The sequence below is a fragment of the Eubalaena glacialis genome, chromosome X, assembly GCF_028564815.1.
Source record: "Eubalaena glacialis isolate mEubGla1 chromosome X, mEubGla1.1.hap2.+ XY, whole genome shotgun sequence".
In the NCBI taxonomy this organism is placed as follows: Eukaryota; Metazoa; Chordata; class Mammalia; order Artiodactyla; family Balaenidae; genus Eubalaena; species Eubalaena glacialis.
This window is the reverse complement of record NC_083736.1, coordinates 77,500,639-77,644,817: the sequence shown is the minus strand read 5'-3', so window position 1 is coordinate 77,644,817 and position 144,179 is coordinate 77,500,639. Positions and strand designations below refer to the sequence as shown.

At 37.0% G+C, this 144,179-nt stretch overlaps 2 protein-coding genes across 2 annotated transcripts; one reads left to right on the top strand and one right to left on the bottom strand.

The window, feature by feature from the left end:
* The first annotated feature begins 24,355 nt into the window (after positions 1 to 24,355).
* On the top strand, positions 24,356 to 43,827 carry SATL1 (spermidine/spermine N1-acetyl transferase like 1). Its single transcript, XM_061178170.1, is given in 5 exon segments — positions 24,356 to 24,659; positions 41,821 to 41,901; positions 42,297 to 42,398; positions 42,951 to 42,991; positions 43,714 to 43,827. Coding segments are annotated over 5 exon segments (642 nt in total).
* Positions 43,828 to 48,186: 4,359 nt separating this feature from the next.
* APOOL (apolipoprotein O like) lies at positions 48,187 to 117,579 on the bottom strand. Its single transcript, XM_061178823.1, has 10 exons — positions 117,550 to 117,579; positions 112,151 to 112,185; positions 104,667 to 104,771; positions 84,095 to 84,214; positions 81,141 to 81,195; positions 79,554 to 79,652; positions 73,416 to 73,507; positions 60,138 to 60,275; positions 59,838 to 59,955; positions 48,187 to 48,719 (listed from the first exon to the last, which is right to left on the bottom strand). Exons 1-10 carry the CDS (start codon positions 117,551 to 117,553, stop codon positions 48,631 to 48,633), a joined length of 855 nt encoding a protein of 284 aa, XP_061034806.1. The 5' UTR covers positions 117,554 to 117,579; the 3' UTR covers positions 48,187 to 48,630.
* Positions 117,580 to 144,179: the final 26,600 nt, after the last annotated feature.

The following is a 144,179-nucleotide window of genomic DNA, read 5'->3' as shown; positions in this document are numbered from 1 at the left end:
GATGACATCATGTTACCGAACCAAACTTGGGTTCACTTGCTTGCGTGCAGTAAAGCCAATCTACTGACATCGGGTTGTGGTGAAGGAAAGTGCAGTATTTATTGCAGGGTGCCAAGCAAGGAGTCTAGGGCAGCTAGTGCTTAAAAGACCTGAACTTTCTGAAGGCTTTCAGGGAAAGGTTTATAAAGACAGAGTGAGGGAGCGGGGTTGTGGGGTGTGTGATGGGCTCATGGACAGTCTTCTGATAGGTTGGTGGTGAGGTAATCAGGAGTCAACATCATCAACCTTCTGGTTCCAACTGGTCTGGGGCAGCATACTGTTAACTTCTTCTACCTGGTGGAGCTTTCAGTATCTGCAAAACAGCTCAAAAGACATGGCTCAGAATATTATCTATAGTAGGGGTCTCCAACCTCCCGGGCCACGGCCTGTTAGGAACCAGGCCACACAGCAGGAGGTGAGCAGTGGATGAGTGAGCAAAGTTTCATCTGCTGCTCCCCATCTCTCCCCATCGCTCGCATTACTGCTTGAACCATATCCCCCATCCCCATCCGTGGAAAAACTGTCTTCCACGGAACTGGTTCCTGGTGCCTAAAAGGTTGGGGATCACTGATCTATAGCCCTTGAGGAGGAACTAAATGTCCTTGACTTTGTTTAATGGCTAAACTATTATTATTTTGCCTTGCTTGACTGTTTTCCTTTCTTTCTGCATTTTCTCACTTCTCTGATTAAACGTACTCTTTGGAACTCGGGGAAGCTTAGGAGGCTACAGTTTTTCTATAGACAAGAAGCAGGTGGAGGACATGGAGGGGTACTGTTCTGAGAAGGCTCGATCGGGTCCTGCTCGGTTACAATTATATGACTTAAGTTTTTAAAAGCATCACATTGGCTACTGAGAAAATACTTCAAGGGTAAAGGGTAGAAGCAGGGGGACAGTAGAAAGCTATCATGGCCTTCTGGTTTCAGCTCCCATATGTGAAGAGCTTGTAAGTCATCACTCCCATCCTTACAACAAGGAAAAGGCTGAACAAACTGAAGATCAGTGATTTTCTTAGACCCATCAGAGAATTGAGGTCACAGGCCAAGTCATTGCCCCCAAAACTAGAGTGACAGGTGAATATAGAAAATAAAAGTCCAGATTGTCTTATCTGGAATAGAAGCCACTGGAACCAGTAACTGGTAGAAACACTTAAATGCTAATTGAAGAATTGCTGGAGGCTGAACATCCACCAGCTGGGAGTTAAAAAACTCCTGGGGCCCAGTCTAGGGGGTGGGCACACTTTCATTAATTTTAACTCCAGGAGCCCCACCAGATTCTCATGGTGAAGATCAGAGGAAAATTTCTCATACTTTGGGCAGGTGGAGGGGAAAAGTAATCATATTGAAATATGACCAGAGGAAAATAACCACTTTGAAATGTCCATAGAGTTCTTTTCTCTGTAACAAAGGCCTGCCCTCAAGGGAAACTACTTTACCAGAGCCTTATCTGACTTAAGGGAAGGGCATTTAGGCAACTCCAGCCCCCTATAGTTTTCCTTTTTCAGATACAAGAGGTGAAAAAAAACTAAGAAATACTTCTGAAAGTCACAGCCCAAGGACTCAGGCCCACTAACAAAATGGGATCTAATCACAAGATTGTAGAATGCTTCCCCTCCCCAATACCTTACTGCCACATCAACAGGGTTGCAGTATAATAACAGTGGACTACAACTGAGAGAGCTGCAAGTCACAGACTTTATTTAAGGAGTCTCTAGGAAAATCCAAAGACAATAGGAGGCAAAAACAAGGACACTAGAGGACATTTTAGCCACTGACACCACAACTATAGCAAACAGTAAGTACAGCCTAACTCCAGCTAAACATAATATCTCACAGTAAAGGTCTACCTACATTAGCTCCTTCTACCTCATACATTATATCCAGCTTTCCAAAAAAAAAAAAAAATTAGCGTGCTAAAAAAAATGCTAAAAAGCAGGGGAAAAAAGTCTGAAAAGCAAACCAAAACAAGTATCAGAACCAGACTCAGATATGGCAAGAGATTTCAGAATTATCAAATTGGAAATTTAAAATTATCGTGATTCATATGCTAAAGCTTCTAATGGAAAAAGTGGACAGCATGGAGGAATAGATGGGTCAGGTAAGCAGAAAAATGGATGCTCTAAGACAGTGTCAAATGAAATGCTGCAAAGCAAAACACTAACAGAAATGAAGGACACATTTAATGGGCTTATTATTAGACTGGACATGGCTGGTGAAAGAATCTGAGCTAGAAAATATGTCAATAGAGAAAGAGAGAGAGAGAGAGACCTCCATCAAGCTCATTGCCCCTTCAGTTATCACTATTTCTTTCTTCATAGCACACCTAGTTGGAAGAGTAACACTCATTCATTGCTTCTACTCCTTCACTTCTTATCCATTCCTCAGCCTATTGCAGTTTGATTCCACTTCCTTCATTTTACTGAAATCGAAACTGTACTCAATAAGTTTATATACAACTTAATTGTTGCTAAATCCAGTGGGTACTTTACAATTTTTATCTCCTGCGAACATTTACAGCATCTGACACTGGTGACCACTCCCTTCTGGAAACTCTCTGCTCTCTTGGCCTCTGTGATGTCATTATCTTTCTGACTTTCCCCATACCTTTATGGACAATTCTTTTCAATCTTCTTCAGGTGCTTCTCTTCTTCCATTTAGTCTATATACATTGGAACTCCTTAGGACTCTATCATTGGGGTTTTAATCTTCTCACCTTCTATACTCTTTATTGAGTAACCTCGCTGTGATTGTGTCCTCGAATACCATGTCTTTGAAAGTAGGTCTAAATCTATCTCCAGCCCAGATGTCGAACTGCTAACTGAATATCTTTGCTTGGAAATTTCAAAGATACCTCAAATTTGATTATGACTGAACTCATAATTTTGCTTCCTTGCCTGCTCTTTTCCCTTCCTATTTGTCATGTTTCATTAAACTGTGCTCTTATCCATCTACTCACTAAAGCCCCAAACCTAGGGATCTTCCTATGACTTACCATCTCCCCCATCCTCACATGTAGTCAGTCACCAAGTCTTCTCACTTCTACCTTCTAAAGAATTCTTGAATGTGTCCCTTTCCCCCCTTTCTCCACAGCTTTGCTTCAGAACCTCTTTTTTTTTCTTAAATCTAGATTAAAGTAACAATCTCTCAACTAGTTTTGGCTCTTTCCTCTTTTCATTAGATTTACCTCTAAAACACAAAACTTGTCACTGTTTTGCTTAAGTTCCTTCGATGGCTTTCAGTCACTTCTGGATAAAGCCAAACTCCTTAGCAAAGTCATACCAAGTTCTTTCAAGATCTGGCTCCCCCTGACCTCTTCAACTTCATGTATTGCTACTCCTCCTTCCCTCACACTCTAAGCATTGAACAAGTTGCAGATTTCTGGAATCCTCCTTGCTTTTTGTTATCTCCAGATTTTCATAAAGGCTTCTTTTACTACCTGGAATACACCCCACTCTCCTTTAATATGAATAACCCCTATTTCTCAACTGTAACTTAGCTCAGAATGTCACTTCCTCCAAAAAGCCTTACTTGACCCTTCAGTTTGAAACAGATGTTCTTTTTGTCTGCTCCTTTGGCAGCCTCTGCATATCTCTAGCACAGCACTTACACCGACTTTATCTATCTATCTATCTATCTATCTATCATCTATCTATCTCTCCAATAATACTGAAAACTTTGAGAGCAGAGATTTATCTTATTCATCTTTGTCTCCTCAGAGCCTAATGTAATATCTGTCTGACATATAGTAGATGATCAATAAAATGTTATGAATAAATGCTTAACTGAATGAATGCTTTTCCCCTTTATTCAATCTAATCTCCAAATTTCTACATTCTCCTTCACTCATTTCTTCCCTTTCTTATGAGCCAAACATTTCTCTTTTTTGATTTAATGTCTTAAAGACTTCTGTCTTTAAGTTTTCCACTGGGAGAAAACTTTGTGTGTTTGTGTGTGTGTGTATACATATACACACACATATATATTCAAAGAACTTTTATGTTGTTATTACTGAAATAGAATACTCATTCATTAGAGTTCATATACTTTTCGAGTTTTAATTCTGAGCACAGAAGAAATATTTGCTCCTGGTACAAGCTTATTTTATTTACTTCAAGAGCTCCCTAAAATATCTATTTCTTTCAGTTTATTTTTGTGTAATGCAAAGAGATTAATTTACTCTTTTCCATATAAGGTAATATACATACAGTATTTGCTTCATCATCATTTATAATTATAGAAAACAGGAGGAATTAAAATAATTTATTCATGCAAAAGAGTTATGTAACTACTAAATGGCAATGCAAGACAATGATATAAAATAACTTACATTATGGCATGGGTTGAAAAAATTCAGTAACAATTCAGTTTTTTTGTTTGTTTTTTAGTATCAGTTTTTCTGTTATTTGCCAACAGGATATGGAGGAAATTAATATCATTAGATCACAAAATGTTAAAACTGTAAGCTGCTTTGTTTTACAAATGGTGAGAATGAGGTTCAGGGAAGTTAATGCCTTCAATCAAATCACACAGTTTAGATTAGGGGCTAATGTGAACTAACATTTCTGTTTTCAGACCTGATACTATGAATAATAATAATAAAACCTACATTTGTATAGTGCTTTAAAGTTTAAAAAGTACTTTCAGATGCATTATCCTCTTTGATCCTCAAAACCACCTTTGAGGTAAGGCAAATATTATCCCCAATTTATAGATGAGAAAGCAGGTGTGGTGGAGGAAGGGCTTAAAGAGATTAAATAACCTCTCAAATTTATATAACTAGTAAAGACGTAGAGTTGGGACTAGGATTCAAGTCTTTTGGCTCTAAATCACACAATAAATCACAATAAACTAAATAGGAATCTGAATAAGCAAGTTAGTAACAAAAATTAATTCGCTCTTTAATTTAATTTTATCTTCTCCTTTTGGTAAAATACCTCACTAAAGAATTATAAAATGGCAGACTTTGAGGAAGTTGAGTTGATAAATTAAAATACTCCTTGAGTCTGTTTTCCAATGTTTCAAAATAATTTTGAACTTTGATTCATGAGTCATTTTAACTATGGTGAATAATTTCCTATAATGGTATACATCAGCTTAAAATAATCAGCAGAGTGAAATTTGTAATGAGAGGAATAAAGGTCATCATTGGATATTTCAACCTCTGGAGGTTTGCTCAAGTCTTGGGCAACTTATTAGGTACCTAGCCCTGTGCTAGGCCCTGAAGAGATTTTTTAGACCAGGAACAACACAGGATTACAATGAGTGAGGCATACTTAAATCTCTTAAACTACATCATGGGTCAAGCAATTCTTTCCCTTCAGAGTTCACTAAGAACCTTGAGCAGGCATTTCACAATTTTTGAAGAAAATCACACATACAAATTTAAGGCATTGCTTAGCAATGGATCACATATTCGGTGAGGTCTTCAATGGAATAATTCAAGAAGGAATTGACTGGAATGTGGAAGGACAGTTTTAGTATTGCAAGTTTCATGGCATTGATACATTGCAAAGAAAACTTACAGTTTGCTAGCAAAAAGATTTGAAAAGTACTTGAGCATTCAAACACGGTTTTGGGGTTTTTTTCCTACTATATATATATATATATATATATACACATATGGTTTTTCATCTGAAATCTGTACATTGCATGTTATGTTACTGTAGATGTTTGGTTAAGCAAATTCCTACGGGCTCATTACAGATTGACTTTGAGATAAGTTCTCAAGTGTGCAGAGTTCAGAAATGTTATCTACCATTTACATAAGCCAATGGGCAATTCTCCATTCTTTTTTCTCTCCCTACACACACACACACAAAACTTTCCTGTTTTTCTACCTTCAAATGGAAGGAAGAAAAATCATGCTTCAGATTAAAGCAATACAGGGCTCTTTCTGCTTTTGCCTTCATTTTTGCCTGGCCAACTCCTAATCAGTTTCTTCCCAAGGAAGATACCTACTTTTCCACGTTAAAAGAAAACCCAACAAATTATTGGGTTACCCTGTGCTGCTCTCTCATAGCACCTTTTGATTCTTCTTCACAGTACGTATCACACCTTTTTCTCTAGGCAGATAGATATAATTTAATGTCTGTGTCCCCCAGGGACCACACTGGCTTTGTGCACCAGTGTATTCCCAGTGCATAAAGTGATGTCTGGCACATAGGTACTCAGTACATATTTGTTTAATGAACAAAGTGGAGAAGAAAGCTGGCATTTATTGAACACCTGGTCCTATGCTAGACACTTTCACGTAACTCACATTTATTCTTTATAACAGTTTTGTGAGGAAGGTACTATTAGCACATTTATAAGAGGATGAAAGTCAGAGAGACTAAACAATTTTTCTAACATCACAACATTATTAACTGGCAGTGTCAGGATTCAAACTGAGGATCCTCTGACTTCAAAGCTAGTGCTCTCACTCTACCATGTTGCTTCTTCTTTTATTTTATTTTATTTTTTTTTATTTTTATTTTTTTTTAAACATCTTTATTGAAGTATAATTGCTTTACAATGGTGTGCTAGCTTCTGCTTTACAACAAAGTGAATCAGTTACACATATACATATGTTGCCATATCTCTTCCCTCTTGCATCTCCCTCCCTCCCACCCTCCCTATCCCACCCCTCTAGGTAGTCACAAAGCACCGAGCTGATCTCCCTGTGCTATGCGGCTGCTTCCCACTAGTTATCTATTTTACATTTGGTAGTGTATATATGTCCATGACACTCTCTCACCCTGTCACATCTCACCCCTCCCCCTCCCCATATCCTCAAGTCCATTCTCTAGTAGGTCTGTGTCTTTATTCCCATCTTGCCACTAGGTTCTTCATGACCTCTTTTTTTTTTTTTTTTCCCTTAGATTCCATATATATGTGTTAGCATACTGTATTTGTTTTTCTCTTTCTGACTTACTTCACTCTGTATGACAGACTCTAACTCCATCCACCTCATTACAAACACCTCCATTTCATTTCTTTTTATGGCTGAGTAATATTCCATTGTATATATGTGCCACATCTTCTTTATCCATTCATCCGATGATGGACACCTAGGTTGCTTCCATGTCCTGGCTATTGTAAACAGAGCTGCAATGAATATTTTGGTACATGACTCTTTCTGAATTATGGTTTTCTCAGGGAATATGCCCAGTAGTGGGATTGCTGGGTCATATGGTAGTTCTATTTTTAGTTTTTTAAGGAACCTCCATACTGTTCTCCATAGTGGCTGTATCAATTTACATTCCCACCAACAGTGCAAGAGTGTTCCCTTTTCTCCACACCCTCTCCAGCATTTATTGTTTCTAGATTTTTTGATGATGGCCATTCTGACCGGTGTGAGATGATACCTCATTGTAGTTTTGATTTGCATTTCTCTAATGATTAATGATGTTGAGCATTCTTTCATGTGTCTGTTGGCAATCTGTATCTCTTCTTTGGAGAAATGTCTATTTAGGTCTTCTGCCCATTTTTGGATTGGGTTGTTTGTTTTTTTGTTATTGAGCTGCATGAGCTGCTTGTAAATCTTGGAGATTAATCCTTTGTCCGTTGCTTCATTTGCAAATATTTTCTCCCATTCTGAGGGTTGTCTTTTGGTCTTGTTTATGGTTTCCTTTGCTGTGCAAAAGCTTTTAAGTTTCATTAGGTCCCATTTGTTTATTTGTGTTTTTATTTCCATTTCTCTAGGACCTGGGTCAAAAAGGATCTTGCTGTGACTTATGTCATACAGTGTTCTGCCTATGTTTTCCTCTAAGAGTTTGATAGTGTCTGGCCTTACACTTAGGTCTTTAATCCATTTTGAGTTTATTTTTGTGTATGGTGTTAGGGAGTGTTCTAATTTCATACTTTTACATGTACCTGTCCAATTTTCCCAGCACCACTTATTGAAGAGGCTGTCTTTTCTCCACTGTATATGCTTGCCTCCTTTATCAAAGATAAGGTGACCATATGTGCGTGGGCTTATCTCTGGGCTTTCTATCCTGTTCCATTGATCTATATTTCTGTTTTTGTGCCAGTACCAAACTGTCTTGATTACTGTAGCTTTGTAATATAGTCTGAAGTCAGGGAGCCTGATTCCTCCAGCTCCATTTTTCGTTCTCAAGATTGCTTTGGCTATTCGGGGTCTTTTGTGTTTCCATACAAATTGTGAAATTTTTTGTTCTAGTTCTGTGAAAAATGCCAGTGGTAGTTTGATAGGGATTGCATTGAATCTGTAGATTGCTTTGGGTAGCAGAGTCATTTTCACAATGTTTATTCTTCCAATCCAAGAACATGGTATATCTCTCCATCTATTTGTATCATCTTTAATTTCTTTCATCAGTGTCCTATAATTTTCTGCATACAGGTCTTTTGTCTCCTTAGGTAGGTTTATTCCTAGGTATTTTATTCTTTTTGTTGCAATGGTAAACGGGAGTGTTTTCTTAATTTCACTTTCAGATTTTTCATCATTAGTATACAGGAATGCAAGAGATTTCTGTGCATTAATTTTGTATCCTGCTACTTTACCAAATTCATTGATTAGCTCTAGTAGTTTTCTGGTAGCATCTATTGGATTCTCTATGTATAGTATCATGTCATCTGCAAACAGTGACAGCTTTACTTCTTCTTTTCCGATTTGGATTCCTTTTATTTCTTTTTCGTCTCTGATTGCTGTGGCTAACACTTCCAAAACTATGTTGAATAATAGTGGTGAGAGTGGGCAACCTTGTCTTGTTCCTGATCTTAGTGGAAATGGTTTCAGTTTTTCACCATTGAGGACAATGTTGGCTGTGGGTTTGTCATATACGGCCTTTATTATGTTGAGGAAAGTTCCCTCTATGCCTACTTTCTGCAGGACTTTTATCATAAATGGGTGTTGAATTTTGTCGAAAGCTTTCTCTGCATCTATTGAGATGATCATATGGTTTTTCTCCTTCAATTTGTTAATATGATGTATCACGTTGATTGATTTGCGTATATTGAAGAATCCTTGCATTCCTGGAATAAACCCCACTTGATCATGGTGTATGATCCTTTTAATGTGCTGTTGGATTCTGTTTGCTAGTATTTTGTTGAGGATTTTTGCATCTATGTTCATCAGTGATATTGGCCTGTAGTTTTCTTTCTTTGTGACATCTTTGCCTGGTTTTGGTATCAGGGTGATGGTGGCCTCGTAGAATGAGTTGGGGAGTGTTCCTCCCTCTGCAATATTTTGGAAGAGTTTGAGAAGGATAGGTGTTAACTCTTCTCTAAATGTTTGATAGAATTCGCCTGTGAAGCCATCTGGTCCTGGGCTTTTGTGTGTTGGAAGATTTTTAATCACAGTTTCAATTTCAGTGCTTGTGATTGGTCTGTTCATATTTTCTATTTCTTCCTGGTTCAGTCTCGGCAGGTTGTGCATTTCTAAGAATCTGTCCATTTCTTCCAGGTTATCCATTTTATTGGCATAGAGTTGCTTGTAGTAATCTCTTATGATCGTTTGTATTTCTGCAGTGTCAGTGGTTACTTCTCCTTTTTCATTTCTAATTCTATTAATTTGAGTCTTCTCCTTTTTTCTCTTGATGAGTCTGGCTAATGGTTTATCAATTTTGTTTATCTTCTCAAAGAACCAGCTTTTAGTTTCATTGATTTTTGCTATTGTTTCCTTCATTTCTTTTTCATTTATTTCTGATCTGATCTTTATGATTTCTTTCCTTCTGCTAGCTTTGGGGTTTTTTTGTTCTTCTTTCTCTAATTGCTTTAGGTGCAAGGTTAGGTTGTTTATTCGAGATGTTTCCTGTTTCTTGATGTAGGCTTGTATTGCTATAAACTTCCCTCTTAGAACTGCTTTTGCTGCATCCCATAAGTTGTGGATCGTCGTGTCTCCATTGTCATTTGTTTCTAGGTATTTTTTGATTTCCCCTTTGATTTCTTCAGTGATCACTTCGTTATTAAGTAGTGTATTGTGTAGCCTCCATGTGTTTGTATTTTTTACAGATCTTTTCCTGTAATTGATATCTAGTCTCATAGCATTGTGGTCGGAAAAGATACTTGATACGATTTCAATTTTCTTAAATTTACCAAGGCTTGATTTGTGACCCAAGATATGATCTATCCTGGAGAATGTTCCATGAGCACTTGAGAAAAATGTGTATTCTGTTGTTTTTGGGTGGAATGTCCTATAAATATCAATTAAGTCCATCTTGTTTAATGTATCATTTAAAGCTTGTGTTTCCTTATTTATTTTCATTTTGGATGATCTGTCCATTGGTGAAAGTGGGGTGTTAAAGTCCCCTACTATGATTGTGTTACTGTCGATTTCCCCTTTTATGGCTGTTAGTATTTGCCTTATGTATTGAGGTGCTCCTATGTTGGGTGCATAAATATTTACAATTGTTATACCTTCCTCTTGGATCGATCCCTTGATTATTATATAGTGTCCGTCTTTGTCTCTTGTAATTGTCTTTATTTTAAAGTCTATTTTGTCTGATATGAGAATTGCTACTCCAGCTTTCTTTTGATTTCCATTTGCATGGAATATCTTTTTCCATCCCCTCACTTTCAGTCTGTATGTGTCTCTAGGGCTGAAGTGGGTCTCTTGTAGACAGCATATATATGGGTCTTGTTTTTGTATCCATTCAGCCAGTCTGTTTCTTTTGGTGGGAGCATTTAATCCATTTACATTTAAGGTAATTATCGATATGTATGTTCCTATTCCCATTTTCTTAAATGTTTTGGGTTTGTTATTGTAGGTGTTTTCCTTCTCTTGTGTTTCTTGCCTAGAGAAGTTCCTTTAGCATTTGTTGTAAAGCTGGTTTGGTGGTGCTGAACTCTCTCAGCTTTTGCTTGTCTGTAAAGGTTTTAATTTCTCCATCAAATCTGAATGAGATCCTTGCTGGGTAGAGTAATGTTGGTTGTAGGTTTTTCTCCTTCATCACTTTAAGTATATCCTGCCACTCCCTTCTGGCTTGCAGCGTTTCTGCTGAAAGATCAGCTGTTAACCTTATGGGGATGCCCTTGTGTGTTATCTGTTGTTTTTCCCTTGCTGCTTTTAATATGTTTTCTTTATATTTAATTTTTGATAGTTTGATTAATATGTGTCTTGGTGTGTTTCTCCTTGGATTTATCCTGTATGGGACTCTCTGTGCTTCCAGGACTTGATTAACTATTTCCTTTCCCATATTAGGGAAGTTTTCAACTATAATCTCTTCAAATATTTTCTCAGTCCCTTTCTTTTTCTCTTCTTCTTCTGGGACCCCTATAATTCGAATGTTGGTGCGTTTAATGTTGTCCCAGAGGTCTCTGAGACTGTCCTCAGTTCTTTTCATTCTTTTTTCTTTATTCTGGTCTGCAGTAGTTATTTCCACCATTTTATCTTCCAGGTCACTTATCCGTTCTTCTGCCTCAGTTATTCTGCTATTGATCCCATCTAGAGTATTTTTAATTTCATTTATTGTGCTTGTCATCGTTTCTTGGTTCCTCTTTAGTTCTTCTACGTCCTTGTTAAATGTTTCTTGCATTTTGTCTATTCTATTTCCAAGACTTTGGATCATACTTACTATCATTATTCTGAATTCTTTTTCAGGTAGACTACCTATTTCCTCTTCATTTGTTAGGTCTGGTGTGTTTTGACCCTGCTCCTTCATCTGCTGTGTGTTTTTCTGTCTTCTCATTTTGCTTATCTTACTGTGTTTGGGGTCTCCTTTTCACAGGCTGCAGGTTCGTAGTTCCCATTGTTTTTGGTATCTGTCCCCAGTGGCTAAGGTTGGTTCAGTGGGTTGTGTAGGTTTCCTGGTGGAGGGAACTAGTGCCTGTGTTCTGGTGGATGAGGCTGGATGTTGTCTTTCTGGTGGGTTCGTCCACGTCTGGTGGTGTGTTTTGGGGTGTCTGTGGCCTTATTATGATTTTAGGTAGCCTCTCTGTTAATGGATGGGGCTGTGTTCCTCTCTTCCTAGTTGTTTGGCATAGGGTGTCCAGCACTGTAGCTTGCTGGTCGTTGAGTGAAGCTGGGTCTTGATGTTGAGATGGAGATCTGTGAGAGATTTTCGCCGTTTGGTATTACGTGGAGCTGGGAGGTCTCTTGTGGACCAGTGTCCTGAAGTTGGCTCTCCCACCTCAGAGGCACAGCCCTGATGCCTGGCTGGAGCACCAAGAGCCTTTCATCCACACGGCTCAGAATAAAAGGGAGAAAAAATGGAAAGAAAGAAAAAAAGAGGATAAAATAAAATAAAATAAAGCAATTATAATAAAAAATAAGAAAAAAATTATTAAGAGTAAATTTATTAAGAAAAAATTTTTTTTAATTTTTAAAAATAGATTTATTAATTTTTTATACTAAAAATAAGAAAAAAATTATTTAGAAAAAATTTATTAAGAAAAAAAATTTTTTAATTTTTTAAAATAAAAAATATGAAAAAACTTATTAAAAATTTTTTTAAAAATAGAAAATAAGGAAAAAATTATTAAGAAAATATTTATTAGGGAAAAAAAAATTTTTAAGCCAAAAAAAAAAAAAACAAACAAACAAACAAAAAAAACGGACGGACCTAACCCTAGGACTAACAGTGAGAGCAAAGCTAAACAGACAAAATCTCACCCAGAAGCATACACATCTACACTCACAAAAAAAAGGAAAAGGGGAAAAGGTAATATATCCTGCTCCCAAAGTCCATCTCCTAAATTTGGGATGATTCGTTGTCTATTCAGGTATTCAACAGATGCAGGCACATCAAGTTGTTTGTGGAGCTTTAATCTGCTGCTTCTGAGGCTGCTGGGAGAGATTTCCCTTTCTCTTCTTTGTTCGTACAGCTCCCGGGGTTCAGCTTTGGATTTGGACCCGCCTCTGCATGTAGGTCCCCTGAGGGCGTCTGTTCCCCGCCCAGACAGAACGGGGTTAAAGGAGCAGCTGCTTCGGGGGCTCTGGCTCAGTCAGGCCGGGGGGAGGGAGCGGTACGGAGGAGGCGGGGCGAGCCTGCGGCGGCAGAAGCCGGCGTGACGTTGCAGCAGCCTGAGGCGCGCCGTGCGCTCTCCTGGGGAAGTTGTCCCCGGATTACGGGAGCCTGGCCGTGGCGGGCTGCACAGGCTCCCGGGAGGGGCGGTGTGGAGAATGACCTGTGCTCGCCCACAGGCTGTTTGGTGGCGGCAGCAGCAGCCTTAGCGTCTCATGCCCGTCTCTGGGGTCCGCGCTGATAGCCGCGGCTCGCGCCCGTCTCTGGAGTTCGTTTAAGTGGCTCTCTGAATCCCCTCTCCTTGCACGCCGCGAAACAAAGAGGCAAGAAAAAGTCTCCTGCCTCTTCGGCAGCTGCAGACTTTTTCTCGTGCACCCTCCCGGCTAGTTGTGGTGCACTAGACCCTTCAGGCTGTGTTCACGCAGCCAACCCCAGTCCTCTCCCTGGGATCCGACCGAAGCCCGCGCCTCAGCTCCCAGCCCCCGCCCGCCCCGGCGGGTGAGCAGACAAGCCTCTCGGGCTGGTGAGTGCTGCTCGGCGCCGAGCCTCTGTGCGGGAATCTCTCCGTTTTTCCCTCTGCGTCCCTGTTGCTGTGGGATCCGCGCTGATAGCCGCGGCTCGCGCCCGTCTCTGGAGCTCGTTTAGGCGGCGCTCTGAATCCCCTCTCCTTGCGCGCCGCGAAACAAAGAGGCAAGAAAAATTCTCTTGCCTCTTTGGCAGCTGCAGTCTTTTTCCCGGACTCCCTCCCGGCTAGCACCGAAGCCCGAGCCCCAGCTCCCAGGCCCCGCCCGCCCCGGCGGCTGAGCAGACAAGCCTCTCGGGCTGGTGAGTGCTGGTCGGCACCGCTCCTCTGTGCGGGAATCTCCGCTTTGCCCTCCGCACCAATGTGGCTGCGCTCTCCTCCGTGGCTCCGAAGCTTCCCCCCTCTGCTACCCGCAGTCTCTGCCCACGAAGGGGCTTCCTAGTGTGTGGAAACCTTTCCTCCTTCACAGCTCCCTCCCACTGGTGCAGGTCCCGTCCCTATTCTTTTGTCTCTGTTATTTCTTTTTTCTTTTGCCCTACCCAAGTACGTGGGGATTTTCTTGCCTTTTGGGAGGTCTGACGTCTTCTGCCAGCGTTCAGTGGGTGTTCTGTAGGAGCAGTTCCACGTGTAGATGTATTTCTCATGTATCTGTGGGGAGGAAGGTGATCTCCGCGTCTTACTCTTCCGCCATCTTGCCCCTCCCCCTTCTTTTATTTTAAATTGAGATATAATTGACATACAACATTGTGTAAGTTATATATCGCAACATGATCACTACAGGAGTGTTAGCTAACACCTCTATCATGTCACATAATTATCCTTTCATTTTTTTTTTGAGAACAGTTAAGATCTAGTCTCTTAGCAACTTTAAAGTTTATAATACAGTTTTGTTGTCTATAATCACTATGCTGTGCATTAGATTTCCAGAACTTATTTACCTATTAGTTGCAAGTTTTTACCCTTAAACAACATCTCCCCAGGTCCCCCATCTCCAAGCCCTTTACTACATTGCTTCAGTATCTGTTTAGTGTGACTTCTCTATTGACTCAGTGATGTAAAGGATGTACTAGCAAGCCATATTTAAAAGAAACAGAAGGAAGGAATAAGGCAAATATTTGAAGCTAAATACTTTCACTTCATTCCCAAATATCTAAATATCACAGAGAAAGTTGGATTACAAACAACTATCCAAATACATTTTTGTAGAGTAGCATATTGATAAATCATGGCATCAGTAGCACAGCCCTGAACTTTTAAAAACATATTTTATTTTGGGTATTTTTTAAATTTAAAAGGTAATATGTCTACAAATAAGAAATGCTGGAGAATGTGTGGAGAAAAGGGAACCCTCCTACACTGTTGGTGGGAATGTAAATTGGTGCAGCCACTATGGAGAACAGTATGGAAGTTCCTTAAACAACTAAAAGTAGAGCTACCATATGATCCAGCAATCCCACTTGTGGGCATATATTCAGAGAAAAACATAATTTGAAAAATACATGCAACCCAATATTCATAGCAGTGCTATTTACAATAGCCAAGACATAGAAGCAACCTAAGTTTCCATCAACAGATGAATGGATAAAGATATGGTACATATATGCAATAGAATATTACTCAGCCATAAAAAGGAACGAAATAGTGCCATTTGCAGCAACACGGATGGACCTAGAGATTATCATACTAAGTGAAGTAAATCAGACAAAGAACGACAAATATTATATGCTATTGCTTATATGTGGAATCTAAAAAATACAAATGAACTTATTTACAAAACAGAAAGAGACTCACAGACATAGAAAACAAACTTATGGTTACCAAAGGGGATGTGGGATAAATTAAGAGTATGGGGTTAACAGATATGTACTACTATACAGATAAACAACAAGGATTTACTGTATAGCACAGGGAACTGTATTCAATATTTTGTAATAACCTATAATGGAAAAAATATGAAAAACAATATGTATATATATATATGTATAACTGAATCACTTTGCTGTACACCTGAAACTAATGCAATATTGCAAGTCAACTATACTCCAATAAAAAGGTAATATATGCTCCTAATTTTAAAAAGTCAAACAATACAGAAGTGTATAAAGTAAAACCCCAAATCCCTTACCTTCTCTCCCAATCCTACTCTTGGGCAGTAACCAGATTTGACAGTTTGATGTGTTGTGAACATGCCTTTATTGTTTCTGAAAAATCATCTACACTTTCCATTAAAAAACTGTTATGAAACTCATAATTGACAGTTATTACGACAGTGAGTCCAGATGTTGGTAAATGTTTTGCATTTAGTGTGCTTGTTCTTAGAGCACATCTTCTTTGTAATGATTGAGATGCAGGGTTCAAAGGGCCATGCAAAGTTCATATAGTTCTTCCTACTTTAGGAAATCTGTTCTTCCGCCTTCTTTTCTTTCTTTCATATAGTCATTCATTTATTTATTTACTCCAATATGTACTGAGTGCCTACTATATGTCTGGCACTGGGAATACAATCGTGAGCAAGATAGACGTGGTCCCTGCTCTCGTTACAGGTTAGAGGGAAGAGACAAATATACTATTTTAACTCAGGGTGATGAATAGTATGAGAGAATGTGCTTCTTAAACTTTAGTGCACAGCAGAATCACTTGGGATTCTGGCTAAATTGCAGGCTGGTCCTACACCAGACCCACTGAATCTGGAGGGTGGATACTAGAAATTTGCATTGTAATAAGCTCCCAGATGGTTCCAATGGGAGTGTTTTCTTTCTGTGACATATAGAGGAAGAAGGGGTGCAATAGGGAGTGAGTGGGGGGCAAGTTTGTTTAAAGGGAGTCAGGGAAGACTTCTGCAAACAGTATGTCTAAATTGAGACTTGAACAGTGAGTCAGAATTAACTAGGCAATTGGAAGTTGAGGTTTGGGAAGTGGGTAAGTGCATAAGAAGAGAGACTTGCCTGAATCTGAGAGGGAGAGGGCCTACACTCAAGAAATGAAAGAAGTTCAATATGGTTAAAGAATACAGTTTGAGGAGGGTAGGTAAATGGCAGGTGTGTAGGTGGGTAAGAACCCCCATGGAAAGGGTAGCTTGAGGTGATAACCAAGGTTGGTACCACAGGGATTGTTAACATTTAGAGGAAGTGTGGAGGAGGAAGAGGTCAAGAAGACTAACAAGGGCCATTCAATTATTTTCTGTCATATCCTTGGTCAATTAACTATCTCTTTTTTTCCATTTATACATATATCATTTTCTCTCTAAATATAAAAATAATCCCTTACATTTGTACTTTCTTATACATTTTTTCTTTTGAGTGGACCCTCACAACAAATCTGTGAGGTAGTTTGGGCAGGAATTATTATTTCCATTCTACACATGAGAAAACTATGGCTCATAGAAGTTAAATTTCTTAAGGCCTCAAAGTTGCTAAGAAACACAGAATTGATTCTTGAACTAGGATTTTTTTATGTTTGTTATGATTTGTTTTGGGGTTTGTTGATGTCAAGTTCAATGTTCTTGTACTCTCTATTTCCCTATTTGAGGGTATTATGAATTCTGACTTTATCTTCCAAAATTCTATACATTCCAGCCAACTGAAAACCATTACAAAGTTTAGCATATCATCACCAAACTAGTGATGATGGCACAGGGCCCAGGGCCAACTTAAGCAGGACCTATTCTTTTTCACCCCTCTCTGTGATGGATAACTCTAAATTTTTTGTAACAGATAGGCTTGTAGAAGAAAAAGAGTGTGTCTTAGAGTATATGTTGCAAAATCACCAGCATCTTTTGAGTACTTATTAACTAAGCACGATATTCATGGTAATAACCTTTTCTATAACAGCCCAGGATATTACAGAAGATAGTTTACTGCTATGATTTTCAGTTTCAAAGTTCAAATGAAGCAGAACTCTCTCATCAAACACCATTGACATAAACTCAGTTTCTGGAAATGTGCTTCCTTTAACTTTGCTTCCTTCTATTTTGCATATTTCCTAATAACTCCAAAGAGAACTGAATTATCAATTTCATCAACTTTCTTATCCTTTTTAGTTTGCTTTCACCCCAGAATTATGTTCTTCTTAAGAGCTTCTAATTTTACCTTTCATTTTCTCCAAGAATATTACTTCTACACTAGAGGTGGAGAAAGACTGTCATTATTCCTGTTTTAGAGTTGGGATTTCCTTTTAAACTGGGGACATTTCAGAAAGATAATAACTAAGTGGCTAAAGGTTAGTAAGACTAGTGGGTACAATTAAGGGGAAGAGAAAATAAAATTTCTTTGGGGCCATAGCTACAGTATCAGTCCCCTGCCTCCACCATACTCTGGAGGGAGAGGCTTTCCCAGAGAACTAGTTCAGGAGCAGGGATATTTGAAGAGACTAGAAAGGTAAGATTATAATAATATTTAATTGGGTTACTAGGCAGTTTAAAAGGAGGAGTCTTTGAAGGGGAAAAAGCAGGATTTAAATTACATTAAATTTCTTAATAAGAATTAAAGCAAGGATAAGTTATTTCATAAATATTTCTTGAATTATTTCATTCTAGTACTTGAATTTTTTTCTTTTTAGTCTTTTTTTCATTGAAGTATAGTGGTTCAGTTATATATATATATATATATATATATATATATATATACACTTTTTCAGATTCTTTTCCATTATAGGTTATTACAAGATATTGAATATAGTTCCCTGTACTGTATAGTATGTCCTTGTTGTTTATTTATTTTATATATGGTAGTGTGTATCTGTTAATCCCAAGCTCCTATATTATCCCTCTCCTGCTTTCCCCTTTGGTAACCATGAATTTGTTTTCTATGTCTGTGAGTCTCTTTCTGTTTTGTAAATAAGTTCATTTGTATCATTTGTAAAGATTCCACATATAAATGATATCAAATGATATTTTTCTTTGTCTGACTTACTTCACTTAGTATGATCATCTCTTGGTCCATCCATGTTGCTGCAAATGGTATTATTTCATTCTTTTTATGGCTGAGTAGTATTCCATTGTGTATATATACCATATCTTCTTTATCCATTCATTTGTTGATGGCATTTGCTTCCATGTCTTAGCTATTGTAAATAATGTGGCTATGAACATTGGGGTTCATGTATCTTTTCTAATTAGAGTTTTTGTCTTTTCCTGATATATGCCCAGGAGTAGGATTGCAGGATCATATGGTAGCTCTATTTTTAGTTTTTAAAGGAGACACCATACTATTTTCCATAGTGGCTGCACCAGTTTACTTGGATTTTTCCTTTTAGTCTTTTTAAAACTTGAAGTATAGTTGAGTTACAATATTGTATTAGATTCAAATGTACAGCATAGTGATGCAGTATTTTTGCAGATTATACTCCATTATAAGTTATTACAAGATCCTTTTAGTTTTTTATTCATTTAATTTAAACATAAATTTATCCTGATTTTACTCTTTGTTATTAAAATAAAATGGAAAAACCCAGAAATTTTAAATATCATTAATTGCTACTAATGGTATCAAAAAACTCTTTTTAAGGGTAGCTTTACTCCACCAATTTCCTCTGATTCTCCTTAAGATATTTGAGGAGTTAGAATAAAAAAAAATTTTTTTTTAACTTGAAAAGAAAGTTCTAACTTGACACTCCCTGGATATTTGCTGAAACTTGTATACTGAGGAAGATCATTTGCCTAAGAGTCCTATATATCAAATGCCAGGTATTCAAGCATCTTAAATAGAGCTTTTGTCTGGGCTTCATCTACTGCTATTTTTCCAAAAAATTTCTGGGTTTTTCCGGAATATTTAAAGTGATATTTATTTAAAAATTTATTGCACAAATATGTTCCCTGGAAAGTTGTTTGATACCACAAAACTGGAAACAATTAAAATGCACATCAAATATGAGGTTGATTAAATAAAAGAAAGCATATACATGAAGAGTGAAGTGACTGCATCTGGTTCAGAACAGTGGGCTCAGGAGGTCACACTAGTCCTGAGTTTGAATCTTGACTCAACCATTTCCAAGTTGTGCGATCTCAGGCAGGTTAACTTCTCTAAGCCTCAGTTTCCTTCTCTATGAAACTGGGATCATTGTGCCTACCTCACTGCGAGGATTAAATGGGATTATGTATATAAAACATGTGTCATAGTACCTGAAACTTGATAAATGCAGGGCTCAAACAATTTGGCACATGGTTGGTGTTTAATAAAGATTTGTTGAATGATAGCAAATTTTAAAAAGTGTTATATGTTATGCTATAGCAGCTGGGGAAGACTAATAGTACATTGTTAAGTAAAGAAAGATAGTTACTATGATGTCAATTGTATTTAAAAAATTATATATATATAGAGAGAGAGAGAGAAAGAGAGAGAGAGAGGGAGAGAGAGAGAAATATATAGAGAGAGACAAAAGATAGTTTTGAATCATTGAAATGTAAAAAATGGTTATGTACAGATAAGACTCTGAGAGATTTTTAATTTCTATTTTATGCATTTCTTAGGTAACCCAAATGTCTCCCAGTCTTCTGGAGCCATTTATTCCTGTAATAACTAAATGTCTTGAGTTCCTACCCCAGGTAACGGCAGGGTCTATGCTCTCTACCCACCCCTCTTCCTCTAGGGTAACCTTCTTCTTAGATACCTGTTCATGAATTAGTCCAAGCTTCAGTTTTCCCAGTCCCTGGGTTCAACTCCTGCAGCTGCTGTCTTCTTTCAGCACCTCTGTCATGCATGCAGCCTTCATCTCTCCATTTTCATGGCCCCAAACCACCAAGGCTAGTCTAATGACTTTCACTAAATTACTGGTAAGTGTTTTTCCACAGAACATCTAATAGGAAACAATTTAAAACTGAATACTGATATCTTAAAGAGAACATTTACTGGCTATCTTGTGCCCTAGACCTTAGCCTACCACCATTTGGCCAGGTACTGCTCCTCAAGCCAAGAATTCTTCCTTTCCATTTAATCTCTCTTTTCCTAGTTCCTGAAACACCCAGCCTCTTTCTCCAGATTGCTCCCTGGAAAAAAAAAATCCAAGTTCTTCTTTTTATATGCAAAGAAATCTAATTCTCAGTCCTCATCCCAGACTAGGCTCTGGCTGGACCCATCTTGCCTTTCACATAAGGTTACTGTTGGGGAACTTTTCTAAACAAAAAAGCCATGCACCCCTGATCTACACCCTCAGCTAAGCAAAGAGACAGCATAAGCAAAGTCATGATTTTCCCTTAATTGGAAATTTGCTGATAATATCTGGAAAGGAAGAAAATTCATATTCTTGGATGTGCTCAATTTTAACCAGTGCAAAATCTAGAGGTAATTTTTTGTCTGTCTGTTACAGATATTTTCCAAATGTTTTACAATGAGCATGTATTCTTAATAAAATAAAATACAACAAATATTATAAAAATATTAATCTGTTCATTGATGAATGTCTTAAGTTTTCATTTCAGAAAATATCCCCATATGTTAGTTCTGTTCTCCTTGCCTTAAGTGCTTCCTCACCCCGCTCCCCACCTCCTGACTTTTCTTTTTCTTTCTTTTTGTTTGTTTGCATTTTACAGGGGTAAAAATAAAAAGCTTGTGAACTTAAAAGGGACAGGAAAAAGATGGGCTCTGAGGTATAGGGAGATTCCAACAAATTTGTCTGCTTGCTATAGATGAAAATTATATAAACGTCTTTCTCAATTGTGAATATTCATTTAGATGAAACCAAGCTGGGGTCAGAATTCCGAATGCTGGATTTTACATAGCATCTTCAGAAAAGGGGGTCTAATGTATTGTAGTAGTTAAAGTTTAAGTGCATAAACATATCCATGTTTTTAGACCTATGGGAGGTGGCTTATACATCATACTAAATTAAAAACATTTTGGTAGAGCAGACCATGAACATACATTTTGAATTCTTAGAATTTGGCAGGTATTGGCTTACAAAATTTACCACCTAGAATAGATCTGTAATAAAAGATCTGTATGTTAAGACTAAAATTATATTTTAGAAAATTTCTGATAATATCTGGAAATGATAAAGACCTGAAATTTAAATAATATGTACACTTTTATTAAATATAAACAAGATTGCAATGTTTGTTCCTAAACTGGATTACATTTCCACCTTGTGGCAAAGACTTATTATTGATGCTTTTGTTTAAATATTGCAAAAAAATATTTTTTCCCTGATAATATACCAGTTATAGTGTGGAGATAATTTGCATGGCTGATGGAGACAGTCTCATTCTGTTTCTAAGATGGAACAAGTTGTGTTAATAAGTAACTGTGAGCAAGAATATGCATTTTCGTGCATCCCCTTAAAATCACCATTGTATAATGTTAAAAAAAACATTAAAAATTAAAAACAAACTAACACCCAAATCACCTTCAAGTGATGGAAAGTTCATGAGCCAAAGTACAAAAGAAACTTGTTAAAAATTCTAGATCACTACACTATAATTTTTAATTTTACCCCTTTAAGGCATCAGCCAGAAACCTAACACATGTCTCCTCCTCTTATAAAGCAAAAAAGCAACGTCATTCATCCCCACAATAAGTTATGAAAGTGATTTGATTTTGTAAAGCAAACAGCAAAATTCCTTCACCTCTTTTCTGGCATTTCAGAAAAGCCAAAATGAGAACTGGGTTTTCCTTATTTTGTCTGGAGTTTCAGTTGTGTGACTTAAATCAAGTTACCTAACCTCTCTGAATCTCAGTTCCTTTGCCTGAAAAATGAACATAATAATATAATCTATCTCACTGGATTATTGTGAGCATTAAGTGAGCTAATATAAGTAAATTGTTCCTTAGAACCATGCCTAACACCACAGGAAGCATTCATAAAATTTTAGCTCTCATTGTTATTACAGGTTGATCAAGATCAGGAATGTACCTACATTTAATTTGTGTTAGGTTTGGCATAGCTCTGTGATGTGACTTGATTTGTCTGTCATGCTAAGAAGGTGGGCTCTCTAGTTTTCATTTATAGCTAGTATAGGCAAAATGGTGAATGTACTCTTTAGTTCTATTCAAACCTTCCATCTATGGGATGGGCCTTGGACTCTCCCCATCTGGCATGTATTAGATTTGGAAAATTAATCTTTCTAAGTTCCAGTTTCTTTATTGATAAAAATGGGGAACAAGAGTATATATCTCACAGGGTTGCTTTGATGATTAAATAAGTTATGCATACCTAAAGACCTTTTCACAAAGTGTGAGACTTCACAGCTTCAACCAATGTTTTCTGGTATGTTTAGAAAATAAAAGACACTCCATCTACAACAATATTAGCACCAGTTATGTAATATACATTGTTGAGGAAGTGAGCCAACAGATAAAAAGATGGGAGAGGGCTTCCCTAGTGGCGCAGTGGTTAGGAATCCCCCTGCCAATGCAGGGGACACGGGTTCGAGCCCTGGGCCGGGAGGATCCCACGTGCCGCGGAGCAGCTGAGCCCGTGTGCCACAACTACTGAGGCCCTCGCGCCTAGAGCCTGTGCTCCGCGACGAGAGAAGCCATCGCAATGAGAAGCCCGCGCACCGCAATGAAGACCCAATACAGCCAAAAAACAAACAAATAAATAAATAAATTTATTAAAAAAAAAGATGGGAGAAGGAATTCTGAAAGGGGAGATGGGGTGAATGGACAATATACCTGATCTTACAGATGTGGGGGGTGGAGAATAAGCATAGCATGTGTAAGGGGCAGGATAGTGTGATGGTAAAAACCGTGGAATTGGAATCAGATAGACGTGGGTCTGAATTCAGGCTCTTTGCCAACTGTTCAGGTCTTGGTTAGGTTGCCAAACCTTTTGAATCAGTTTCCTTAGAATTGGGGATAATAGGGTTGCTGTGGGATTGAATGACAAAATGCAAAGTGCCTCCCACTGAACCTAGGTCATAAAATAACTCAATAAATAGTAGCCATAGTTATTCTTAATTATTTGTAAAGAAATATTTTCTTCATTAGGGACTTGAGCACCTCAATAGGAGAACACTTTTAAGCATTCTATTTTCTATGGTGTGGGGAAAAGGTAATAAGTGGAAGTCAGAACAGAAATAGGAAGTGAATTATTTCAGGGCTGGGGCATGGGGAAAACAGAAAGGGTTAGGGCAAATATCTTTACATTTGTTGGTTAAAACAGTGGACACTCTCAGGGTGAGTGTCAAGCATATGCTCTGAGATTCCTCCCAGCTTTTTGCTTCAGCCTCTTAAGCTCTTGGGAGGAGGAAATAAAGTGGTGTAGCGGCCCCTGCCTCGCCCCTTTCCCACCACGTGGGGGAGCATGTACACACGTAAACAAGGGCATTGTGACTTCATCACTGTGACGCAGTGATGGTGCAAGGTGGTGAGGCAGTAATACTCTCCCAGGGTCATTTTCTTCTTCCCCTCACTACCAGCCTGTTGGCAGGGAAAGGCCAGATGACAACCTGAAACCCAGCCAAGCCTACAGCTGTGATAGCTGGTGAGGTCAACTCCAGCAAATCGGAGGCATCAATAATCTTCTTTAGGTAGCACTCCTTTATTTTTCCCATTCTCATCTTGATAGAAGGGTATCTCGAAGAACGAATCAAGTTGAGATAAAATAGAAACATTCTACAGCCTCCCACCACAGCACTGTAGTTAAGGGCTCCTGTTACATGAAGGCACTTAGTCATTGGCCAACCAGTCGTCTGCCAACCCATCATCCACCAACTAGTTCTAAGCCAAATAGCCCTCAGACAACCAGACACGAATCAACTGGGTATGAATCAATCAAGCTTACCAGACATGAACCAGCCAGGCACGATCTTACTTGGTATGAACCAATTGGACATGAACCAACCAAGTACAAGCCAACCTGACACTAACCAACTGGGTCAACCAGGCACGAGGCAACTAGGCCTGTGCCAAATAAGCATGAGGCAACCTGGCACATGCATGCAGGCCTGAGTCAACTAGGCATGAGGCAAACAGTCGTGAGCCAATCAAGCACGACCCAATCAAGCACAAGTCAGCCAGGCCTGAGTCAATCAGGCATGAGTCAACTGCAACCAGACCCAAGCCAATCCAGCATGAGTGAACCAGGTATGAGGCAACCATGCCCAAGCCAATCCAGCACGAATCAACAAGGCATGAGGCAACCAGGCCTGAGCCAATCAATCATGAGTCAGCCAGGCATGAGGCAACCATGCCCGAGCCAATCCAGCACAAGTCAACCAGGCCCAAGCCAATCAGGCACAAGCCAAACATGCATGAGCCAAACAGGTAGGAGACAATCAAGCATGAGGCAACCAAGCATGAATTCATTCTGAGTAAGACCTGCGGAGGCTCGAGATTGCCTATGTTTTCCTCAAAGAGTTTTATAGTGTCTGGCCTTTAATCCATTTTGAGTTTATTTTTGTGTATGGTGTTAGGGAGTGTTCTAATTTCATTATTTTACATGTAGCTGTCCAATTTTCTCAGCACCACTTATTGAAGAGGCTGTCTTTTCTCCATTGTATATTTTTGCCTTCTTTGTCATAGATTAGGTGAGCATAGGTATGTGGGTTTATCTCTGGGCTTTCTGTCCTGTTCCATTGATCTATATTTCTGTTTTTGTGCCAGTACCATACTATCTTGATTCCTGTAGCTTTGTAGTATAGTCTGAAGTCAGGGAGCCTGATTCCTCCAGCTCCATTTTTCTTTCTCAAGATTGCTTTGGCTATTCGGGGTCTTTTGTGTTTCCATACAAATTGTAAAATTTTTTGTTCTAGTTCTGTGAAAAATGCCATTGGTAATTTTATAGGGATTGCATTGAATCTGTAGATTGCTTTGGGTAGTATAATCATTTTCACAGAATTGATTCTTCCAATCAAGAACATGGTATATCTCTCCATCTGTTTGTGTCATCTTTGATTTCTTTCATCAGTATCATAATTTTCTGAGTACAGGTCTTTTGCCTCCTTAGGTAGCCCTAGGTATTTTATTCTTTTTGTTGCAATGGTAAATGGGAATGTTTCCTTAATTTCTCTTTCTAATCTTTCATTGTTAGTGTATAGGAATGCAAGAGTTTTCTGTATATTAATTTTGCATCCTGTGACTTTACTGCATTCATTGATTAGCTCTAGTAGTTTTCTGGTAGCATCTTTAGAATTTTCTACGTATAGTATCATGTCATCTGCAAACAGTGACAGTTTTAGTTCTTCTTTTCCAATTTGGATGCATTTTATTTCTTTTTCTTCTCTGATTGCTGTGGCTAACACTTCCAAAACTGTGTTGAATAACAGTGGTGAGAGTGGATATCCTTGTCTTGTTCCTGATCTTAGAGGAAATGCTTTCAGTTTTTCACCATTGAGAATGATGTTTGCTGTGGGTTTGCCATATATGGGCTTTATTATGTTGAGGTAGGTTCCATCTATGCCCACTTTCTGGAGAGTTATTTTTTTTATCATAAATGGGTGTTGAATTTTGTCAAGAGCTTTTTCTGCATCTATTGAGATGATCATATGGTTTTTATTCTTCAATTTTTTAATATGGTATACCACATTGATCGATTTGCATATATTGAAGAATCCTTGCATCCCTGGGATAAACCCCACTTGTTCAAGGTGTACGATCCCATTAATGTGTTGTTGGATTCTGTTTGCTAGTATTTTGTCGAGGATTTTTGTGTCTATGTTCATCAGTGATATTGGCCTCTAATTTTTTTTGTGTGTGACATCTTTGTCTGGTTTTGGTATCAGGGTGATGGTGGCCTCGTAGAATGAGTTTGGGAGTGTTCCTCCCTCTGTTAAATTTTGGAAGAGTTTGAGAAGGATAAGTGTTAGCTCTTCTCTCAATGTTTGATAGAATTCGGCTGTGAAGCCATCTGGTCCTGGACTTTTGTTTGCTGGAAGATATTTAATCACAATTTCAATTTCAGTACTTGTGAATAGTCTGTTCATCATATTTTCTGTTCCTTCCTGGTTCAGTCTTGGAAGGTTGTACTTTTCTAAGAATTTGTCCATTTCTTCCAGGTTGTCCATTTTATTGGCATATGGTTTCTTGTAGTAGTCTCTTATGATCCTTCGTATTTCTGTGGTGTCCGTTGTAAATTCTTCTTTTTCATTTCTAATTTTATTGATTTGAGTCCTCTCCCTTTTTTTCTTGATGAGTCTGGCTAAAGGTTTATCAATTTTGTTTATCTTCTCAAAGAACCAGCTTTTAGTTTTATTGATCTTTGCTATTGTTGTCTTCATTTCTATTTCATTTATTTCTACTGTGATCTTTACAATTTCTTTCCTTCTACTAACTTTGGGGTTTTTCTTTTGTTCTTCTTTCTCTAGTTGCTTTAGGTGTAATATTGAGTTGTTTATTTGAGATTTTTCTTGTTTTTTGAGGTAGGATTGTATTGCAATAAACTTCCCGCTTAGAACTGCTTTTGTTGCATCCCATAGGTTTTGGGCCATCGTGTGTTTTTGTCATTTTTTTTCTGGGTATGTTTTCATTTCCTCTTTGATTTTTTCAGTGATCTCTTGGTTATTTAGTAGCATATTGTTTAGCCTCCATGTATTTGTATTTTTTACAGTTTTTGTTTTTCCTGTAATTGACTTCTAATCTCATAACATTGTGGTCAGAAAAGATGCTTGAAACGATTTCAATTTTCTTAAATTTACAGAGGTTTGATTGCTGACCCAAGATGTGATCTATCCTGGAGAATGTTCCATGAGCACTTGAGAAGAAAGTGTATTCTGCCACTTTTGGGTGGAATGTCTTATAAATATCAATTAAATCTATTTGGTCTATTGTGTCATTTAAAGCTAGTGTTTCCTTTTTTATTTTCTGTCCTGGTGATCTGTTAATCGGTGTAAGTGGGGTGTTAATGTCTCCCACTATTATTGTGTTACTGTCGATTTCCCGTTTTATGGCTACTAGAATTTGCTTTATGTATTGAGGTGCTCCTATGTTGGTTGCATAAATATTTACAATTATCTTCCTCTTGGGTTGATCCCTTGATCATTATGTAGTGTCCTTCCTTGTCTCTTGTAATAGTCTTTATTTTAAAGTCTACTTTGTCTGATATGAGTATTGCTACTCCAGCTTTCTTTTGATTCCCATTTGCTTGGAATGTCTTTTTCCATCCCCTCACTTTCAGTCTGTGTGTGTCCCTAGGTCTGAAGTGGGTCTCTTGGAGACAGCATATATATGAGTATTGTTTTTGGATCCATTCAGCTAGTCTGTGTCTTTTGGTTGGAGCCTTTAATCCATTTACATTTAAGGTAATTATCGATATGTATGTTCTTATTACCATTTTCTTAATTGTCGTGGGTTTTTTCTTGTAGGTCTTTTCCTTCTCTTGTGTTTCCTGCCTAGAGAAGTTCCTTTAGCATTTGTTGTAAAGCTGGGTTGGTGGTGCTCAATTGTCTTAGCTTTTGCTTGTCTGTAAAGCTTTTGATTTCTCCTTCAAATCTGAACGAGAGCGTTGCTGGGTAGAGTATTCTTGGTTTTAGGTTTTTCCCTTTTGTCAATTTGAATATATCATGTCACTCCCTTCTGGTCTGCAGAGTTTCTTCTGAGAAATCACCTGATAACCATATTAGAGTTCTTTTGTACATTATTTGTTGCTATTCCCTTGTTGCTTTCAATATTTTTTCTTTATCTTTAATTTTTGTCAATTTGATTACTATGTGTCTCTGTGTGTTCCTCCTTAGGTTTATCCTGCCTGGGACTCTCTGCCCTTACTGGATTTGGGTGACTGTTTCCTTTCCCATGTTAGGGAAGTTTTCAGCTATTATCTCTTCAAGTACTTTCTCAGGTTCTTTCTCTTCTCCCTCTGGTACCCCTATAATGCGAATGTTGGTTGTTTAATGTTGTCCCAGAGGTCTCTTAGACTGTCCTCATTACCTTTCATTCTTTTTTCTTTATTCTGCTCCTCAGCAGTTATTTCCACCATTCTATCTTCCAGCTTACTTATTGGTTCTTCTGCCTCAGTTATTCTGCTGTTGATTCCTTCTAGTGTATTTTTCATTTCAGTTATTTTGTTGTTCATCACTCATTTTTTTGTTCTTTAGTTCCTCTAGGTCCTTGTTAAACATTTCTTGTGTCTTCTCGATCCATGCCTCCATTCTCTTTCTGAGACTTGGAACATCTTTACTGTCATTACTCTGAATTCTTTTTCAGGTAGTTTGCCCATTTCCTCTTTGTTTATTTGGCCTTGTGGGATTTACCTTCCTCCTTTGTCTGCAACATATTTCTCTGTTGTTTCATTTTGTCTAACCTATTGTATTTATGGTCTCCTTCAGGCTGTAGGGTCATAGTTCCTCTTGCTTCTGTTGTCTGCCCCCTGGTGAGTGAGGTTGCTCCAGGGGCTTGTGTAGGCTTCCTGGTGTGAGGGACTGGTACCTGCACTCTGGTGGGTGGAGCTGAGTCTTTTCCCTCTGAAGGGCAGGGCCGTGTCAGGTGGTGTGTTTTGGAGTGTCTGTGAGCTTAGTACGACTTTAGGCAGCCTGTCTGCTGATGGCTGGGGCTGTGTTCCTGTCTTGCTGGTTGTTTGGCATGAGGTGTCTTGTGCTGGAGCCTGCAGGCAGTTGTGTGGGGTTGGGTCTTGATGTTGATATGGACTCCTCCAGGAGAATGCATGCTGAATAATATTCCCTGGGGCCAGAAATTCTCTGGCAGTCCAGTGTCCTGGACTTGGTGCTCCACTCTGGAGGCTCAGACCCAGCCACTGGCCAAGGAACCAAGAGCCTGCAAGCTGCACAGTGTGGCCAGAGAAAAAGGAAAGAAAAGAAAAGAAAACCAACAGACAAACAAAACCCAAGACAAATAGCAAAAACAACAGCAAACAAACAGCAGCAATAACAACACTACACACACACAGAAAAATTAAAAGAAAATTAAAAAAAAAACAAGAGAACAAACATACAAAAGAATTAAAAAATAAGAATAGTCAATAAGGACTAAATGAACAAGAACAAAAAATGAAAAAGAAAACAAAAACAGAAAGCAAACTAAAAAAAAAGCAAACACAAAGCAAATACATAAAAATGATCAAAAAATATAAAAAACAAAGAACAAAACCAAAAATAAACACAAAACCACAAAAAAGTAAAATAAAAATAGAAAAATAAAAAATATATTAAAATTTTTTATAGAATAAATAATAATAAATAATAAAAACAACCACAACTGAACAAAATGAAATAGTAATAATAATATTTTCCTAGGCTCTCTGCTGTCAGTGTTCTTACTCCCACAGTGAGCCAGAGCCAACCCCTGCCTCCCCAGGAGGCCCTCCAATACCTCTATTTAGGTCTCTGGACACGCTGTGGGCACTGTGGGGGCAGCTCAGACTCTGGGCTGGCCCAACTCCTGTGTGTACTTTCCCCCAAAGTCCACTGCTGCTAAAGCTAGAACAGACTCAGTTGTGAGAGCACTTTTTGTCCATCCACATACTCCACAGATGCAGGGTTTACCAAGCTGATCTTGGGGATTTAATCCTCAGCTTGTGCAGCTGCATGGAGAGATTTCCATTCCTCTTCCTTAGTCACACCACTCCTGGTGCTCAGCTTTGGTTTTGGCCCCACCTCTGCGTGTGCACCACCCTCAGGTACCTGTTTCTTTCCCTGGTGAGAGGGAGTGAAAGCAGCGGCTGATTGGGGCACACTTACTCACTTAGGCCGGGGAGGGGCACGGCGGCCACAACTGGGGTGTGCATGAATTGCCTGCGGCTGCATAGACTGTTGCAACAGACTGGGGTGTGCTCGCTCTTGTGGGAATCTCTCCCAGTGCCTGCTGAGGCAGGGACTGGCATGTGGAGGCAGTGGCAGCCCTGCCCCCTTGCATGCCACTCAACAATGGAGCCTTGTTTCCTAGGTAGACCATGTTTCCTCTAGGGGCATTCCACCTGTGGAGCCCCTCACTCCCATCCCCTTTGTTATATATGCACAGCCAACATTGGTCCTGTCCCTGGATCTGCTTTCTTAACCCCATGCTTTAGCACTCAGCCCCCATCAGCTTTGGTGGATTCCCATTTCAGGCAGGGGTGCCCAGGGCTGATTCCCAAGGAGGCTTTGGGATGGGCAGCGCTCAGGTCCCCAGAGCCTACACGGGTGGAGGAGGCCTTGGCTTGAGGGGCGGGCAAGGTTGCTCAGATGGGTGACCCTCCCAGTGGCTGTGGAGGCTGAAGAAGCCAGCAGGTGGGAAAAGGGTTGTAATTGTGGCTCCACCCCTTGCACGCCACTCAGCAATGATGCCTTGCTTCTATGGTGTCCCGGGCTTTTTCTGTAGACTTTCCTGGCTGTGGAGCTCCTTACTCTGTCCCTTCAGGCTGTCTTTTCACAGCCAACAGCTGTCCCCTCCCTGGGTCCACGCTCCAAACCTCACTTTCCAACACACAGCCCCCCTTGGCAACAGGTGACTTACGACTCAGGCTGGAATGTGCAGAGCTGCTGTGTAGGTCATGCGTGCAGTTCTTACTTTGTCCTGCCTTCCACAGACCATCCACTGCATTCTCCTTTGATCCCCTGAATGTCCCTTTCTGTCCCAGCTGCTTTCCCCACCGTGAGGGAGTTTATCTGAGCGTGGGGACCTCCCCTCACTTTCAGCTTCCCACCAGGGTTGCCGGTCCCTGTTTTGATTCCTTTTTCCTTTTTTTCTTCTTCCTTTCATCCTACCCAGTTGTGAGGGGATTTTCTTGTCCTTTTAGGTGTCCAAAGTCTTCCGCTAATGTTCAGCAGGTGCTCTATGAGAACTGTTCCATTTGTAGATGTATTCTTTTTTTTTTTTTTTTTAAACATCTTTATTGAAGTATAATTGCTTTACAATGGTGTGCTAGCTTCTGCTTTACAACAAAGTGAATCAGTTACACATATACATATGTTGCCATATCTCTTCCCTCTTGCATCTCCCTCCCTCCCACCCTCCCTATCCCACCCCTCTAGGTGGTCACAAAGCACCGAGCTGATCTCCCTGTGCTATGCGGCTGCTTCCCACTAGTTATCTATTTTACATTTGGTAGTGTATATATGTCCATGACACTCTCTCACCCTGTCACATCTCACCCCTCCCCCTCCCCATATCCTCAAGTCCATTCTCTAGTAGGTCTGTGTCTTTATTCCCATCTTGCCACTAGGTTCTTCATGACCTCTTTTTTTTTTTTTCCCTTAGATTCCATATATATGTGTTAGCATACTGTATTTGTTTTTCTCTTTCTGACTTACTTCACTCTGTATGACAGACTCTAACTCCATCCACCTCATTACAAACACCTCCATTTCATTTCTTTTTATGGCTGAGTAATATTCCATTGTATATATGTGCCACATCTTCTTTATCCATTCATCCGATGATGGACACCTAGGTTGCTTCCATGTCCTGGCTATTGTAAACAGAGCTGCAATGAATATTTTGGTACATGACTCTTTCTGAATTATGGTTTTCTCAGGGTATATGCCCAGTAGTGGGATTGCTGGGTCATATGGTAGTTCTATTTTTAGTTTTTTAAGGAACCTCCATACTGTTCTCCATAGTGGCTGTATCAATTTACATTCCCACCAACAGTGCAAGAGTGTTCCCTTTTCTCCACACCCTCTCCAGCATTTATTGTTTCTAGATTTTTTGATGATGGCCATTCTGACAGGTGTGAGATGATACCTCATTGTAGTTTTGATTTGCATTTCTCTAATGATTAATGATGTTGAGCATTCTTTCATGTGTCTGTTGGCAATCTGTATCTCTTCTTTGGAGAAATGTCTATTTAGGTCTTCTGCCCATTTTTGGATTGGGTTGTTTGTTTTTTTGTTATTGAGCTGCATGAGCTGCTTGTAAATCTTGGAGATTAATCCTTTGTCCGTTGCTTCATTTGCAAATATTTTCTCCCATTCTGAGGGTTGTCTTTTGGTCTTGTTTATGGTTTCCTTTGCTGTGCAAAAGCTTTTAAGTTTCATTAGGTCCCATTTGTTTATTTGTGTTTTTATTTCCATTTCTCTAGGACCTGGGTCAAAAAGGATCTTGCTGTGACTTATGTCATACAGTGTTCTGCCTATGTTTTCCTCTAAGAGTTTGATAGTGTCTGGCCTTACATTTAGATCTTTAATCCATTTTGAGTTTATTTTTGTGTATGGTGTTAGGGAGTGTTCTAATTTCATACTTTTACATGTACCTGTCCAATTTTCCCAGCACCACTTATTGAAGAGGCTGTCTTTTCTCCACTGTATATGCTTGCCTCCTTTATCAAAGATAAGGTGACCATATGTGCGTGGGCTTATCTCTGGGCTTTCTATCCTGTTCCATTGATCTATATTTCTGTTTTTGTGCCAGTACCAAACTGTCTTGATTACTGTAGCTTTGTAATATAGTCTGAAGTCAGGGAGCCTGATTCCTCCAGCTCCATTTTTCGTTCTCAAGATTGCTTTGGCTATTCGGGGTCTTTTGTGTTTCCATACAAATTGTGAAATTTTTTGTTCTAGTTCTGTGAAAAATGCCAGTGGTAGTTTGATAGGGATTGCATTGAATCTGTAGATTGCTTTGGGTAGCAGAGTCATTTTCACAATGTTTATTCTTCCAATCCAAGAACATGGTATATCTCTCCATCTGTTTGTATCATCTTTAATTTCTTTCATCAGTGTCCTATAATTTTCTGCATACAGGTCTTTTGTCTCCTTAGGTAGGTTTATTCCTAGGTATTTTATTCTTTTTGTTGCAATGGTAAACGGGAGTGTTTTCTTAATTTCACTTTCAGATTTTTCATCATTAGTATACAGGAATGCAAGAGATTTCTGTGCATTAATTTTGTATCCTGCTACTTTACCAAATTCATTGATTAGCTCTAGTAGTTTTCTGGTAGCATCTTTTGGATTCTCTATGTATAGTATCATGTCATCTGCAAACAGTGACAGCTTTACTTCTTCTTTTCCGATTTGGATTCCTTTTATTTCTTTTTCGTCTCTGATTGCTGTGGCTAACACTTCCAAAACTATGTTGAATAATAGTGGTGAGAGTGGGCAACCTTGTCTTGTTCCTGATCTTAGTGGAAATGGTTTCAGTTTTTCACCATTGAGGACAATGTTGGCTGTGGGTTTGTCATATACGGCCTTTATTATGTTGAGGAAAGTTCCCTCTATGCCTACTTTCTGCAGGACTTTTATCATAAATGGGTGTTGAATTTTGTCGAAAGCTTTCTCTGCATCTATTGAGATGATCATATGGTTTTTCTCCTTCAATTTGTTAATATGATGTATCACGTTGATTGATTTGCGTATATTGAAGAATCCTTGCATTCCTGGAATAAACCCCACTTGATCATGGTGTATGATCCTTTTAATGTGCTGTTGGATTCTGTTTGCTAGTATTTTGTTGAGGATTTTTGCATCTATGTTCATCAGTGATATTGGCCTGTAGTTTTCTTTCTTTGTGACATCTTTGCCTGGTTTTGGTATCAGGGTGATGGTGGCCTCGTAGAATGAGTTGGGGAGTGTTCCTCCCTCTGCAATATTTTGGAAGAGTTTGAGAAGGATAGGTGTTAGCTCTTCTCTAAATGTTTGATAGAATTCGCCTGTGAAGCCATCTGGTCCTGGGCTTTTGTGTGTTGGAAGATTTTTAATCACAGTTTCAATTTCAGTGCTTGTGATTGGTCTGTTCATATTTTCTATTTCTTCCTGGTTCAGTCTCGGCAGGTTGTGCATTTCTAAGAATCTGTCCATTTCTTCCAGGTTGTCCATTTTATTAGCATAGAGTTGCTTGTAGTAATCTCTTATGATCGTTTGTATTTCTGCAGTGTCAGTGGTTACTTCTCCTTTTTCATTTCTAATTCTATTAATTTGAGTCTTCTCCTTTTTTCTCTTGATGAGTCTGGCTAATGGTTTATCAATTTTGTTTATCTTCTCAAAGAACCAGCTTTTAGTTTCATTGATTTTTGCTATGGTTTCCTTCATTTCTTTTTCATTTATTTCTGATCTGATCTTTATGATTTCTTTCCTTCTGCTAGCTTTGGGGTTTTTTTGTTCTTCTTTCTCTAATTGCTTTAGGTGCAAGGTTAGGTTGTTTATTCGAGATGTTTCTTGTTTCTTGAGGTAGGCTTGTATTGCTATAAACTTCCCTCTTAGAACTGCTTTTGCTGCATCCCATAGGTTTTGGATCGTCGTGTCTCCATTGTCATTTGTTTCTAGGTATTTTTTGATTTCCCCTTTGATTTCTTCAGTGATCACTTCGTTATTAAGTAGTGTATTGTGTAGCCTCCATGTGTTTGTATTTTTTACAGATCTTTTCCTGTAATTGATATCTAGTCTCATAGCATTGTGGTCGGAAAAGATACTTGATACGATTTCAATTTTCTTAAATTTACCAAGGCTTGATTTGTGACCCAAGATATGATCTATCCTGGAGAATGTTCCATGAGCACTTGAGAAAAATGTGTATTCTGTTGTTTTTGGGTGGAATGTCCTATGAATATCAATTAAGTCCATCTTGTTTAATGTATCATTTAAAGCTTGTGTTTCCTTATTTATTTTCATTTTGGATGATCTGTCCATTGGTGAAAGTGGGGTGTTAAAGTCCCCTACTATGATTGTGTTACTGTCGATTTCCCCTTTTATGGCTGTTAGTATTTGCCTTATGTATTGAGGTGCTCCTATGTTGGGTGCATAAATATTTACAATTGTTATACCTTCCTCTTGGATCGATCCCTTGATCATTATATAGTGTCCGTCTTTGTCTCTTGTAATTGTCTTTATTTTAAAGTCTATTTTGTCTGATATGAGAATTGCTACTCCAGCTTTCTTTTGATTTCCATTTGCATGGAATATCTTTTTCCATCCCCTCACTTTCAGTCTGTATGTGTCTCTAGGTCTGAAGTGGGTCTCTTGTAGACAGCATATATATGGGTCTTGTTTTTGTATCCATTCAGCCAGTCTGTGTCTTTTGGTGGGAGCATTTAATCCATTTACATTTAAGGTAATTATCGATATGTATGTTCCTATTCCCATTTTCTTAAATGTTTTGGGTTTGTTATTGTAGGTGTTTTCCTTCTCTTGTGTTTCTTGCCTAGAGAAGTTCCTTTAGCATTTGTTGTAAAGCTGGTTTGGTGGTGCTGAACTCTCTCAGCTTTTGCTTGTCTGTAAAGGTTTTAATTTCTCCATCAAATCTGAATGAGATCCTTGCTGGGTAGAGTAATGTTGGTTGTAGGTGTTTCTCCTTCATCACTTTAAGTATATCCTGCCACTCCCTTCTGGCTTGCAGCGTTTCTGCTGAAAGATCAGCTGTTAACCTTATGGGGATGCCCTTGTGTGTTATCTGTTGTTTTTCCCTTGCTGCTTTTAATATGTTTTCTTTATATTTAATTTTTGATAGTTTGATTAATATGTGTCTTGGTGTGTTTCTCCTTGGATTTATCCTGTATGGGACTCTCTGTGCTTCCAGGACTTGATTAACTATTTCCTTTCCCATATTAGGGAAGTTTTCAACTATAATCTCTTCAAATATTTTCTCAGTCCCTTTCTTTTTCTCTTCTTCTTCTGGGACCCCTATAATTTGAATGTTGGTGCGTTTAATGTTGTCCCAGAGGTCTCTGAGACTGTCCTCAGTTCTTTTCATTCTTTTTTCTTTATTCTGGTCTGCAGTAGTTATTTCCACCATTTTATCTTCCAGGTCACTTATCCGTTCTTCTGCCTCAGTTATTCTGCTATTGATCCCATCTAGAGTATTTTTAATTTCATTTATTGTGCTTGTCATCGTTTCTTGGTTCCTCTTTAGTTCTTCTACGTCCTTGTTAAATGTTTCTTGCATTTTGTCTATTCTATTTCCAAGACTTTGGATCATCCTTACTATCATTATTCTGAATTCTTTTTCAGGTAGACTACCTATTTCCTCTTCATTTGTTAGGTCTGGTGTGTTTTGACCCTGCTCCTTCATCTGCTGTGTGTTTTTCTGTCCTCTCATTTTGCTTATCTTACTGTGTTTGGGGTCTCCTTTTCACAGGCTGCAGGTTCGTAGTTCCCGTTGTTTTTGGTATCTGTCCCCAGTGGCTAAGGTTGGTTCAGTGGGTTGTGTAGGTTTCCTGGTGGAGGGAACTAGTGCCTGTGTTCTGGTGGATGAGGCTGGATGTTGTCTTTCTGGTGGGTTCGTCCACGTCTGGTGGTGTGTTTTGGGGTGTCTGTGGCCTTATTATGATTTTAGGCAGCCTCTCTGTTAATGGATGGGGCTGTGTTCCTCTCTTGCTAGTTGTTTGGCATAGGGTGTCCAGCACTGTAGCTTGCTGGTCGTTGAGTGAAGCTGGGTCTTGATGTTGAGATGGAGATCTGTGAGAGATTTTCGCCGTTTGGTATTACGTGGAGCTGGGAGGTCTCTTGTGGACCAGTGTCCTGAGGTTGGCTCTCCCACCTCAGAGGCACAGCCCTGATGCCTGGCTGGGGCACCAAGAGCCTTTCATCCCCACGGCTCAGAATAAAAGGGAGAAAAAATGGAAAGAAAGAAAAAAAGAGGATAAAATAAAATAAAATAAAGCAATTATAATAAAAAATAAGAAAAAAAATTATTAAGAGTAAATTTATTAAGAAAAAAAAATTTTTTTTTAATTTTTAAAAATAGATTTATTAATTTTTTATACTAAAAATAAGAAAAAAATTATTTAGAAAAAATTTATTAAGAAAAAAAATTTTTTAATTTTTTAAAATAAAAAATATGAAAAAACTTATTAAAAATTTTTTTAAAAAATAGAAAATAAGGAAAAAATTATTAAGAAAACATTTATTAGGGAAAAAAAAATTTTTAAGCCAAAAAAAAACAAAAAAAAAAAAAACAAAAAAAAAGGACGGACCTAACCCTAGGACTAACGGTGAGAGCAAAGCTATACAGACAAAATCTCACCCAGAAGCATACACGTCTACACTCACAAAAAAAAGGAAAAGGGGAAAAGTTAATATATCCTGCTCCCAAAGTCCATCTCCTAAATTTGGGATGATTCGTTGTCTATTCAGGTATTCAACAGATGCAGGCACATCTAGTTGTTTGTGGAGCTTTAATCCGCTGCTTCTGAGGCTGCTGGGAGAGATTTCCCTTTCTCTTCTTTGTTCGTACAGCTCCCGGGGTTCAGCTTTGGATTTGGACCCGCCTCTGCATGTAGGTCCCCTGAGGGCGTCTGTTCCCCGCCCAGACAGAACGGGGTTAAAGGAGCAGCTGATTCGGGGGCTCTGGCTCAGTCAGGCCGGGGGGAGGGAGCGGTACGGAGGAGGCGGGGCGAGCCTGCGGCGGCAGAAGCCGGCGTGACGTTGCAGCAGCCTGAGGCGCGCCGTGCGCTCTCCCGGGGAAGTTGTCCCCGGATTACGGGAGCCTGGCCGTGGCGGGCTGCACAGGCTCCCGGGAGGGGCAGTGTGGAGAATGACCTGTGCTCGCCCACAGGCTGTTTGGTGGCGGCAGCAGCAGCCTTAGCGTCTCATGCCCGTCTCTGGGGTCCGCGCTGATAGCCGCGGCTCGCGCCCGTCTCTGGAGTTCGTTTAAGTGGCTCTCTGAATCCCCTCTCCTTGCACGCCGCGAAACAAAGAGGCAAGAAAAAGTCTCCTGCCTCTTCGGCAGCTGCAGACTTTTTCTCGTGCACCCTCCCGGCTAGTTGTGGTGCGCTAGACCCTTCAGGCTGTGTTCACGCAGCCAACCCCAGTCCTCTCCCTGGGATCCGACCGAAGCCCGCGCCTCAGCTCCCAGCCCCCGCCCGCCCCGGCGGGTGAGCAGACAAGCCTCTCGGGCTGGTGAGTGCTGCTCGGCGCCGAGCCTCTGTGCGGGAATCTCTCCGTTTTTCCCTCTGCGTCCCTGTTGCTGTGGGATCCGCGCTGATAGCCGCGGCTCGCGCCCGTCTCTGGAGCTCGTTTAGGCGGCGCTCTGAATCCCCTCTCCTTGCGCGCCACGAAACAAAGAGGCAAGAAAAATTCTCTTGCCTCTTTGGCAGCTGCAGTCTTTTTCCCGGACTCCCTCCCGGCTAGCACCGAAGCCCGAGCCCCAGCTCCCAGGCCCCGCCCGCCCCGGCGGCTGAGCAGACAAGCCTCTCGGGCTGGTGAGTGCTGGTCGGCACCGCTCCTCTGTGCGGGAATCTCCGCTTTGCCCTCCGCACCACTGTGGCTGCGCTCTCCTCCGTGGCTCCGAAGCTTTCCCCCTCTGCTACCCGCAGTCTCTGCCCACGAAGGGGCTTCCTAGTGTGTGGAAACCTTTCCTCCTTCACAGCTCCCTCCCACTGGTGCAGGTCCCGTCCCTATTCTTTTGTCTCTGTTATTTCTTTTTTCTTTTGCCCTACCCAAGTACGTGGGGATTTTCTTGCCTTTTGGGAGGTCTGACGTCTTCTGCCAGCGTTCAGTGGGTGTTCTGTAGGAGCAGTTCCACGTGTAGATGTATTTCTCATGTATCTGTGGGGAGGAAGGTGATCTCCGCGTCTTACTCTTCTGCCATCTTGCCCCTCCCTCCCCCCCCTTCCTTTTTTAATGTTGGAATTTACAACTATAAGTTCCCTTCTGAGCACTTCTTTCACTGCTCCCATAAGTTTTATATATTGCTTTCATTCTCATTTATCTCTGTTTTATAATTTCTCTTGTTATTTCTACTTTGAGCCAAAGTTGTTTGAGTGCATTGTTTAATTTCCACATATTTGTGAATTTCCTAGTTTCTTTCTATCAGTTTCTAGTTTCAATCCATTGTGATTGGAAAAGGTACTTTGTATGGTTTCAATCTTTCAAAATGTATTAAGACTTGCTTTTTGGCCTAACATATGGTCTATCCTAGAGAAAGTTCAAGAAAAAATGTGTATTATGTTGTTGGGTGGGATGCACTGTATATTTCTGTTAGGTCCAATTGATCTATAGTTTTGTTCAAATAATCTATTAACATATTTATCATTTGTCTGTTTGTTCAGTACATTATTGAAATTGATGTAATGAAGTTTCCTAGTATTATTTTAGAGCTGTCTCTTTCTATCTTCAATTCTGTCAATATTTGCTTCATATATTTTGGAGCTCTGATGTTTGGTGCATAAATGTTTATAAATGTTATATCTTCTTGGTAAATTGAACCTTCTATCACTATATAATATCCTTCTCTGCAGTAAGAGTTTTTTACTTAAAGTCTATTTTGTCTTATATTAGTACAGCCATCCCAGCTTTCTTTTGATTACTATTTTCATGAAATGTCTTTTTCCATCATTTCACTATCAACCTTCTTGTGCGTTTTTTTTTTTAATCTAAAGTAAGTCTCTTACAGACAGCATATAGTTGGATCATTTTTAAAAGTTCATTCTGCTAATCTCTCTTTTGATTAGAGCATTTAATCCATTTACATTTAAAGTAATTACTGATAAGGAGGGACTTCTGACATTTTCCTATTTGTTTTCTATATAGTTTTTTGTCCTTCATTTCCAACATTGCTACCTTCTTTTGTATTTAGTTGATTTTTGTAGTAAAATGTTTTGATTCCCTTCTCATTTCCTTATGTGTATATTCTATAGACATTTTCTTTGTTGTTATCGTGGGGATTACATTTAACATCTTAAAGTTATAACAATAAAATTTGAATTTATACTAGCTTGATTTCAATAGCATACAAAAACTCTTCTCCTGTACACGTCAATTCCCCTTTTATGTTACTGATGTCACAGATTACATCTTTATACATTGTGTGCCCAAGAACACACATTAATGACTAATTTTATGCACTTGTCTTTTAAATCATGTAGAAAATAAAAAGAACTACAAACAAATTTAAAATAACACTAGTTCTTTATAATTGCCCATGTATTTACCTTTAACTAGGCACCATAACCTTTATCTTTATTTCTTCATATGGCTTTGAGTTACTACCTATTTTCCTTCCATTTCAACCTGAAGGATTCCTTTTAGCATTTTATGCAGGGCAGGTCTAGAGATAACAAACTTCCTCAGGTTCTTTGTTTGGGGGGTGGTGAGTCTGGGGATATCTTAATTTCTCCTTCATTTTTGAAGGACAGTTTTGGTGGATATAGAATTCTTGGTTGACAAGTTTCTGCACTTCTCCCCTCCTTCCCTGTCCCCAGTACTTTGAGTATATAAATCCACTGCCTTCTGGCTTCCAAGGTTTCTGATGAGAAATCAGATGATAATCCTACTGAAGATCCATTGTATGTGACAAGTTACTTCTGCCTTGCTGCTTTCAAGATTTTCTCTTTGTCTTTCAACAGTTTGATTACGTGTCTTGGTGTTGACTTTTTGGGGTTTATACCACTTGGAGTTTGTTGAACTTGGATTTGTAGATTGATGTCTTGCATCAAATCTGGGAAGTTTTCAGTTGTTATTCAAATATTCTTTTTTCCTTTCTCTCTCTTCTTCTGAGAGTCCCATAATTTGTATCTTGGTCCATTTGATGGTGTTCCACAGATACCTTAGGCTCTTTGCTTTTCTTCATCTTTTTTTCCTCAGACTTGATAATTTCAATTGTCCTATCTTCAAGTTAACTCATTCTTTCTTCTGCTTGCTTAGAAATTCTGATTTTGAACCCCTAGAGTGCACTTCTCATTTATTATACTTTTCAGCTTCAGAGTTTTTTGATGGGGATTCTTTTTTTTATAATTTCTATTTATTGATATTCCTATTTTGTTTATACATCTTTTTCTTGTCTTTGTGCATGTCACCCTTTAGCTCTTTTAGCACCTTTAAGACAGTTGTTTTAAAGTCTTTGTTTAGTAAGTCTGACATCTGGGGTTCCTCAGGTATGTTTTCTGTTAATTTACTTGGTTCCTTTGAATGGGCTATACTTTCCAGTTTCTTTGTATGCACTGTGATTTTTTGTTGTTGAAAACTGGACATTTTAATCTTATAATGTGTTAACTCTTGAAATCAAATTCTCTTGCTTCTCCAGGGTTGGCTGTTTTTTTATTGTTATAGGGTGCCTCTGTCAGAGATCAATCTGAGTTAAATGTTTAAAGGTATTTTAAGGTCTTTTCTAAGTCTGTGTCTTTCCCTGATCATGCATGGTGGCTTTCTAGATTCTCCTGTATACGTGGTTGTTTTTGAATGTCTAACAAAACTGGTGTGGCTCCTTTAAATCTCCTGGAAGCTGCTTTAGTTGGTGGATGTTAGAAAAATGGCAGCCAGGCTCCAAGTCCTCACCTCAGCATTGAGAGTAGCAATCCACTCCAGCAATTCAGGAGTCTCAGCAGTCCCTACAGTTGTCTGCCATGAGATGAGGTAGGACATGATGGAGTGGGGGGTGTGTGCTTGGAAGCCACCACTGGGCTGATGGCTGAATTTTGCCAAAATTAACTGCAGTTTACCAGCCAAGCTGTCCTCTGGAAGTTGTAAGTATTCAAATAAACTCTAGTGTTCCAAAATATTCACTTCAGGCAGTTTATGCCAGTACAGTTGTTGTATAGGTGAAGAAAGGAATTCTGGAGCTGCCAACTCCACCATCTTCCTTTTCTCTACTGTAAATTTTCTAACATATTTTATGTGAATTGATATTTCAGATGTACTCAGGGGTGGCTTTGGGGACAATCCCCTTTTCTACTGCTTGATTGCAGAAGTACACAATCATCAAAAACCATCAGGTAAAATAAACCTTCCTTTTTCAATTTAATCTAGAGTATATTTTCTCTATCCTGAAAACAAAGTACAGTTTGATAGCATATAACTACTATTAAGCAGAGGAGAAGAGCATAAGTACATAAATTGAGTCTTGTTTTTTAGAGAAAATGTATGGTATGTACTTATGTTTGTAAATGCATAGAAAAAAAATTTAGGAAGAATATACTCCACACTGTTAAAAGATGGGTTATCTCTTAAAGGTTGTATTATAAAGGACTTAAACCTTCTACATTATACATTTCTGTATTGCTTGAAATTTTGTCCAGCAAGCTTTTATTACTTTAATAGTTATTTTGGAGGAAAGAACATTACAAGATTCAAAGCATTAACCTCTTTATACCCTCTTTCCTCTTCCTAGGCAAAGTGACTGTTGGGTTTGCCATGTACTACTTTACATACGACCCCTGGATTGGCAAGTTACTTTACCTAGAGGACTTCTATGTCATACAAGCTTACTGAGGTCAAGTAACACTTATAGTATTACTTATACTTTAAAAATTAAAATGGTATATTTTAATTTAAGGAGAGTTAGTATAAATGTGTTTAAGCTAGTTTATGTAACTCATTTCTATTTCATGAGCCTGATCACTATCCTAGTTATCCTTGCATATGGTGAAGACTCAATCACAGATTAGAAAAAGATTTATTAGTTCCCATCAAGCTTGAATAAGCCAAGTTATCAAAGCTATATTTTCATGTTTAAAAACGTGCTTTTACATTTTGTGTTGGTTTGTCTAAAATGAATAAGAAATATATTCTGTGATAAGATGATAGTGATAGGGACACATTTCCTCTTCACTGATCTTTAAAATAAATCCAAAATCTTTTCCATTACCTTTGGAACCACATGCCAATTAGGAAAAAGATATGAAAAACATTCATGAGTTGAATTTTGACACAAGCTATTACGAATATATAACAACCAGATACAGGGTTTAAAGTAAAGCAAATAACTTGTTAAATGGAGTTTTTCAACTTATGTTTTTTTCATTTTGCATTATCTATTTAAAAGGTCTAGGTATTGGAGCTGAAATGCTGAAGAGGCTAAGTCAGGTATATATTACAGTTAGTATTATTATTCTATATGCTATCCTTTTCTTCATCAAATGTTATTATTTAACATGGCATAACTTAGATAATTTATCTTAACATCTGAACATAATCTCAAAATATACTTAATTTTTTATTCTAATTACACTGGATCTTCAAAATAGATATTCATACAGGTCATAATTGAGTTATGTTTAATTAAGAGTTGTGTTCTATATAACCCACAACCACATTATATACCTTTTTGCTACAAAGCAGAAGTAAGCAAAAGGGAGATTAGAAGGCAATTTTACCCATAAAATAGGTCTACCGTATGAATATGAGAACAGTATAAAAAGATTCTTTTATATTTTGGAAATACACATGAGAATTTTAGGTAAACTTTTTCTATAGAATAAAGAATAAAAATAGTGAAGTAGATTTATAGAAAACCAATGAGTAGACTTTGCAAATGTGTTTTGGACTTTTAAAGAAAGTATTTTAAAACTTGACGGGACTTTTTTTCTTTTTACAGATTTAGAGAAGTCCAAGAGATAACTATTGTATTATTTTTGGGGAGTATTTTACACACACACAGTGCCTTGCATAGAGTAGACCTTTAATAAAATAAATGTGCTAATGAAGATTATACTTTCAAGTAACAGTAATCTCCATTTGTTTTTAAACAGATAGCCATCAGAAGCCAGTGAAACTGCATGCACTTTCTGGTCGTCATTTGGAACCAGGCTTCTACTGACTACTACACTCGTCGAGGGGCTTTAGACCTTTCCTCCGAGGAGGGCAGGCATCTGTTCAGGTTTAACAGAGAAGAACTCATGGGCATGGCAGGGGAAGAGTGAAAGATGACTCATCACAAATTGCCCCAATACAGGCTCCGACATTTAAATGTCACCTGAGTCCAACAGCAGTTTGATTTTGAGTGTTGTACAATACAACAAGTGAACAAACTCGTTTCAGCAGATCTTTTACTCTGAAACAGATTTTACAGATACAGTCAACTTTCCATTATCCAAACTAATATACTAATGGCTAGTAGCAGAGCTGACGATCCAAAATAGCAGATAATTCAAAAATAACTTACACTTGGCTTTAGGATGTTTATTTTTTATCCACCATATCTTATTATATTTCAAATGCTTATATTTTTACACTGTAACACACCTGAAATCGGGATAAGTATTATCATCAACTGGCAGCACTTTATTTTTTTAACATCTTTATTGGAGTATAATTGCTTTACAATGGTGTGTTAGTTTCTGCTTTATAACAAAGTGAATCAGTTATACATATACATATGTTCTCATATCTCTTCCCTCTTGCATCTCCCTCCCTCCCACCCCCCCATCCCACCCCTTTAGGTGGTCACAAAGCACTGAGCTGATCTCCCTGTGCTATGCAGCTGCTTCCCACTAGCTATCTATTTTACGTTTGGTAGTGTATATATGTCCATGCCACTCTCTCACTTTGTCACAGCTTACCCTTCCCCCTCCCCATATCCTCAAGTCCATTCTCTAGTAGGTCTGTGTCTTTATTCCCATCTTGCCCCTAGGTTCTTCATGACCTTTTTTTTTTTCTTAGATTCCATATATGTGTGTTAGCATACTGTATTTGTTTTTCTCTTTCTGACTTACTTCACTCTCTATGACAGACTCTAGGTCCATCCACCTCACTACAAATAACTCAATTTCGTTTCTTTTTATGGCTAATATTCCATTGTATATATGTGCCACATCTTCTTTATCCACTCATCCGATGATGGACACTTAGGTTGCTTCCATGTCCTGGCTATTGTAAATAGAGCTGCAATGAACATTTTGGTACATGACTCTTTTTGAATTATGGTTTTCTCAGGGTATATGCCCAGTAGTGGGATTGCTGGGTCATACAGTAGTTCTATTTTTAGTTTTTTAAGGAACCTCCATACTGTTCTCCATAGTGGCTGTATCAATTTACATTCCCACCAACAGTGCAAGAGTGTTCCCTTTTCTCCATACCCTCTCCAGCATTTATTGTTTCTAGATTTTTTGATGATGGCCATTCTGACAAGTGTGAGATGATATCTCATTGTAGTTTTGATTTGCATTTCTCTAATGATTAATGATGTTGAGCATTCTTTCATGTGTTTGTTGGCAATCTGTATGGGTTGGGTTGTTTGTTTTTTTGATATCGAGCTGCATGAGTTGCTTGTATGTTTTGGAGATTAATCCTTTGTCAGTTGCTTCATTTGCAAATATTTTCTCCCATTCTGAGGGTTGTCTTTTGGTCTTGTTTATGGTTTCCTTTGTTGTGCAAAAGCTTTTAAGTTTCATTAGGTCCCATTTGTTTATTTTTGTTTTTATTTCCACTTCTCTAGGAGGTGGGTCAAAAAGGATCTTGCTGTGATTTATGTCATAGAGTGTCCTGCCTATGTTTTCCTCTAAGAGTTTGATAGTGTCTGGCCTTACATTTAGATCTTTAATCCATTTTGAGTTTATTTTTGTGTATGGTGTTAGGGAGTGTTCTAATTTCATACTTTTACATGTACCTGTCCAGTTTTCCCAGCACCACTTATTGAAGAGGCTGTCTTTTCTCCACTGTATATTCTTGCCTCCTTTATCAAAGACAAGGTGACCTGGCAGCACTTTTTTCTTGGATTTGATGAAATATCGGTGTATTTGATCATAAACAGATCTGAGGTAGAAAAATTTATTTAAAATACTGAAGCTAAATTTTGAAAAGCTTACCTACAAAAAACTAGCAAGTGAACTGCTTCCCCACCTTGAGCAGATCAAGGACCACTGCCTCCTTAACTTCATCTCAGAACTACATTCCATCTCTGAGCATCCATAGTTCTTTTGTAGTACCTATCTTAGGGAAGATACTACATAGAACACTGTATTTGTGTATGTTTCTATCCTTTCTAGTAGAATGTAAGCCTTTTGATAGGTGCAAAAATAATTATAATTCTATGTTACAACTAGCATGGTAGAACATGTGAGTTTCTACTACATACCAGGTATTCATGGGCATAAAAGCTACACAAATATGATTCAGTCATACCCACAAGGAGCCTTGTAAGTGAAAAAATACTAACCTAGTTTTAGTTTTATAATAAATTGTATGGGCTATCACAGCTATAAATACCAAATGTAAGGGAATGTACAGGAGAGAGCATTTAAATCCTACCTTGGAGAACTGAGAAAGGATGGGTTTGAAGGATGAGTAGGAAGTCGGAATGAAGCAGGATGAGAAAGAAAAAATCCTAAGAGAAAACACCAACATAGGCAGAGAAAAAGAGACATAAAATAGCAAAGCATGTTCAAGAACCAAGTGGTAAGTTATAGATAAAATATAACATACATTGGCAGTAGGGTGGGTGGGGAGAGGGAAGGAAGGATTGAAGTTTAGTTGGGATCATATATGAAGGGCCTTGTATGTCATACTAAGGGGTCTTGATTTGATTCTGTAGGCAATGATTAGCCACTGAAGACTTCAGAAAGAAGTCTAATCCATAACAGTTGTTAGAAAGATAACTATGTCATAATAATATGACAGATGGGTTAGAAGAACAGGGTGGCAGATACTGTGTGTTAGCTTAAACTCAACACCCATTCCAAATCCCTTACCCCTTGCCTTTCTCTCCATAGACAAAAATGTGATTTGCCAATCTTCCTTGAGCTAAGTGTGGCTTACATGACAAATTCTGGTCAAGATATAGACATAAGTCTTTTGAGAAGGGTTTTGAGAAAGCACTTACTTCTCTGATAAAAGGGGGTCAGAAGCATCTGGTACAGTTTCTGTAACCCTTCTTCCTACTCTGAATGTGTATGTGTTCCCCAGAGGTATAGGAGCCAATTTGTGATCATGAGGTGACAAATCAACATGCTAAAGAGCAGAGTGGAAAGAGAAAATGTCTAGATCCTTGATGATACCAATGAGCCACTATACCAACCCTGTACTGACCAATTCCCAGACTTTAAATAGACTCTCATTTATTTAAGCTACAGTTAACTTGTTTACTGTTACTTATAAGCAGAATGTATTGTTAAGTGACAAAAAGCAAGATTGATAGCAGGCAGATTAACCAGAGGCTACTATAATAATCCAGGAAAGTGATGAAGAAGACTTGAATGAGAGCAAGGATTAGAGAAGGTAGAAAAGATTTGAGAAACACAGAAATGAGAGAGATGTAGAGACAATTTAGTTTTAAGTCTATTGACATTGAGGATATCTATGGGATATAAGGTGGATATGACTAACAAATAATTAGAAAGATAGGTATACACTTCTGGAGAAATACAGGAGCTGGAAATATAAATAATAAGGACATATAAATGGTGGCTGAAGTCAGTAAAGTATGTTGAATGGAAATGAGAGAGCACAGAATGAGAAAAGACTAGAAATGCAACCTGAGGAGCCTCAGCATTTAAGGGATTCAGAGCAAGAGAAGAATGAAGAAGAACAAGAGGAGCAGGAATGACACCAAAGAGAGGACTGAATTTCAGGAGGGAGTGGTCAAGAGTCAAACATTACAGAATATTCAAGTAGGTATAGAGGCCAAGGTGTCACAAGTTAGAGAGGAATTGAAAGAGAGGAAGTAAGAAAGTGACATTAATTACTGTTTTATGAAGTCTGAAAATCATAGGAAAGAGAAAGAAAAGATAGCTCAAGAGGAAGAGGCAGAGTTGGGGAAAGGTTTTTGCTACTGTTGTCTTTGGATAAAGAAGATCCGAAGCTAGTTAGAGATTGAGGAAACGAAATGAATGAAAAGAGAAACCAAAGACTGAAGATTAAACGGGATGGAATATGGTACTGGAAAAGATAGGAAAGGAGGAGATCAGGAACACAAATAGAAGCATTAGCTTTAGAAAAGGGGGATGCATGGCTGAAAAGAGGTAAGTCTTGAAGGTAGATGGGAAGAAGTTGGGAAAAACTATGTCTAATAACTTATTTTTTTCTCTATGTAATAGGAGACACAGTCATCTTTGGCAGGTATAGGAGGCCTGAGAATAAAAGGTCTGTAATGCCTCTCCTGGAGAACAGAATAGGAAACCACCCAGGAACCAGTAGAAGGAATGCTAAGCAGCATTGGGGGTCCCGTGTAGCATATGTTCCTCTCAAATAGTTAGAGGTATCTTGGGACATTTAAGAGGAGTTAACATTAATAAAACAAAGAGACAAAGCCAAGCCCAAGTGTCATAAAATATGGATATTTTATTCCAGCTCTGGGAAATGAAAAACAGAGAGGGAGGGAACATATCCTTCCACACACAACTCTAATTTAGCTGACATTAATTCTTAAAAGCTAAAGCAAATATATATGTGCATATGTATACATAATTATATACACACATACGTATTTTTTCAGATTTTAGTCTCATCAGTGTTCATATATTTATTTTTATTTTTTTATAAATACCCTTAAAAATCACAAATGCATCCTAATACTTCTATCTCTGCCTCCTCATCGATCATTTAATATTGTTCGGATTGTATTCAATTTGAGTTTTAATCACTTACGTGATTTGTCTAACTGTACATTAGAAGATGTAAGGGAAAAACTTGGTTTAAATTATACTCCATGCATCACAGTTACCCTTTACATGTTTTTTTCATCATTATTCGCAACTTCACACATCTTGTAGTTCTCTATGCAGACTATTTCAGCTTCTAGTGCTGTACATATCTACATCTTCTGGATGGGACTGCCCGTGATCCATGAGCTTGGGGTCAGGCATAAACTGTGTAGCACCTGATAAAGTATTAAAATGAAAAAAATTAGTCATTCATTTAACAAATTTCTTGTTGATACGGGGCACACATCAGTGAACAAAACAGATAAAAATGTCTGCCAACATGGACGTAACATTCAAGTTGGGTGAGAGAGACAATAAACTAAATGACATATCAGAAGGTGGTAAATGCTATGCAAAAAAAAAAAAATAAATCAGGAAGGAGGGGCATATGGAGTGCTTGGGTGATTTGCAGTTTTAAATAGGGTGGCCAGGGAAAGACTTCTATATTTGAGCAAAGAACTGAAGGAGGTGAAGGTGTGAGCCCTGTAGATACCTGAGGGAAATGCCTTACAGGAAGAGCAGGCAGCAAGTGTAATAGAACTTAGGCATGTCTGAGGAGCCATAAAATGGCCAATATGGCTAGAACAGAGTTGGCAAGATATGCTAATGGTGGGTACAATGAGAGTGGTAGGAGGCATGATCAGAAAACAATGGAAGGCCAGGCCACATAGGGCCATGGCAAAGTTTTTCTCCTTATTCTAAGAGATGAGAAGTCTCTGGACAGTTCTGAGCAGAGTGACATGATGTTATGTTTCTTAAAAGATTACTCTTGGCTATGGGGAGAAGAGAGTATAGGGAAACAAGCATGGAAGTAGGGAGAGCAGTTAGGAAGCTATTGCAGTACCCCAGGAGGGAGATGCTGATGGCTTTTATTAGGGCAGTAGCAGTGGAGGTGGTGAAAAGGTATTGGATTCTGGATAACTTCTTAAGGTAGAATGGACAAGATTTCCTAAATGGACTCAATATGTTGTGTGAGTGAGACTCTTTAACTTGAGAAACTAGAAGAGTGGAGTTGACATTTACTGAGATAGGGGAAAGCGTAGAACCATGTTTGGGAGAAGGCAAATGAAGTGTTAAGTTTTGGATGTGCTACATTTGAATTGCTAACTAGACATCTGAATACAAATATTGAGTAAGCAGTTAGAAATGTGAATCTAGAGTTCAGCACAGGAGTAGCCTGTGCTGGTTTATAAATTTTACGTTCCTAGCCTATATATGGCATTTAAAACTATGAGACCATATGAGGTCTTCCAGAACATCAGAAAAGAGGTCCAAGAAATGAGCCCTTTGGATACTCCAACTTTTTGAGGTTAAGAACATTAGGAGAGGAGATTCAAGATGGTGGTGGAGTAGGTGTACGTGGAGTTCATCTCTCTCCACGGGTGCAGCAGGACTACATCTATAGATGCAACAATTCTCATGGAACACCAGCTGAAAACTAGCAGAAGACCTTGGACATTGGAAAGGACTATAAAGATCCCTGCATAACTAGGTAGGACGGAAAAAAGAAGGGAGAAGGAGGAGAGAGGAGGCAGGATGGGACCAGCACCCTGGGGTTGGGGAGCTGAAGCAGAGAGATTCCTGAATTTGGGGAAACCCCCTCTCTGATGGGGAAATCAATTGGGACAGAAGGGAAGCATTTGAGGCTGTCGGAAGAGGGTGACGCAGCCGATCTGTGGCAGACAGGACAGAGTAAGAAATACAGATGGTCCATACCATGGCCCTACGTACCCCAGACTGGGACATGTGTTCACAGGTGTGCAAGGGGGCTGGGAGTTGGTGCGTGGGGACTGGAGAACAGGCCCAGAGCGAGAACTGCTGTTGGCTGTGCAGAGACGGACTGAGGAGACAGGAGGAAGGAAATCCACAGCAGGGAATGCCTATGGAGAAAGACCAGACTACCATGGAAGCAGGGCGCTATTGCTGAGTCACACGCAAGGGGAGGAGCCACTATTGTAGCCTCTCTCTCCCCACATGCCAAAGCCTGCCAATGACAATAAAAGAAGCCTGCTCAGGGATGGCTCCTGTGCACTGGCTGCTGAGCAATAAAAAAAGCCCCCTTAGAGCTGGTCCTCACGCACTGGCTGCAGGGTAATAAAAAAAAAGCCTTCTCGGGGCTGGCCCTCACACACCTGCTGCCGGGTGCCAGAAAAACCCCAGCGAGGGCTGGCCCTCATACATCTTACACTGGGTGCCAGAAAAGGCCCTCACTAGGGCCATATCTCTTTTGCCTGTAGCCGCTGGCTTCCCTGCGCATTTGGTGCCGCCAGGGCTCCTGCAATCCAAGCAGTCATACCACCTCTGTGCCTGGTCCTCCCAGGGATGACCCAAGAGCTCCAAGGCAGCCTCAGGACCAGACATCTGTGGGTGGACCACACGTAGAGGTGGGGATAAAACCAAAGCTGAAACTCAGGGATGGGGTGACTAAGGAAGAAGACTGAAAATCTTTCCATTAGCTGTACAAGCTGCAGATTAAATCCCTGCAATCAGCTAGGTAGACCCTGCATCTATGGAATATCTGAGTACACAGTGAGTGTTCCCACAAATGAAAATGGTCTAGCTCTGGCAGCTGTGGAATTTGGGGGCAAGTGCACACAGGAATTGGGCCAGATCAGAGTCAGAGTGGTACCCACAGGGCCCACAGCAGGTCCAGAGACCAGTCCAGAGGCAGAGGAGAGCCTCTTGGGCTGTGGTTCACAGCGTGTGCAAGGACAATTACCGTGGAGACCCCAGGGAAACATAATTATTACTATTAATTTTATTATGTTTTGATTCCTTCTGTTGTTGGTTCTAGCTTTTTTTTGGTTTCTTTTTCTGTTTTTGTTTGTTGTTGTTTCTTTTTTTTAGTCTTTTGGGATCTCTGTGTTTTATAACATATTTTTAAATATATTTCTATTTTTACTTTGCTTTTCTGTTGTGTTCTTTTCCCTTCTTTTCCTCTTTTTCTTTAATGTGTATTTCTTTTTTTTAATATATTTCCATTTCTACTTTGCTTTTCTGTTGTCCTGTGTTTTTTCCCTTTTTATTTTATTTTATTATTATTATTTTTTAAAATCATTTTTATCAGTTTGTTCTGTTTCCTTCCTTTATTCTTCAGTTGGCTGGCACACTGCTTTGGTTTGTGTTTTTGTTAGTTTTAATCCTAATTGTTTGATTTCATTTTTGAGTTCTTCTATTTGTCTGGTTGTTCTCTTGCTTTTTATTGTATTTGACTCTGTTTTTGTTTCTTTTACGTGTGTGTGTTTCCTTGTTTCTGTTTTTGTTTGATTTTGCCTTTACTATTTCTCCGGGGTTTTGTTTGTCCCTTTTTTTTTCTTTAATATATTTTCTATTTTTTTTTTTTATATTTCTGTTTCTACATTGCTTTTCTGTTGTTCTGTCTTCTTTCCCCTTTCTCTTTTTCTCTTTTTTAAATATCATTTTTGTCAGTTTGTTTTGTTTCTTTGCTTCATCCTTCAGTTGGCACTCTGCTTTGGTTTTGTTTTTTGGTTTTGAGTTTTTGTCAGCTTTCTTCTTAATTCTCTGATTTTGTTCTTGGGTTCTTTGGTTTGTCTGGTCTCTTGCTATTTGATTTATCTGGCTCTGTTTTTGTTTCTTGTGTGTGTGTGTGTGTGTGTTTGTGTGTTTCCTTGTTTCTGTTTCTGTTTGTTCGATTTTACTCTTTACCATTTGTCTGGGGTTTTGTTAGTGTTTTTTTTTTTAATCCCCTTTATCGCTGGGACGAGCGACTTGTGGGGTCTTGGTCCATCGACCGGAAGTCAGGCCTGAGGCTCCGGAGTGGGAGCACCGAGCCGAGGATGCTGGACCACTAGAGAATTCCCAGCCACAGGGAAGATTAATCACCTAGAGCTCTCACGGAGGCCTCTATCTGAATCTAAGACCCGGCTCCACCCAACTGCCAGCAGCTCCCAGTGCTGGATGCCTCACACCAAACACAAACAAGATAGGAACACAAACCCACCTGTCAGCACACAGACTACCTAAAGTCATGCTAAGCTCACAGACACCCCAAAACACACCATCTGACATGGCCCTGCTCATCAGAGGGAAAAGACCCAGCTCCACCACCAGAACGCAGGCACCAGTCCCTCCCATCAGGAAGCCTACACAAGACACTGAAGCAACCCCACCACCAGTGGCAGAGAACAGAAGCAAGAGGAACTACAACCCTGCAGCCTAGTGAAAGGAGACCTCAAATACTGTAAATTAGACAAAATGAGAAGACAGAGAAATATCTTACAGGCAAAAGAGCAAGATAAAAACCCACAAGACCAAATAAAGGAAGAGGAAATAGGCAAACTACCTGAAAAAGAATTCAGAGTAATGATAGTAAAGATGATCCAAAATCTTGGAAATAGAATAAAGACAAGAACGTTTAACAAGGACCTAGAAGAACTAAACAGCAAACAAACAGTGATGAACAACACAATAACTGTAATTAAAAATACTCTAGAAGGAATCAATAGCAGAATAACTGAGGCAGAAGAACGGATAAGTGAGTTGGAAGATAGAATGGTGGAAGTAACTGCTGAGGAGCAGAATAAAGAAAAAAGAATGAAAGGAATGGAGGCCAGTCTCAGAGACCTCTGGGACAACATTAAGCACACCAACATTCGAATTATAGGCGTCGCAGAAGAAGAAGAAAAAAAGAAAAGGTCTGAGAAAATATCTGAAGAGATTATAGTTGAAAACTTTCCCAACATGGGAAAGGAAATAGTCAATCAAGTCCAGGGAGCGCAGAGAGTCCCATACAGGATAAACCCAAGGAGAAACACACCGAGACACATATTAATTAAACTAGCAAAAATTAAACACAAAGAAAAAATATTAAAAGCAGCAAGGGAAAAGCAACAAAAAACATACAAGGGAATCCCCATAAGGTTAACAGCTGATCTTTCAGCAGAAACTCTACAAGCCAGAAGGGAGTGGCAGGACATATTTAAAGTGATGAAAGGGAAAAACCTACAACCAAGATTACTCTACCCAGCAAGGATCTCATTCAGATTCGACGGAGAAATCAAAAGAGAATTCAGCACCACCAAACCAGCTTTACAACAAATGCTAAAGGAACTTCTCTAGGCTGGAAACACAAGAGAAGGAAAAGACCTACAAAAACAAACCCAAAACAATTAAGAAAATGGTAATAGGAACATACATATCAATAACTATCTTAAATGTAAATGGATTAAATGCTCCAACCAAAAGACACAGACTGGCTGAATGGATACAAAAACAAGACCCATATATATGCTGTCTACAAGAGACCCACTTCAGACTTAGGGACACACACCGACTGAAAGTGAGGGGATGGCAAAAAATATTCCATGCAAAGGTAAATGAAAAGAAAGCTGGAGTAGCAATTCTCATATCAGACAAAATAGACTTTAAAATAAAGACTATTACAAGAGACAAAGAAGGACACTACATAATGATCAAGGGATCAATCCAAAAAGAAGATATAACAATTGTAAATATCTATGCACCCAACATAGGAGCACCTCAATACATAAGGCAAATGCTAACAGCCATAAAAGGGGAAATCAACAGTAACAATAATAGTAAGCAACTTCAACACCCGACTTATACCAATGGACAGACATCATCCAAACCAAAAATAAATAAGGAAACACAAGCTTTAAATGACACAACAGACCAGATGGACTTAATTGATATTTATAGGACATTCTATCCAAAAACAACAGAATACACTTTCTTCTCAAGTGCACATGGAACATTCTCCAGGATAGATTACATCTTTGGTCACAAATCAAGCCTTGGTAAATTTAAGAAAATTGAAATTGTATCAAGCATCTTTTCTGACCACAACACTATGAGACTAGATATCAATTACAGGAAAAAAACCTGTAAAAAATACGAATGGAGGGTAAACAATATGCTACTAAACAATCAAGAGATCACTGAAGAAATCAAAGAGGAAATCAAAAATTACCTAGAAATAAATGACAATGAAAACATGACGACCCAAAACCTATGGGATGCAGCAAAAGCAGTTTTAAGAGGGAAGTTTATAACAATACAATCCTACCTCAAGAAATAAGAAAAATCTGAAATAAACACAACAACCCTGGCTATTCTGTAAAATGCGGCTTAGAGCAGTAACAATGTTAATTATTTACTTTTAGTATTCAACATAATGCACACAAAGTGGTACATACAATACCCTGTGCATGGTAAGTAGGTAAGAACAATTTTTATATTTACTTTGTGACATAAGACTAAAAATATTTTTTTCACAAACTTGTTTTTATTTTAAATGTTTTTCAAACTCTGATTCATTTTGAAATGATTTTTTTTTTTTTTTACATTTGGGAGACACACCTTTTTTCCATAGAGGAATTTAATTTCCAGTTTTATGATGAAAATGAAGGGGAAAAATTTACATACAGTTCTTTATTTTACACCTACTTTTTCAGAAACAGTTTCTGCTTTATAAACTGGGATAGACCTATATGTAATTTCACCACTAAGTATATTTTAAAAACAGCCAGATCTTAAATAATCACTATCTATGACATTAATACAGTTCTCCACAGACAGATTTTTAACCTGGGATCCCTTTGGGGGAGGGAGGTCTGTGGATAGAATTCATGTGATCTACGAACTTGAATGGGGGAAATTTGTCTTTATTTTCATTAACATTTGACTGAAGATGAACGTTTTCTTCGATAATGAATGCAGGCAACAAACCACAATAATATTGACGGTACCTTAGACTTTGTCACTAACAGAAATCACAGATAATCACACTGCAGTTGCAGATATCTTGAAATATTTACACTTACTACTACTTCAAAATTATAGCCTTAATCAGATATGTTGTTAGATATTGTTGATTAACACAATTAAGGAAGCTCATACATTACTATGTATTTTAGTTTATGCATTTAAAACATTCTGAGAAGGGGTCTGTAGCACACAGAACAGGTTAAGCTTAGTGGTTCTGTCTGCTTCTTTCCCAAATGCATCTTTACTGCCACCTGGTGGAAGCCTTTGCTCAGTACAAGTGAAAAGTATACTACGAAATAGTTTAATCAATGGTTTTTTTTAATCAAACAGACATACTATAGTAAGTATTGACAAATAATTATTTTATATAAGTCTGAGTGTGTCTAATTTTCTTAACAATGTCCACCAATTGACTAAGTTCTCTAACACTTCTACTCACTACCTTAATTTATATTCTTGTCCAAAATCTGGTCAAAGGGTCAGATCACCTAAATTTGAAAGGCTCCTTTGCCTTTAGGGCTCCACCTCTCAAAATTTGTTGAAAGGCTTCAAATTTTTAGTTTATCCATAGCTTATGTCAGATATTATTAACTAGAGGAATATACATAGAGAATTCCCTGTGGAGCTTTTCCTACAATCCACCTGCTTGGAGGCCTCACCACTGGAGATTCTGCTTTATAATTCTTGTTAGAGTGAATTTTAGAAAAAACAAAAACAAAAACTCAAGAAATTGTGATGTGGATCCCTCTGGTTTAGAACCATTCAACCTAGGTCATTTGATTTCGGCCTTTTTTTTTAAAGGGTCATCTCATGCTATTCTGAGTAATTAAGGATTATATCTTTCCTCTTAGAAATTTCTTCATCCCTTTTGATCCAGGGCTCTCTGTCCTCCCAAAGAATTACCAATCATAAAAACTCTTCTTGAATCTCAATCCCCTAATCATTGTAATGATTTTCTTTGTACTTTATCATATTTTAAATCTCTAATAAAAAACAATTTATGCTTAGTTTTTTTTTTTAGTAGACTTTAAAAAAAGCTGGTGTTATACAAACAGGAAAGGAATAAAGATACTTAAAGTTATAAAACAGCAATGAATTATTATCTCAAATAGCCATTAGGTGTTATCTGTTCACTGATAATTTAGTTCACGCCTTATCTCATTTATATTTTAAGCAAGTTAGGTACAAAAAAAATAGGACAGATCACTAATAAATTGCTGAGTGAAGTTATGAATGTTAGAGATTCTATTTTTGTTTCTTTTGTATAAAATTGGGATGATATTCACTATTCAGCTTTTCAGTAACTGAAACACTAAAAGATATTAGTCATTGCAAAGTACTTTCACATGCTGTTCTATTCTTTCCATTCTTTTTTCTCTCTATACTTCAGTTTGGCTATTTTTTTATTGTCCTGTATTTGAGTTCATTATTTCTGTCCTCTTTTTTGTATACGATCTGCTATTAAACCCGTCCAATGAGTTCATAATTTCATGTACTGTATTTTTCACATTTAGAATATCCACTTGATTTTTTAATAGATTTCAACTTTCTGTGAAATTCTCCATCTTTCTATCCATTTTGTTCATCACGTTTTCCATTTGACATATTAGTCATAGTTAAAGTGCTTTTCTGCTAACTTCAATATTTAGATCACCTGTGGGTCTGCTGTTATTTTTTTTTTTCTCTTTTGTTAGTCACATCTTCCTGCCTCTTTGCATGACTAGTATTTTATTTGTATGGTGGACACTGTGTAAAAAAGAACTGAAGAAGCTCCAGATGATATCATTGGCCAGAGGGGGGACCCTTTTCCTCTTTTAGGAAGGGTGAAGTACTTAACATCTCACTCCAGTCAGGCACTGAGCTGAGCTGCAGTTATAGTAAGAGTCAGTCAACCTCTGGTTCCTCCCTCCTCCTCAGGTATGATACTCTCTAGCTTCTGATTGACAGCCTGAGTTTCTGTCTCCCTCACACTAAAAGACTGTAGGAAATTTGGTTTTGCCCTTCAGGGTTTTGAGTTTGACTATTTAGTGTTATGACCCATAAAATAATCTGGGAAATATCAAGAGGGGAAGATGAGTCATGTATGTATGGCACACATCATCCCTCTAAAACAGAAATCAGCAAACTTTGTTTGCACAGGGCCAAAGTAAACATTTTCAACTTTGTAAACCATAAGGTCTCCATCACAACCACTCAACTCTGCCATTTTAGGGTGAAAGCAGCCACAGACAAGACAATACACAATGAGTGTGGCTGTGTTCCCATAAGACTTTATTTATTTATGGACACTGGAATTTGAATTTCATAGAATTTTAACTTGTCATGAAATATTTTTCTTTTGATTTTTTAACTATTTTAATCACATAGGAACCATCTGTGGAATGTACAAAAATAGTCCGTGAGCCAGATTTGGCACAGGGTCCATAGTTTGCCAACCTCTGAGAAGGACATTAATCTTGTGAGACTGTGAGAGATTTCATTCTGCTCTCATCAGATTTTGAAGAGGTCCATGTCACCAAATTTCCAAATTTGTGATTCCCAAAATAAGTTATTGGCATAAATGTATATGGATGATAGAGAACAACCAAACTCATATTCAGAGCCATGATATATAGTTGGACAGTACACCCAATCTATTCTGTATGGTGAGAAGTGGTGGCCATGGCTAGGTTCCCTAGCTAAGTAATGTGCTCCCAAAGCGTGCTCAGTGACAATAAATTTGTTTATCGGCAAAATGGCTAATTACTCTAGGCCAATGATAATGATATCTTCTAACACTTACTGAGAACTTAGTATGTGCTTGACATTGTACTTTTTGCTTTACATGCAATATCTCATTTAATCCTCACAACAAGCATGTCAGAAAAACACTATTATTGTCCTCCTTTTACAGATGAGGAGACCGAGGCTTGAGGTATTAGATAACTTGCCCCAGGCAATAAAACTAGTAAATGTTGGATGTAGGATTCAGATCCAGGTTCTATTCTAAAACCTGTACTCATAACCACTACTGTTTTCTGTGTCTTGGACCTTTGGGATTGCACGTGAAATGTGGAAATAGTGAGTCTCAAGGGTCTCAAGTATAATCAACTCTGAATACTATATGATAAGGATGAATAGTACTGGGTATCTCTCTCCTCTACATGTCTCCTTAGAATGCTTTTCATATACCACATTACCCATGACAGGCAGGCAAAATGTTCCAGAATCCAGATGTGTGAAGAAAAGACATTAGCTGGGGATGGTTTGGTCCCATTGTGAAGCTGCAACATCTCCACAAAGATCTCTGGAGTTGACAGGCATGTAGAGAAATGACCAGATATATTATATGCCTGTGGGAATACGATCAACTGGGGATTACTCAGAGAGAGTCTAAAAACTGTATAACTTATCTTGATTAGAAAGGAGATGTGATAGGGAATAGTAAAACTCAAATCAGGTTTGTTACTCAGTGACAGCTTTTATAAAGATTAAGTAAGAGAGGAGGAGGCTGAAATTAGAGACTAAACTCTGGCTTTAAATTAGATAATCTATATGCAATGGAAAGAGCTCGGACTTTGGTGTCAGGAATATCTAGACTATAAACACAACTCTATTCATAAACTATAATTTTGGGCAAGTTACTTAAGCTCCCTGAGTCTCAGTCTCTTCATCATAAAACAATTATAATTACATATATACCAGAGTTTCTTTGTTTTGCTTTTTGGGAGAGAATTGAATAACATAACATACTAACAGCTCTTTGCACCACAGTAGTTGCTCAGTAAAGGGGAGATATTTTCATTATTCCTTAATTCTCTACCTCTGAGTTGGTCCTATTTCCTTTGTAATAAGACAACTTAATGCATAGTACCATTTACTTGGTACAGATAAACAAACCTACATAAACCAGTGACTGGTGAGTTTATGTGAATACACTACTGAAATGGTATTAAACACTCTGTTACTTTCTTTTTGATCACAGTAAAACCATGGTAGTATTTGCCTAGGAAGTATAATTGTCACTATTTGGTCCCACGAAGTATTAATTGCCTGTATCTAATACTAGCAAAGATATTAGTATTATATAACTTGTGTTATTTTTACTATTTGATGCTGAAAATTCTCCTAGTATCTAAACTAAATAAAACTGATGGTAGAAGAGAAGACTGATAGGGGTAGATAGCACAAGAAATGGAAACCTGATATTTCTTCTATGTAGATGTGACTCGTTATAGCATGTAATCTGGTAGAATCCAGAAAGACACATTTTCCTCCACCTGATTAAAAATCTCACATCTATAAATTGATTAAATGCTTCACTCACCCAACCAGCCAGTGCTATTCTCTACTCCCATATGCCAAGAACTATGTTATGAGCTATGTGGCAATTAGAAAAAGTTCCACGTACCTGAGTACCTAATAACCTAAAAAGATACACAGACTACAGATGAGAAAGACAAAACATTTATGAGGAAAACACATAAATAAGTTCAAACTATTAATTATAATACTATAAAATTATTTAAGAAAAGAATGAAAACAAAATTGAATTATTCCAAACAAACCTGAGGTGGATTCTGATTTGGTCTTTGTTTCAGAGCTGAGTTCTGCTGACAAAGGCACTGAATGTTTCAGGTTGTGAGTTGTTTTTGCAGGTATTTCTATTTCATCAGAGCTTCCTAGCTGTTTACCAAAAAGGATTTTTCCTTCATAAGTAAATCATTTTACTAAAAGAATAAAATATCCTAAAAAATTATAGCATGCAAAGGTAGTATATTCCTTCATCTCTTTTCAATCCATCCTTGACTTCTGTCTAGGACTCTCATTACAAGCTAAAACCCACCCAAACAAAACTCAAAATCTACCTTTTTGGTCCATTTAAATTCTACCTTAGTTTTTTCTTTAGGTTCAGGAAGTGACTCTTTTTTGTTGTTTTTTGTCCACAATGATTTAACTGCTTCATAAATTTGCTGGCTTGTAGCATATGCCTTTTTCCCAGTTACCTAATTAAAACAAAAAGTGAGTCAAATAATATACACTTTTAAAAGTTAAAATAACAAATACTAAAAAATTTACACCTGGTATTTTATATGAACACTCAGGTCAGAATCAATAATAAAGATATAAATCTCTAGATCATGATAACACAAAGCCTCATTTTCTATACCTTATATGAAAAATTATTTGCCTCATGTAAAAGGCTAAAATATATATAGTTAGTACAACACCAAGAGTGAATCCTAATGTAAACTGCGGACTTTGGGTGATAATGATGTGTCAGTGTAGGCTCATCAATTGTAAAAAATTAGGTGACTCATTAGTGCAGTAGGTAGTGTACAGCCTCATAATTGTAAAAAATGTATCCCTCTGGTGAGGATGTTGATAACGGAGGAGGCTATGCATGTGTGGGTGCAGGGGTGTACCAGAAATCTCTGTACTTTCTCCTTAATTTTGTCGTGAATCTAAAAGTACTCTAAAAAAATAATAAAGTCTTAAAAATGTATAGTTTGCATTCACACTGTAATGTAAAATTTAAAACTATGTCTGTTTAACAGGAGTTTGGGAAAGACAGTTTGAGATAACAAACAGCTGACTGAGAAAATGAGATTTTAAGATGCTACAAAGTTAATACTTTTGCTTAAATTTTTATGTTGCTTTCTCCAATCATAAAGAAAAATAATTAATGTATTTCTCTAGAGAATAATATTTTGGTAGAAACGTGAAATAAACAATGAACTACAAACACACTAAAGCAGAGGTTAGGATGCTGACTGAATTCCTGAAGCTGCTATTATTTTCATTCATATCTCTTTTCCTTTGGAAAAAATCTGATTCCTCCTTTCTATTCTTTTCCCACCCTTTTCTTTCTTATAGTTAAAGTAATGTTAATAGCTATTGATTTTTCAAACTTTAAAGAGGTTTTGAGGCGCTTTCTAGTTTTACACTTTCTATAAACATACATTTTTAAAAACTATGTTTTTCTTCCTTAAATAGAAATATTTTTATTATTTTTGCTAAGTATATATCTATACTTAAGAAAAATCAGTCAATCCACTAGTAACGAAAGTCCTCTTCCTCCTCTCAGTGTAACCTTTGTTAACAACTGTATGGATATTCTTCTTGAATTTTTACTCTTTTATGTTCATTATATATGCACACACATAGCATTTCAAAACAAACAGAATGTTGATACTTATAAATCTACCAAAGGGATGATGTAGATCTATATGCACTGACATGGATAGAAATCCATGATGAACCACTGAATTGCAAAAAAGAGAACAAAGAATAGATTATAAACTACAATCTCAATTATGTTTTAAATTAACATTTAAAATAAACTGCCCACACATACACTTTTTTTCCTTTTTAAACACAAATGGAATCACGCAATACATATTATTTTGAGGTGTGATTTTTTAAAAGCTTAACAATATGTCACAGAGATGTTTCCATATCAGTTTATATGCCAGTAGATCTGCTTCTAACAGCCGCACAGCTAGTATTCTATATGGATACATCACAATTCGTTTAACAAATCCCTTGTTGATGGGCATATGGAATACTTCCCTTTTTATCCTGGCAATTATAATCCTGCTGTAATTAGCACCCTTACACAAATAACTGGGACCATATACCGTTGTGGTATTTCCTTGGAAAAATTTCTAGATGTGAAATATCTGGATTAAAGATTATATACATTTTAATTTTTGATAATACTGCCACATTGCCTCTAGAAAGTCAGCTCTATACTGTAGCAATTTACACTCCCAGCAAGAGTATATATGTTTTCCAACCCCATTTACCAGCAGAAGTGCTATGATTTTTTAAAATCTTTGTCAAATGGAAAGGCTAAAAACCAGTATCTAAATGATTATTTAAATTTTCATTTATTTGATTGCTGATGAAGTTAAGCATCTTTCATGTATTAGGCCATTTATGTTTCTTATTTTGTGGACTGCTTGTTCATATACTTTATTTTCCTAGAGGGCATTCATCCTTTTCCTATCGATTTATAGAAGCTTTTAATATACGGAAGGATATTATTTAATCCTTTGTTAATATGTTGCAAATAGTTCTTCCAGTTTTTCATTTATCCATTAACTTCGTATATGGTATACTGTGGTCAACAGAAATGTATGACTTTGATGTAGTAAAATATATTCATTTTTTTTTTCTTTGATGGCTTCTGGATTGTGTTTTGCTTAAAAAAGCCTTTCCTATCTCAAGATTACACAAAAATTCCTCTTTTCTCTTCTAACATTTTATAGCATTATATTTTATCATTAGATCTTTATTCCACCTGCAATTTATTTTGCATGATTTTTAGTAAAGGTCTAAGTATATTTCCAAAAAGCCAATTATTCCAACACATTTCTTGAATAGTCCATCTTTTCTTTACACATTGATCTGAAATGCCACTTGTACCATACCCTCCCCCTCCCTCCACAACGTATACGAAGACATACTCCACATATTTGTTTTTGGACATTCTCTTTGTTCTCTTGGTATATTTTATTATCTATGCTATAGCTTAGTATCGTTCCCAATACATGGTACATGGACAACAAATACTGGTTGAATGAATGTCACGTTTCCTCCAAATCCAGGAATTTTGTAAGAACCGAATTAAATATATAAATTTGAGAACATCTGCCATATTCTAATATTGAGTCCTTTCATCCAGAAAACAACACATATCACTAAACCTATTGAATTAAAAAAAAACGCCCTACAGTAAAGTTTAACAGTTTTTAAAAAATATGTTTTAAAACACTATTTAATAAGTTTATTCCTAGATATTTTATAGTTTTCAAATAAAGATTTTTTGTTACTCTTTACATAAGTTAATAATGAAAATATTGTGAAGAAAAAAATATAAAAAGCAAAGAGTAATTCCATTCTTAAGTGTATTTCCAAAATAGTGAATAACTGGAGTGTGACTTTTATTTTTCAAAGAACCTTCTGGACTATCATTTTGTAACCTTTTTAACATCATAGACCCCCTTGGACAATCTCTTGAAATGTATGAGCCATCTCCTTCCGAAAAATACACATATACCTGACATTCTTTTAAGAGACTTGTCTGATTAACTAAAGCTGTTTTAAAAATGTATAATAGGAGGAGCTTCAAGATGGCAGAAGAGTAAGACGCGGAGATCACCTTCCTCTCCACAAATACATCAGAAATACATCTACATGTGGAACAACTCCTCAGAACACCTACAGAACGCTGGCAGAAGACCTCAGACCTCCCAAAAGGCAAGAAGCTCCCCACGTACCTGGGTAGGGTAAAAGAAAAAAGAAAAAACAGACACAAAGAATAGGGACGGGACCTGCACCAGTGGGAGGGAGCCATGAAGGAGGAAAGGTTTCCACACACTAGAAGCCCCTTTGCGGGCGGAGACTGCGGGTGAGGGAGGGGGTAAGCTTCGGAGCAACGGAGGAGAGCGCAGCAACAGGGGTGTGGAGGGCAAAGCAGAGAGATTCCCGCACGGAGGATCGGTGCCGACCAGCACTCACCAGCCTGAGAGGCTTGTCTGCTCACCCACCGGGGCGGGCGGGGGCTGGGAGCTGAGGCTTGGGCTTCGGAGGTCGGATCCCAGGGAGAGGACTGGGGTTGGCTGCGTGAACACAGCCTGAATGGGGCTAGTGCGCCACAGCTAGCTGGGAGGGAGTCCAGAAAGAAGTCTGGAGCTGCCGAAGAGGCAAGAGACTTTTTCTTGCCTCTTTGTTTTGTGGTGTGCGAGGAGAGGGGATTAAGAGGACCACCTAAATGACCTCCAGAGATGGGAGGGAGCCACAGCTATCAGCGCGAATCCCAGAGTTGGGCATGAGGCGCTAAGGCTGCTGCTGCAGCCACCAAGAAGCCTGTGTGCAAGAAGAGGTCACTATCCACACCGCCCCTCCTGGTAGCCTGTGCAGGCCACCACTGCCAGGGTCCCATGATCCAGGGACAATTTCCCTGGGAGAACACATGGCGCGCCTTAGGCTGGTGCAACGTCACGCTGGCCTCTGCCACCACAGGCTAACCCCCCACTCCATACCCCTCCCTCCCCCCGCCCTGAGTGAGCCAGAGCCCCCGAATCAGCTGCTCCTTTAACCCCGTCCTGTCTGAGCAGGGAACAGACGCCCTCAGGCGACCTACATGCAGGGGCGGGTCCAAATCCAAAGCTGAACCCCGGGAGCTGTGCGAACAAAGAAGAGAAAGGGAAATCTCTCCCAGAGGCCTCAGGAGCAGCGGATTAAATCTCCACAACCAACTTGATGTACCCTGAATCTCTGGAATACCTGAATAGACAACGAATCATCCCAAATTGAGGAGGTGGACTTTGGGAGCAACGATATATATATATTTTTCCCTTTTTCTCTTTTTGTGAGTGTGTATGTGTATGCTTCTGTGTGTGATTTTGTCTCTATAGCTTTGCTTTCACCATTTGTCCTAGGGTTCTGTCTGTCCGTTTCTTTTTTCCTTTTTTTTACTTAAAAAAAATTGTTTTTGTTAATAATTATTTTTTAATTTTTATTTTAATAACTTTATTTTATTTTACTTTACTTTCTTTTATTTTATTTTATCTTCTTCTTTCTTTCTTTTTATTTTTTCTCCCTTTTATTCTAAGCCGTGTGGAGGACAGGCTCTTGGTGCTCCAGCCAGGCGTCAGGGCTGTGCCACTGAGGTGGGAGAGCCAAGTTCAGGACACTGGTCCACAAGAGACCTCCCAGCTCCATGTAATATCAAATGGCGAAAATCTCCCAGAGATCTCCATCTCAATGCCAAGACCCAGCTCCAGTCAATGACCAGCAAGCTACAGTGCAGGACACCATATACGAAACAACTAGCAAGACAGGAACACAACCCGATCCATTAGCAGAGAGGCTGCCTAAAATCATAATAAGGCCACAGACACCCCAAAACACACGACCAGACGTGGACCTGCCCACCAGAAGGACAAGATCCAGCCTCATCCACCAGAACACAGGCACTAGTCCCCTCCACCAGGAAGCCTATACAACCCACTGAACCAACCTTGGCCACTGGGGACAGACACCAAAAACAACGGAAACTATGAACTTGCAGCCTGCAAAAAGGAGACCCCAAACACAGAAAGTTAAGCAAAATGAGAAGACAGAGAAACACACAGCAGATGAAGGAGCAAGGCAAAAACCCACCAGACCAAACAAATGAAGAGGAAATAGGCAGTCTACCTAAAAAAGAATTCAGAATAATGATAGTAAAGATGATCCAAAATCTTGGAAATAGAATGGAGAAAATAGAAGAAACGCTTAACAAGGACCTAGAAGAACTAAAGAGCAAACAAAAAGTGATGAACAACACAATAAATGAAATTAAAAATTCTCTAGACGGGATCAATAGCAGAATAACTGAGGCAGAAGAACGGATAAGTGACCTGGAAGATAAAATAGTGGAAATAACTACTGCAGAGCAGAATAAAGAAAAAATAAGGAAAAGAATTGAGGACAGTCTCAGAGACCTCTGGGACAACATTAAACACACAAACATTCGAATGATAGGGGTCCAGAAGAAGAAGAGAAAAAGAAAGGGACTGAGAAAATATTTGAAGAGATTTTAGTTGAAAAATTCCCTAATATGGGAAAGGAAATAGTTAATCAAGTCCAGGAAGCACAGCGAGTACCATACAAGATAAATCCAAGTAGAAACACGCCAAGACACATATTAATCAAACTCCCAAAAATTAAATACCAAGATAACATATTAAAAGCAGCAAGGGAAAAACAACAAGTAACACATAAGGGAATCCCCATAAGGTTAACAGCTGATCTTTCAGCAGAAACTCTGCAAGCCAGAAGGGAGTGGCAGGACATATTTAAAGTGATGAAGGAGAAAAACCTACAACCAAGATTACTCTACCCAGCAAGGATCTCATTCAGATTTGATGGAGAAATTAAAAGCTTTACAGACAAGCAAAAGCTAAGAGAATTCAGCACCACCAAACCAGCTTTACAACAAATGCTAAAGGAACTTCTCTAGGCAGGAAACACAAGAGAAGGAAAAGACCTACAATAATAAACCCAAAACAATTAAGAAAATGGGAATAGGAACATACATATAATTACCTTAAATGTAAATGGATTAAATGCTCCAACCAAAAGACACAGACTGGCTGAATGGATACAAAAACAAGACCCATATATATGCTGTCTACAAGAGACCCACTTCAGACCTAGGGACACATACAGACTGAAAGTGAGGGGATGGAAAAAGATATTCCATGCAAATGGAAATCAAAAGAAAGCTGGAGTAGCAATTCTCACAGACAAAATAGACTTTAAAACAAAGACTACTACAAGAGACAAAGAAGGACACTACATAATTATCAAGGGATCAATCCAAGAAGAAGATATAACAATTGTAAATACTTATGCACCCAACATAGGAGCACCTCAATACATAAGGCAAATACTAACAGCCATAAAAGGGGAAATCGGCAGTAACACAATCATAGTAGCGGACTTTAACACCCCACTTTCACCAATGGAGACAGATCATCCAAAATGAAAATAAATAAGGAAACACAAGCTTTAATGATACATTAAACATGATGGACTTAATTGATATTTATAGGACATTCCATCCAAAAACAACAGAATACACACTCTTCCCAAGTGCTCAAGGAACATTCTCCAGGATAGATCATACCTTGGGTCACAAATCAAGCCTTGGTAAATTTAAAAAAATGAAATCGTATCAAGTATCTTTTCCAACCACAACGCTATGAGACTAGATATCAATTACAGGAAAAAATCTGTAAGAAATACAAACACATGGAGGCTAAACAACACACTACTTAATAACCAAGAGATCAGTGAAGAAATCAAAGAGGAAATCAAAAAATACCTAGAAAAAAATGACAATGAAAACACAATGACCCAAAACCTATGGGATGCAGCAAAAGCAGTTCTAAGAGGGAAGTTTATAGCTATACAAGCCTACCTTAAAAAACAAGAAACATCTCAAATAAACAGTCTAACCTTACACCTAAAGCAATTAGAGAAAGAAGAACAAAAAAACCCCAAAGTTAGCAGAAGGAAAGAAATCATAAAGATCAGATCAGAAATAAATGAAAAAGAAATGAAGGAAACCATAGCAAAGATCAATAAAACTAAAAGCTGGTTCTTTGAGAAGATAAACAAAATTGATAAACCATTAGCCAGACTTATCAAGAAAAAAAGGGAGAAGACTCAAATCAATAGAATTAGAAATGAAAAAGGAGAAGTAACCACTGACACTGCAGAAATACAAAGGATCATGAGAGATTACTACAAGCAACTCTATGCCAATAAAATGGACAACCTGGAAGAAATGGACAAATTCTTAGAAATGCACAACCTTCCGAGACTGAACCAGGAAGGAGTAGAAAATACGAACAGACCAATCAAAAGCACTGAAACTGAAACTGTGATTAAAAATCTTCCAACAAACAAAAGCCCTGGACCAGATAGCTTCACAGGCGAATTCTATCAAACATTTAGAGGAGAGCTAACACCTATCCTTCTCAAATTCTTCCAAAATATAGCAGAGGGAGGAACACTCCCAAACTCTTTCTACGAGGCCACCATCACTCTGTTACCAAAACCAGACAAAGATGTCACAAATAAAGAAAACTACAGGCCAATATCACTGATGAACATAGATGCAAGAATCCTCAACAAAATACTAGCAAACAGAATCCAACAGCACATTAAAAGGATCATACACCATGATCAAGTGGGGTTTATTCCAGGATTGCAATGATTATTCAGTATATGCAAATCAATCAACGTGATACACCATATCAATAAATTGAAGTAGAGAAACCATATGATCATCTCAATAGATGCAGAGAAAGCTTCGAGAAAATTCAACACCCATTTATGATAAAAACCCTCCAGAAAGTAGGCATAGAGGGAACTTTCCTCAACATAATAAAGGCCATATATGACAAACCCACAGCCAACATCGTCCTCAATGGTGAAAAACTGAAACCATTTCCACTAAGATCAGGAACAAGACAAGGTTGCGCACTCTCACCACTATTATTCAACATAGTTTTGGAAGTTTTAGCCACAGCAATCAGAGAAGAAAGATAAATAAAGGGAATCCAAATCGGAAAAGAAGAAGTAAAGCTGTCACTGTTTGCAGATGACATGATACTATACATAGAGAATCCTAAAGATGCTACCAGAAAACTAATAGAGCTAATCAATGAATTTGGTAAAGTAGCAGGATACAAAATTAATGCACAGAAATCTCTTGCATTCCTATACACTAATGATGAAAAACCTGAAAGTGAAATTAAGAAAACACTCCCATTTACCATGGCAACAAGAAGAATAAAATATCTAGGAATACACCTACCTAAGGAGACAAAAGACCTGTATGCAGAAAATTATGACTCTGATGAAAGAAATTAAAGATGATACAAACAGATGGAGAGATATACCATGTTCTTGGATTGGAAGAATCAACGTTGTGAAAATGACTATACTACCCAAAGCAATCTACAGATTCAATGCAATCCCTATAAAACAATCACTGGCATTTTTCACAGAACTAGAACAAAAAATTTCACAATTTGTATGGAAACACAAAAGACCCCGAATAGCCAAAGCAATCTTGAGAAAGAAAAACGGAGCTGGAGGATCAGGCTCCCTGACTTCAGACTATACTACAAAGCTACAGTCATCAAGACAGTATGGTACTGGCACAAAAACAGAAATATAGATCAATGGAACAGGATAGAAAGCCCAGAGATAAACCCACGCACATATGGTCACCTTATCTTTGATAAAGGAGGCAAGAATATACAGTGGAGAAAAGACAGCCTCTTCAATAAGTGGTGCTGGGAAAACTGGACAGCTACATGTAAAAGAATGAAATTTGAACACTCCCTACCACCATACACAAAAATAAACTCAAAATGGATTAAAGACCTAAATGTAAGGCCAGACACCATCAAACTCTTAGAAGAAAACATTGGCAGAACACTCTATGACATAAATCACAGCAGGATCCTTTTTGACCCACCTCTTAGAGAAATGGAAATAAAAACACAAATAAACAAATGGGACCTAATGAAACTTAAAAGCTTTTGCACAGCAAAGGAAACCATAAACAAGACCAAAAGACAACCCTCAGAATGGGAGAAAATATTTGGAAATGAAGCAACTGACAAAGGATTAATCTCCAAAACATACAAGCAACTCATGAAGCTCAATATCAAAGAAACAAACAACCCAATCCAAAAATGGACAGAAGACCTAAATAGATATTTTTTCAAAGAAGATATACAGATTGCCAACAAACACATGAAAGAATGCTGAACATCATTAATCATTAGAGAAATACAAATCAAAAGTACAATGAGATATCATCTCACTCTGGTCAGAATGGCCATCATCAAAAAATCTATAAACAATAAATGCTGGAGAGGGTGTGGAGAAAAGGGAATCCTCTTGCACTGTTGGTGGGAATGTAAATTGATAGAGCCACTATGGAGAACAGTATGAAGGTTCCTTAAAAAACTAAAAATAGAACTACCATACGACCCAGCAATCCCACTACTGGGCATATATCCTGAGAAATCCATAATTCTAAAAGAGTCATGTACCAAAATGTTCACTGCAGCTCTATTTACAATATCTAGAACATGGAAGCAACCTAAGTGTCCATCAACAGATGAATCGATAAAGAAGATACAGCACATATATACAACAGAATATTACTCAGCCATAAAAAGGAACGAAACTGAGTTATTTGTAGTGAGGTGGATGGACCTAGAGACTGTCATACAGAGTGAAGTAAGTCAGGAAGAGAAAAACAAATACCGTATGCTAACACATATATATGGAATCTAAAAAAAGAAAGAAAAAAAAAAGGTCAGAAGAACCTAGGGGCAAGACGGGAATACAGACGCAGACCTACTTTAGAATGGACTTGAGGATACAGGGAGGGGAACGGTAAGCTGGGACAAAGTGAGAGAGTGGCATGGACATATATATACTACCAAATGTAAAATAGATAGGTAGAGGGGGGCAGCCACATGGCACAGGGAGATCAGCTCGGTGCTTTGTGACCACCTGGAGGGGTGGGATGGGGAGGGTGGGAGGGAGGGAGATGCAAGAGGGAAGAGATATGGGGACATGTGTGTATGTGTAACTGATTCACTTTGTTGTAGAGCAGAAACTGACACACCATTGTAAAGCAGGTATACTCTAATAAAGATGTTAAAAAAAAAGGTATAATAAATGATGGTCATAGAATGCTGAATATTCATCATTAGTAGGTACTCTACAATATACGCAACTACTGTCTTTCACAAGTGATTTGTATGCTTATCAAGAATAAGTTGTATTTGTTTCCAGATCTCTAATCAGCTTTACTATAATTAAACAGTTTAAATGTAACATAACAGGATGAAATATAAGTGTAAAGAGAATTGTTTTGTTTACAAAAATTAAGTGGTTTGTAAAGACTCAAAAGTGAATTACTAAAAAAAAAAAAAAAACTACTGTCAAATTAGAGGTGCTCAAGATAACTGTAAAAGGCTAGGAGAAATAAAAAATTAAACAGGATTCTGCACTCATATTATTTAAAAAATGTTTTTAAGTGTTCATTTGATTTTTGGGACTTCCCTGGTGGTCCAGTGGTTAAGACTCCTTCCTTCCACTGCAGGGGGTGCTGGTTAGATCCCTGGTGAGTGGAACTAAAATCCCACGTGCTGCGCGGGTGTGCCCCCCCGGCCAAAAAAAAGCGTTCATTCGATTTTAAAGAAACCTCTAAACTGAAAACAGTAGAAGACATATTACAGATATGGATAATTATAAGAAAGATGTTATGGACCTTCAACTAGGAGACTCATACTCATAGAAAAGTCCTACTTCAAAAGACAGAAAAATGAACATACATTTATGTTTTAAATTGAAATATAATATTTAAGGTACATATCTATGATTTTTAAAAAACTTCTTGCTTTAACATTTTCAATTAATTGTTAACTACTGGTCCTGACAATATCAAATTAGAAGGCACCTATTGTATACCTACAATTTTTCATATAGTTTTGGGCAGGGGAGTCACAGATTCTCTGAAGTCTATCATGGATCTCAGGATAAGAACCCGTGTTCTCTCTCTCTCTCTCTCTCTCTCTCTCTCTCTATATATATATATATATATATATATTAGAATTCACCAAATATTACATGTGATGCTGTTATATGACAGTCAAAGAAAAGCAAAGGTCTCAACTCTAGGAATTTAAGTAACAATCATTATTTAACTACAGAAGAACCTTTAGGAACTCATATTAATATCTTTTACCATAGAAATTTTTATTTGAAGTCCCGCAATTCTTTTGTTTTTATTTTCCTTCTGTTAAAGTAAAATTAAACTTCATACTTTATTTTTAAAATTAAAAATAAGATGCATACTATACTATGATCCTGTTCTTACGAAACTGTATCTATTCATCCATCTATCTTTCTATGTCTATGTATGCATGAAGAAATGTCTAGAATAACATTCTATCAAATTTTAACACTTATTTTTCTGGATGGAAAAATTTCAGGTGGTTAGTTGGTTTTTTTCTTATACTTTTTTGTAATGCTTAAATTATTTAAGAATAAGTAGGTACCAATTTTATTTAAAAAAAACCCACAGGGCTTCCCTGGTGGCACACTGGTTGAGAATCTGCCTGCTAATGCAGGGCACACGCGTTCAAGCCCTGGTCTGGGAGGATCCCACATGCCGCGGAGCAACTGGGCCTGTGAGCCACAACTACTGAGCCTGCGCATCTGGAGCCTGTGCCCCGCAACAAGAGAGGCCACGACAGTGAGAGGCCCGCGCACCGCGATGAAGAGTGGCCCCCGCTTGCCGCAACTAGAGAAAGCCCTCGCACAGAAACGAAGACACAACACAGCCAAAAATAGATATAAATAAGTAAATTAATTTTAAAAAACCCCACAAAGTCATTATCCTAAACAAACAAAAACAATCAGTGGCAGCATCATGCACTGGGAAGAGAAATGGACAGGGAAGCAAGATGTCTGAAGCTGAATAGAACCCTGGAGAAATCAGTCACAGAAACTTCTCTGGGCCAGTTTCCAAATTGGCAAATGAGGAAGTTGAACGTAATGAGCTCAAAGGTTTCTTTTAGTACTAACATTATATGAACTTAAGTGGCTAATTCCTATATAAATTCTTAGAAAATATTAAAAAAAATAAGTTTATCATTTTATCCATCAATTACCTCAAGCTTAACTAGATTTAATGAATAATGCCCTCTTCCTTTGCTGTAAGCTTTTATAGCTTGATCATATTAGAAACTACATAGGGCACTATATCCTTGACATTCTCAAAATACTAAATAGGCAGCTTTATCTACATCAATAATTAAAGAGATGAAGTAATGAGAATACAAGTACAGAAAGTCCTGGTAACACCACACAATACTTCAAGTGTGAGGGGGAAATGTTAAATGTTGGTAATTAAAGGAAGAAGGAATGGAAGAAAAAAACTATATCCCAAAGCTCTCCTTCTCAATCCAAATATGTATTAAAAATAAAATAAAAATACTGACACAAACTCTTCAAATCATTAGGAGAATCTTTGGATTTGTAGGGTAAACTCACAAGAAAATGACAAAACAACTATAATATGGATTTCAAAATTGAGTGTGCATATGTGTATGTATTTTTTTTAATCCTCAGAAGCCTCTGTTTTCTATCAGTTGGTTATTTCTTGCATTATGTTAATCTGCTGAACTGACAATTGCCAGCAGGTATAATTTTCTGTTAATTAAAAACTGAATTTTACACAGCTCAACAATGGAGCAGTATTTCTCCCCATAAATTCCAATTCATTGTCTCTGAACTTAAACCTCAAATCAGCATTTACTTCCTTGAATTACATTTAAACAAATTCATCCTATTTATTTGTGATAATCATGTAATCAACCATGGCATTTACCATGCTGAGATGTTAATGTGATTTTGCCAACATAAGAGAATACCAACTATATTTCTCTGAAAATTAAATGTTGCAGGTGCTGTATGACATTTAAACATTGTCACACTGAGAGTTTAAACAAGTACTGAAATGAAGCTATCGCTTAAAAAGAACTTACCTTTGCAATTATTACTGATTGAACAGGGTAGCAAACAGTTGCTCCTAAAGTGGCCAGTCCCAGTGGATAAGCAATTCTCTTAAACCTAGAACCTATGACATTCAAACAAACTATTAAACTCCAAACAGATGCTACCAGAGACTTGATGCTTTTATAACTTTCATGCTTTCTTTGTTCCTCTTTAAGCCATCACCCTATGTTAAATTTTCTTTAGGTAATAATACCAATCAAGATGATAGGTAAAATGTCCTTAAGTATTACAGTTCAATTAATACCCCTTAGTTGTCATGTCCAATTTAAGAAAAGTATTCTCAATCTAACATTGATAATTACCTACACAAAGGGGGTTGATGATTTTCTTCTTTTTAAAAACTAGGTATTTTTTCATGTCCTAAGAAACCCAGAGTTGTAACCACATTTTTTTCAAGTATCTAATAAAGCATGATAATATAGAGAATTAATCAACTACCATGTTTGTGACACCATGTTAAACTGAAATGGACTCTTCAGAGATCCTTTTTTGATTAAGTCCTTAGATAGCTAAAGGATCCAACTAACTAATCAGCTAAGGATTTTAAAAGGGACATAACTCCTTCGTGTCACTGATTTCGAATACTAAAGTAATAATTTAATAGAGAAGGAGAAATATCATAAGATGTCGCTTATATGCAGAATCTAAAAAAAAATGACACAAATGAGCTTATTTACAAAACAGAAACAGACTCACAGACTTGGAGAACAAACTTATGGTTACCGGGCAGGGATGGGTAGCGGGGAGAGATAGGGAGCTTGGGATTGACTTGTACACATCAATACTGTATTTAAAATGGATAACCAACAAGGACTTACTGTATAGCAGAAGGAACTCTGCTCAATATTCTGTTAACAACCTAATTGAGAAAAGAAATTGAAAAATAATAGATACATGTATATGTAAAACTGAAACACTTTGTTGTACACCTGAAACTAACACAACATTGTTAATCAACTGTACTCCAATATAAAATAAAAAGTTAAAAAAATTGCAAATAACTTGCAATAATTCATTCATTTCCAAAAGTGCCTTAACTAAGCATCTGAGTCATTTTCAAACTTTTTTTTTTTAAATAGCAAAATCCTTTAAAAAAGTCTTTCAAATAGAATCTCACCTGGAACTTCATATATAAAACTTTATATATAAAACCTTCAAGTAGACTTGAAGCTACTCTGGTTAGCCTGAGGGAGTGAAGCTCATTATCAAGCCCTACCTACACGGCTTTTCCCTTATCCCTATACAACCCCTAAACACTTCCATGGAACCCTAGGTTCTATAGAATAGTGTGAAACCCACCACTCTAAGCCATAGCTTAGTTCCAACAGACTGTTGGTTGAAAACAATATGTATTTTAAATGCTTGTCTGGGTACCCTGGACTGTAAATGTGATCTGGACAATTAGATGATGGGATTTCTAATTAGGGTAAGTACTTTTATTTTCTGGAACAGCTCTTACAACCCTTAATTTAAAAATGAGACACCCTATCTGGTATATCAGTAAAGACTATGGTGAAAAATACCTGGCAATGTTTGCAGGCAACTTTACAGTTTAGGGTAGGTAAAAACAAGATGTATTTCTCTGTCTGGTTTAACTATTAGTAAGGAGGCCTTCTACAGTCATGTCTACAACAGACTGAGCATTGAGGGAGGTGGCTAGGTAGGCTGCTTCAACCTTTACTGTAGCTTTCCTTTAGATATTGACAGGTTTTTGTGATACTGGGAAAGAGGGTCTAGCTATATTAAAATATGTCTTGCTCACTATTATTCTAGTATCTGTAGTTTGGTTCTTGATTTTACTGACCTAGCATCCCTTAATGTAGCTTTCCTTGACTCAGCCAAATTCCCCTAATTGTGCTGCTCCTAAACTTGGAAGGTGGCAGTTTTTCCTTGATGTGTCATCTTATTTTATTTTTTATTTACTTTTTTTGTAGTTGCTATACTTTTTTGAACCATTTTAACACATTTTTGACCAGAGATGTATTATGGCCACAGGCATCAGTTTCTGCAAAAATCCCCCAGTCAATAATGTGTTAAAATTGAAGTATAGTTAATTTACAATGCTGTGTTAGTTTCAGGTGTACAGCAAAGTGATTCAGTTATATATATTCTCTTTCAGATTCTTTTCCATTATAGGTTATTACAAGATATTGAATATAGTTCTCTGTGTTATATAGTAGGTCCTTATTGTTTATTTTACATATAGTAGTATGTATCTGTTAATCCCAAACTCCTAATTTACCTCCCTACACCCCCACCTCCGCCATCCCCTTTGGTAACCGTAAGTTTGTTTTCTATGTCTGTAAGTCTATTTCTGTTTTGTAAATAAGTTCATTTACATATTTTTTTTAGATTCCACATATAAGTGATATCATATTTGTCTTTCTCCGTCTGACTTACTTCACTTAGTATGATAATCTCTAGGTCCATCCATGTTGCTGCAAATGGCATTATTTCATTCTTTTTTATGGCTGAGTAATATTCCATTGCATACATATATATACACACACACAATGGAATATTTCTCACACACACCACGTCTTTGTTATTATTTTCAATATTAAAAAGACTTACATTCATCCTCTCTTTACTTGATATGAAAGGCCAGTTTACAAGAAAATAAATTTCATTTGGGTTCAACAGCCCTACTCCCATAAGTAGAAAGGGACTCTAGACATAGACACTAACTAGCTATGTAATATGTACTATGAAATCATTGAATGATTTCCTTTCTCTGGACCTCTAGCTGTAGCATTATAGGATTAGACTAAACCAACATCTTTCATACATTTTTGACCATGACTCATACTAAAGAACAAATTTTACATTATGACCTTTCTCTCTCTGTTTCTGTCTCTGTCTGTTTCTCTCTTTCACACACACACATACACACTCCACTGAAACAGAAGTTTCACAGTATTTATCCATACTGAGTACAAAACACTCTGATATTTGCTATTGTCCTCTATTTTATTTTTTAATAAAATGCTTCCTGAGAGTCACCATATTTAGTTCACTACCTACTTATAAACTGAGCTCTGTAATTTGAAAAATACTGGGTTAGATTACTCTAGCTCTGACACTTGGAGTCATTGTGAATGACCTAAGGAACATTTTCTCTTACAAGTGGATTATGAGTTTCTCACTGAGAACTGAGTAATATGCTTTGGCCGGTTTCATTCAAAATTTAATTCTTTCTCTTATTGTTACATGTGGTGATCCTGATTTTCAATGTCTTTCCTAATGAATAATTTATAACATGTATTCAATTAGAAGTTGCATATAGTGTTAGAATAAAAAATATGATACAAGCTATGATTAATACTAGCTATAGGGAAGGTCTATTGGGATAAGATATATGGGCTAGAGTTAGAATGCTGGAATGTTCTTATAATTCAGAGGTTTTGTATCTGATTAGGTGTACTTGGGTTAAGGCTACTTTAAGGACTAAAGCTGGGCAAACCAACCATAACGTATCTGATGTCAGATTCCAGGTTGGTTCAGAGCTGTGACTTGCAACAACATGTAATTTAATTTGGGGACAATGACTGCCACTGGGGACAGAGGATGAATGGAAGGTGCCCCAGATGGCTACTGACCAGAGAACTGCACCAGCTTAGTAAGGGCTTAGGTGAGGAGGGGAGGCAGTAATCCTACTGAGAGAGATTTCTATACCCAGAGATGGAAGATGGGCAAATACAAAATTCACCATGTGCTTATGAAAGAGTTAGTGATGTGCAGAAAAGAGTTAACATATGCCCAAGACTGCCATTGTTAGAAAGGCATGCTTACAAGACTGGCCATTGGCTGGCATCTGGGAACCTGACTGGTAAGCAGTTCACTACACTAATAGAAAATGTTCCCTGAATCAGAAGAGTGGTACAGTAAGTCCCCTACATACAAACGAGTTCCATTCCAAGAGCGTGTTCATAAGTCCAATTTGTTTGTAAGTCCAACAAAGTTAGTCCTAGGTGCCCAACTAACACAATCAGCTATATAGTACTGTACTGTAATAGGTTTATAATACTTTTCACACAAATAATACATAAAAAACAAACACGAACAAAAAATAAAGAAAACATTTTTAATCTTATAGTACAGTACCTTGAGAAGTACAGTAATACAGTACAACAGCTGGCATACAGGGGCTGGCATCGAGTGAACAAGCAAGAAGAGTCACTGACTGGAGGAGGAAGAGGAAATGGGAGATGTAGAGCTGAAGGATCATCAGCAATAGGAGATGGAGGGCAAGCTGCAATTTCACTCATGCCTGACGTTGATGGCACAGGTTCTGGTTCCTTGCTGGATTCATTTCTATCTACCCTCTAAAAGAAACGACCCAGTGATGTCTGGGTAGTAGCTCTTTTTTTCTCGTCACAGATGACACTGTAGCACTGGATTGCATTCTGAACGGCTGCTGCGACCTTTGTGTACCATTCTACGTTAGGGTCCTGTGCCTCAAAAACTAAGAAAATCCCCTTGCCATTTCCTGCGTCGTGAATCTCTTCTTCAGTTACTTCTTCCTATTGTCTCTCTTCATCCTTTCTCTGGGCCTCCAATTCCATCAGGTCTTCATTACTAAGCTCCTCATGTTGCACAGAAAGGAGTTCAATGATGTCGTCCTCTTGCAGATCTAGCTGCAGCTTCTCGCTGAGGGTCAATAAGTTGCTGAAGACCTCTTTGGACTCCTCATCCACCTTCTCAAACCCACGAAAATCGTGAACAAACTGCGGGCAAAGGTTCTTCCAAACCCCATTCATGGTGATGGCCGTAACCTCACGCCAAGCAAAGTCAATGTTTTTTATGGTCTTGTAGATGTTACAGTCCTCCCAAAATTGTCGCCAAGGTTGTTCCTGATTCGTCACTTGCCTTTACTTCCTGACGAAAAGTGTGACGTAAATAATATTTCTTGAAAGTCGCTATAACTCCCTGGTCCATAGGTTGGATGAGCGATGTAGTATTCGGTGGCAGATGCACTACTTTGACATTGGGATGAAAGTCGTCCATGAATGGGGGGTGGCCTGGAGCACTGTCGAGCAGCAAAAGAATGTTGAATGGGACGTCCTTCTCCAAGCAATATTTCCCTACCTCCAGAATAAAGTGGTGGAAAAAGCAGTCCTGGAAAATGGCCTCTGTAACCCAGGCTTTGGGGTTACTCTTCCACACAATAGGAAGAGAGCCCTTGGCTGTTTTAAAGGGCTCTTGGGTTCTCTGAATGATAAACTAAGAGAGGCTTCAGCTTCATCCTGCCAGAAGCACTGCCACCAAACAACAGAGTTAGCCTATCCTTTGCTGCTTTATAGCCTGGCATCAACTTTTCTTCCTTGCTGATATAACTTCGGTCTGGCATCCTCTTCCAGTACAGTCCTGTCTCATCCACATTAAAAACCTGCTCGGGTAAATACACACCTTCATCAGTAATTTCCCGAAGCATCTTAGGAAATTCCCAGGCAGCTACCATATCTGCACTCACGGCCTTGCCACTTACTTTTACGTTGTAAATGTTGGCTCTAGCCTTGAACTGATGAAGCCAGCCATGGCTGGCATTAAAAGATGGGCCCTCTGATTCTTTGCTGTGTTTCTTCTTCAAGTCTTTATAAAGGCTGTTACCTTCCCCTTGAACCAGCATTAAGCTGAGTGGGACTTAACGCTGATGCTGATCCTGCATCCACACACTGACAAGTTTCACCATGTCCTCCATCACTTTTCCACGTTTCTTTGATATTATTGTCCACATCACTGGCACAGCAGACTTCACATGTTCCACGATCTTGTTCCTGTTCTTGTTCTTTAGAATCTTGTTGATGGTTGAATGATTCATGTTATAAGAACGAGTGACGTCTACCATGTTTTCGCCTCACTCCACTCTCTCAATTATTTTCACTATTATTTCCATCGTTATCACTTGGTGCTTCTTAGCAACGCCAGACACGTGAACTAACTTACATGATTGGACATGCGAATGCACGTTCGCATCTCTGAAAGTTTGCAACTTGAAGTTTCAATGTAGGGGACTTACTGTACACTGTGCTTAAACTGTTTATATAAATAAATTCAGAAATTAATATAATGGCATTAAAAGAGAGAATATATATTTTTAACCCTACCTTTTCTTGCTGAAATGAAGCCTGCCAATCCTGAAACTGTAATCACTCCAATTTTCGGAAGAAAATCTCGAGGTGGATTCTTCAAATAGATATATGCATCTCAAGAAATCATTTAAAAATTAATATAAATAACTTACTATAATTGAGCATTCTATATAGGTATGATGAAGAAAAGTTAGAGATTTGCTAAGATAATAGCAGATGGTTTAAACATTCTTCAAAAGAACTACACAAAATAATGATTTGAGCAGCAACTTAAAAAGCCAGTTGTTAACAGTTACTTGTTACAAAATAAAATCTTCCTTCCACAGCTGATTTAATGGTATTTGTTTTCTTAATACAGGCGATTACTATACTTTAATGAAACATAATGCTAGAGTGTACACTACATTATATGGATTAAGATGGATTACTATAAAGCAAATTCCTCATTGTATATGTATTATATTCTTATAACGGAAATGCTTCTGGCCTTATCTGTTCAAACATTGGTAGGATCTAGTAAGAATTGAAATAGATACTTTAGCAGGAAACTTTGGATAACAGTCTAGGGGAACATGCAGCTATCACTCTGCTTGCCACTACTCCCCAGTAAACTCAGAGAAGCCGTTGCTCTTGGTTAAAACCAATGATCAGAATGAGAAGTGAGTCTAGACAAAAAATAGATGGAAAGGGGGAAGAGGTCCAAATTTCTTGGCTTTTTATATATTTAAATGGTTTCTGGTTCCATGCAATCCAAAAAACACACTCTTCTATCATAATTATTTATTTAATTATTAATTATTTATTTAATGGAATTTAATCATATTCCTCAACGTTGATGAGGAATATAATTTGGAATTAATTGGAATTAATTCTTACACACATTAAATAATGATAATACATACAGGTCATCAACATCACAGAGGCATTTAAAATTTTAGGTGTTCTTTCTGTCCCCCAATACACATTTATTTTGACAACTGGCTTAGGCTAAAAAATATTAGGGAGCTATACCTGATGCCAAACACCATTATCAAACTAACGAGTCAAATACAATTGTTTTCCAACATTAGCTCAAATATTCTAGGGTGACTAATTGATATCGTGTTTCCTAGCAATCAATAGCAAAATACTACGTATTTTAACAGCAAATAGTACTTATTTAAACTAATGAATAACAATGGAGATATATGTTTAATTTATGCTGTATGAGTATACAATATGAGTTTTGTACCTAAAACAGCCAGTTTGAGTCCAGGTGTTGCCACTTACACCTTGGTAATCTACTTAACCCTTCTAAACCCCAGTTTCCTCATCTGTAGAATGGGAGTCATTATAATACCAACATCCAGAAATTTGCTACAAAATAAAATTAGATAAATTATGTAACATGCTAATCATAATGCCTCAACATATAATAATTGCTAAATAAATAATGGATACTATTGCTTTGTTATTATTATCATAAACTGCTATATAGAGTATCTTCTGAGTTGGTAAACATGATAATGGATAACATACCAAGTTTATTTTTCTCACATTTAAACCTTGCAAGTTAAAAAGGCAATAGAACATTTCTAATTATAGACAGTTCACTCAACCTACCTTTTCCAAATTGTACTGTATCCATTATCCCATATTTCACGAAGACATAAACACCCTAAGTAAAAAGGGGGAAAAAAGGACATCTGCATTTTTGAAGATGTTGATAATTAGGTCAAATAGCCCACATCTTTGAGATTATACGAAATTGCACCAAAATCTAAATCTAGTTTTCCTGTTTGTTCTCTATGTGGACACTTGTTGAACTTAGCTTCTCTTCACTTCTTGCTTTTCATTCTATTTAACATGGATAATACTTGTTTGCTATATTCCTCATATAAATGGGTAAAGTAATGCCAATAAAATAATCAGAGCAGCTCACAGAAAAGCTATTACAGAAGTACAAAGATTTATCATCTTATTTTATGATAGCGTAGAAAAATGAATGGAATTTTTTAGAAGCATGAAGAGAGGTATATTTCAGCGTAGAAGCAACATCTGATTAATAAAGATGTGGCAGCAACAACATAATGATTTCTGGAGAAAACAACGAAAAGCCTAAAGAAAAGTGCTTCATCTTCTCCCTTTTTCTTAGTGTTCATTAGAATGAGAAAAATAAATCTAAATAAGACATTTATCTTAGAATAGAAATCATCCTACACAGACTAGTGTCCATCTTGTTTTCAACAGGAACATAAATTATCTGCAAATCAAGATTATATTAGCCCACTGAAGGGATTAAAGCTTTAAATCAAATGATTCTTTTTACCTGTTTCTAACTATTTATTTTAATGCAAGAAACATTGTTACACACATTTTTTGATATGTACTATCTCAAGTACATCAGAAGAAAAATGAAGGCATGGAATAATTTACCCATAGTAATTGCCCATAGTCATGCTGTACTCTATTGATAAAACTAGAAAACACAGTCTAAATATGTGGTCTCCATCTCTGAACTAGCTGCTATGAAACCATGGGATAACAACAACAAAAGAGATTTTCAAAGCAAAGACAATAGAAATGATTATATTAGATAGGAAAGAATTAAATTATTGCTATTGATATATCTTGGTATTAGTAACTTTGTCTCAGACAGATACTTTCATGATGATCACATGCAGAAGTTCATCCTGTTCATCATGGTTTAAAGCTGTACAAACCAACACAGACCCTAACCGCCACTGAGCTACTTCTCCTTGGGGACTGTCTCTTGAGAAAATTTCACCTCAAAGTTATAATGCTTACTGATCAGTTGATTGGGAATAATGTAACTGTTGAGGAAGAAAACTTTGGGGAAATTTTCCTTAGCTGTGTTTAGGAACTCACTTTTACCACTGGAGGTCACTGCTACCTAAATTTCGAAACACTAAGGAGTAGGAATCGAAATTGAATTTGCCCTACATGATTCTAAGTTTAATGCAGAATGTAATTTGAGCCGGAGGTAATTTTTAAAGAATAGATTACATTTTAAGGAGAACATTAGAGAGGAAATGTTTACATTGAAGATGAAATGCATTTGGAAGCGCCCTTCTTCAATCTATTCATTTCAGCATATTAACAGAGTAAAAAGTCCTTTTAGTCTTAAATTGGGTGATAGTAACAATAGCAATTTAAAGATCTCACAGGAACAATTAACCTCACTGAAAACAACTTTGAGAACACTATGGAGAATTAGGTGTCAAGAGACTTCAGTCTGAATCATCCAGCTGTTGGCATACAGCCTCAGAGGCATGACTCAGACCCTAATTAGTTAAGCTATTTCCTGCTGAGACCAAACTATTAATAGTGTGTAGTACAACTAGTCAAACTATTAAAAGTGTATTATTGGAATTATAAAAGTCTATTAGAATTGTTTGACAGGCACAAATTTAAAAAAAATAACACCATGCATTCATCAGATGTTTGAAATATCTGAAATGACCAGAGTTCACAGATTTGATATTTCATAAGACCGTTAGAATTTTCTTTTTAAAAAGAATGGATTAGAAACAAAAAAAGCACAAGGGTTCACAATTGGATAGGTTAGATTTGAGGAAATGTTGTGTGGTTATTAGGTCAGAATGATGAAAACAATGGTACCACCATTATCATTATGACACTGACACTGGAGATGTTGATGTTAGCACACATCTATGTTGATGTTATGATTATGAAACAGCAGTATTGTACTAGCTTACTCCACCCCTCTGCTGCTGGATAATGCTGATTGAAGGCTAAGTATTAAAATAAGGTGAATTCTATTTTGCCCAATAGCTGACTATAGCCAAAATGGTCTTATGAACTAAACCTAACAAGTGAATATTTTACTCAGCCAAATAAGTAACAATGCAGAAGTAATCTCAGAACTTCATATAAAAGGTCAAGCAATGTTTTGTACATGCCACGTGACATAAATGCTTGCTGAACTACTTTAATCTATGCAGTAGTGGTACAGTAGATTAAATATGGCCACAAATTCTTTGCTGCTACTCATATTGAGAGATGGTATCTAATTCCCCTCCCATAAAAACTGGGTTGGCCTTAATGACTTAACAACAGAATGCTGTAGAAGTAACCTTCCTGGACACCTGAAGACAGGTAAGAAGCTTGGCAAATTCTGACTAAGGCCTCTTGCAACATTTTCTCTAGGAGCCCTGAACTGTCCATGTAAGTTATCTGACTACCTGAGGCCAGGTGTAGATGCTTCAGTCAACATTCCCAGCTGAGCCCAGACTTCTAGCCATCTGTGACAAGGTGCCAGTGAAGAGAATGAAGCTGTCTTGGACCCTCTTAACCAGCCCATTCACCGGATGAATACCACTGGGTGGCTTCTGTCAACACCACATGCAACAGAAGAATCAGCTGTCTGAAGTCTGATTAAATTTCTGACTCACAAAATCATGAGATAGAACAGTTGCTGTTTTAAACCACTAAGTTTTGGGGTAGTTTGTTACACATCAATGAATAACTGGAACAATTGTTATGTAATAAAATGAGAACCCTCTGATATGAAACCACTATCAGAATTCACTTACCTTGCACCAGCCAATATAACGACCAGTTGCAGTGCGAATGGACGCAAAGCCCATTTGTAAATGACCAGGCTGCTCATCAACATATTTAGACTGGAGAGGTGGTGCAGTATATACGGGGAGCTAGAAGGAAAAAAATTCATGTCAAAAATATAAAATAGCTGAACTTCCTTTTCCAGCAGTATGGCAGAATAAGAATCCTCATCAACATTCCTACTGAAAACAACTAAAAATGCTGATAAAATATATTTTAAACCAGCTTTTACCTTGATGTCATTTGCTGTAAAACAGATGGTTCATGGAGTATGGGATCAGGAAACAAAACCCAGAATGAGGTTGAGGTGGGCAATCTTACTGGAGAGCCTATAAAATTGGCATCTCAAGGTGCTGCATCCTCAATTTAAGGTTGAACTAGAAATAAACAGTTCACTCCAAGGAACTGTTAGGAAAACTGATTGTCTCAAAGATTGGGCACTGAGTAGAGAGGAAAGAAATATTTCCTAAGAATTGGCAATCACAAGTGAGAACTCATAATGTGCAGCATAAAACTATCTTGATAATCTAAGAAATCTCAAATTAAGTATACATTTAAGGTGCTCCCAGGCTGGTATCCCCCACAGATGCTTGGCAGAAGCAAATGAACAGCTCCTCTCTGGAGGAAGCTGCCCAGACTTCAAAGATTTACAACAGATAAAGGCCCAAGAAATATGAGACCACAATTTCGAAAAATTAAAAAACACAAAGAAGCAAAATCAGAAAACACAAGGAAGCATCTGGACAAGAGCTAGCAGAAACAACAAAGAGCAGAATCAGAGCCACAAAAAATGTATATACTAGAACATATGGTATCAAATACATATATTTTTATTTTTAGAGAAATAAAAGGGGAAATTTGAGTTAAGAGCAAGAGACTACAAAAATTACCAAAGCTAATGAAAACAAAGAGAAAGAGAACTTCTAGAACTGGAAATTAAAACAAATAAAGAACTCAATTGATAAGTTTTGATAGATTGGATACAGTTTACAGTTGCTGAGAGATTTTGTGAATTAGTAGACCTAAAGAAATTTTTATGCAAATGAAAAAAAATATGAAAGAGATACGTATAATAGAGTGAGAAATATTAATATATGTCTAATCAGAGTTCCAGAGGAAAGGAGAAAGATGGGGCAGAAGTAATATTTGAAGAGAATAGTCAAGATTTTTCCAGAACTTATGAACACTTGACAGGTTCAGAAATCTAACATATCCCAAACAGGATAAATAAAAAGTAATCCACAATTAGACAAGTCATAGTAAAACTCTATAACACCAAGGACAAAGAGGGGATATTAAAAAAAAAAGCCAGAGAGAAAAGACAGATTACCTTCAAAGGAATAAAAATTAGATAAACTTTGACTTCTCAAAAACAACACTGGAAGGCACAATATAATATCTTCAATGCGCTAAAAAAAGTAACTCAACTGAGAATTATATACTCAATAGAATATCTTTGTTTCAAAAATGAGGGGAGAAGTAAGGACACAGACAGACAAAACCCAAGATAGTGTGTAACCAAATGACCCTCAGTGGGAAATTTTAAAACATGTACTTAAGGCAGAAGAAAAATATTCCCATTGAGAAGGTCTGTGATGGAAGAAGGAATGATGAGCAAAGAAAGTGGTAAATATGTGGGTAAAACTAAAACAATGAATATATAACATAACAATTTTTATGCATGTGTTTAAAAAATAGAACTACATCCCTGAGTATCAATATAGTATAAGTTAGGAAGGGATGTCAGAAATTAAAATGTTCTCGGTTCTTAATATGGTTTGGACAGAGGGTAAATATACTGATGAGACTTGAAATAAATGCAGGTTAAAATTCTAGGGTGACCAATAAAAGAAAATAAAAAGAAGGCAGAATTAACAAACTCTGTTATAGAAAAAAAAAAGAGAAAAAATAAAGCAAAGAAAGGAAATACAAGAACAGAAGAGGTAAGAAAAAAAAAACCAAAAAAACTTGGTAGAAATGATTCCAAAGATATTAAAAATTATAATAAATGCAAATGGATAAAATGATCTAGTTGAAAGCCAAAGATGACGAGATTGCATTTACAAAATACAGCCAACATGTTGTTTATGAGACATTGTTAAAACAACTATTTAGAAAGGTTAGGGGAAAAAAAGGAATAAAAAACACATATTGGGCAAATAGCCACCAAAAGAAAGCTACTATAAGCTATATTAATATTAGACAAAACAGACTTTGAGACAAAAATCATTACTAGAGATCAAGTGCCTATATTAAGACAAAAAGTTTAAATAATGAGAGAGAGTACACTCTTAAACTTGTATGCATCTATTAATATATTCTCAAAATACATGAAACAAGGGGAAATAGACAAATTTGCCATCATAGAGGAAGTTTAACTTATTCTCCATGATGGTTGATCAAAAAGCAGATTAAAAATAAAAACTAATAGTAATGAGCAGAAGTGGGCAAACTATAGCCCATGGACTTGTCACCAGTTTATGTAAATCAAGTTTTACTGGGTCACCAGCTATACTCATTCATTAACGTATTGTCTATGGCTGCTTTTGTGCTACAACAGCAGTTGAGATGATGTGACAGAGTTGCATATGTTTAAAATATTTACTATAGGGCTTTTTAAGAAAAAACTCTATTGACTCCTGGTACAGAAAAATATAATCAACAAGCTTGATCTCACGGACATATATAGCACAGTGCATTGAACAACTGCAAAATACATAATATTTTCAAGCACAAATGGAAATGTATAAAAAACTGACTGCACCCTGGACCATTTCAGGAACTGAAAGTCTTAGGAAATTTCAAAGGACTAATATACAGAATATGTTCTCTTAACACAAAACTCCCACAGCTAAGTCATACTTACTAGTAACAGAATGAATGTTTTCTCCTTTACATCAGAAACATACAAAATGCCACTCTCACCACTTCTATTCAACATTTTACTGGAGGTTCTAGTCAGTGCATTCAGAAAAGAAAAAGAAATAGAAGACACTAAATTGGAAAGGAATAAATAAAACTATCTCTATTCACAGATGACATGATCTTGTATATAGAAAATCCTAAGGAACCCCCATAACCCCTACTACAACAAATAAACAAATTCTGTAAGGTTGCAGGGTAAAAGATCAATATACAAAAATCAATTGTATTTTTATACACTAGCAATAAGTGATCTGAAAATGAAATTAAGAAAGCAATTCCATCTAAAATAGCATCGAAAAATAAAATACTTAGGAATACATTCAACAAAGAAGTGTAAGACTTGTACACTGAAAACTACAAAAATGTTGAAAGAAAGAGAGAAGATGTAAATAAATGGAAAGACATCACAGACATCCCATGTTCTTGGATTAGAAGGCTAAATATTATTAGAATGGCAATATTTCCCAAATTGATCCACGGATTTGAAGGAAGCACTATGAAAATCCTGCTTGCCTTTTATTTCCCCATAAAATGAAAATTTGATGCTAAAATTCATACAGATGTGAAAGGGAAACAGAATAGCCAAAACAATCTCGAAAAAGAAGAACAAAATTGGAGGACACATACTCCTCAATTTCAAAACTTTTTACAAAATAATAGTATGGTATTGTTATAAGGATAGATATATAGATAAATGGAATAGAATTTTGAGTCTAGAAATGAACCCATGCATTTATGGTCAACTGATTTTCAACAAGGTAACAAAGAAAATTCAATGGAGAAAGAATAGTATTTTCAACAAACAGTACATGGACAACTGGATATTCACATACAAAAGAAAGAAGCTGGACCCCTACCTCATGCCCCATACAAAATATTAACTCAAAATGGATCTCAGAACTAAATATAAGAGCTAAAATTATACAACTCTTAGAAGAAAACATAAAGGTAAATCTTCATGACTTTGGGTTAAGCAATGATTTCTTATATACAACACCAGAAGCACTAGCAACAAAAGCAAAAAAATAAAAATAAATTGGCTTCATCAAAATTAAAAACTTGTGCTGTAAATGATACCATCAATATAGTAAAAGGACAACCCATGGACAATACTTACAAATCATGTATCTCATAAAGAACTTGTATCTGGAATATATAAAGAACACTTGCAATTCAACAATAAAAAGACGAATTACCCAATTTAAAAAATGACAAAGAATTTGAATAGACATTTCTCCAAAGATGTACAAATTACCAGTAAGCACATGAAAAAATGCTTGATATCATTACTTATTAGGGAAATGCAAATCAAAACTCCAATGAAGTATCATTTCACACCTACTAGGATTGCTATAATCAGAAAAGAGAGACAATAACAAGGGTTGGTAAAGATGTGGAGAAACTGGAACCTTCATACACTGCTGGTGAGACTGTAAATGGTGTAGTTGTTTTGGAAACAGCCTGGCAGTTCCTCAAAAGGTTAAAGATACAGTTGCCATATGGACCAGAAGTTCCACTCCTAGGTTTATACCCAAGAGAAAAGAAAACATATGTTGACACAAAACTTGCACAACAAAGTTCATAGAAGTATCAGCCATAATGGCCCTAAAGTGGAAATAACCCTAATGTCCATCAGTTGATACATGGATAAACACCTACTGTATTTACAGAATGAACTATTATTCAGCAATAAAAGGAAATGACATACAAATACATTCTATAACATGGATGAAACTTGAAAACATTTTGGTAATTGAAAGAAGTCAGTCACAAAAGGCCACATATTATATGATTCTACTTATATGCAATGTCTAGCATAGGCATATCCACAGAGAAAGAAAGCAGATTAGTGGTTATCAGGGGCTTAGGAGAGACTGAAATCAAAGTGATGATAATGGGTATAGGCTTTCTTTCTTTCTTTCTTTCTTTTTTTTCTCTTGGAGGGGCTTTCTTTTTGTAGTGATGAATTTTTTCTAAAATTAGCAGTAATGGGCTTTCCAAGATGGCAGAAGAGTAGGAGGACGTGAAGTTCATCTCTACCCACAAACACATCAAGAATACATCTACAAATGGAACAATTCTCACAGAGCACCTGCTGAACACTAGCAGAGGACCTTGGACACATAAAAGGAGAAGAAAGATCCCACGTAACCAGGTAGGACGAAAGAAAGAAGAAAGGAAAAGGAAGAGGAGAGGAAGCAGGTTGTGACCTGCACCCTTGGCGGGGAGCTGAAGATGAGGAGAGGTTCTCGTGTCTGCGGAAGCCCCCTCACGAGCAAGGAGATCAGCTGGGACAGAAGGGGAGCTTCAGGAGCTTGGAAGCGAGCCCAGCAACTGGTTGGTGGCAGGCAAGACAGTGAGACCTACACAGAGGGTCCGTGCCAGAGCACTGCACGCCCCAGCCTGAGACAGATGTCTGCTGGTGCACACAGGGGCTGCGTGCTGGAACATGGGATTTGGAGAGCAGACCAGGGGAGGGGGCTGCAGCTGGCTGTGAGGAGACAGCCTGAGGGGACAGGAGTGAGGAGCTCCGCAATCAGGAATGCTCATGGAGGAAGCCAGGACCACCACAGAAGCAATGTGCCCATGTTGAGTGATGCGCAGTGGGTGGGGCCCCCATTGCAGCCTTTCTCCTCAAGTGCCAGCCCATGCCTCCATGAGCACTTGGGAGGGCTCCCGCCGGAGCCGGCACATGTGCCCCTGCAATCGTCTTCCCTGCCCCCCCACCTCCCTGCCTGGGCAACCTGCTCGCCCCGGTCACTGCCTGATGGGCTAGCGTGTTCCAATTGCTACCCCAGCGTCCTGCCACCAGCGTGGCCTGCTCACCCCAATTGCTGCCTTGGCTCCTTCCTGCTTGATGGGCTCGTGTACTCTAGCAACCTCTGGAGCAGACTCCAGTGGGAGGAACACATGCAGAGGTGGGGCTGAAACCATAGCTGAGCCCCAGGGGTCGTGGGACTAAGGAAGAAGGGCTGAAATCTCTCCTCGCGCTGTGTGAACCACAGAGTTACACCTCCACTGACGGCTTCCTAAATTCAGTGCCTGCGAAACATCCAAAAGGACAAGTGCTCCTGTAGCTGGGACAGGTCTGGCTTTAGCAGCTGTGGGCTTTGTGGGCACGTACACGTGGGGATTGGGCCAGGTCAGAGTCTGAGCTGCCTCCATAGCTCCCACAGCAGGTGCAGGTGCACGACTACTGCAGTCCTGGGACCTGACCTCAGTGGATCTGTGCGAGTGACCAGGTGAAAACAATGCTTGAGAGTCACTACGGCCAAGTGTTCGCACACCCACAGTTAAGGTGAGACCAAGAGCAGTGCCAACAGCAGTGTACTTTGTGAGCCCACACAATGGACAAAAGGGGACACAACAGAGCACATTCACAGGCGAACAGCTCCAGAGAAGGAATACACATTGGCTTCTCTCCCAGTGGGAGTGCTCCAATCCCACCCACTTCGCACCGCAGATGAGAAACATAGCTAAGATCTGGAGACATCTACTCCAACAATTAGGGAGCAGACCCTGCCCCTGACAGGGCAGTGACAACCACAGAACAAAGGGGAGGCCCTCTCAATATCCAGGGCAGGCTCTGGTCACCATACCACCAGTCAAATCACGTATCAAGGGGATAAGAGCACAAGCCTCGGGACCAAGCTCACCCACTAGGGGGCAGACACCAGAAGCAACAGGGACTACAATCCTGCAGCCTGCAGAAAGGAGACCACAAACACAGTAAGTTTGACAAAATGAGACGACAAATATGTTGCAGATAAAGGAGCAAGATAAAAACCTACAAGAACAACTAAATGGAGAGGTGATAGGCAATCTATCTAAAAAAGAATTCAGAGTAATGATACTAAATATGATCCAAGATCTCAGAAAAAGAATGAAGGCACAGATTAAGAAGATACAAAAATGTTTAAGAAAGACCTAGAAGAACTAAAGAACAAACAAACAAAAATGAAAAATACAATTACTGAAATGAAAAATACACTAGAAGGAATCAATAGCAGAATAACTGAGGCAAAAGAAGGGAAAGGGCGCTGGAAGGCAGAATGGTGGAAATCACTGCCACAGAACACAATAAAGAAAAAAGAACAAAAAGAAATGAGGACAGTCTCAGAGACTTCTGGGACAACATTAAATGCACCAACGTTCGAATTATAGGGGCCCCAGAAGAAGAAGAAGAAGAAAAAGGGCCAGAGAAAATATTTGAAGAGATTATAGTCAAAAACTTCCCTAACATGGGAAAGGAAATACTCACCCAAGTCCAGGAAGCGCAGAGTCCCATACCGGATAAACCCAAGGAGGACCATAAAGAGGCACATATTATTCAAACTAACAAAAATTAAATACAAAGAAAAAATATTAAAAGCAGCAAGGAAAAAGCAAAAAATAACACACAAGGGAATCCCCAGAAGGTTATCAGCTGATTTTTCAGCAGAAGCTCTGTAGGCCAGAAGAGAGGGGCAGGATATATTTCAAGTGATGAAAGGGAAAAATCTACAACCAAGAATACTCTACCCAGCAAGGCTCTTGGTCAGATTTGAAGGAGATATCAAAAGCTTTACAGACAAGCAAAAGCTAAGAGAGTTCAGCACCACCAAACCAGCTATACAACAAATACAAAAGGAACTTCTCTAGGCAGAGTAAAAAAAAAAGAGGCCACAACTAGAAACAGGGAAATTACAAACAGGAAAGCTCACTGGTAAAGGCAAACATACAGTAAAAGCAGGAAATCATCTGTACACAAATATGATATCAAAATGAGCAACTGTGAGAAGAGAATACAAATGCAGGAAATGGGAATTGTATTTGAAATTAAGAGATCACCAACTTAAAACAACCTTCTCTATATAGGCTGCTTTATCAAAACCTCATGGGAAATGTAAACCAAAAAACTACAATAGATATACACACAAAAAAGATAAGTAACCCAAACACAACACTAAAGATGGTCATCAAACCACAAGAGAAGAGAACAAAAGAGGAAGGGAAGAAAAAAGACCAAAAAAACAAACCCAAAACAATTTAAAAAATGGCAGTAGGAACATACATATCGATAATTACCTTAAATGTAAATGGATTAAAAGCTTCGACCAAAGGACACAGACTGGCTGAATGGATACACAAACAAGACCCGTATATAGGCTGTCTACAAGACACCCACTTCAAACCTAGGGACACATACAGACTAAAAGTGAGGGGATGGAAAAAGATATTCCATGCAAATGGAAATCAAAAGAAAGCTAGGGTAGCAATACTCATATCAGACAATACAGACTTTAAAATAAAGACTATTACAAGGGACAAGGAAGGACACTACATAATGATCAAGGGATCAATCCAAGAAGAAGATATAACAATTGTAAATATATATGCACCCAACATAAGAGCACCTCAATATATAGGGCAAAGGCTAACAGCCATAAAAGGGGAAATCGACAGTAAAACAATAATAGTGGGGGACTTTAGCACCCCACTTACATGAATGGACAGATCATCCAGACAGAAAATAAACAAGGAAACACAAGCCTTAAATGACACATTAGACCAGATAGACTTAACTGATATTTATAAGACATTCCATCCAAAAGCAGCAGAATACACTTTCTTCCCAAGTGCACAGGAACGTTCTCCAGGATAGATCACATCATGGGTCACAAATCGAGCCTTGGTAAATTTAAGAAAACTGAAATCATATCAAGCATCTTTTCTGACCACAACGCTATGAGATTAGAAATCAATTACAGGAAAAAGTGTAAAAAACACAAACACGTGGAGGCTAAACAATATGTTACTAAATAACCAATGGATGACTGAAGAAATCAAAGAGGAAATAAAAAAAAAAACCTAGAAAAAGATGACAATGAAAACATGACGACCCAAAACCTATGGGATGCAGCAAAAGCAGTTCTAAGAGGGAAGTTTATAGCAATACAATCTTATCTCAAGAAACAAGATAAACAAAAATCTCAAATAAACAATCTGTCCTTACACCTAAAGCAACTAAAGAAAGGAGAAGAAACAAAACCTGAAGTTAGTAGAAGGAAAGAAATCATAAAGATCAGAGGAGAAATAAATGAAATAGAGATGAAGAAAACAAAGATCAATGAAACTAAAGGCTTGTTCTTTGAAGAGATAAACAAAATTGATAAACCTTTAGCCAGACTAATCAAGAAAAAAAGAGAGAGGACTCAAATCAATAAAATTAGAAATGAAAAAGGAGAAGTTACAACTGACAGCACAGAAATACAAAGGACCATGAGACTACTACAAGCAACTATATGCCAATAAAATGGACAACCTAGAAGAAATGGACAAATTCTTAGAAAGGTACAACCTTCCAAGACTGAACAAGGAAGAAATAGAAAATATGAAAAGACCAATCACAAGTACTGAAATTGAAACTGTGATTAAGTATCTTCCAACAAACAAAAGTCCAGGACCTGATAGCTTCACAGGTGAATTCTATCAAACATCTAGAGAAAACTTAACACCTACTCCTCTGAAACTCTTCCAAAAAATTAGAGGAAGGAACATACCCAAGCTCCTTCTACAAGGCCACCACGACCCTGATACCAAAACCAAAAACAGAAAATTACAGGCCAATATCACTGATGAACATAGATGCAAAAATCCTCAAGAAAATACTACCAAACCGAATCCAACCACACATTAAAAAGATTATACACCATGATCAAGTGGGATTTATCCCAGGGATGCAAGGATTCTTCAACACACGCAAATCAATCAACGTGATGCACCCTATTAACAAATTGAAGAAGAAAAAACATATGATCAACTCAATAGATGCAGAAAAAGCTTTTGACAAAATTTAACACCCATTTATGATAAAAATTCTCCAGAAAGTGGGCATAGAGGGAACCTACCTCAATATAATAAAGGCCATACATGACAAACTCACAGCAAACATCATTCTCAATGGTGAAAAACTGAAAGCATTTCCTCTAAGATCAGGAACAAGACAGGATGTCCACTCTCGCTTTCATTCAACATAGTTTTGGAAGACCTAGCCGTGGCAATCAGAGAAGAAAAAGAAATAAAAAGAATCTGAATTGGAAAAGAAGTAAAACTATCTCTGGAGATGATAGGATTTTATACATAGAAAACCCTAAAGATGCTACCAGAAAACTACTAGAGTTCATCAATGAATGTGGTAAAGTTGCAGGATACAAAATTAATATACAAAAATCTCTTGCATTCCTACATGCTAACAATGAAAGTTCAGAAAGAGAAATTAAAGAAACAATCCCATTTATCATTGCATCAGAAAAAATAAAATACCTAGGAATAAACCTACCTAAGGAGGCAAAAGACCTGTACTTGGGAAACTATAAGATACTGATGAAAGAAATAAAAGATGACACAAACTGATGGAGAGATAGACCATGTTCCTGGAATGGAAGAATGAATATTGGGAAATGACTATACTACCCAAAGCAATCTACAGATTCAATGCAATCCTTATCAAATTACCAAGGGCATTTTTCACAGAACTAGAACAAAAAATTTTGCAATTTGTATGGAAACACAAAAGACCCCGAATAGCCAAAGCAATTCTGAGGGAAAAAGACGTAGCTGGAGGAATCAGGCTCCCTGACTTCAGACTATACTACAAAGCTACAGTAATCAAGACAGTATGGTACTGGCACAAAAACAGAAGTATAGATCAGTGGAACAGGATAGAAAGCTGCGAGATAAACCCAAGCACCTATCGTCACCTAATCTATGATAAAGGAGGCAAGAATACACAATGGAGGAAAGACAGCCTCTTCAATAAGTGGTGCTGGGAAGACTGGACAGCTACATGTAAACAAATGAAATTAAAACACTCCCTAACACCATACACAAAAATAAACTCAGAATGTATTAAAGACCTAAATGTAAGGCTAGATACTATAAAACTCTTAGACAAAAATATAGGCAGAACACTCTGACATAAATCACAGCAGTATCATTTTGGTTCCACCTCCTAGAGTAATGAAAATAAAAACAAAAGTAAACAAATGGGACCTAATTAAACTTAAAAGCTTTTGCATAGCAAAGGAAACCATAAACAAAACAAAAAGACAACCCTCAGAATGGGAGAAAATATTTGCAAATGAAGCAACCAACAAGGGATTAATCTCCAAAATATACAAACAGTTCATGGAGCTCAATATCAAAAAGACAAACACCCTAATCAAAAAATGGGTGGAAGATATAAATCGGTATTTTTCCAAAGAAGACATACATATGGAAAAGCACATGAAAAGATGCTCAACATCACTAATTATTAGAGAAATGGAAATCAAAACTACAATGAGGTATCACCTCACAGTGGTTAGAATGGCCATCATCATGAAACCTACAAACAATAAATGCTGGAGAGGGTGTGGAGCAAAGGGAACCATCCTACACTATTGGTGGGAATGTAAATTGGTATAGCCACTCTGGAGAACAGTAGGGAGGTTCTTTAAAAAACTAAAATAGAGCTACCATATGATCCAGCAACCTCACTCTTGGGCATATATCTGAAGAAAAACATAATTCAAAACGATACCTGCACCCCAATGTTCATTGCAGCACTATTTACAATAGCCAGGACATGGAAGCAACCTAAATGTCCATCAACAGAGGAATGGATAAAGAAGATGTGGCACATATACACAATGGAATATTAGTCAGAATAAAAAGAATGAAATAATGTCATTTGCAACAACATGGATGGACCTGGAGATTGTCATACTGAGTGAAGTAAGTCAGACAAAGAAAGACAAGTATCATATGATATCACTTATATGTGAAATCTAGAAAAAGGTATAAATGAACTTATCTACAAAACAGAAATAGAGTTACAGATGTAGAAAACAATTTTATGGTTACCAGCGGGCAAGGGGTGGGGGAGGGATAAATTGGGAGATTGGGATTGACATATACACACTACTATATATAAAATAGGTAACCAATAAGGACCTACTGTACAGCAGAGAGAACTCTACTCAATAGTCTGTAATGGCCTATATGGGAAAGGAATCTAAAAAAGAGTGGATATATGTATCTGTATAACTGATTTACTTTGCTGTACACTTGAAAGTAACACAACATGGTAAATCAACCATACTCCAATAAAATTTAAAAAAAATAAAATTAGCAGTAATGATCACACAACTCTAAATATACTAAAACCCAACTAATTGTAAGAAAAGAAAAACAACTAAAACATGAATAAATGCTTGTGACTTTTCATCAGGCAAAAATGTCTTAGACATGACAGCAAAATAATAATCCATAAATTCAAAAATGGATAAATTGGAATTTATAAAATTAAAATTTTCTGTTCCTCAAAAGACACTTTTAAAAGGAGGTAATGTGTGCAGAACAATGATTCCCCACCCAAAGACATTTATGTCTTAATCTAGGGAAGCCATGAATATGTTATGTTACAATGGCAAAGTGGAGTTAAGGTTGCATATGTAATTAACATTAATCAGGTGACCTTAAGATAGGAAGATTTTCCTGGATTATCTGGGTGGGTTCAAAGTAATCATAAGACATTAAAAGTAGAAGAGGGAGGTGGAATGGTAATGCCAGGAGAAGATGTGACTATAGAAGCATGGTCAGAGTGATGTGACATGAGAATGACTTACACTACTTTTCCTGGCTTTGAAAATGGAGGAATTGGGCCACAAGCCAAGGAAAGTGGGCCAGTCTCTACAAGCTGATAAAATGAAGGAAATGGATTTTCTCAACAGCCTTCAGAAAGAAATGCAACCCTGCCAACATGCTGACTTTAGCCCAGGGTACCTGTGTTAGAATTCTAACTTAACAGAAACTATAATAAAATTTTGCTGTTTAAAATCACTAATTTCATGGTAGTTTGTTACAGAAGCAATGAAAAAGTAATACAGAAGGAAGAGATAAGCCACAGTTTGGGAGAAAATATTTGCAAAACACATGCCTGATATAGGGCTGAAAATCCAGAATATATAAAAAACTTTCAAAGCTCAATAATAACAAAACAAACAACCTAATAAAAATGGGCCAAACATTTTAACTGACTCTTCACCAAAGAAGAATGGCAAATAAACACATGAAAAGATGCTCAACATAATTAGTCATTAGAAAAATACAAGTTAAATGTACAATGTTATACCTATACATAACCACTAGAATGACTAATATATAAAATGATGTTCAACTTCATTAATAACATGGAAATGCAAATGAAAACCACAATGAGATAGCATTTCAACTCCAACTGTTTGGCAAATTAAAGTCTGACAATATCAAGTGTTGGCAAGAATGTGGAGCAACCTCAACATCTATATACTGCTTGTGGGAATGTAAATTGGTACACATACTTTGAAAAACAATTTGGCATACTATAGCAAACTTGAAAATCATACATATTGTATGACTCAGTGGTTCCACTCCTAGGTATATTTAGAGAAACGATTGTAATTGTGTACCTAGAGATATGTACAATAATGTTCACAGCAACATTTTAATTGCAAAAATCTGGAAACACCTCAAATGTCTGTCAGCAGTAGAATGGATAATTAAACTGGGATCTATCCACAAGATGAAATACTATAAATTAGGGGAAAATATATAAATTACAGCTACATGGAAAAATCTCGATGGATTTCAGGAATTTGAGCATAAAAAAATATTTGTAGAGCAAAAAAGGTAAAATGCAGAAAATTATGCAGGTATATTTCTATCAATATATAGCTCAAAAACTTACAAAACCAAAAACATTGTTTAGTAATACAGACATATAAGGTGAAGTTAAAAAATTAAGAAAGGGAACAATAATCAAAATTCAGGGTAAGGTAGTGGTTATCTCTGAATGGATAGGGAATGGGATGAGAACCAGGGGATTTTATTTTGTTTTTCCTTTAAACTGGGTGGTAGGTAGGTATATGGTTGTTCATCATGTTATTATTTTTATACCTTTCATAAACTGATTAAACAGTCTTTTGGTTCTAATCCATATTTAATAAAAACAAATATAAAACATAAAAGAATTATGAAAAATTTAATGAGGTAAAGACTTATTTCCTTCAAAAATACTTATTTTTTACTTAATGTTCAGGGTATAGCACCTTTCTATAAGGTTTGGTAAAGACATATTTGGGGAGAATCAAGTTTACAAATCAACAGCAAGGGAACTAGATTATTAATAGCTTCAGATTTGATCTTCTACCAGCAACAAACATGAAACAGTGTAGGTTTGGTAAAACTTTAACAGTAATGGGTCACAAAAGTCTTGTTTTTACCATTAGATAGATGACCCTTTGTTACTTGTACCAGGATTAAAATGTTTATCTTTCCAGACTAATACTTGAAATTTAAATTCACCACATTGGCAACTATGTGTAGTAGGAAGGTCAGAGGTGCAATTTTATATTAAAGGTGCACTACATGCATAAAAAGCAGGCACACAGTAAGTAAGGAAGTTCCCCAACTCCTCAAGGAAGAATGCATGTGGATGCATGGGTGTTAAAGTAGATAACAGTTGTCCATTATGTCCCCATCCTCTCTATTCTTTATGCTCCTCAATTCCAAACTTTATGAGTCATTAAGTGTTCTTGTTCTCTCTTCTATCCTAGTCAAAACCTACTGATTCTTCATTTATACCCTAGTATAAATTAGATTAACAGTTTAAAGAACAGGTTTGTTATTTGTGGTCTACTGTAAGCAAAATTTTGTATATGTACTTTTCTAGGAAGAGCATCCGAAGTTTTCCTCAGATTCTCAAAGGGGTCAAAATGGTTAAGAACCAGTGCTTTAAAGTATTTTCCTTCTTAGATATGGGCATTCAAGCACACTTGAAAGGTTTATGATAAAAGTACTTATTGAAATGGTAAACAAAATTGACAAACTCTTAGCTAGACTAATAAAAAAAAGAGTAGATTCAAATAAATAAAATTAGAAAGGAAAGATAAGACATTACAGTGGATGCCTCAGAAACAAAAAGGATAATAAAGGATTATTATGAATAAGTATATGACAACAATTGGATAACTTAGAAGAAATTGATAAATTCCTAGAAACTAACAACTTACCAAGACTGAATCACGAAGAAACAGAAAGCCTGAACAGACCAATAACCAATAAGGAGATTGAATCAGTAATCAAAAACCCCTCAACAAATAAGAACCCAAGGTCAGATAGCTTCATGGGTGAATTAGACATTCAAAGAATACCAGTTCTTCTTAAACTCTCCCAAAAAATAGAAGAGGGAACACTTCCAAATTCATTTGATGGTATCACTCTGATATTAAAGCCAGACAAAGGCACTACAGGAAAGGAAAACTACAAGCCAATATCCCTAACGAACACAGATGCAAAAATCCTCAATAAAGTAATAGCAAACTAAATTCAACAGCATATTAACAGGATTATACAACAGGAACAAGTGGACTGTATCCCTCAGATGCAAGGATGATTCACCATATGTGTATCAATGTGACACACCACATTAACAGAATAAAAGATGAAAACCACATTTGTGATCACCTCAATAGATACAGAAAAAGCATTTTACAAAATCCAAAATCCATTCATGAGAAAAAGCTCTCAGTATAGAAGGAACTTAACTCAATAAACATCATATATGAAAAGCCCACAGCTAACATCATAATCAGTTGGGAAAAACTGAAAACTTATTCTCTAAATCCAGTACAAGTCAAGGGTGTCCACATCTGAAACTTCCATTTAACATAGTATTGGAAGTCCTAGCCAGAGCAACTAGACAAGAAAAAGAAATATAAGGAATTCAAATCAGAAAGGAAGACGTTAAATATCTGCAGAAGACACAATCATATATGTAGAAAACTCTAACAACAACCACAAACTATTAGAATTAATAAACAAATTCAGTAAAGCTGCAGGATATAAAATCGACATACAAAAAATCAGTTGTGTTTCTATACACTAACAATGAACTATCCGAAAAAAATTAAGAAAACAATTCCATTTCCAATAGCAATAAAAAGAATGAAACAGTTAAGAATAAACTCAACCAGAGGTGAAAGACTTGTGCACTGAAAATTATAAAAAACTGATGAAGGAAATTAAAGACACAAAAATGTAAAGACACCCCATGTTCATGGATTGGAAGAATATTGTTAAAATGTCCATTCTACCCAAAGTGATCTACACATTAAATGCAATTCCTATTAAAATCCCAATAGCATTCTTTACAGAAACAGAAGAAAAATCCTAAATTTTATATGGAAACAAAAAAGACCCTGAATAGCCAAAGCAAGTCTTGAGCAAGAACAAAGCTGGAGGTATCACACATCCTGATTTCAAAATATATTACAAAGTTACAGTAATCCAAACAGTATTGTATTGGCATAAAAACACACATAGACCAATGTAACAGAACAGATTACAGAGAAATAAACCCATGCATTTATGGCCAACTGATCTTTGACAAGGGTGCCAAGAACACAGTAGGGAAAGGATAGTCATTTCAATAAATGGTGCTGGGAGAACTGGGTATCTAGATGCAGAAGAATGAAATTGGATCTTTATTTCGCATCTCACACCATATAAAATATCAACTCAATATAGATTAAAGACTTAAATGTAAAAACTGAAATGTAAAACTACTAAAAGAAAGCACAGTGTAAAAACTTCTTGACATTGGTCTTAGCAATGACCCCAAAAGCACAGACAACAAAAGCAAAAATAAACAAGGGGGACAACATCAAACTAAAAAGCTTCTGTACAGCAAAGGAAACAATTAACAGAGGCAACCTATAGAATGGTAGAAAATATTTGCAAACCATTTATCTGATAAGGGTTAACATCCAAAACATATAAGGAACTCATACAACTCAACAGCAAAAAAATAACTGACTAAAAAATGGGCAAAGAACAGTAATAGACATTCTCAAAAGAAGACATAAAAATGGCCAACAGGTATATGAAAAGGTGCTCAGCATCACTAATCATCAGGGAAGTGCAAATCAAAACCACAGTGATATATCACCTCACAACTGTTGGATGGCAAAAAGTCAAGAGATTAGTGTTGGCAAGGATGTGGAGAAAAGAGAACCCTTAAACACTGTTGGTAGGAATGTAAATTGGTATAGCTATTATGGAAAACAGTATGGAGGTTCCTCAAAAACTCAAAAATAGAACTACCATATGATCCAGTAATCCCACTTCTGGGAATATATCCAAAGAAAATGAAATCTGGATCTTGAAGAGATACTTGCACCTCCCATGTTCATTGCAGCATTATTCAAATAGCCAAGATATGGAAACAACCTAAATGTCCATCAACAGATGAATGGATAAAGAAAATATGGTGTGTGTATGTATGTGTGTATATGTGTGTGTGCGTGTTAATACTGAATACTGCAAATTTCATGGTTTAAAAATATATATACATATATGTGTGCATGTGTGTGTATACACACACATGCATACACATACATACAATGGAATAAAAAGGATATCCTCCCATTTTTGACAACATGGCTGAACCTGGAGGACATTATACTAAGTGAAATAAGGCAGACTCAGAAGAGAAATACTGTATGATCTCACTTATATGTATAATCTACAATAGACTCAAAAGCAGAGAGAAGAATACTGGTTACCGGTGTGGGGTAAGGTAGAGGGGAAAACGGGGAGGTGTTGGCCAAAGAGTACAAAGTTTCAGTTATGCAAGAAGAGTAAGTTCCAGAGATCTAATGTATATCATGGTGACTATGGTTAATAATGTTGTATTGTATACTTAAAATTTGCTAAGAGGGTGGATCTTAAGTGTTCTCACCACATACACACACATACACAAAAAAATGGTAACTATATGAGGTGACAGATATGTAAATTAGCTTGATTGTGGTGATCATTTCACAATGTATACGTATGTCAAAACATCAAGCTGTACACTTTAAATGAATATTCTCATCCTGGATTGGAGGCCCTGGGCTTAAATGCCATTTATTGTATTGTATAAATACAACTTGTTTGTATTCAATTAGAAATTAAGATTAGATTTAGTAAACTATAAAACAACATTTAAATTAAATTGAACGAAAGTAACTAGAACTCTCAAATCAATATTTCTTCTCTGTTATTTTTTGCCGAAAACAAGCAAATGACAAGAAAATAAGTCAAACTCACATTATAGAAATACTTTAAAAAGAAACATCCGGTAATGTCTATGGCTGACTGTATACACACAGCCCAACCTCCAGTCATTTTACAGTCTGAATACTGCGAATTTTATGGTTTAAGAAAAGGGTCACCCCACAGCTCTGCAGAGTTTTCAAATAAAGAGAGATTTAATTACATTCATGACATCATAATTAATACGGCAGGAGTATATTGGTACAGTTGAAAAAGATGTTTAACAAGAGAGTTAAACTGAAAAAGGATCTTCTCATTAGCCACAAGTTTACCAGAAGAGTCAATTAACCAGAACACCTCATTCATAAAGCATTTTGGCTTAGTACAGACTTATTGTAAATAGATTTAAACAAAGGCATAACTCACTTTACACAATAAAAGTACCTGGGAATAGTTCATGCAAATCACATTTTCATTCCTTCAGCAATTCTAAGTTTCTCAAGGACTGAATCCTGATTATGTGAATAGTCCCTAGCACTCAGCTGGCAAGTTTATTTAATAAGTAATTCAATTGAATTCTATTTAAAATGTACTGGGGAATACAATAAATACCAAGAAATCCTGTTTATTCCATAATATAGTAAAGAGCAAAAATTTATTTTAAAATTCAGAAATATGTAAATTCAGCTATTAGGGACAAATGCTAGTTACTTATTATCCAATCTAGATTTTGAGCTTTCCAAAGATAGGAGTGTCAAGGTAGGCTTAAAAACATCATCTCTCTAAGACTAATAAAAAGGAGAAAAAATACTGAGAGTCAGCAAGTATATAAGAGAGTGAAGCTATTCTAGACTGCTAATGAAAATTAATAAAACTTTACCCAGTGCTTCGTATATGCCTCAAACATATATGAGAGAAGTTCAGGAAATATTTTTTTGTTTAATAAATGAATAAATACCACCTTTATGTATGTCAGTTTGGCAATACATTGATATTTTTCATGCCTTCTGACTTACAATTCCATTTCTAGAAATTTATTCTAAGGAAACAGTTATAGATGTACATAAAGATTTATGTACAAGGTGTTTCGACAAAGCATTGATTACATTAGCAAAATAATTGGAAATATGTTAAATTTCCAAAAATTTATGAAAATTGTACATTCGAAAATGGTATATTCATACACAGAATATTTATGCCACTGTTAAGAATTCTGTCCGATGCCATCCAACTAGTCAGTGGTGGGGTCAGGATTCAGTTTCAGGCCTGTTTGACTCGAGTACATATTTCTAAGCATGTAGGTAAATTCAAGAATAACTTGAGGCTAGAAAAGATGAAAAGTACAACGGTGAATAGACTCAGTTACTACAATGAGATACCAATAGGCTGGCATGATAGATTAGATCAACAAGATAAAAGTTAAAAAGACATAAATGTACCTGTAACTAAGTCCAAAAAGTCTATATGCCTAAGTACAGACTGAGAAAAGACATAGCTTACCAGTGGCCCATGTAAAAAAGTTTAATGAATTTTAGAGAACTGCACAATCACTATATCATGGTCAAAGGCTGATTATAAGCAAGGTTGATTGTGATGACTCAAAACAAATATAAATATAAAAACAAATGTGATCTTAGGCAGCTTTAACAGAAATATATTATCTAGAACAAGAGAAGTCAGAGTCTGACTCTATCCTGCAGTAGTCAAAATACTTACACCCGAAGAAAACACTAACCATCCTGAACATGTTTGGCAGAGAATGATCATGAAAGTGAAGGAACTCAAAGCTATGACATATGAGGAATGGTTAAACTACTAATACACTTATCCAGGAAGCAAAACTACTTAAAGTATAACTGACATCTGAAGAGTTGTTTTGTGGAAGAGAGATGAGAATTGTTCTGTATGGCACCAATGCAAGAGATACAGGGCCAATGGGTAGAACTTATAATTATGAGACAGGTTTGTGTTTGACATAAGAAAGGACCTTAAGTTGAATGAGAGCTGCCAGAATATGGAATGGACTGCCTTAGGTTCCTTTATCCAGAGTTTTATTCATGTAGAAGAAAACAGTCAGTTAGCGCACCTACTGTAGAGGGGACTACAGTACCACAGTGAAGACTGAACTAGAAAACATCTAAGATTACTTTCAAAACTGAGATCTTAATGAATTTCTTAAACTAAGGCTTCCAAATATCAGGTGTACCTGTATAAACTTTTTAAGAAAGAGAAGTCAGACTGCTTAGAAGAACTAAAACCCTGTACTACTCATCGATTATTTGTTAAGAAAAATCACCAATTGTTTTTCATTGGAGTTAGGATTTTAGATGTTTGGGTTAAATATAATAGTGTTTACTTTGAGACACCTTGTAACTATTTCTCACAACTTAAAAAACGTGCCTAACAAATACTTGAAAGACGTTTTTGATGAATAGAGCTAACAAACAAACCAACCTCACAGCTTTTACATCATATTTCTGTTATACAAAATTCAAACTTTTGTAGGCAAGTTACCTGCTCTGGTTTCACTAGATGCTTTCTGGACTCCTCTTCTTTGGCCGCATGCACACTTATAGATGCACATATTAGAGCTGCTGGCATGGTTGTCAGCTTTCCCATCTGAGAAAGATATAACAAAAAGGTATTTTTAATTGAGAGCTTCCCACCCTCTATTTCCTGATAAATTTTGGGGGGCATCTGAGGAACACTATTGGTTTCATTTAAATTTATTAAAAACTCAAGCACTCCAAATTATTCATACATTTTTAGGATATAATTCATAAAATTCTTTTCTCATGGTAGATGGTAGAGTCTTATTTTTACCAATTTGTTAACTATCTACTTCATATGTAATATAGCAATATGATAATTACCAGTTAGAAGTGAATATAAATTTTGAGGGATGAAGTGAGATATAGATTATGATATTCACTCAGTCCACAAATATTTATTGAGCAATTACTATATGCCAGACCCATCAGGGAACAAAACAAAGATCCTTGCTCTCATGGAGCTGACATTCTAGTGGAGAAGAGGCAGGAGATAAACACAATACATATATTATATGGTATATTACAATCGATAAATGCTATAGAGAAAGTAAAGGATAAGGGTGATCTGGAGTACTGGGTGATTCCGGTTGTATCTTGAAATAAATTTTATAATTACATTATTTATAAAAATAACTTCCTACCATTACAAATCTTATGCCCCTAACTAACATATTCCTTTTTACCTATTTCATGCTTGATCTAAAGCCAAAAGTGACCTTAGTTTTAGATATAACTTGATTTGAATTAAGAATGCAGGAAAATTACTGGCTCTAAGAACAAAGCGTTCCAGTGTTTATCCAGGTACCAGAATAATTCCTAAAGATTATTCATTCAACAAGGCCAAATGAAAAGCTTTCCAGGGAATGACTATTTTAAGAGCTTTATTCTTTAGACTCAGAAGGAGGCCTGCTGAAATTGACCAAAGACATCCAGAGGGAAGAGGTCTCTCTGGCTTACACATAAGTGGAATTGTTCAAGAACTGGAAGAAACACTGGCCAAAGGATTCCAAATGTTATCGGATAACAGTGATAGTGTCTGCACTTCATTTCTGACATATTTTTCAATATTTTCTGGGCAGAATACGGGAAGCTGCAGGCACTAGTTAAGCAATTTCCTGTTTAAACTAGGCATGATTCTGATTTAGATTGAGACTCCAGAAATATAGGGTAAAATGAAGACTCAACACTAATAAAAGAAATTGTGTTCACTGTTTTTCCCCCTTCAAGCCTCCCTCTAGTACATATGTCAGCATCACAGAACAATTTATCTAGGCCTGCCTTCCAAAAGGCATCACTTCTGATTTCTTACACACAGTTGGTATTCACTAATGAAATAAGATTTCCACTCAGTATCTAATGTCGGGTATCAATAAAAAACATATTAAAATGGATGCCAGCAACGGATGTTCTCCCGTGTACCTGAAAATAATTTTCAATAAAGCTCTGAAGTGATTATTTGAAGCATGTCAATTCTTACAATATTTAAAACCTATTTTAAAAATACCAGAGTAGACCTTACTCCCTAGATAGAACTTTTGAAGTATGCTAATATCTGAAAAAATTTCAATACCCTATGTTCTTAGTATAGTCATTTTATTTCACATAATGGAAAAATAATAGTATGTAGACTATAAAATAAATTCATAGGTATTATTTAATAATTATGATCGATTGCTCCAGAGTGTGGACTGACTAATTGAACTAGTGGCCTAAAAAGTTAATACAGTATACCTTGAAAAATGCTTAAGTATCTTTGCTACATTTTCTACTCTGTAGGGCAGGGTCCATCCACCTTGACTTTTATTAATAAGGCAGTGTGGCATAATGGTAAAAACATAAGCTTAGGAGTTGCACAGACCTGGTTTTGAACTCAAGTTGTGGAACTTACTATCTAAATCTGGGCAAGTTACCTAAGCTCTTAAGAATTATGCTGCCCAATATGGTAATTACTAGATGCATATGGTTATTTAAATTTAAATTTATTAAAGATAAATAAAATTTAAAATTTAGTTCCTTAGTCACATTAGCCCCATTTCAAGTGCTCAACAGCCATAATGTAGGGCACAGATATACAATATTTCCATCACTGAAGAAATTTCTACTGGACAGCGCTATCTTAAGAGTCTCAGGTTATATATCTGAAAAGAAATGGGAATGCCTTCCTTTTTATGATTATCTTGAGGATTAAAGAATTACATAAAAATGGCTTGCACTTGGTAAATGGGCAATTAATTCTAGCTCCCCATTCTTTCTGATTGCTGAATAAAGATGTTAAGTGGTGGTGCTTACTCCCCATTTTTCTTCTCACATGTATTTGATGTTAATCAGGCTCTAGTGAGGGCCATAATAACAATAAAAAACATAGCATACTTATTGCCTCTAAACAAAAAAGGCCAAGACTTTGATCAAAAGAAAAGAGGCAGATTGGCACACTCAGGTCTTTTCAAAACACAGGTTATACTGATGAAAAAGGCATCACTATCCAGAGAGACAGCTGATTATATACCACACTGAAAAAATTAGAATATGGATTGGTAAACTACAGATCTGGGATAAATCTGGTCTGGACTCTGAGCTAAAAATGTTTTGTTTTTAAAACATATTTTAAAATTTATAAAAATAAAATAAACAAACAGAAAACAAAGAAGAATATGTGACCTTTTGTGTCCTACAAGTCTAACATATTTACTATCTGCCCCTTTATAGAAAAAACAGTTGCTAATGCCTAATTTAGAAAATAAAATAAGGTATTTAAAGAACATCAAAGCTTGGGGGTATTATAAAATTTACAGGCTCATAAGGCTGTTAGTTAAATAGTATTAAAATTGGGCAGAGGCAATCCTAGTTTTAACAAGGTAAGACCTTGAGTTAAAATTATTTGTAACTTCAAAATAATGACTTGTCAATTCAAAATTATGTGTCTTGTTTAAAATCAATTACCTTCCTATTAAAGATAACAAACAGGTCCTAGAACAGAATTCTATCATATAGAGATTTACAAATAGCAAGACTGAAGATGAGCATCAGTTAACTCCCCCATGAGACTCAACCCTTCCAAGTACTTCTGTAATCAAAATATAGTTGATTCGCATTATTTGCAGTAGTTATATTCCATAAAGTAGCCATGAACACTGATTTAGGGAATAATGAACACTACTCCTGGGGAAAACACAGGGTTAATTTCTTGTGAACCTCTGGTTACATTTTCATCAACTGATCAATACATAACCTTGTTTTATATGTGTTTCTGTTTAAAGACACCTTGTTTACTATATATTGTTGATTCAGTAACATTGAACTCACAGCCAACAGCACTATAACTCATGCCACGATGAAGTTTATCCAACATACATATTTTCTCCCTAAGGCATATCACAGCTTTCTTGCACTTAAGAACACTAGATAGCACTTCTGTACTATGCATGGAGCCATTTCAAATAGCAGCATTTCCAAAAAAAAAAAAAAAAGTGAAAACACTTAGCACTATTTACCACAAAAGGGACACTTGTTCACAGTATGAGAGCTGGAAAAATAAGGCAGAGAATTAACCGGTCCAACTTTACTTGGGAGTATAAACATATCTGTTTTCTCTTCTTTACTAACAGAATTGAAATTTAAAGTTCTCTTCTATAAGAATTTTTGTTACTTATTTTGTAAGAAGGAGCATATAATTATTATAGGCTAATCTAAAATCAGTCCTAATCATTAATTCTGCTTTAGAGATATATTATCATGTAGTAAATGCTATTTTATTAAATCAAGAGTCCTGTGATAAGTATAAAACAAAACTGAAATTTAGAAAGGTAAGCCCTAAAAACTAAGAGGAAAATGAAATAAACAATGTTGAGGCAATGATCACACAGACAGGAACAATTCAAAATGAACTTACAACCAGTAATTGGGCTACACCCAAAGGACAAAGAGAACATCAACAAACAAACAAACCTTAAAACTTAATAATCATAGTTAGTGGCAGTTTTGGTATTTTATTATGAACCTGCTCTGTGTATGTTATACAAGGAGACATTTAAATATGCTGGCATTTTAAAGATTGGGATTTTCAGTGTGGGAGAAAGATGTAAGATTAATGAAGTTAAAGCAAGATCCTGTAGTTCTGAATTAGAATAAGATTTATCAGTTGATTATCTTATATTATCATGATACAGGAAATATAGAAGATGGAGAAATACATTAAAAGACACCATGGTGTATTGGAATATAGCTATGCAACAAAGTACCCCACACAAACAGCCAGATAGACCTTCAAGTTGAGATTTGTAAGAAAATTCAATTGTGCTTGCAATATTGCAAGTGTAAACTGCTTTAAAATATTTGGCTCAAGAACTTGGTGAGTCTATTTCCAGCACCCAATGAGTTGTGACAAGTTGAGATTAGTCATCAAAGTTCAGTACAGCCATCAGCAGCTTAACAGAACTTTGTATGCTTAGTGCCTTTTGAGTTGTTTACTTGTGAAGATCTGAGAGGAAGTAGTGATACAGTGGAAAGAACACCAGGCTGTGAATTGGAAAAGCTGTGCTCTAGTCTGCGCTCTGCTAATAATTCACTATGTCACCTTTTACAAGTTAATTCCCCCTCACTGTGTGTCAGATTGCCCATTTGTGAAAGGAAGCTGCACTACAAAATGTCTACACTTCCTTCTAATTTTGACAATGCATGATTCTAAAGTTCAGTGATAATTTCCAAGTATATAATTTACTACAGATAAGATATTGCCATTTTGTTTCTCTAAAAACCAGAAGGAAAGTCACCAACAAATAATTACCTTATATTAAAATAATACTCTAGATTATATAATCAGAATCACACTTTTACTCACATCGAACATCTTAAATGTGAAGACCACAGAGGGAATTTCAAGAATTTAAAAGTCATTTAAAAACATACACAACTAAAAATTACCTCCTACTTAATTAAATAAATGAATTTAAAAACTTCTTCCTAAAAAAAATAAAAAAATAAAAACTTCTTCCTAAAGACACCATTTTTTTTCCTTAACATCTTTATTGGAGTATAATTGCTTTACAATGGTGTGTTAGTTTCTGCTTTATAACAAAGTGAATCAGTTATACATATACATATGTCCCCATATCTCTTCCCTCTTGCATCTCCCTCCCTCCCACCCTCCCTATCCCACCCCTCTAGGTGGTCACAAAGCACCGAGCTGAAAAAGACACCATTTTTTTAATGGAGATAATGTAAGTGTGTGTGAAGGAGAGGAAGCAGTAGAAAGGATAGGAAAAATGGGTAATTATTACTAAACACAATAGATGGAATAAAAGTAATAATTCCAATTTGATTAGCAACTTAAAATTTCAAAGTGATCTAGTAATACCACTGACTTGGCCATCAAGACACCTGTATTTAGTCCCAGCTCTGTTCTTGAACAACTATGTAATCTCTAGTTAGTCATGTCATCTCTCTGGGCCAAAGCGTCTTTATTTGTAAAATGAAAGACCTTGAGCAGATAATGTCTTAGGGCCTTAGAATTGCACTATCCAATAAGGTAGACGATATCTACATGTGTTATTTAAATTTATGTTTCAATTAATGAAAATTTAAAAATTAAAAATTCAGTTTTTCCAAAAAAAAAAAAAGTGAAAACACTTAGCACTATTTACCACAAAAGGGACACCTGTTCACAGTATGAGAGCTGGAAAAATAAGGCCACTTCATTCCCTTAGCCACATTTCAAGGCCTCAGTAGATACATGTGACTCCAGTGGGTACCATACTGGACGGCATAGAAATAGAACATTTTCACCATTGAAGAAAGTTTTACTGGACAGCACTGCCTTAGAGCTCCAACCTTTAGGATTTTCTTATGATTCTATCAAAAAGAAGAGATTAAGATTTTGATGAGGGGACTTCCCTGGTGGTCCAGTGGTAAAGAATCTGCCCTCCAATGCAGGGGACGCGGGTTTGATCCCTGGTCGGGGAACTAAGATCTCACATGCCACAGGGCAACTAAGCCCGCACGCCACAACTACTGAACTCGCGGACATCAACTAGACAGCCCACGTGCCGCAAACTACAGAGCCCACGCTCCACAACTAGAGAGAGAAAACCCGCACGCCACAACTAGAGAGAAGCCCACACGCCACAACAAAGATCTCCCATGCCTCAAAGAAGATCCTGCATGCCGCAATGAAGACCCAATGCAGCCAAAAATTTAAAAAATTAATTAATTAATAAAAAAAGATTTTGATGAGATATATACACTCTTATGTTTATCACAGCATTATTCACAACAGCCAAGATACGGAAACAATCCAAAAACCCACCAATGGATGAATGGATAAAAAAGACGTGGTACATGTACAAAATGGAATATTATTCATCCATGAGAAAGGAGGATATCATACCATTCGCAACATGGATGGACTTTGAGCACATTATACTAAGCCAGATAAGTCAGAGAAGCAAAAGTACAGGATGATGTCACTTATATGTGAAATCTAAAAAAGTCAAACCTGTAAAAACCAGAGAGTAAAATGATGGTTACTAAGGGAAGTGGGGGAGGGGAATAAGATTGATGGGGTTTAAGGGTACAAACTTATAAGTAGTAAATAAGCCACAGAGATCTAATGCACAATATAGACAATATTGTACTGTAATTATGTAATTTGATAAATATTGTTATAATAGCAGTCATATTATAACATATAAATGTATAAAAGTAACACGCTGTACACCTTAAACTTACACAACATTACATGTCAAATTTATTCAATAAGAAAAGAAAATGATTTATATGATTTTTGCTTTCAAACATACCAGTTTTAACTCTATATCCATCCATTCAGGGCATATATGCTAACCTGAAAACAGCAGAAGAAAGAACTGGACACTGTTTATACCACTGTAGAAGAATATAATGGCATTACATTTTCAAGAAAGTAAAAGGAAAATAGGAAAATGAGAAATTTTATCCTTTTATAGGAATGGTTCTAAAAGGTGGTCTAAATGTATAAATCAGAAAACAGTCTCATAAAATCATGAAAACAAACCTATAATACTGTGTCTCCTGTACTACTTCCAAGGGCATTTTCCTTAAAGACAAGGACTAAATCTTACCAGTGTTGTAGCTACTTTACTCCAGCCTTGTATCAAGTACATGTTTTAGTATAAATTAATGATAGCAAATCATCAGGTCAAAGTAACCTATCCTTGGACAAATGTAAGATGTAAGGTTTAAAATATGAAGTAATCATATCATCTTTATCCATTCTTTAGATTTTCATTTGGCCTACAGATCATTACCACTTTCCTGAAGTGTTAAAACTTAGAGCTGGGGATAATAATTAGCAAATCCAAGATAACCTCTCTGAAAGGGAACCCTTGTACACTGTTGGTGGAAATGTAAAGTGGTGCAGCCACTGTGGAAATCAGTACGGAGCCTTCTCAAAAAAACTAAAAATAGAATTACCATATGACCCAACAATTCCACTCCTGGGTATATACCTGAAAAAAATAAAAACACTAATTTGAAAATATACATGCACCCCAATGTTCATACAGCATCATTATTTACAGTTGCCAAGATATGGGAGCAACCTAAGTGTCCATCAACAGATAGATGGATAAAGGAGATGTGGTATGTATACACACACACACACACAATGGAATATTACTCAGCCATAAAAAAGAATGAAAATTTGCCATTTGCAGCAACATAGATAGACTTGGAGGACATTATGCTAAGTGAAATAAGTCAGAGAGAGAAAGACAAACATCACTTACATGTGGAATCTAAAAAATATAACAAACTAGTGAATATAACAAAAAAGCAGCAGACTCACGGATATAGAGAACAAACCAGTGGTTACCAGTGGGGAGAGGGAGGGGAAGTGGCTATACAGGGGTAGGGGATTAAGAGGTACAAACTAGTAGGTATAAAATAAGCTACAAGGATATATTGTACAACACAGGGAATATAGCATTTTATAACTATAAATGGGACATGACCTTTAAAAGTTGTGAATCACTATACTGTTCACCTGTAATTTATATAATATTATACATCAACTATACTTCAATAAAAAATAAAAGAGGATAACCTCTCTGTTTATACATTATTATATATTATTCCATAGGTTTAATCTTGGAATAAGCCAGATTTATGCCTTAAACAGGTCTCTCACCTGAAATTTGTTATGGTATGAAACACAAGGCTTATGAAATACAAACATGGTTTAATTTATTAATGGTCATCAAAAGTCTACAAATAAACCCAAAATCTATTAGAGAAACATTTGTTGGCTTATTTGACATGAAAACTGTCAAATCATGAAATTGCTTATTTTCCCCTTAGCCGTGAACTGACATTTTTGCTAAAAACAAAACCAAAAAAGTACCACCTGGGAAAAATTATGAAACCTGTTACTTGTACTATAAACACAAGGCTGCTTTCTATGATAGTTGTCCACTATCACCCAGTGTTTTTCTAAAATAATATTTATAAAATATTTGAATAGCAGTTTTATTACTTCTAGTCTAACAACACTATGGGGACACATGATGATCAAATGCAATCCCAAACTGAAATAACGGGGTGCTGGGGAGACATTCTGCAAGAAAAGATATTTTTTTCCCAATGACATCAAACTTACCTAATGTTAAGATGTAAAAATATACATGGTACTATGGATTGAATGTTTGTAGTATCCCCCCAGTTTCCTATGTTGATGTACTAACCCCTAATGTGGTGGTATTAGGAGGTGGGGCTTTTGGGAAGTGATTAAGTTCAGAAGAAGTCACAAGGGTGGAGCCCCCCCATAATGAGATTAGTGTCTTTATACGAAAAGGAAGAGACATGAGAATTCTCCCCACCTCCCCTGCAGCATGCACAAAGATGTCATGAGAGCACACAGCTTGATGGTGGCAGTATGCAACCCAGGAAGAGAGCCCTCATCAACAACCAAATCTGCTGGCACCATGATCTTGGACTTCCCAGCCTCCAGAACTGTGAGAAATAAATACCTGTTGTTTAAACCAGCCAGTCTGGGGTATTTTGTTATAGCAGCTGGAGCTGACTAAGAAAAATGGTGTGACTCCAAAGTAAGATTAATTTTCCTGCGGCTTTTAGAAATCTGTCTCTTTCATAAACCATGCTTATTATTAGGTACAGTATGACCTTTGCTACCTAAAACTTTTAGGTACCTAAAGGAGTTCTAAAACGTGGGTAGGGGGAAAAGAAACAAGACCTCATGTTGTAGAAACTCTTGTGGCCAAAAAGCTGTCCCTGAACATCCAGTAACCGACAAAAGGGAAAAGAACCAAAGAGCTGAGTATTATAGGCAAGAGTATTCCAATTGGCTAGTTGTGTTTACAAAAGGCTAGATTTATTATACAAAAGCCAAAAAGTGGAAGAAGTAACAAGAAATGTAAGAGATAAGAAAGAATAAAAGCAGAATAAAAGATAGTAGCAGAGGCACACACCATGGTTGGGAAAGAAAGAGAATCAGCAATGAAGTTAAAAATGCAACAGCTCTACAACCTGGTAGTGGTACCTGTTCTATGCCTTAATATAATGTCCCTGAAAATATAAGCGATCCCTGAAGACAGGGTGTTCTGTGTTTAAGGAGCACTTACTATGTGCCAGGTGCTTTACATCCATTGAGTTTTTTAATCTTTACAAAAATTCAATATTGGGGATTTAGGATGGTTTTGGCTAAAGTTTTGGAATCCCCAACTTAAACAGGCTTCAACAATGACAAACATTATTCTCTCATGTAATAGGAAGTCTGGAAGTAGACAGAACTTTAGGATTGATTTGGTGACTTATCAAAAACCCAGGTTCTTCCATCTCTCTGTTCTGTTGTTTATATTTAAAATGCCATTTTAAATGGTACATAGGATCTGGTCTTTTCTTGGAAATTAAATATCAAGGAATACTAAGAGGAAGTAGTGACCTATAGCACATCTGTAAAAGTGAAATAATCTGAAGATGAATGTGCTGACAAAATAATACTTCTACTCTAATACATTAGTAACAGGAAAGGGATAAATAATGTTTTTTGAATGCCTACTACTATGCATCAGAAAGTATCTTATGTTAATGGTGCAGGAAACATACAGAATATTTTCAATGGGGCAGACAAGGAAAAGGACACAAGTATCACCAGTGACCTTTGGAGGGCAGAAAAACACTTGGAAAAAGGCTGCCTTCAGTTTATTGAGCATGTGACACTGCCCACAAAGCTAAGAAGTTGCATATATTTTATTTCAAAAAAAGAAAATGACACCAGAAATGTTTTCAAGATAGCATATCCTAAGGCTATTTCCGCGTTCAATACCATTCACTATCTATATAGTATCTTCATTAAGAATAACAGCTATAGCATATTAATATTGGCAAAGTTAAACAACGAAGATACCAAATGATGATGAATAGGTTTAAGATGGATGGGAAGTACATGGTACACTTGAGCTCTGATCTTCATCAAAATTAAAGTTCCAGCACTTAAAAGGCCAGTCTTAAATTAGACAGAATAAATAACTGCCCGCCTCAGTGTAGCTTGGATAGGTATGGTTTTTACTGTATTATTAAATTATAGAACATTAATTAATGTTAAAGCATTTCAAGCACCTAGTGCTTTAATTATGATGTATGAAAGAACAAAATTATTTTGGAATTTATGAACACTCAATAATTGTGATGTAATTGTTACTGAGTAACACTTGAAAGTGTCAAAAGTTTACCTTAGATAAATAAAAATTTAAGTAGAAAATTAAAAATAAAAACAGGGAATGTAGCAGTTACGTAAACATTTTTTAAAAATCCTCCAGAAACAGTAACACAGATTGGCATAATTCAATTTTAGTCAGTTTATGGTAATCAGGGTCCGACAAATACTAACTTATTGTCAAAATCAGTAACTAAATTTTAAAAAACACCTAACAGCTCCCTTTCACGATACATATTTACAAACATGTGTGCTATACATAGCAAAGAAATTAGGCTATATCTACCTTGTAGTGATGTGGGAAAGGAATATTGAGAGCATTCTATTTACTTGAGAAGACAGTAATACTCCAGTAAGAGTTGATTTTCAAGATGTTGTCCATTTAGAATTCAGTTGCTGCTAAATTTCAAAATAGGATTAAGTAAACTATACAGGAAATGAAATGAATCTTTCTAAAATACTGCTTTATTATCCTGGTTCAACAAACAAATAAACCATCTTAGTTTATCCTTCTCTATATACCCTCTGGGGTTAGCAGATATTTGGTGTTGTGCAAAACGTCCAAAAGACATGCCAAAAGGTCCTTGATATTTGGTCCTGTCCAAAACCATTTGGCACAGACCAAATATGCTCATGGACGTTTTAGACAGGACCAAATTTCAAGGACCTTTTGGTGTTGTCCAAATGTCTTATAAACCAAATGTCTTATGGACCAATGTCCTGTTAGGCTCTCTGGCTCTAGCCAAATTAATCTTCCTAGGCAGAAACATGTCAAGTACATTCCTTCCTCAGTGCCTTCACTCATTTCATTTTCCCTGCTAGAATGTCTTCACCTCTCCTGCACCTAACAGTGCCTGGCACGTAGCAGGTACTCAAAAACTATTTGTTGAATGAATACACTGCCTAAACTCTGTCCTTCCTTGAAGGTTTAGCTCAAGTCCTACTAGATCACTCATAGTCATCTCTCTGAGTTCATAAAGTTATTTGTATGAAACACTAACCTGGAATTAAACAAACATAATGTTACATTATTATTTACCCACTGAAATATATATAGCCTATTTTTCTACTAAAATGCAGGTTCCTTGTGAGTAGTCTTATGCCTCTTTGTATTCAAAGGGCTTTGCAGGACTAAGGATCTCAAAAAAAGTAATAAAATCATTCACAGGTTTAAATAAGGTAGTATACATAGGTAATCTAGCAAGTTCTTCTATGTAACATTTACTGACTACCTATGTGCCAAGTATTTGTGAAGGCAAATGATAACTAAAAGTCCTAAAGCTGATCTGAAATTGTAAGACTGATTTAATGATCTTAATTTTTTGAGAATCCAATGAAAATTATGCATTATGGTCCCCCAAAATGTAGTTATTCTCAAAATTTTGCATATGCTTGCAGGCTCCACCACACTCTCTGAAGCATTTGGGGACCCAATTAAATCCAGGCCCACCACAACTAAAATTTATCACAAATGCATCCTATCCTGATACAAGTATAAATGCAATAGAGAATATTTCTCTTCTTACTAAAAATTTTCACAAGAATGTTCCAAGAATCAAACACTATAATACATGAAAATTTTATAAACTGTTTAGTGCTAGATAAATGGAATGTAGTATTCTTATAACACATTTCTTGACTAAATTTCAAACTTCTGAAGACTATATCTAAGTGGACAACAGAGCAAGCGTGATTATTTCTTACTAGAAACAACATTCTACTTTCAATGTGCCATGACAAAACTTTTTGGTCAAATTAATGTGGTGATTATTATACTAAATCAAATAAATACCTTAAAATATAATACTTTCTATCTAAATTGATGCATTTTTAGCTAGAATGGTCAATAATACCTTGCTTAAGGAATCCCTTAGGAAAAAATATTCCTTTATACTATAATTGCTTAAATATAGTTTTAAAAAGGCTTCATTTTTTGGAGGTCAAAAGATTCAGAAATGGGGGGAGTTGGAAAGGCATGAAAAGAAGTATTCCTCTCAGTGTGGGGCTGGTGCCTGAGGAGCTGTTCACAAGGAAAATCTCATCACCACAGGGCTGTTTCTGATTTGAGACCACTAGACTTGGGTAGGGAAGAGAGGAAAGTTACAGTCTTCCATCCCTGGTAGAAGAAAAAGTAGCTTACCCATCTCCAATCGCTCCCACTGTTTGCTCTTTCTTGTCCTCACCTCTCTCCCCCACCCTTTTATTTTTTTCAGCGACTATTTGTTCCAATTATTTTTCAATACTTATTTTACCTCCATTTCCTACTTTTCCTTCTTTCTCCCTTTCCTTTGCTTGGCAGATCTGAAGGGCTAATAGCTTGCCTTATCAGCAGGGGAGAGAAGACTGTGACTTACTGGGTGATTTCTGGGTGATTTCCTTTGTCCACCGAGCTAAACTACAAATACTCCAGAGGAAACCAAACACAGGGGCATAACTATACAACTGATAAAGTTTAGCCTCTTCTGAAATATTAGGTAGAAGATGGGAAGAACAAAAATTGGCCTGAAAGATCAAGTACTGCTCCTGAGTAAACTAATGATTATTGAAACCAACATAAAATGGTAAAAGAGAGACTGGTTTCAAAATATAGTGCTGAGTTTCAGGCATACTACCTTCTTTGTACTAGAGTTTTAGTCTCAGAATGCAAAGGGACCTTAAAGGTCTTCTGGTCCAACCATTCCTCTGATGATAGAATCCCTTCTGTAACACACTATCAAGTGACCCTCAAGTTTATGTATGACCCCCTTTAGTAATGGGAAACTCCGCTAATAGATCATTCCATCTTTTCACAGCTCTTTAAGCAAGTTCCTCCATAGACTGAACTGAAACACATATCCATATAATTTTCACGGCTCCTAGTTCCACTCCTTTGGGTCATGCAGCACAGGTCCAGCCACTCCTGCCAATGAAAGCATATTTTAATTCCCCATTATTAACTTCTGGAATGCACTCCTGTGTCTCCTTGTACTACTTCCAAGGGTAATAAATTTCTGACAATGGCAAGTGCTACTGAACTCATCTTCTGCTTTAACAGAGATATTACCATCTTTTTTTCTGAGTAAAACTGAAAGAAGAAAAGGTGCTAATGCTTCATTTTGTAGCTATCGCGTAACAGCTAATATTTCTCGACAGCAACATAAAACTCTTACACAAGGATGCCTTGTTTTAAAGTAATCACCAGTGAGTCACTAACAAGTCTGTATATATCATGGTGCTTATTTTCTTCAGAAAATGAGTGGGTGAATCATCTTTAAGAGAATAAACTATCATTAAATCTACTGAGAACAGAGTCTATCAGCTACAGCATTATTTATTATACTGGTACATGAAAAGCAGATACTTTGCTGAAATAGGGAATTTTAAAACTTTGCCTGTATTTTTTCATAAAACTCTTGAAAAAGATAGTGGTACTGAAGAACAAATAATCAAACTATGAAAATGTATCTGTACAATTTGAGCCTTCCATGTCAGCATTTCAAACAGTCTATTTCAAAGGACTGAAATACTGAGATCAAAAATAAAGAACCTGTGAAAAAGCTATAGGGGTAAAACAGCCACAAACTATAAAGCCTTTAGCATCTCAATCCTTGAAGGTTCGAGACTCTAGTATGCCTTAATTTACACTCTTATCAGTTAGGCTTTTATAGATGATCAATGAAAATGGTAATCTCATTCCCACTCTACTAGAATTTTACCAATGGAATCCTTAAATCTGGGTTATTCTTAAAAGTAACTTAAGTCATGTTTCACAGGATAGTTTTTTAGTAAACAATCTCTGCAACAATCTCTGCATTCAAATTACATATAAATGGTATGGTAACCAAATAAACACGTTATATTTTATACTTTTAAAGATGATTTCTGTTATTAAAAACATCATGAATAACCATCAAGGGTCTGAAAGAAATCAAAATAAGTCTAAGAAGAAACAAGGCTATAAATATATACTCATTTTAATAAAAATTGATAATATAACACAACAAATTCCTATTCTACTTGCTTGAGACTACTGATGTTCACTGTCATGAGAAACAGGTTATCAGCCCACCGGCATGAAGGAGGTGTGACTTAAATTGGGATCTGAAGGTCAAAAGAAATGTAGCATTATACTAGGTGCTGGGAATATAAAGATTCTTTTAAATACTGATAAAAACAGCAGCTAGAAATTACTGGACATTTGCTATAGCCCGGGCATAGCATTGTGCACAGCATATATTATCTTTTAATATTTCCTAGTATACAATGCTACAGAATAAGGTTTAGACAGGTTAAGTGATTTGACCAAAGTCATACAGCAGGTAGAGCAGGGAAACTCTCACACGAGCCCAAGGAGACTTGCATATGATTGTTCATAACGGTCTTATCTGTAACAGAAAAAGGTGTGGGGGAAGTCATCACAACATCCATTAAGAGAATAGAGAAGTAAATGTGTTATATTCTTAGAGCAGAATACTACGCACAATGGAAAGGAATGAACTAGAGCTACACATACAAACATGAGTAAATATCACAAACAATGCTTTGATAAAAACAAGATGCAGGAGAACATAAGCAGCAAAAATAAAATTCATATAACGCTTAAAAACAGGCATAGCAATGTTAAATACAAAAGTGAGGATAGTGGCTATGGGGAGTTCAGGGAGCAAGGGGAATGCAATCAGAGTTGGAAGGATACACAGGAGGCTTCAACTGCATTTGCAGTGTTCACTAATACGTCTTTGTACATCTGTAATATTTTACATTAAATTTAAATAATCATAAAGTATTTTGGATCTGTTTCAATGGCTTTTGCTGCCTTCAAAACAAAATTCCAACTTATCCTAGCATTCAAACACTTCACCATTTTCCTATTTCTAATCCAATTGTATCTTCTATAAGTAAACCCAAATTAACCTTTCTGACTTAGTCAGCCTAACTGCCTTAAGTTCCTAGAACATATAACAATGTTAACCCAAAGCCATTGCTGACAAGCTAACTGCTTCATTCTTAGTAAACTAAATGCTATCATTCAAGGTCTGAGAGGCCTTAAACTATCATAATATATGTTGGTTACTTCTTGAATTGCTAAGGATTTTTATACATATTACATGTTTTAATATTTAAATATATGCTCTCTTATATTATCCATTGCATGTGGATATGTCTTCCGTCAACAAAACAGCTCCTTTAGAGCAGAAATGACATCATAGAATTTGTGCACATCTGTACTGTACTTGGTGTGTAATCAATACTATTTCAGCGGTCGAATAGAACTTGAAGCATTTTGTAGAGCTAGAATCCTCAGATAATTCAGGCTTTAATGCAATAAGAAATTCCTAAATACAAGTTCATAACAGAGGTTCAGGACAAATCAAACACCCCATCATGGAATGATGTTAAAGATACAGTCCTAAAAAAAGTAACTACATACCTCTATTTGATAAGGAAGCTAAAGTGTGATTACCATGATATAAAATCTGGTATAGGGCACAATTAAATATTTCCTTTACCAGTACAAGGTGCAGATTTTGGAGTTGGGGGTTATTTTTGCTTTTAAAGATGAGAAGTCTCAATTGTTCAAAAGAAAAGCAAGTAAGAAGTATAATTTAACAACTCTGAGTCACAGGCACAATCACAAAGAATACTCTCCTTAAGAAATATTATTTAGTTTATGCACTTTCTGAGAAATATACTGTAATTCTCATCTCTTTTACTCTTTATGTAATGCGTCTTTCTTCTCTGGCTAGATTTTCTCTTTTTTTCAGAAGTATGGAAGTGATGTGTACCGGGGAGTGGGATGTGGGATGTGTGTGTGTGTGTGTGTGTGTGTGTGTGTGTGTGTTGTATTTATTTTACATGAGGTTTTTTTCTGATTCTTAGATCTGTGATTTGATGTATGTCATTATTTTTGGAAAATTCTGTCACTATTTCTTCAAATATTTCTTCTGGACTGCAGAAATATTATCAAAAATATCAATAAAGGTTAAAACTTCAAATCACTAGAAGAGTCATTTTTTAAAGAAATTTTTTTCAAATGAAGTTTTGAAAAAAATGCATAAGTATAGCTCATGTTAACATTACCCTTTTTATCAATTATTTTAAAATCTATAGTTATGATAAATTTCCCTCTAAATATATTTAAATATAAATACCTAAACATAAAAATTTTAATCTTATATTTGCTTATATGGGTGTCACAGAATGCACTCATTCATTCATTCAACAACCATTCAAGTGTCTACCGTATACTATATCTCAAGAGCCTGAGAGACTTGAGATACAAATATGAATAAGACATGGTCTCTGTTTTTAAGGAAACTCTCAGCTTAACGTGGGAGAAAAACACAAAAATAAATGCAATACATGGTTTTAAGCAGTATAACAGAAGTGTGTACAGTGGGGACACAGAGAAGGAGTTGATCTATTCTATTTAGGAGCCAGAGATAAGGAACATATCCTCATTTTCAAGTATTTCAAAGAGATGGAAAATTTTACCTACAAAGGACATAAACTGCCCAGTCTATGAAGGCCTGGGATAATTTAGGATTTAACCATGTACTATTATGAACTATTACTTAATTAATATTTCTCCAACCAGGATACTTTGTTCTTAAGGGCAAGAAGTCTAAAAGTTATTCAAAGTTTTAACTCAGTCAACAAATACTTCCTGAAGAAACACTATGCTCCAGGCAGGTGCCCTCTTAGGCCATGAGGGGTATAAATATGCAAAGACATTGTTCTTGTCCTCAAGTATTGTATAATCTCTAGTGTGGGAGTCAGACAAATATATCACCAGTAAAGGATGATAAAAGTATATGATGGAGGACTTCCACTTATGGAAAGATGAAGTAGATATACTTTTTCCAATTCCGTCCACTGAGTACAGCTCAAAACCCTGGATATTATATAGAAAATAAGTACAGGAAGACTCTGGATGGTGCAGAGAAGATGACAGACCAGTTAGAGACGACAGGACCTGAGGAATGACATGGCAGTGAGGTCCCTGGATTTTCTTTTTGCCTCATATGTCTTAGACTGGGTGCTGGAGAAGCTAGCAACACAGAAATGGCAACCAGTGAAGACAAAGACCCAAGAAAAGCCTGCTCTCTCTAGCCAAAACACCAGGAAAGGGGCGGCCTAGCAAGACACAAAACTTTTATACAACAGCCACTCTACTATAGCCAAACACCACAGACAAAACTGAGGCCATAACCCCACCCACACAAGCAAAGCCTGAGGGGAGAGCCTACACTTCCCCTCTGGCTCGGCTGAAATAAGGCATTCCAACACTCCCCATCCCACCAAGGTAGTGTTAAAGAAGGTGGAACTTTCATCTCTGTCAGGTGGTAATGAGCCCTGGCCCCCAAGATATTAGTGGAGACCATATAGGGAACATGAATATCCATCACCACCTGATGTTAATGAGGCAGGCCCTCCCCTTCCCTGCTAAGGTGGTATCTGAGAAGGCCTAGTGGAGAGTCAGGATTTTCATTATCATCAAATGGTAACAAGGTCACTCCCCCCCACCGCCCCAACAGTGGTCATTAGTGGGGAGCACTAATGAGGTACTCCTACCTCTCCCAGCCAGGGTTGTAAGAGCAGAAGTCTATGGGAGACCTAAACTCCCACTCTTGCCCAGGAATAGCAAAGGGGCCCTCCTCTCCTTGGGTGTCAAGAGACTGAGCAGGGAACCTTGACTTCTACCCTCCACCTGGTAGTAACAAAGCAGCACTGCCCTTTCCTTTGCCAGAGTAGTGTTAGAGGAAGCCAACTGAAACAGAAGTTTTGAATAAGATTATATCATAATATCAAAACATACAGATATTAATTGAAAACTACTCATTATAACAAGAAACAGGAAAATCTCAACTTGAGTTTAAAAGGACAATAGACAAATACAAACAATGAGATGACAGGGATGTTAGAATTATCTAACAAATATTTTAAAGCAACCATCATAAAAATGCTTCAACAAGCAATTATAAACATATTTGAAGCAAATTAAAAAATAGAAAGTCTCAGCAAAGAAACACAAAGTCTTGGCAGAGAAATACAAGGTATAAAGAAAAACCAAGTGGGTAATTTAGAACTGAACAATACAATGACTGAAATAAAAAACTCAATGGATGAACTCAAAGAACCCAAAGAAGTTCATACCAAGACACATCATAGTTGAACCTCTGAAAACTAAAGAAAAAGAGAAACTATTGAAAACAATGAAAGAGAAACAACACCTAAACTATAGGGGGAAAATGATTTGAATAACAGCAGATTTCTCATCAGAAATCACAGAGTCCAGAAGGAAATGGCACAACATTTCTCAAGTGATGAAAGAAATGGACTGTTAACCTGTACTTCTATATCCAGACAAGATTTCCATTAGGAATGAAGAGGAAAGAAAACTAAAAGAATTTTTCACCAGCAGACCAACCCTAAAAGAATGGTTAAAGTAAGTTCTCTAAAGAGAAAGAAAATGATAAAAGAAGGAACCTTGGGACATCAGGAGGGAAGAAATAACAGTGGAAAGAGTAAAATTATGGATAACTACAAATAAAATAGCTATTCCTAGAAAAATCACTAAAGAGTTATACAGGAGATACAGCCAAAGTACTACAGATAAATCAAAATGGAGTTATAAAACAAGTACAAAAAACCCATAGAAAAGCAGGAAAAAGAAAACACAGTAATCAAAAGAAAGCAGGCTATATTAATATCAGGTAAAGACCAACTCAGGACAAAGAAAATTACCAGTGTCAGAGACATTTAAAACGATAAGAGGACTGTGATAGACTGAATAATACTCTACCCTCCTGCAAAGATTTAGATGTCTGAATGCCCAGAAGTTGTGAATATGTTCCCTTAGATAGTAAAAGGAACTCTGCAGATGTGATTAAGTTATAGATTTTGAGATAAAGAGATTATGGTAGCTTATCAGGGTGGTCCCGATGTAATCATGACTGCCCTTATAAGGATGTTGAGGGAGTTTTGACTACAGAAGAGGAGTATTGAAGTAATGCATCATGTGAAAGACTTGACCAGCTATTGATGGGTTTCAATATGGAAGAAGAGGTCATGAGACATGGAATGCAGGTGGTGTCTAGAAACTAGAAAAGGCAAGGAAATGGATTCCCCCCTAGAACCTCCAGAAGGAATTCAGGCTTGCCAACACCTTGATTTTAACACAGTGAAATTGATTTTGGACTTCTGACCCCCAGAACTGTAGGGTAATAAATTTGAGTCTGTGGTAATTTGCTACATCAGCAATAGGAAACTAATACAGGGGTCAATCCACCAAGAACCCGTTTTTCAAAAAACTAAACGTAATTACCAAAGAACACAGAAATCACACTTTTGGGCATTTATTCCAGTGAAATGAAAATTTATATCCACACAAAATCGTGTACATGCTTCTTCATAGTAGCTTTATTTGTAACAGACCCAAACTGGAAACCTGCATTTGGTTCTTGTATGTAGTGTGAGGAGCTTGGTGAAACCTCTCCCTCAAAGAGACATCTATTAAACTAGTCAAATTAGCAAATTCTCTGGATATGGATCAAAGGGCTTACAACAAATTGAGATGCTTCTTTCCACAAAATCTACAGAACATGGTAAGAAGAGTGGGAGACAGTTGCACTCAACTTAGAGCCTGTAACCCTCCCCCCCCACCAGTGCTGTGTTATAGAAGAGCTATTCTAGAAAGCTCTCCTGCAGAGTGGTAACTCTCATCTTCCCCTGAGCTAAAAAGAGGTATTCTAGGTGGATTTGGCAATTGGTGAAAACTGGCAGATACCATACACACTGATTCCCCATCCCCATATCCTGCTCCATGGAGAGGATTCAGGAAAGCAGCTGGTGAAAATTCCAGTCCCCTATTCCCTCGTATCTCTATGCTGCTAAAGAGCTGTTCTGATACTCACAGTACCTGATTGGCACAGCATAAAATATCCACTGAATACATGAAAAGGCAGTAAAGAAGGAAGAGAAGAACAAAAAAGACATGAGACATAGAAAATGAAAGCAAAATGGCAAAAATAAATCCAATCACATTAATAATTACATTAAATCTGAATGAGTTAAACAATTCAATCAAAAGACAAAGATTGTCAGATTTTATTAAAAAAACAAAATCCTGTCCAAAGGAAACACATTTTAGATTTAAAGATATACTTAGGTTAAAAGTAAAAGCATGGAAAAAGATATACCAGGAAAACAGCCACCATAACTTGACTTTGAGACAAAAATTGTTACTAGAGTTAAAGAGACATATTATAATGATAAGAGGGTAAATCTATCAGAAACATATAACAATTATAAACATATATGCACCTAACAACAGAGCCACAAAATACTTGAAACAAAAACTGACAGAAAACACAGAAAGGAAAAGCAGAACAAACAGAAAACAAAGAACAAAGAAAACAGAGGGAAAAAATAGACAATGTAATAATAATAGTTAGAAAATTCAATACCTCATTTTAATAATGAATTCAACTAGGCAGAAAGTCAGCAATATAGAAGATTTGAACAACAATATAAACTAAGTAGACCTGACAGACTTCCACAGTACGCTTCCACCCAACAACAGCAGAATATACATTCTTATTAAGTGCATATGGAACATTCTTCAGGATAGACCATACAGTAGGCCATAGGACAGGTCTCAAAAGATTTAAAATTGTACAAACAAAGCATGGTCTCTGACCACAACAAAATTAAATTAGAAATGAACAATAAAAAGATCTGGAAAATGCACAAGTATGTGAAAAATAATTAAAAAACAAAATACTCCTAAATACCAATAGGCCAAAGAAAAAAAGTCACAAGTAAAATTAGAAAATACTTCTGAGTTGAATGAAATGAAACAAAATGAAAACAAAAGACACCAAAACTTATGGTGTAGTGAAAGCAGGGCTGAAAGGGAAATTTATATATAGCTGTAAATGCTAAAAAAAAAAAATACCTCAAATCAATAATTTAATAATTTACCTTAGGAAAATAGAAAAGCAAACTTAACCCCAAAGCAAGCACAAGGAAGGAAAGAGTGAAGATTAGAGTGGAAATAAATGAAATAGAGGAAAGAAAATCAACCCAGAAAATCAACACACCCAAAAGTCATTTCTTTGAAATGATCAACAAAATTGACAACCCTTTTGATAAGGTAACAAAGAAAAAATAGAAAGAAAAGGCTCAAATTACGAAAATTAGTAATGAAAGAGAGGACATCACATACTGACCTTACAGAAATAAAAAACATTTTAAGTTAATACTATGGACAACTATACAGCAACAAATTAGATAACCTGGAAGAAATGAACAAATTCCTAGAAAGACACAAATTACCAAAAGGATGAAAGAAGAATGGAAAATCTGAATATGTAACCAGTAAAGAGACTTAATTAATAATCAAAAATCTTCCTATAAGGAAAGCCCAGGCACAGACTGCTTCATGGGTAAATTCTAGCTAAAGTTTAAGGAAGAATTAACACTAATCTTTCAAAAACTTTTCCAAAAAATAGCAGAGGAGGCAACACTTCCCCTCTCATTCTATAAGGCTAGTACTGCCCCGGCACCAAAACCAAAGTCGTCATAAGAAAACTACATTAATTTTGTATCCTGCTACTTTACCAAATTCATTGATTAGCTCTAGTAGTTTTCTGGTAGCATCTTTAGGATTCTCTATGTATAGTATCATGTCATCTGCAAACAGTGACAGCTTTACTTCTTCTTTTCCGATTTAGACTCCTTTTATTTCTTTTTCTTCCCTGATTGCTGTGGCTAACACTTCCAAAACTATGTTGAATAATAGTGGTGAGAGTGGGCAACCTTGTCTTGTTCCTGATCTTAGTGGACATGGTTTCAGTTTTTCACCATTGAGGACGATGTTGGCTATGGGTTTGTCATATATGGCCTTTATTATGTTGAGGAAAGTTCCCTCTATGCCTACTTTCTGCAGGGCTTTTATCATAAATGGGTGTTGAATTTTGTCGAAAGCTTTCTCTGCATCTATTGAGATGATCATATGGTTTTTCTCCTTCAATTTGTTAATATGGTGTATCACGTTGATTGATTTGCATATATTGAAGAATCCTTGCATTCCTGGAATAAATCCCACTTGATCATGGTGTATGATCCTTTTAATGTGCTGTTGGATTCTGTTTGCTAGTATTTTGTTGAGGATTTTTGCATCTATGTTCATCAGTGATATTGGCCTGTAGTTTTCTTTCTTTGTGGCATCTTTGTCTGGTTTTGGTATCAGGGTGATGGTGGCCTCGTAGAATGAGTTGGGGAGTGTTCCTCCCGCCGCAATATTTTGGAAGAGTTTGAGAAGGATAGGTGTTAGCTCTTCTCTAAATGTTTGATAGAATTCGTCTGTGAAGCCATCTGATCCTGGGCTTTTGTTTGTTGGAAGATTTTTAATCACAGTACCAGAAAACTACTAGAGCTAATCAATGAATTTGGTAAAGTAGCAGGATACAAAATTAATGCACAGAAATCTCTTGCATTCCTATACACTAATGATGAAAAATCTGAAAGTGAAATTAAGAAAACACTCCCATTTACCACTGCACCAAAAAGAATAAAATATCTAGGAATAAACCTACCTAAGGAGACAAAAGACCTGTATGCAGAAAATTATAAGACACTGATGAAAGAAATTAAAGATGATACAAATACATGGAGAGATATACCATGTTCTTGGATTGGAAGAATCAACATTGTGGAAATGACTCTACTACCCAAAGCAATCTACAGATTCAACGCAATCCCTATCAAACTACCACTGGCATTTTTCACAGAACTGGAACAAAAAATTTCACAATTTGTATGGAAACACAAAAGACCCCGAATAGCCAAAGCAATCTTGAGAAAGAAAAATGGAGCTGGAAGAATCAGGCCCCCTGACTACAGACTATATTACAAAGCTACAGTAATCAAGACAGTATGGTACTGGCACAAAAACAGAAACATAGATCAATGGAACAGGATAGAGAGCTCAGAGATAAACCCACACACATATGGTCACCTTATCTTTGACAAAGGAGGCAAGCATATACAGTGGAGAAAAGACAGCCTCTTCAATAAGTGGTGCTGGGAAAACTGGACAGGTACATGTAAAAGTATGAAATTAGAACACTCCCTAACACCATACACAAAAATAAACTCAAAATGGATTAAAGATCTAAATGTAAGGCCAGATACTATCAAACTCTTAGAGGAAAACATAGACAGAACACTGTATGACATAAATCACAGCAAGATCCTTTTTGACCCACCTCCTAGAGAAATGGAAATAAAAACAAAAATAAACAAATGGGACCTAATGAAACTTAAAAGCTTTTTCACAGCAAAGGAAACCATAAACAAGACGAAAAGGCAACCCTCAGAATGGGAGAAAATATTTGCAAATGAAGCAACTGACAAAGGATTAATCTCCAAGATTTACAAGCAGCTCATGCAGCTCAATAACAAAAAAACAAACAACCCAATCCAAAAATGGGCAGAAGACCTAAATAGACATTTCTCCAAAGAAGATATACAGATTGCCAACAAACACATGAAAGAATGCTCAACATCATTAATCATTAGAGAAATGCAAATCAAAACTACAATGAGATATCATCTCACACTGGTCAGAATAACCATCATCAAAAAATCTAGAAACAATAAATGCTGGAGAGGGTGTGGAGAAAAGGGAACACTCTTGCACTGTTGGTGGGAATGTAAATTGATACAGCCACTATGGAGAACAGTATGGAGGTTCCTTAAAAAACTAAAAATAGAACTACCATACGACCCAGCAATCCCACTACTGGGCATATACCCTGAGAAAACCATAATTCAAAAAGAGTCATGTACCAAAATGTTCATTGCAGCTCTATTTACAATAGCCAGGACATGGAAGCAACCTAAATGTCCATCATCGGATGAGTGGATAAAGAAGATGTGGCACATATATACAATGGACTATTACTCAGCCATAAAAAGAAACGAAATGGCGTTATTTGTAGTGAGGTGGATGGAGTTAGAGTCTGTCATACAGAGTGAAGTAAGTCAGAAAGAGAAAAACAAATACAGTATGCTAACACATATATATGGAATCTAAGGGAAAAAAAAAAAAAAAGGTCATGAAGAACCTAGTGGCAAGACGGGAATAAAGACACAGACCTACTAGAGAATGGACTTGAGGATATGGGGAGGGGGAAGGGTAAGATGTGACCATGTGAGAGAGTGGCATGGACATATATACACTACCAAATGTAAAATAGATAGCTAGTGGAAAGCAACCGCATAGCACAGGGAGATCAGCTCTGTGCTTTGTGACCACCTAGAGGGGTGGGATAGGGAGGGTGGGAGGGAGGGAGATGCAAGATGGATGAGATATGGGAACATATGTATATGTATAACCGATTCACTTTGTTATAAAGCAGAAACTAACACACCATTGTAAAGCAATTATACTCCAATAAAGATGTTAAAAAAAAAAAAGAAAACTATAGACCAATATTGTTTATAGATATAGATTAAAAATCCTCAATGAAATAATAGAAACTGAATAGAGACACATATAAAAATAACTAAGCATTTGATCAAGTGGGATATATTAACATATCAAGAATGCAAGGTTAGTCCAACATACGAAAATTAATCAATGTAATATACCATATTAATAAAATAATGGACAATACGTACATGTCCATATCAGTAGACATAGAAAAAGCATTTGACAAATACTAGTACTCTTCCATGTTTTAAAAAAAAAACACTCAACAAACTAGGAATAGAAAAGAACTTCCTTAACCTGGTGAAGGGGGTCTATAAAAAATCCCACAGCTAACATATTTCATGATGAATAGCTGAAAGCTTTCCCCCTATGATCAGGAACAAGAACAGAATGTCTGTTGTCACTACTTCTAGTCAACATTGTACTGGACGTTCCAGTCAGGGCAATTAGACAATAAAAAGAAATAAAAGGCATGCAGTTTAGAAAAGAAGTAAAACTACCCCTATTTACATATGACATGATCTTGTATGTAGAAAATCCTAAGGAATACACTCACTCACACACACGTACATGCGTGCACTCAACTATTCAAGCTAATAAACGAATTCAGCAATGTTGCAAGGTACACAGGATATAAATCAATACACCAAAATATATTTTATTCCTATTTGCCAGTAAGGAATAATCTGAAAATGAAATTACAAAAACAATTTCATTAACAAGAACATTAAGAAGAATAAAATAGGAATAAATTTAATGCAAGGCTAAATTTGCAAGTTTTGCAAGACTTGCAAAATAAGTGCAAGACTTTTAGACTGAAAACCACAAAATATTGTCGAAAAAAATCAAAGACCTAAATCAACTGAAAGACATCCCAAGTTCATGGATTGTCAGACTTAGCATTGTCAAGATAGCAATACTCCCCAAAGTGATCTACTGATTCAAGACAGTTACTATCAAAACTCCAGATGCCCTTTTTTTAAATTGACAAGCTGTTTCTAATATTCATATGGAAATGCAAGGAACCTAGAAAAGTCAAACATCTTGAGAAAAAAGATCAAAATTGGAATTCTCATCAAAGGAAAAAAAATTTTTTTTTTTTCAGTTCAACCTGGTATTTATTTGCTTTGTCAAAACATTGTGCTCAAAACAAGGTACATTGATGAAAAATTTTTTTCTATTTCTTTAATTTTGTATCTAAATGAGATGATAGATGTTCACTAAACTTACTGTGATAATCATTTCATGATGTAAGTCAAATCATTCTGTACAACTTAAACTTATGCAGTGCTGTATGTCAATTATATCTCAATAAAACTGGAAGAAAAAAACTGTCAAGGTCACTCATGAAAGATAGGAAAGAGTAAGGAAATATTCCAGATTAAAGCAGATCAAAGAGATATGATAAGGAAACATAATGCATGATCCTAGATTTGGATCCTGGCCTAGAAAGGAAAAGGAGACATTGTGCAGTGGGTGAAATTTGAATGGCATCTGTGGATTGGATGGTAGTGTTGTATCAGTATTAACATCCCGATTGGGAGGCTTGCACAAAGGTTATAGAACAGTATACTTCTTTTTGAGGAAATATACAGCGAAATATTTAGGGGTGAAATAGCAACATGTCTGCAACTTGCTCTCAGATTGATCAGAAAAGGAATAATTATAATAGAGGAGAAAGGGAGAAAATGTCAAAAGTTAACAACTGTAGAATCTGATTTAAGGAGATGAGTTCTTTGTACTCTTCTTGCAACTTTTCTGTAAATTTGAAATTATTTCACCATAAATTATACTAAAAAAAGGACCAAGTTAGAGCACTCACATTTTCCCATTTCAAACTTAATAAAAAGCTACAGCAATGAAGACAGTGTAATACTGGCATAAAGACAGAAATATAGATCAATGGAATAGAGTTAATTGAGAGTCCAAAAATAAACCTTACATTTAGGGTCAATTAGTTCTTGACAAATGTGCCAAGACAATTCAATGGGAGGATGAATTGTCCCTGCCAGCTACATGGCTCTGTGAATTTTTGTCACAAGAGCTCTATTGTGAATTTTGTCACAGGGGCCCAAAACTTCAGCTTTTGCTATAGGCAGAAATATAAGTATAAAAATACATCCCAAAGTTAAGTGCAGATATTGGTTTTCAATTATTTATGCTGTTCCTTTCCTTCCATTAGTCCAGATGAGTGAATGGATATAACGGTATTTTCTCTGCTTACAAAATTAAGTTCTGTTTAACTCTACTGGCTCTTTCATGATAAACAGAAGGACTTGTGTTTCAATTAGACTAAGGTAGAGTAAATATTTTGCTTTAACCATATTTTGATCAGTACCAAAATATGCCAAAAACAAATTATAAAATTATTTACCTAGTAAAGTAATACTAGTCATTCTTGAGGTAGAGGGAAAGAATAAGAAATCTAGGCAGGGGTGTATAATCCTCTCACAGGAAGAGAAAGCAAATATTTGAAATCAAAAATACAATCTACCACCACATGGCAAGTAGCAGTTCTTAACCCATGGTAGGTGCTTAATACATACTTGTTGAAGAACTAAATGAATGAACTAAAATGAACAAATATTATGAAGCAGCCTTATGTTCTGTAGGCATTTAAACTACTTCCTCCTCTTTTCTCCCATAGTAACTTTTAGATATCTTTTATTTTGAATACAACTTGTGTTTACTTATCAGTTTCGCCCACTAGAGTCCATTCCTTGAGGACAGTACTTTGGTCTTGTTCTTCTTTGCCCTCCCTCCTTTAAAATTGATTAATTCATTCATTTCCTTTAATCGCCAAATTTCACTCTAATTCATCCACCATAGGTAGCTATTTTCATATATTTAATGATTATCTTTTTGTTTGAATGTTTACAAAATGCATATTGTAGTAATGTGTACATGTATTTTTAATTTTGTTACACATCTCATTTTTTCTGTTTTCACAAAGTAAATGGTGTATTACAGTTGTTTTGTTTCTTATCCTTTTTCATAAAACATAGCCTTTTATATCCATCTGTGTTCCTATGTGTACATATAACCCATTTCTTCTAGCTGCTATATAGTACTACATGATGTACATCCACCACATTTCACCTATCCCTGTCAGTGATGGACACCTATATTGCCTCAAACTCCCCATCACCATAAAAAAACACTGTGATGAATATCCTCCTATAAGTGCCCTCATGAACTTGTATATCTTTGTGATATACACTCAAGAACAGAATTGCCATGCCATAGGACATGTGTATATACTTAATTTCACTAAATAATATCAGATTGATCTCCACAGTGGCTGTACCAGTCAATACTCCCACCAGCAGTACATGGGGGCGCTTACATTCCAATATCCCTAACAACATTTGGACTTAACCAGCATTCTATTTTCCTCTAGCTTAATAAAATGTTATCTCATTGTTCTAATATGTAGTTATCTGTTAATTATTTTGAGCATCTCTTCATGTGCTTATTAGTTTTAGTGTTTTCTCTTCTATATACCTCTTGTTCCTATCTTGTTGATCTTTGTATCCCCAATGTTTATCACCATCTCCTGCACATTATGGGTATTAAGATTTTTTTTGAAAGAATGTATAAAAGAATAAGAATGTATGAAAGTAAAAAGTATTCACAAGACTTGTTAACAGTATGGATGTAGAGGATTCTTTAAAATGATGGAATACAGCAGAAAAATCAAATGTGGTAAAGATAAAGGAATTTTGCACATGCTGAATTTGATGCACCTAAAGATATCAAGTAGGAATTTGGATGTATGAATGAATGAGGTGAACTATAGAGCCAGGCTGAGGAGGGGATATGGCAGTAGCAGTTAGCCTAGTGATATGAGAAGTCCCTAGTAAGTTTCAGAATGACTGAGAGAAAAGATCCAAAAACAGCCAGGCCAAATCTACATTAAGTATGCAACTCATGCCTTAGCTTAGAGTATTAATATCCATCAAGTCTATATAACTCAGGAGAGATTACAGAACTGGGTTACATTTTCCCTGAATATGTTCAAATTATACTAAGCAAATTTTATTATCCACCACAGATTGCTACTTACTGGTTGTCTCGGTTTTTTTTATCCTTGGGCAACCAATTTCCCAATTTAAATTACAAGGTCTTAATAAGTTAGCTTTTAATAACAACTCTAAATATATCCTACCATATTTTAAACAACTTTATCACTTCTGGAAAGTATTCAAAAGTAAATTGTACCAGACCATGAACCCCAAAAGTATCCATCCATTGCCTTGCCCCTTCTAAGAAGTCTTAGAGCATCTGACAACTATATTGCTCCCTTCTGTGATTTCTAACATAGGTCACTATGCTGTTAACTACAGGACTGATGCACTGGCCAAAACTGACTGGACCAGGGATTGGTATCTGAGCCAAAGGCAGCCTTACAAAGGGGCCCGATGTGCAATTTCTGCCTAAGAAGGGTATTTTGCAGTGGTTAGTGACTAGCCAACCTGATCAGATCTTCTCTCTAGGGAAGTCTGGATATGAAACACATAGAGTTAGCAGAAGCAGAACAGTCATGAGAATGGTAACTACTAGAGTTGCTATGGTATCCTGAACGGTTCTTCTTGAGATTTGTTTAGCTGGTGAGACAGTTTCCTAGGCTTTCTTCCTAACCTATGCAACTTTCCAATAAACTACCACTTAAGATGACTTGAACTTGCCTCTGTTCTTCATAACCTGAAAAGCCTAATACCCTTTCTTCTCTAACCTGTATAAAAGCCACAAATTCTCCCCTAAATCAGTGGTTCTCAAACCTAGCAACACATCAGAATCACTGGTGGGCTTTTAAAATATTAAAATGCCCCATCTGGGGTGGGGTTCAGGCAACAGTACCTTTTCTAAGCTGCCCAGATGATTCTAATGCACAGCTAAGATCAGGAAATATTGACTTACATGCGCCCGTTATGCAAACATTTTAGGGTCCATGTCAAGCAATTTTTAATTTCCATATTAAATGAGGTTCACAGAACACCTAACAGCCACCTGTGAGGATGGCATCACAGGGAATAGCTCAGTCATATAGGTGTGGTAGGAGGCAAGGCACAGATCATTTTCACTCTATGGCATAAAGCAACATCCTGGAACCTATACCAAGTATGGTTAAGGGTTTCAAAGCATACTTTCAAAGTTGCACTGAAAATACAGATGCTCAACAATGCTGAGTGGAAAGTGAAAAACTGATTTTGCTGGAGATAACCAACCGTCTTCCCAAGAATGAACTTCACTTTGTTAGGTTCCAACTACTTTCTGATATCAGTCACATGAAACAAAAGAGGAAAGAGACAAAGACTAAAGTTGACACGAAGGCTGGTATTATCAAGGATTTTGAAACCTTTAGGTCTATGGCATCCATGTTCCTTCCCATCCCCATCATCCTTGACTCAAGCCCCAAAACACAATTCCAGAGTCATGTATCATCTCCTGTATTCTAATTTCTACAGTGATCTGTATTTTCTCTTCACTGACCAAAGTCCCTGCTACTCTACCAAACTCCAAAAGCCCTTCCATTGTGTCTATCTACCCTCTTCTCTCCTTGCCTGAAGTGAAACATGACTGTCCCCTGAGGTCACTGCTTCCCTTGTAACTCTCAAGTGGAGGCTATTCAAAGTGTCTCAGGTATAGGAGGTAGAGTTTGTCTTCTTCTGATTGCCAATGCTGCTTCTAAGCCATTACTTCCCCAGCCTTAGGTAAAAATCTCTGTTCTTGTTAGTGAGAAAGTGGAACAACTGGAACCCTCATGAATGGGAATGTAAATTGGTACAACCACTTTGGAAAACTATTTGGCAGTAGCTACCAAAGCTGCATGCCCTATGACCTGGCGATCCCACTCCTAGGTATATACTCAACAGCAATGTGCACTTATGTGCGCCAAAAGACATATACAAGAATGTTGATGGGAGCATTATTTGTAAGAGCTCAAAACTGAAAATAATTCAAATGTCCATTAACAGTAGAATGGATAAATCATGATATATTCACCCTCTAGAATATCATAGAGCAATAAGAATGAATGAACTAGCATACATGTGTAATGGCTGAATCTCAAAAACAATATTGGGTGAAAGAAGCCAGACATAACAGAGTAAATACTGCCTTATTCCATTTACATAAAGTTAAAAATAGGCTAATCAATCTATGGTGGAGAAGGAGCAAAGGGGAGGGCTTCGGGGCTGCTGGTAATTTTTTTTTTTTTAGTTTGGCTGCTGGGTGAACAAGTATGATCATTTTTTGAAACGTTACCAAGCTGCTTATGATTTGTGTACTTAACTGTATGTATGCTATACTTCAACTGAAGAAAGTTTTCATAAAGGAAAGAAAAGTAATTCTCCTCTGAGACTCATACCACCCATCTATTCATCCTTAGCACCTGCCTCCTGGTCACTTCATCGCATTGAAGATTTAGGATCCTGATTAATAGTCTTCTTCTATACTCTAAATCCTGCCATAACTCTGAGTGACTTTAACATCCATATGGCTGAACCACTCAAAAGCCTCACCTCACTCTTCTTTGACCTCACCTTTTTAGACCTTCATATTCACTCCACTGCAGTTACCCACTCCATGAGTACACCCTTAATTTACCATTTCCCAGAACTTGTTAATAGCTAAAATCATAAACTCAACAAGCTTTTCTCTGACTACAACCTCCTATTTCAGCCTTGTTTTCTTACTGCTTTACTCCTGTTCTTTAAGCCAATAAAGCTATCTACCACAGAAAACTTTTTGTGAGAATTAAATGAAATAATGTGCATCAACAGCATAATACAGCGTCTGACACATAGGAAATACTCAATACATGGTGGCCATATTTCAATATTAAGTATTCTATTAGAAACAAATATCTTTCAGGATGAAAATTTTCCTCAAATTCACTCAATCTCTGGCATTAATGAAATCTAGCTTTTGACACTACATTCCTTCCAATCCTTTTAAATGAAGGCCAGTCCTCCAGCCATTCTCTCTGATTCAAGAGGTCAGGAGGAGAGATCAGTACAGTACTTGTTCTCGAGGCTAATTCCACATCAGTGTTCCACCATCACATCTGCTCAAAAAGTTCTTATCTCTCAAAATGTATGTAAACTATTTTCAGAGTTATCTACCAACTTTCAGGACTCCTTTCTACCTTATTCCTTGTTATTAATCTCTGGGGCTTCAAAATTAACACAGATCAGCATTTTTGTACCTTGGCCTCACAGATGCTTCCTCAAGCTTAAGCCTCACGATCTGAACTCAGACCATAGCGATTTCAGATCCAGATCTACCACTTATGACTGAGTGACTGTGGGAAAGTTACTCAACCTTTCTAAGCTTCAGTTTCTTTACCTGTAAAATGCTGGTAATAACAGTACCTAGATATAGGGCCACTGTGAAGCATAAATGCGAAAATTCACATAACGTGCTTAGCAAAATGCCTAGCACAGTAAATGTTCAATAGCATAATAGCTGTGATCACTATTATTAATTCTTACCATTTCTTGGCACATTTCCACTTGTCTCCAAACCTGCTCAGGTCTCCTGACATTTTTTTTTTCACCAGTTTTATTGAGATTTAATTGGCATATAGTCTCCTACTTTTTTAAATGAAAAGAAACCTTCCCGGAATTTGCTACCCCCATCTCAAGATTTCTTCCCTACCTTTTGCTGCAACATTTCTCTAAAGAGTAATGTACACTTCCCTTCCAGAGGAGGCAAGGAGTAGTGGAAATATCAGGGACTTTGAAGCCAAATATACCTGTGTTTGAACCTGGTTCTTCCACTTGGATAACCCGAAGCAAGCACTTTTTCTAAACCTCAGTTTTTTCATATGTAAAATGGGGATACTACCCATTTCTTAGGGTCATCAAGAAGATTAAACTGAAATAATACATGTAAAGCAGCTGGTCAAAGTAGGTGCTAAATGAATGCCAGTTTCCCACCCCTTATCCTTTCCCTAACCCCTTACAATCTAGGTTCTCACTCTACCACTTTACCTCACTTCAGCTCTTACTAGCATTGTGACTTTGGACAATTTAATTGAATTTTCTAAACCTTAGTTTTCCATTTGTAAAATGGTGATCATTAACATCTACAACATAAAGTTGTCTTGAGAATTAAGTGAAATAACATATGCAAAGTATTTTAGCATGGTGCCTGGCCTTGCAGTAAGCACTTAATAAATGGCAGCTACCAGTGACTTATTAATAGCCAAATCAAAAGACTGTTCAACTCGCTCCTTCTCTAGGCTTCAGTGACAACACACTATTCAGGTCTGCTTTTTAACCACTGACCATTCCTTCTCTCTCTGTACTCCCTCCATGATGTCTTTCTTTATTCTCTTCAACCAGGTGTGAACTCTCTCTTCTGAACCCTCAGATCACTTTGTACTTCTCCTGAGACAAGGCACTTCCTCTACTCTGAATGACAATCATTTGTTATATGATACATCTCCACTACTTAATTTAATATCTTTTATGTCCATTGCCTGGCACTTATTTATTCATGTAGAATTTATTGAGTCCCTAATATAGCTCATACCTGTGCTAGGTACTAAGGATACAAAAATTAACATATTATAATTACTATCCTCAAGTAGCTTATAGTTTAGGAGGATAGAATACACAAGTAAATAGTCTACTATTTGCAGTATGATAAGTCCTATGGTAAAAGTATGCCCAGAATCCTCTCGAGCACAAAGAGGAGTTATTTAAATCAGACTGGGGAGATCTGGGACACTATCTTGGAAAAGGCCTTTTGTATTTAGCATACGGGGAGGCAGTACACAAATCCCTGTTAAATGAATGAGTGAAATATGAATAGGAACTAACTAGATGAGGATGGGAAAGGGCACTTCAGGCCCAGAGAAAGAGCAGGGAAAAAGGCTTGGAGTACAGATATTAGGAGAGTTCCTGAGAGACAGGAAATGAAGCTGGAAAGCCAAAGCAGAGTCGGCTGTTCCAGACATAGGAGTCTGACCTGACCCTAGAGGGCAGATGATAGAGTGCCAATAAAGATTTTTAAGTAGTGGAAGGGCATAATCAGATTTACATTTTAGTACTCTGGCAGTGCAGGGGGAAATGAATTCCATGAGAGCCAGGCTAGAGGCAGCGAGTCCAGTTAGAAGGGTGTTGTGATAATTCAAATAAATTCTGAAAGCAAAAATGGAGTGAGAATGGCGAATCAAGACGGATACTGAGCCTGAATTATTCATATTTGTATCTCCTGCAAGCAGTGCATTTTACACTTAAAACCCGTTACAAATATCTACCCATAGGTATTTGTCTACTCATAGATATTTGTCGACTACTGTTACTGAAACCTACTTAGGGAACTGCAGCTAGCAGCCACTTGCGTCACTTCCCGTACACAGATTCCTAAGTAAAGGCACCTTTTCCCATTACAGAACTCAAAAGAAACTTAGGTTTGTCATTCAAACCCGTAAAGTAACAACAGTGAATACAAACCCAGGCACTGCAGAGAGACTTGAGACGTCTCTATCCTGGTCTATTTCACCCGAAATAATGTTTGAACAAAGTCCTTCAAAGGGTCGTGAAGCCCCGCCCTGTGCACCCAGGCAAATGCCCAGGATTCTTTTCTCTTTGTTTCATCTCAAGACCCAAGTCTGTTCGCTGCTCGTCGCCTGGCGGGCCATTTTCGCCCAGCTGTTTCCCAGTTTTAACCCTGCCGCTGTATAAACAGCAGGGGATTGAGGAGAGAGAACCGTCCCAGGCTGAGGAAACTCTAAAGAGGAGAAGCAGGTGTCTTGAGGCTTCAAACGTTAAAGATTCCCTGACCTTGCCAATTCTCTCGCAACCCCATCTCCACCTCGCCTCTTGCTGTGGGACTCCCTTCTGAAGTTAGGAGGATCCCTTCTACAGTTATCAGAGCGCTACCAGCATCCAGAGAAATTAAGCAAAGTATTTTTTACTTACGCTAACGGCCGCCATAGCTGTAGCGCTCTCCGCCCAGGTCTTCGCACGGAGAGCGGAAAGGGACAAAATAGCTCAACTAGGCACCGCTCAAAGTAGCCCCACCCAGTTCCGCCCCTCGTCGGTCGGCTCCGCCCTTTCTCCGCCTTCCTAGTGCCGCTCTAGGAAGCTGCAAAAGTTGGCCCTCTTTCTCCGGGGAAAACGGTTCAACCCTGTGGTTGACTGTCGCTATCCCTGATGACACCTTTCAGAATATTCTCCATAGTCCATTTGAAAATTACTTTGCTGGGTGCAGAACTTTTCATTATGTTCGTTTTTCCAGGCATATGTGATTTGTCTAGTTGAGGACTTAAAATCCAAGTCCGGCTGCCTTAATAAATAACTGTATAGTCACAAAAAGAACATGTTACCTCTGCAATACGTGGGCAAGTTCATACAGCCTAAGAGTATGTCACTAAGCGCCTACTACGTGCCAGGCACTTGTTCAAAGTACAGAACATAACGTAATGCCTTCCCTCACGGAGCTTGTGATTCCAGGAGGAAAAGAGAAACAAATAAATGTTACGAAGTGCCAAATGCTATGAAGGAAAATAAAACAGTATGGGGATGGGGTGGGAATTTATTGATTTAGATAGATTAGGGAAAGGCTTTCTGATAAAGTGACATTTGAGAAAAGTCCTGAAGGAATTTAGGGAAGAACCTTCCACGCAGAAGGAACAGCAATAAAAAAAGGCCAGTGTGTCAGAAGTGGCTACGTCTGATGGCACTGACTAATTTAACGTGAGAGGAAAAGTATGTGCAGCTTCTTAAATTTGCCCCTAGGCATATAATAAATCTCAGGGACCTCTGATGGCCATACTAAAGAAAGCCCCTTTACTTCTCATGGTCAAAAAAAGCTGAGATTTTTAAAAGCTAAACTCAAAGACTAATTATTTTGGTTTCTAAAATTATTTCAGTTGAATATATACCTAACCTTGATAGGTCACTTATGTAAAAATTGAGAGCTTTGAGCAGGAGAGAGTGGTAGTCTGACATTTTAAGGGGGCTATCTGGGAGTATCTGGAGGGCTAAGAGTATTCAAAATCCCTACACCTTTCTCTCTGAACTACTCTTTATTCCTGATACCAATTTCTGTATTGGTCAGCATTCTTTGATTACAAGCAACAAAACCCGGGCCCCCTGCACTGGAAGCACGGAGTCTTAACCACTGTGCCACCAGGGAAGTCCCTCATTCAAGTTCTTATTTGCATTTCCCTGATGTCTAATGAAATTGATCACCATTTCATATTTCAATTGGCCATTTTGATGTTATCTTTCATAAAGTGCTTATTCAAGTTTTTAGCCCACTTTTTCTATTCTGTTGTCCATTTTTCTCATTTATTTGTAGATGTTCCTTCAGAAGACTGTATACACGCACTTTGCCAGTTTTATGTGTTGTTAATATCTTCTCTCACACTGTGGCTTGCCTTTTTATCCCTTCAGTGGTGTCCAGAAACCAACCCTGCTGGACCTGGATCTGGGACTTCCAGCCTCCAGAACTTAGAAAATATATTTCTGTTGTTTAGGCCACCCAGTCTATAGTATTTGGCTATGGCAGCCTAAGCAGACTAATACATTATTCTTCTTATATATTGCTTAATTCCATTTGCTAATATTTTCACTAGGATTTTTACATCTATGGCCATGATGGTTATTGGTTTGTAATTTTCTTTTAAGACTTTGGTATCAGTGTTTTATTAGCTTCATAGACAAATTGGGAATTGTTTCCTCTTTATTTTCAGGAAAAGTTTGTTTAAGATTGGCATTATTACTTCCCTAAATATCTAAAAGATTTCACCAATGAAGCCATCCAGGCCTGGAGATTTCTTTGCAATAAGGTTTTTCATTATAAATCCAAACTATTTAACATGCTCTCAGATTTTCCATTCTTTCTTGTGGCTGCTTTGCTGAGTTGTGCACAGTCAGTTCTACAATAACACTTATTTAAAAAGGTGAATTTGTTCCAATATGGTGGATATATTAGGAAACAATTTGAAAATTACATAAATTTCATGTTCACTCATGCACTATTTCGTCCATAAGAAACACGATGTGAATGCAGAAAACAGCACCCAGCTCAATCAGACTGTGTAAGAATGCACAAAACACACACACAGACTCCTCAAACATCTACCAGATACCTTGGTTCACTCAGGTGTTACCTACAAAATTGTGTTTTGTTACTATTTTTTATTTGTGAATTTTTCTATGTAAGTAAACAATATCCTAAACGTGTCTAAGCACTGCATGAGAAAGGAAAGCTTTGAATATTGAGGTGAAGTTTGAAGTAACCAAGAATTTTGAAAGAAGTGTGAGAATATGTGATATCTCCTGAGCAGTAGGTATAAAGAAATATGCATTTTTGGACCTTCTGATACAATGCAGTGAAAATAAAGGAAACATCTATGTCTGGAAAAACTTCAAGGAATACAAAATCAGTAATGAGACCTAAAGTAATAGAAGAAATGAAAAGATTGATGAATCTATGGATTGAAGACTAGACAGTAAAAAAATTAGGAACAACCTTTCTCACATTCGATGAGAAGGCACTACCTATACACAAAGGCCTTAAATGAAAATTGTCAGGTCCTGCAGAAGTGGCTCCTTCAATGATGGTTTGGTGATTTAAAACACTGTTGCAATTTCCAAAGCTTTCAGCCTTGGGTGAAGATGTGATTGCAGATTTAAAACTTGCAGAAGAACTTCTAGCAGTGAAACACATAATAATTGAAGAAGAAGGATTACATTGGATTACATTTTCAATTTTAATGAAACAGTTATCTATTATATATGCATCTCTTGAAGGGCCTACATTTGAAAGAAAGAATAATATGACCTAAGATTTAAGGCTGTGAAAGATTGCAAATTTTGATAACCCTGCTTAAAACTACTTCACAATGACTCACAAGCTGCAACCCTTCCTACATCCATTTCCATAAGCAAACTTCAGTTGACTTTCCTATGTATTGTATGTAGTATTTATATATTTCTTAACTGTTTAACATGCATAAAAGTGTGCTACCATGTTTATTAAGTTCCTATCTTTTTGTAATGGGTCACTGATGAAGTGTTTGGGTGCTGCACCTCTAATCTCATTTTCCCCATAAGATCTTCAGTTTTTATTACATGATTTCATGGTGCATTGATTTTTAGGGATTCATATGTTGAGTTATAGTAGTACTGACATCTCATTTCATCTTAGTTGTCAAATATGTTGGCACGAAATTATTCATAATCTGTTAACCTAAATGAGTGAAGTACAAGACATGTAAGAAATATATAGCTTTTTTTGGTCTACCTTTTATTTTCCCATTTTTGGAAAAAAGGATACAAAGAAAACAACACTAGTGCAATGATCAATGGCCCCTGGTACTCAGCCTCAGCGTCAGGAAGACAATAGAAAGAGAGAGATATTCTGACAAATATTAAAGCAGTCCTTTCTACTCAGTTCCAAGTTTTCAAGACAAAATATTATGATATTTAAATATTTAGACCACACTCATAGTCTGCAACCTAAATCCTGGACGTTATGAGTAGTAGGAAGTGGCAGGAAGTCACTAGTCCTGTGCTCATTTTGTATTGTTACCGACCAGGGTTCCTGGACTCTTTAATCAATAGAAATTGATAAAAGGCCAGACAAGAAAATTCAGGCAAGGCTTTATTGGGGTTCATGCTGCTGCATGAGGGAGTGAGAACAGGAAACATGTTCCCTTGCTCGCTCCCTGAGGGGGGGCAAGCTGGTCCCTTAAATGGGGTGAGGGTGGGGGCAGACTCGTGGGTTAGGCAAGAGGGGTGGCTTAGGTGGTCTGCTCACTCCTTTGGTGGTGTTATCTGCAGGGATCTTGTGAAGTATCCTGCTTTTGCCCCAACACCTCAGAAGTGGCAGTTGGATTTTGGTCTTTTTGTATCTTGTTGCTCATAATTTGCCTCAACTGCGCATGTGTGCAGTTATTTTTAGTCCCTTACAGTTTCTTTGTATTCTGTTGCTCGAGGAGATATTTGTCTAGGTGCAAGCACTGCAGCAAAGGGTCCAAGGTCCCAGCCTGTCTCATTGCAATACCTTGAGGCACAATATGGCAAGGTTTCCACTCAGGTTGAGTGGCCTAACCAGGTGAGTCATCTCCAAGCTATGGTTCTGGTATGAATTCTCCATTTAATAAGAGATTCTGGGCACTTGCACAGTGCCCTTCATAGCAACCCACTAGCTGCAGCACCTTCCAGACTACAGTTTATGGGACTCAAGGATATGGCCAGGCATATGAACTTCAGGACACAGAGCCTCTTCTATCTGTCTTTTGCCCCGCTCTTTCTACTCAC

Excerpts from the sequence above, each read along its gene's own strand:
- APOOL (XM_061178823.1), bottom strand. Across the intron at positions 79,653-81,140 it reads TACAGTACAATTTGGAAAAG|ATGCATATATCTATTTGAAG; the intron begins GTAGGTTGAGTG and ends TGATTTCTTGAG. Across the intron at positions 48,720-59,837 it reads CAAATCAGAATCCACCTCAG|GTGCTACACAGTTTATGCCT; the intron begins GTTTGTTTGGAA and ends ATACTTTATCAG.